General features: G+C 41.5%; 1 protein-coding gene across 2 annotated transcripts; it reads right to left on the bottom strand.

Annotated features, from left to right (window-relative positions):
• Positions 1-35,116: 35,116 nt before the first annotated feature.
• LOC124151655 (CD9 antigen-like) lies at positions 35,117-110,627 on the bottom strand. Of its 2 annotated transcripts, none has more exons than XM_046524234.2 (8): positions 110,364-110,627; positions 52,607-52,807; positions 51,152-51,226; positions 49,952-50,047; positions 39,374-39,463; positions 38,981-39,064; positions 38,061-38,113; positions 35,117-37,721 (listed from the first exon to the last, which is right to left on the bottom strand). In XM_046524234.2, the coding sequence occupies exons 1-8, from the start codon at positions 110,427-110,429 to the stop codon at positions 37,715-37,717; spliced, it is 672 nt and encodes a 223-aa protein (XP_046380190.2). In that variant the 5' UTR covers positions 110,430-110,627; the 3' UTR covers positions 35,117-37,714. The 2 variants fall into 2 exon arrangements, with proteins under 2 accessions (XP_046380190.2, XP_046380189.1); XM_046524233.2 differs by lacking the exons at positions 35,117-37,721; positions 38,061-38,113; positions 38,981-39,064; positions 39,374-39,463 and adding exons at positions 42,657-45,270; positions 45,724-45,776; positions 47,148-47,231; positions 47,613-47,702 and having other exon boundaries at positions 110,364-110,586.
• Positions 110,628-144,179: the final 33,552 nt, after the last annotated feature.

The raw sequence follows: 144,179 nt of genomic DNA, 5'->3' as shown, positions 1-144,179 counted from the left end.
GAAATGTATGCTGTGACCGGCCTTATGTGGTGTTTTCCGATATGAATTAACTTTGGGCGTTTATTTGATATGGAGCTTCAACTTTGAGACATATGATCACCGTGTATTGTTGTATGCACAAGCACCATTGTCCTGAATGCTCTGACCGGATTTTCTGACATTTCCAAGGAATTAAATAAAAAGTTGATACCCCAGTAAATACTTGATCATAGAGTATTCGAAAGCATTCCTTTTTATTGTAATAGGTGCTGAGCTTTCCTAGTCATTTCTAAGTGTACTAGGGTTTGAAATATGAACGTTTCTTAGGTGGGGAAACATTTGTAAATATATAATTTTCAAATGTTTTCAAGCCTTAGAAAGTTATGTATCATTCCGGATATCAAGGGTATGTATTTGAATAGTTTATGCTCATATCGGTACTAAAATAAGATGATGATACGTTTCCAACATTTTAAATATTGGGTTAACTATAATTTCACTTATGCTAAAACCCTTGCCATCAAGGTTCATATGCCTCCATTAACCTTTCTGTGAAGGTTCTGGTTAAATAAAACACTATTATGCAAGCTGAAACGTTCCCAGTAGGTCATCAATTTAATCGCTTCCCTTCACAAATCTTGGACGCGACGTTAAACCCAATCTCACCTCACCTCACCTCACCTCACCTCACCTCACCTTCACCAGGTTGCCAGTTCTTTTGACAATTGAGTGGGAGTGTGGGAGACCAGGGCTTCAGATAAATGACTGAGCCATTGAGCGTTCACTCACATGTTATAATTCACATTCGGTATTGATAGTTTGTTGCGGTATTCAGTGTATTATTACTCTCGTCCCGTCTATAGGATAATTATTAAATTTTCGCTGTGTACATTGAAATTCCTGCATTCCGATTAGCTAAATTTGTCATTTGTCATTGCATTCCTTTCCCAATGAATGTAAAAACTTAAGCCACGCCCACCGAGGCGCACTACTTTTATTACTGCGGAATGTCGGGGAATCCGTATATTACCGTCGAGGGAATTCCCTTTCTGCTCACGTGTATCGTCATGCACAGGACATTTAGCGACTTTCATGCATATTCATTGTCCAAACTACCCTTTGAGACCGAAGGCCGAGAAGGAATGAAACAGCAAACGTGCAGGCTCGCTCGCTTGTTTTTGTCCCCACTCGCTTCGGTTCAACAACTTTCATGTCTTCGAGTTTCATTTCTAACTAGCATTTTTCCAACTGTGTTTTCCCGTTTTCAGGGAACATATCTATTTCTTTTGAGTCGTTGAGTGATTTTCGTTTAACGCCGCATCAACAATCGTCTAGCTATTCGCGTGGATTGTTCCCAAGAATTATGGCTCACATTTTACCGTGAATCCCCGTAGATTCAGATTCAGATTCGTTATTCTCGATAGACCACCGACGGCGGTACAAGAGCATACATAAAGTACAGAGATATATATAATCTGTACATCAAGAAGGCTGTGCGCATTTAGATTTAGCATTCAAAGTGTTAAATACAAATAATACATATTTTGATAGACGTTTTAGCTCGTTTAGTTTGTTCGTTCAAAATAGGCTTCTTAATGAAAACACATTTGACCAAGTTAAACATCTTCTAGGAATAAGTGCAAGTCTTTTGTTATCAAAAGCTGGACATCGAAATATAAAATGGAATTCATCTGCTATTGCTGGGGAGTTACAGAGTGAACATAGACGTTGTTCTCTGGGTACATTATTCCAGTGGCCAGCCTCGACTGGTAAATTGTGGTTATTAGTGCGAAATATTAAGAGCGGGTAATAAACAGATTTAGGTAGGTAGAGATAGTTTTCAAATAATGGCATTTCTTTAAGATATTAATAATAGAAACCTTTTGAGCTCCTCAATATTGAACTTCTCCAGGATTGTAGAAAATGATCGGTCAATATTCTTTCCACGGACGAGACCAGCCACTTGGTGTTGAAATTACATCATATACTTGGGTCAGGTCACAGGAGCTTAACAGACATTCTAGATTACATAACTAGGGTGAATATTGGAGTTTACGTCAGCATCCATCCTTGTGAATTGATAAATTAGAGTCGAAAACTTATTTTTTTGAGATCGTATAATATGTCTATGCCAAAAACCTATAATTCTCTTAGCTACTCTGATATTAAGGGGGGTCCTGCCTAATTCTCCATAGACCATAAAAGAAGGAGTTGATAATTTCAAACCAGCCGCTAATTTAAGGAATTTTAAATGAACTTTTTCAACCATATTCAAACATTCAAATCCCCACACTTCGGCGCCGTACAGTAAGATTGGTAACACCATAACACTAAATGCTTTAATAATACAATCGAGTGGGAGATTGATATTTCGGGCTTTCTTCAGGAGACAGTACATACATTTTGTGGCATTCTCGGTTAAAGTTTCGATGGCAAGTCCAAATTTCCTATTTTTATTGAATTTTATTCCTAAATAATCATAGAAGTCTACCGTTTCTAATTCTTTATTGTCGAAAATGAAGGGGGCGATTTTTCTCTTTGTAGTACCACTGCCAAACACAACAACTTTAGTTTTAGATATGTTAACCGTTAGTTTCCATTTTCGACAGTATAATAAGAGGGAGTTTAAAGAAGTTTGCAGAGATCCAGGATCGGTACCAAATAGAACTATGTCATCAGCGTACAGCAGTAACAGGAGCTGTACACAGAGAGTAAATGTTTCCTCTGACAACGTTAACTTGACACCTTGACAACAGTTTTCTATCAACCACGGTTCGAGGTCGTTAAGGAATATCGAAAATAGAAGGGGAGATAAATTTTCTCCCTGGCGAACTCCAGTGTAACTTGGGAAGAAGTTAGAAGTGTGTTTGCCTATTTGAACACATGACTTAATGTCACTGTACATGTTTTTAACGAATGTTAAAACTTTTATCCGTAATTCCAGAATTTAACAATTTTGACCAGAGACCCACCCTCCAGACATTATCAAAAGCTTTTGAAAAGTCAATGAATAAACAATATAATTTTTCTTTATTATTTTTTTGAATATTCATTAGCATATTCAAAACAAAAATATTGCCAATTGTAGAAAATCCCTTACGAAATCCAGCTTGGGCTGGCGATAACATGTTATTCACATTTAAATAGGTAGTTAATCTAGTGTTTAAAATACCAGTAAATAGCTTACCAAGACAAGTCAGTATGTGATAGGTCGATAAGAAGCAGGGTCTAACGGGTCGCCCTTTCTCTTGTATATAGGCTTAATAATACCAGTTGACCATGCATTAGGGAGTATACCCGTGGTGAATACAAGATTGAATAGTGATGTGAGTAGGGGCAGTAACAACTCAAATGCGTCAATCAAATAACTATTATCTATCAAATTAAACCCACAGCCTTCATTTCGTTTTAAAGATCTAAATCCCTCTTTTATTTCTTCTGATGATATAACTTTATTCAGTACAGTAATGTCATAGTTATCTGATTCAGTAACGTCTATTAACTCAGCATCATCATCATATCTTGTAGAATTGATGTCCTTAAAAAATTCGTAAAATCCGTCTACATCCGGGATAGGTCCATTATTAGTGTTGTCTGTCCCGTTTAATATTTTCCAGAACTCTTTTGGAGAAGCTTTAGCTTTTCTCCCCAGTTGGGTACTAATTTCGTGTTTGTGTTTATTAATGTAGAAAAGAAAAATCGGTGTCTTGACTGTGTGTTTTCTTTGATGAGAGGAGTTTCTCATCGGTGTCGTGCCGGGTTAGCGAAAATCCAGTTTTCCCTAGTATCAGTAAAGCGAAAACCCAAGTTGGGGTATTTGTCCCACGAAAGCGAGAAATGAGTAATGGCTATAAAAAAACCGGATTACCGTAGTTTAGATTAGCGCCCGTGCTGTTCAAACAGAGGAGAGTCGAGTCGAGTCGAGTCGAGTCGTTTCTTAAGAATACATACAGTATGTATTTGATGGTATATATAAAGATTGCAACTTATTTATCTATGTCCAAAATGGCTAATGCACAAGTTCGAGTGACCATGGTTGATACCGTGCGAGGTGGTCAGCACTTGTTTTATGAGAGATTCAAGTTTCGTTGTAAGAAAACGGTCCGTAAGAAGAAGTATTGGAACTGCGTTGTTGCTGCCTGCAGAGCGTCGGTGATCACTGAAAACGGCATTCTTCAACCGGCTTTGCAGGTTAGAAAATAATGCACATGATCATGATGATAATAATCTTAAAGACATAGACTCAAAAGACTTTGCTTAACAAACTATTCAGTTATTTATTTTACTTATTATTATTACTTAATTTTAGATACCACAGGCACAGGCAGAATTGTTACTTCAATCCAAGAACTTTTCAGTTAGACTTTGAAATCGCTGCCCACAATGCCGTACGGAGTGCCTTTCCCAACACTTAGATCAGGGGCTGTTATTTTCACTTCACCCAGTGCATTTGGCGTCGAGTACAGAAGGAAGGTCTGGCTACGGACTACAAGAACGATGATGAAGTGCGACGACTGGTGAGAAGAGCCGCAGCCTTGCCTCTGCTTCCCTTGGACAAGGTCGACGACGTCTTGCTCCAAGCCATCGCTGACAGTCCCGCGGGTCCCAAGGTCGCAGCCTTCATGGACTACGTCACGACAACGTGGGTTGAAGGATGCCAATTCGGACCTGAGATCTGGAACCATATTGGTAACCAAGGGCATCGCACTAACACTAACGTCGAGGGGTGGAATCACAAACTCAACAAACTTGCCAGGAAGAACCATCCGAACATTTATGAAGTTGTTACGCTAAGAGAACAATCCAACGTAGAAGTCGCCATTCAACGAATTGGAGCCCACTGGTCAGCACCACCAAGAAAGAGAAGATACCGGCTGATTGACAACCGTCTTCAGGCTCTGAAAGACAATCTCGTCAACAACGTCATCGGCGACGTTGAGTACACAGATCACGTTGGTGACCTGATCCACTTGGAGTGAATGACAAATTTATTATAGAATGTTTTTATGTATTTACCATATTTTAAGATATAAGTTATTGTTGTTTTTGTAGAAATTATAATGTACATCTATGAAATATTAAAGTATTAGAGTTATTAAATTTGTTAAATGTAAAGTACTTTTAATACTATACTTCAGCATCTAATAAATAACTACTGTAAATACGGCATACGCATTTCTGTGTTTTTCTTGTAATTTGAGAGCCCCGGTACAGCAATATCCCGTGTTTACTGTAGCGTGAACAGTCTTACTGTAGCTTCACGAAAGCGAAGAGATTTTAGAGTTGATTATGGCTAGGTTTCGCTCTTCCTGCCCATAACCTTCTCATCGACCTCAGCGTGTAGAGGTGTGATGTCCTAGGCAAGAAATGACACTGTTTTGACAACTCTTCTTTCATCAATTAACGTGTTGGGCATCCCTAATTAAACTTTACTAATTCATGTTAAACCAACACAGGATGTTTTCTGGAAGTGGATATTCTTCCAATGTCATAGGGATGACAAGACACGTGTTTATAACTGTCCTAGCACTTCTCAAGTTACGAGCCTAAAGACAAGTATTATATCTACCTACATTGTTTATATATCACTTTAGTGTATCATATTGCAGTAGTTAAAGAAAACACGGTGCTCAAAGGGAAGCCCTTCTCCCTCTACATTCTCAACGTTCTTTATTAGAAGTGATTGGTCTGTGCTCGGTCCGACTTGGCCCGGGCTGTCAACTCACAGATGTATGATCAAATGTGTTTACATCTATGGACTAGTAATATATCTACCTACATATCACTTTATAATGTCAAAAAACACCGCATTTAAAGGAAACGGGTCCGTTAAAGTCAAGCACTTTTACTGTATTTTCTCATGAAAATCTGTCACATGTGTTTGCCCCGACTCGACCCGGGCTGTCAAAATCAACTTAAACCTAATATATGTATCATGCCATAGATTCAGATCCATAAATTAGTATTATATCTACCCATACACCACTTCATAGTGTCTCATACATCTAAAGAAAACAAGGTGCTCAAAATGAAGCCCTTTTCATTCCACATTCTCAACATCCTCGAAATAGTCAAAATCTATCTATATACTACTTTATAATGTCACAGCATATGGCATTGAAAGAAAACTGATCCGTTAAAGTCAAACACTTTTACTGTATTTTCTTAAGAAAATCTCCGTCAGTGTTTGGTCGAACTTGCCCCGGGCTGTCAAAATCAACTAAAACCTCACAGATATAACATCAAATGTACTCACATCTATAAACGAGTATAATATCTACCTAGATACCAATTTATAGTGTCTCAGATCGCGGCATTTAAAGAAAACAAGGAGCTCAAAGTGAAGTTCTTTTCCCTCTACGTTCTCAACATAGTCTCTATCAGAAGTGTTTGGCTTGTGTTGGGTCCGACTTGGTCCGGGCTGTCAAAATCAACTTTTAACACATAGATGTATCATCAAATGTGTTTACACCTGTAGCTTAGTATTATATCTACCTACATATCACTTTATAATGTCTCAGTACATCGTATTTAAAGAGAACAAGGTGCTCAAAGTGAAGCCCTTTTCCCTCTACATTCTCAACATAGTCTCTATCAGAAGTGTTTTGTCTGTGTTGGGTTCGACTTGGCCCGGGCGGTCAAAATCAACTTAAACCTCACAGATGTAACATCAAATGTAATCACGTCTATAAACGAGTATAATATCTACCTATATACCACTTTATAATGTCACAGCACATCATATTTAAAGAAAACTGATCCGTTACAGTCAAACCCTTTAACTGTTTTTTCTTAAGAAAATGTCTGTCAGAAGTGTTGGGTCCGACTTGGCCCGGGCTGTCAAAATCAATTTTAAACACACAGATGTATCATCAAATGTGTTTACCTCTATAGATTAGCATTATATCTACCTATATACTACTTTATAATGTCACAGTACATCGCGTTTAAAGAAAACTGGTCCGTAAAAGTCAAGCACTTTTACTGTATTTTCTCACGAAAATCTCCGTCAGAAGTGTTGGGTCCCACTTGGCTCGTGCTGTCAAAATCAACCTATATACCTACCTACTTACATATACCTCTTTATAGTGTCTCAGATCGCGGTATTTAAAGAAAACAAGGTGCTCAAAGTGAAGCCCTTTTACTTCTACATTCTGACAATAGTCTCTACAAGAAGTGTTCGTTCCGACTTGGCCTGGGCTGTCAAAATCAACTTAAACATCACATATATTACATCAACTGTGTTTACATCTATAGACTAGTATTATATCTACCTAAATACCACTTTATAGTGTCTCAGATTGCGGTATTTAAAGAAAAACAAGGTGCTCAAAGTGAAGCCCTTTTCCTTCTACATTCTGAAAATAGTCTCTACAAGAAGTGTTCGTTCCGACTTGGCCTGGGCTGTCAAAATCAACTTTAACATCACAGATGTAACATCAACTGTGTTTACATCTATAGACTAGTATTATATCTACCTAAATACCACTTTATAGTGTCTCAGATTGCGGTATTTAAAGAAAAACAAGGTGCTCAAAGTGAAGCCCTTTTCCTTCTACATTCTGAAAATAGTCTCTACAAGAAGTGTTCGTTCCGACTTGGCCTGGGCTGTCAAAATCAACTTAAACATCACATATATTACATCAACTGTGTTTACATCTATAGACTAGTATTATATCTACCTAAATACCACTTTATTGTGTCTCAGATTGCGGTATTTAAAGAAAACAAGGAGTTCAAATTGACGCATCTGTGTTTACGTATACATTGTAGACAGACAGACAATAATTTATTAATGTCTCACTTCTGTACGTACATAAACAGCTTTGTACAAATAAACATTGATAGAATTTTCAGAACCATTCAATAGAATTATGAGGGATTATGAACAGAACATCCCACTGCAAAGTATATGATAAATTGTTGAATTAACTTTAGATAAGGTTGAGAATTAATTGTGTTTTTTCAATACATCTTAGACTGGTGAGACCAGAGTTCAATGATCACCAGCCTGCACATATTGTAACATTTTTTTACCCTGTTCCCCATTGATGGAAAGTGTGTCGTCTGCTACCCAAGCTTGAGCCATCTGGTAACAATTAATCACAAGCTGTCAATATACAATACAGTATAATACATCAAGATGGCAGTTTCCATGTAACGATTAAGTATTTCTAAGCAACTTAAAGATATGTACAATATCTAGATATATGTATTTTTAAGTTGCTTAGAAATACTTAATCTTTACATGAAAAATGCCATCTTGATGTATTATTCTGTTTTGTATATCGATAGCTGGTGACGTGCAGAGCCGTGATTGCTGCCAAGGGCGGTCACACGAGATACTGAGTTCAGCGCACCCTTGTTGCCTTATGTGATATGACAATGGACAGTTCAATACCTTTGTACAACGACAACATGTGACTATCGGACTCCAAAATTTCATATTTGTATCTATGATATTAAATTAAATATATCGACTTTATTAGGTACAATAAATTTACTACAAATCTACCTGTGCGTTTCTTTTTTCGAAGAGTGTATATCTCCTTTCGCTAAAGTTAACCGGTCTATATTTTGTAAGAATAAACTATTGCGCATTGAGCGATTATCTCCTTTAGCTATATGCGCAGTGTAGAGCTTTATCCCTCGTGACCTTGCAATGCTGTACATCGTATCTTATTCAAGCTGTATCCCTGAAAGTGGGTGATTATCTGCCTTGCCCGAATAGCTCTATTGCGCACTACCTTTGCAATGTAACTTATGTTATTCAGGCAGCCAGCAGGAATGGTTACAGGGAGGAATTCAGGTCAAACATGTAACGCGCACTCAATCTTTCTCCCTTCACACTGCAATTGCAACTTATTGTTCCACACGATTAAATACCAGGCTTCTATGAAGCATGACTTTGTTCAATAAACAACACATGTAAAACAACGGGTTCGATATCAGAAATTTGTAATTACTTGTCTTCACAATCACATGTATGGGGCTTGCTGTGCAGATTTGAGCACAGTTTCAAGTAGTTCACTGTATGTAAAGTATGACTCATACCGTTTCATACGGCGGTTTATGGTTCTGCATGGTTTACTGTATTGACAGTTGTTTTAACTCCCTGTAGAGATTATACACCCGTATAAGTTCTTTGCTTCTGGATACATTGGACATCAACATGTTGGCTTGTAGTTTGCAATTAGTTTCCTGAAAAAATAATTATCGATTGGATGATATATTCACGATGTTTGGCTTAAACATAGTAATTAACCTTCTTCTAAACATACTTCAAATATAAACCGGAAGTAATCACAACACAAACCCAGCTAACCAAACGGAACCGTACACAAGAGTAGTGAGTGAGTGAGATGGGTTTAACGCCGCTTTGAATAGTATAATTCCAGTTATAGCACGTCGGGTCAGCTTGATGTGGTAGGAAAGCCCGAAGTGATGCAGGTATTAGACGTTCACCACTTTGGTGAAACCCACGAGCACGGGTATAGTACTGACAACATAAACGGGGCGAACCGGGATTCGAACACACTGTCATGGGTTTCTGGCGTGCCCAAGGGACACAACTCTGCACAGCGAATTGCAGCGCATAAGGCGACTGGGCCATCCGTGCCCCTAGTACACAACTGTAGTGAGTGAGTGAGTATGGTTTAACGCCGCTTTTAGCAATATTCCAGCAATATCACGGCGGGGGACACCAGAAATGGACTTCACACGTACACAACTGTAACAAACTATCACACAACAAAGATGCTTAAGATGAGATATGTATTGCGTAACATTCCATGAAGAAACAGTGGCAATATTACACTATAACAAACTACAAAATATATGCACAGTAAGTGCAAAACACACAGGTACATTCAACATAAAAAGAAAGGCACATTATAAAAAGTTTATTTTAAAACACGTGTAATATAATGATATGGAAACAATATGAGATTGAGCCAAACACTTCTGATAGAGTCTATGTTCAGAAGGTAGAGGGAAAAAGGCTTCATTTTGAGCACATTATTTTCTTTAAATACCGCGATCTGTGACATAATACTAATCTATAGATGTAAACACATTTGATGATACATCTGTGTGATCTACAGTCTGTAATATCTCAGCTTTGTCACTAGACTCAGTAATACTTTAACTTTATCGCTACAGTCAGTAATATCCCAGCTTTATCACCACAGTCAGTAATACTTCAGCTTTATCACCACAGTCTGTAATATCGCAGCTTTATCACTAGTCAGTAATATCCCAGCTTTATCACCACAGTCAGTAATACTTCAGCTTAAACACCACAGTCAGTAATATCGCAGCTTTATCACTAGTCAGTAATATCTCAGCTTTATCACTACAGTCAGTAATATCTCAGCTTTATCACTACAGTCTGTAATATCTCGGCTTTATCACCACAGTCAGTAATACCCTAGCTTTTCACCACAGTCTGTAATATCTCAGCTTTATCACTACAGTCAGTAATATCTCAGCTTTATCACTACAGTCAGTAATTTCTCAGCTTTATCACTACAGTCTGTAATATCTCAGCTTTATCACTACAGTCAGTAATATCTCAGCTTTATCACTACAGTCTGTAATATCTCAGCTTCATCACTACAGTCAGGAATATCTCAGCTTTATCACTATAGTCAGTAATATCCCAGCTTCATCACCACAGTCTGTAATATCTCAGCTTTATCACCACAGTCTGTAATATCTCAGCTTCATCACTACAGTCAGGAATATCTCGGCTTTATCACTACAGTCAGTAACATATCCGCTTTATCACTACAGTCAGTAATATCCCAGCTTCATCACCACGGTCTGTAAGATCTCAGCTTTATCACCACAGTCTGTAATATCTCAGCTTCATCACTACAGTCAGGAATATCTCGGCTTTATCACTACAGTCAGTAACATATCCGCTTTATCACTACAGTCAGTAATATCGCAGCTTCATCACCACGGTCTGTAATATCTCAGCTTTATCACCACAGTCTGTAATATCTCAGCTTTATCACCACAGGCAGTAATATCCCAGCTTTATCACTACAGTCAGTAACATCTCCGCTTCATCACTACAGTCTGTAATATCTCAGCTTTATCACTACAGTCTCTAATATCTCAGCTTTATCACTACAGTCAGTAATATCCCAACTTCATCACCACGGTCTGTAATATCTCAGCTTTTTCACCACAGTCTCTAATACCTCACCTTTATCACTACAGTCTGTAATATCTCAGCTTTATCACCACAGTCTGTAATATCTCAGCTTCATCAATACAGTCAGGAATATCTCGGCTTTATCACTACAGTCAGTAATATCCCAGCTTCATCACCACGGTCTGTAATATCTCAGCTTTATCACCACAGTCAGTAATATCCCAGCTTTATCACTACATTCAGTAACATATCCGCTTTATCACTACAGTCTGTAATATCTCAGCTTTATCACTACAGTCTGTAATATCTCAGCTTTATCACTACAGTCAGTAATATCTCAGCTTTATCACTACAGTCAGTAATATCTCAGCTTTATCACTACAGTCAGTAATATCCCAGCTTCATCACCACGGTCTGTAATATCTCAGCTTTATCACCACGGTCTGTAATATCTCAGCTTTATCACTACAGCCAGTAATATCTCAGCTTTATCACTACAGTCAGAAATATCTCAGCTTTATCACTACAGTCAGTAATATCCCAACTTCATCACCACGGTCTGTAATATCTCAGCTTTTTCACCACAGTCTGTAAAACCTCAGCTTTATCACTACAGTCTGTAATATCTCAGCTTTATCACCACAGTCTGTAATATCTCAGCTTCATCACCACAGTCTGTAATATCTCAGCTTCATCACCACAGTCTGTAATATCTCAGCTTTATTACCACAGTATGTAATATCTCAGCTTCATCACTACAGTCAGTAACATATCCGCTTTATCACTACAGTCAGTAATATCCCAGCTTCATCACCACGGTCTGTAATATCTCAGCTTTATCACCACAGTCTGCAATATCTCAGCTTCATCACTACAGTTAGGAATATCTCGGCTTTATCACTACAGTCAGTAACATATCCGCTTGATCACTACAGTCAGTGATATCCCAGCCTCATCACCACGGTCTGTAATATCTCAGCTTTATCACCACAGTCAGTAATATCTCAGCTTTATCACCACAGTCAGTAATATCCCAGCTTTATCACTACAGTCAGTAACATATCCGCTTCATCACTACAGTCAGTAATATCTCAGCTTTATCACTACAGTCAGTAATATCTCAGCTTTATCACTACAGTCAGTAATATCCCAGCTTCATCACCACGGTCTGTAATATCTCAGCTTTATCACCACAGTCTGTAATACCTCAGCTTTATCAATACAGTCAGTAATATCTCAGCTTTATCACTACAGTCAGAAATATCTCAACTTTATCGCTACAGTCAGTAATATCTCATCTTTATCACTACAGTCAGTAATATCCCAGCTTCATCACCACGGTCTGTAATATCTCAGCTTTATCACCACAGTCTGTAATATCTCAGCTTTATCACTACAGTCAGTAATATCTCAGCTTTATCACTACAGTCAGTAATATCTCAGCTTTATCACTACAGTCAGTAATATCCCAGCTTCATCACCACGGTCTGTAATATCTCAGCTTTATCACCATGGTCTGTAATATCTCAGCTTTATCACTACAGTCAGTAATATCTCAGCTTTATCACCACAGTCAGTAATATCCCAGCTTTATCACTACATTCAGTAACATATCCGCTTTATCACTACAGTCTGTAATATCTCAGCTTTATCACTACAGTCTGTAATATCTCAGCTTTATCACTACAGTCAGTAATATCTCAGCTTTATCACTACAGTCAGTAATATCTCAGCTTTATCACTACAGTCAGTAATATCCCAGCTTCATCACCACGGTCTGTAATATCTCAGCTTTATCACCACGGTCTGTAATATCTCAGCTTTATCACTACAGCCAGTAATATCTCAGCTTTATCACCACAGTCAGTAATATCCCAGCTTTATCACTACAGTCAGTAACATATCCGCTTTATCACTACAGTCTGTAATATCTCAGCTTTATCACTACAGTCAGTAATATCTCAGCTTTATCACTACAGTCAGTAACATCTCAGCTTTATCACTACAGTCTGTAATATCTCAGCTTTATCACCACAGTCTGTAATATCTCAGCTTCATCACCACAGTCTGTAATATCTCAGCTTCATCACCACAGTCTGTAATATCTCAGCTTTATTACCACAGTCTGTAATATCTCAGCTTCATCACTACAGTCAGTAACATATCCGCTTTATCACTACAGTCAGTAATATCCCACCTTCATCACCACGGTCTGTAATATCTCAGCTTTATCACCACAGTCTGCAATATCTCAGCTTCATCACTACAGTCAGGAATATCTCGGCTTTATCACTACAGTCAGTAACATATCCGCTTTATCACTACAGTCAGTAATATCCCACCTTCATCACCACGGTCTGTAATATCTCAGCTTCATCACCACGGTCTGTAATATCTCAGCTTTATCACCACAGTCTGTAATATCTCAGCTTTATCACCACAGTCAGTAATGTCCCAGCTTTATCACTACAGTCAGTAACATATCCGCTTCATCACTACAGTCAGTAATATCTCAGCTTTATCACTACAGTCAGTAATATCTCAGCTTTATCACTACAGTCAGTAATATCCCAGCTTCATCACCACGGTCTGTAATATCTCAGCTTTATCACCACAGTCTGTAATACCTCAGCTTTATCAATACAGTCAGTAATATCTCAGCTTTATCACTACAGTCAGAAATATCTCAGCTTTATCGCTACAGTCAGTAATATCTCAGCTTTATCACTACAGTCAGTAATATCCCAGCTTCATCACCACGGTCTGTAATATCTCAGCTTTATCACCACAGTCTGTAATATCTCAGCTTTATCACTACAGTCAGTAATATCTCAGCTTTATCACTACAGTCAGTAATATCTCAGCTTTATCACTACAGTCAGAAATATCTCAGCTTTATCACTACAGTCAGTAATATCCCAACTTCATCACCACGGTCTGTAATATCTCAGCTTTTTCACCACAGTCTGTAATACCTCAGCTTTATCACTACAGTCTGTAATATCTCAGCTTTATCACCACAGTCTGTAATATCTCAGCTTCATCACCACAGTCTGTAATATCTCAGCTTCATCACCACAGTCTGTAATATCTCAGCTTTATTACCACAGTATGTAATATCTCAGCTTCATCACTACAGTCAGTAACATATCCGCTTTATCACTACAGTCAGTAATATCCCAGCTTCATCACCACGGTCTGTAATATCTCAGCTTTATCACCACAGTCTGCAATATCTCAGCTTCATCACTACAGTCAGGAATATCTCGGCTTTATCACTACAGTCAGTAACATATCCGCTTGATCACTACAGTCAGTGATATCCCAGCCTCATCACCACGGTCTGTAATATCTCAGCTTTATCACCACAGTCAGTAATATCTCAGCTTTATCACCACAGTCAGTAATATCCCAGCTGTATCACTACATTCAGTAATATCTCAGCTTTATCACTACAGTCAGTAATATCTCAGCTTTATCACTACAGTCAGTAATATCCCAGCTTCATCACCACGGTCTGTAATATCTCAGCTTTATCACCACAGTCTGTAATACCTCAGCTTTATCAATACAGTCAGTAATATCTCAGCTTTATCACTACAGTCAGAAATATCTCAACTTTATCGCTACAGTCAGTAATATCTCAGCTTTATCACTACAGTCAGTAATATCCCAGCTTCATCACCACGGTCTGTAATATCTCAGCTTTATCACCACAGTCTGTAATATCTCAGCTTTATCACTACAGTCAGTAATATCTCAGCTTTATCACTACAGTCAGTAATATCTCAGCTTTATCACTACAGTCAGTAATATCCCAGCTTCATCACCACGGTCTGTAATATCTCAGCTTTATCACCATGGTCTGTAATATCTCAGCTTTATCACTACAGTCAGTAATATCTCAGCTTTATCACCACAGTCAGTAATATCCCAGCTTTATCACTACATTCAGTAACATATCCGCTTTATCACTACAGTCTGTAATATCTCAGCTTTATCACTACAGTCTGTAATATCTCAGCTTTATCACTACAGTCAGTAATATCTCAGCTTTATCACTACAGTCAGTAATATCTCAGCTTTATCACTACAGTCAGTAATATCCCAGCTTCATCACCACGGTCTGTAATATCTCAGCTTTATCACCACGGTCTGTAATATCTCAGCTTTATCACTACAGCCAGTAATATCTCAGCTTTATCACCACAGTCAGTAATATCCCAGCTTTATCACTACAGTCAGTAACATATCCGCTTTATCACTACAGTCTGTAATATCTCAGCTTTATCACTACAGTCAGTAATATCTCAGCTTTATCACTACAGTCAGTAACATCTCAGCTTTATCACTACAGTCTGTAATATCTCAGCTTTATCACCACAGTCTGTAATATCTCAGCTTCATCACCACAGTCTGTAATATCTCAGCTTCATCACCACAGTCTGTAATATCTCAGCTTTATTACCACAGTCTGTAATATCTCAGCTTCATCACTACAGTCAGTAACATATCCGCTTTATCACTACAGTCAGTAATATCCCACCTTCATCACCACGGTCTGTAATATCTCAGCTTTATCACCACAGTCTGCAATATCTCAGCTTCATCACTACAGTCAGGAATATCTCGGCTTTATCACTACAGTCAGTAACATATCCGCTTTATCACTACAGTCAGTAATATCCCACCTTCATCACCACGGTCTGTAATATCTCAGCTTCATCACCACGGTCTGTAATATCTCAGCTTTATCACCACAGTCTGTAATATCTCAGCTTTATCACCACAGTCAGTAATGTCCCAGCTTTATCACTACAGTCAGTAACATATCCGCTTCATCACTACAGTCAGTAATATCTCAGCTTTATCACTACAGTCAGTAATATCTCAGCTTTATCACTACAGTCAGTAATATCCCAGCTTCATCACCACGGTCTGTAATATCTCAGCTTTATCACCACAGTCTGTAATACCTCAGCTTTATCAATACAGTCAGTAATATCTCAGCTTTATCACTACAGTCAGAAATATCTCAGGTTTATCGCTACAGTCAGTAATATCTCAGCTTTATCACTACAGTCAGTAATATCCCAGCTTCATCACCACGGTCTGTAATATCTCAGCTTTATCACCACAGTCTGTAATATCTCAGCTTTATCACTACAGTCAGTAATATCTCAGGTTTATCACTACAGTCAGTAATATCTCAGCTTTATCACTACAGTCAGTAATATCCCAGCTTCATCACCAAGGTCTGTAATATCTCAGCTTCATCACCATGGTCTGTAATATCTCAGCTTTATCACTACAGTCAGTAATATCTCAGCTTTATCACCACAGTCATTAATATCCCAGCTTTATCACTACATTCAGTAACATATCCGCTTTATCACTACAGTCTGTAATATCTCAGCTTTATCACTACAGTCTGTAATATCTCAGCTTTATCACTACAGTCAGTAATATCTCAGCTTTATCACTACAGTCAGTAATATCTCAGCTTTATCACTACAGTCAGTAATATCCCACCTTCATCACCACGGTCTGTAATATCTCAGCTTCATCACCACGGTCTGTAATATCTCAGCTTTATCACCACAGTCTGTAATATCTCAGCTTTATCACCACAGTCAGTAATGTCCCAGCTTTATCACTACAGTCAGTAACATATCCGCTTCATCACTACAGTCAGTTATATCTCAGCTTTATCGCTACAGTCAGTAATATCTCAGCTTTATCACTACAGTCAGTAATATCCCAGCTTCATCACCACGGTCTGTAATATCTCAGCTTTATCACCACAGTCTGTAATATCTGAGCTTTATCTCTACAGTCAGTAATATCTCAGCTTTATCACTACAGTCAGTAATATCTCAGCTTTATCACTACAGTCAGTAATATCCCAGCTTCATCACCAAGGTCTGTAATATCTCAGCTTCATCACCATGGTCTGTAATATCTCAGCTTTATCACTACAGTCAGTAATATCTCAGCTTTATCACCACAGTCATTAATATCCCAGCTTTATCACTACATTCAGTAACATATCCGCTTTATCACTACAGTCTGTAATATCTCAGCTTTATCACTACAGTCTGTAATATCTCAGCTTTATCACTACAGTCAGTAATATCTCAGCTTTATCACTACAGTCAGTAATATCTCAGCTTTATCACTACAGTCAGTAATATCCCAGCTTTATCACCACGGTCTGTAATATCTCAGCTTTATCACCACGGTCTGTAATATCTCAGCTTTATCACTACAGCCAGTAATATCTCAGCTTTATCACCACAGTCAGTAATATCCCAGCTTTATCACTACAGTCAGTAACATATCCGCTTTATCACTACAGTCTGTAATATCTCAGCTTTATCACTACAGTCAGTAATATCTCAGCTTTATCACTACAGTCAGTAACATCTCAGCTTTATCACTACAGTCTGTAATATCTCAGCTTTATCACTACAGTCAGTAATATCTCAGCTTTATCACTACAGTCTGTAATATCTCAGCTTCATCACTACAGTCAGGAATATCTCAGCTTTATCACCACAGTCTGTAATATCTCAGCTTCATCACTACAGTCTGTAATATCTCAGCTTCATCACTACAGTCAGTAATATCTTAGCTTTATCACTACAGTCTGTAATATCTCAGCTTTATCACTACAGTCTGTAATATCTCAGCTTTATCACTACAGTCTGTAATATCTCAGCTTTATCACTACAGTCAGTAATATCTCAGCTTTATCACTACAGTCTGTAATATCTCAGCTTTATCACTACAGTCAGTAATATCTCAGCTTCATCACCACAGTCTGTAATATCTCAGCTTCATCACCACAGTCTGTAATATCTCAGCTTCATCACCACAGTCTGTAATATCTCAGCTTTATCACCACAGTCTGTAATATCTCAGCTTCATCACTACAGTCAGGAATATCTCGGCTTTATCACTACAGTCAGTAACATATCCGCTTTATCACTACAGTCAGTAATATCCCAGCTTCATCACCACGGTCTGTAATATCTCAGCTTCATCACCACAGTCAGTAATATCCCAGCTTGATCACAACAGTCAGTAACATATCCGCTTCATCACTACAGTCAGTAATATCTCAGCTTTATCACTACAGTCAGTAATATCTCAGCTTTATCACTACAGTCAGTAATATCTCAGCTTCATCACCACGGTCTGTAATATCTCAGCTTTATCACCACAGTCTGTAATACCTCAGCTTTATCAATACAGTCAGTAATATCTCAGCTTTATCACTACAGTCAGAAATATCTCAGCTTTATCACTACAGTCAGTAATATCTCAGCTTTATCACTACAGTCAGTAATATCCCAGCTTCATCACCACGGTCTGTAATATCTCAGCTTTATCACCACAGTCTGTAATATCTTAGCTTTATCAATACAGTCAGTAATATCTCAGCTTTATCACTACAGTCAGTAATATCTCAGCTTTATCACTACAGTCAGTAATATCCCAGCTTCATCACCACGGTCTGTAATATCTCAGCTTTATCACCACGGTCTGTAATATCTCAGCTTTATCACTACAGTCTGTAATATCTCAGCTTTATCACCACAGTCAGTAATATCCCAGCTTTATCACTACAGTCGGTAACATATCCGCTTCATCACTACAGTCTGTAATATCTCAGCTTTATCACTACAGTCTGTAATATCTCAGCTTTATCACTACAGTCAGGAATATCTCAGCTTTATCACTACAGTCAGTAATATCTCAGCTTTATCACTACAGTCAGTAATATCCCAGCTTCATCACCACGGTCTGTAATATCTCAGCTTTATCACCACGGTCTGTAATATCTCAGCTTTATCACTACAGCCAGTAATATCTCAGCTTTATCACCACAGTCAGTAATATCCCAGCTTTATCACTACAGTCAGTAACATATCCGCTTTATCACTACAGTCGGTAATATCTCAGCTTTATCACTAGAGTCAGTAATATCTCAGCTTTATCACTACAGTCAGTAACATCTCAGCTTTATCACTACAGTCTGTAATATCTCAGCTTTATCACCACAGTCAGTAATATCTCAGCTTTATCACTACAGTCTGTAATATCTCAGCTTCATCACTACAGTTAGGAATATCTCAGCTTTATCACTACAGTCAGTAATATCTCAGGTTTATCACTACAGTCTGTAATATCTCAGCTTTATCACTACAGTCTGTAATATCTCAGCTTTATCACTACAGTCTGTAATATCTTAGCTTTATCACTACAGTCTGTAATATCTCAGCTTTATCACCACAGTCTGTAATATCTCAGCTTTATCACTACAGTCAGTAATATCTCAGCTTTATCACTACAGTCAGTAATATCTCAGCTTTATCACTACAGTCAGTAATATCCCAGCTTCATCACCAAGGTCTGTAATATCTCAGCTTCATCACCACAGTCAGTAATATCCCAGCTTTATCACTACAGTCGGTAACATATCCGCTTCATCACTACAGTCTGTAATATCTCAGCTTTATCACTACAGTCTGTAATATCTCAGCTTTATCACTACAGTCAGGAATATCTCAGCTTTATCACTACAGTCAGTAATATCTCAGCTTTATCACTACAGTCAGTAATATCCCAGCTTCATCACCACGGTCTGTAATATCTCAGCTTTATCACCACGGTCTGTAATATCTCAGCTTTATCACTACAGCCAGTAATATCTCAGCTTTATCACCACAGTCAGTAATATCCCAGCTTTATCACTACAGTCAGTAACATATCCGCTTTATCACTACAGTCGGTAATATCTCAGCTTTATCACTAGAGTCAGTAATATCTCAGCTTTATCACTACAGTCAGTAACATCTCAGCTTTATCACTACAGTCTGTAATATCTCAGCTTTATCACCACAGTCAGTAATATCTCAGCTTTATCACTACAGTCTGTAATATCTCAGCTTCATCACTACAGTTAGGAATATCTCAGCTTTATCACTACAGTCAGTAATATCTCAGGTTTATCACTACAGTCTGTAATATCTCAGCTTTATCACTACAGTCTGTAATATCTCAGCTTTATCACTACAGTCTGTAATATCTTAGCTTTATCACTACAGTCTGTAATATCTCAGCTTTATCACCACAGTCTGTAATATCTCAGCTTTATCACTACAGTCAGTAATATCTCAGCTTTATCACTACAGTCAGTAATATCTCAGCTTTATCACTACAGTCAGTAATATCCCAGCTTCATCACCAAGGTCTGTAATATCTCAGCTTCATCACCATGGTCTGTAATATCTCAGCTTTATCACTACAGTCAGTAATATCTCAGCTTTATCACCACAGTCATTAATATCCCAGCTTTATCACTACATTCAGTAACATATCCGCTTTATCACTACAGTCTGTAATATCTCAGCTTTATCACTACAGTCTGTAATATCTCAGCTTTATCACTACAGTCAGTAATATCTCAGCTTTATCACTACAGTCAGTAATATCTCAGCTTTATCACTACAGTCTGTAATATCTCAGCTTTATCACCACAGTCAGTAATATCTCAGCTTTATCACTACAGTCTGTAATATCTCAGCTTCATCACTACAGTTAGGAATATCTCAGCTTTATCACTACAGTCAGTAATATCTCAGGTTTATCACTACAGTCTGTAATATCTCAGCTTTATCACTACAGTCTGTAATATCTCAGCTTTATCACTACAGTCTGTAATATCTTAGCTTTATCACTACAGTCTGTAATATCTCAGCTTTATCACCACAGTCTGTAATATCTCAGCTTTATCACTACAGTCAGTAATATCTCAGCTTTATCACTACAGTCAGTAATATCTCAGCTTTATCACTACAGTCAGTAATATCCCAGCTTCATCACCAAGGTCTGTAATATCTCAGCTTCATCACCATGGTCTGTAATATCTCAGCTTTATCACTACAGTCAGTAATATCTCAGCTTTATCACCACAGTCATTAATATCCCAGCTTTATCACTACATTCAGTAACATATCCGCTTTATCACTACAGTCTGTAATATCTCAGCTTTATCACTACAGTCTGTAATATCTCAGCTTTATCAATACAGTCAGTAATATCTCAGCTTTATCACTACAGTCAGTAATATCTCAGCTTTATCACTACAGTCAGTAATATCCCACCTTCATCACCACGGTCTGTAATATCTCAGCTTCATCACCACGGTCTGTAATATCTCAGCTTTATCACCACAGTTTGTAATATCTGAGCTTTATCACTACAGTCAGTAATATCTCAGCTTTATCACTACAGTCAGTAATATCTCAGCTTTATCACTACAGTCAGTAATATCCCAGCTTCATCACCAAGGTCTGTAATATCTCAGCTTCATCACCATGGTCTGTAATATCTCAGCTTTATCACTACAGTCAGTAATATCTCAGCTTTATCACCACAGTCATTAATATCCCAGCTTTATCACTACATTCAGTAACATATCCGCTTTATCACTACAGTCTGTAATATCTCAGCTTTATCACTACAGTCTGTAATATCTCAGCTTTATCACTACAGTCAGTAATATCTCAGCTTTATCACTACAGTCAGTAATATCTCAGCTTTATCACTACAGTCAGTAATATCCCAGCTTTATCACCACGGTCTGTAATATCTCAGCTTTATCACCACGGTCTGTAATATCTCAGCTTTATCACTACAGCCAGTAATATCTCAACTTTATCACCACAGTCAGTAATATCCCAGCTTTATCACTACAGTCAGTAACATATCCGCTTTATCACTACAGTCTGTAATATCTCAGCTTTATCACTACAGTCAGTAATATCTCAGCTTTATCACTACAGTCTGTAATATCTCAGCTTCATCACTACAGTCAGGAATATCTCAGCTTTATCACCACAGTCTGTAATATCTCAGCTTCATCACTACAGTCTGTAATATCTCAGCTTCATCACTACAGTCAGTAATATCTTAGCTTTATCACTACAGTCTGTAATATCTCAGCTTCATCACTACAGTCAGGAATATCTCAGCTTTATCACTACAGTCAGTAATATCTCAGCTTTATCACTACAGTCTGTAATATCTCAGCTTTATCACTACAGTCTGTAATATCTCAGCTTTATCACTACAGTCAGTAATATCTCAGCTTTATCACTACAGTCTGTAATATCTCAGCTTTATCACTACAGTCTGTAATATCTCAGCTTTATCACCACAGTCTGTAATATCTCAGCTTCATCACCACAGTCTGTAATATCTCAGCTTCATCACCACAGTCTGTAATATCTCAGCTTTATCACCACAGTCTGTAATATCTCAGCTTCATCACTACAGTCAGGAATATCTCGGCTTTATCACTACAGTCAGTAACATATCCGCTTTATCACTACAGTCAGTAATATCCCAGCTTCATCACCACGGTCTGTAATATCTCAGCTTCATCACCACAGTCAGTAATATCCCAGCTTGATCACAACAGTCAGTAACATATCCGCTTCATCACTACAGTCAGTAATATCTCAGCTTTATCACTACAGTCAGTAATATCTCAGCTTTATCACTACAGTCAGTAATATCTCAGCTTCATCACCACGGTCTGTAATATCTCAGCTTTATCACCACAGTCTGTAATACCTCAGCTTTATCAATACAGTCAGTAATATCTCAGCTTTATCACTACAGTCAGAAATATCTCAGCTTTATCACTACAGTCAGTAATATCTCAGCTTTATCACTACAGTCAGTAATATCCCAGCTTCATCACCACGGTCTGTAATATCTCAGCTTTATCACCACAGTCTGTAATATCTCAGCTTTATCAATACAGTCAGTAATATCTCAGCTTTATCACTACAGTCAGTAATATCTCAGCTTTATCACTACAGTCAGTAATATCCCAGCTTCATCACCACGGTCTGTAATATCTCAGCTTTATCACCACGGTCTGTAATATCTCAGCTTTATCACTACAGTCTGTAATATCTCAGCTTTATCACCACAGTCAGTAATATCCCAGCTTTATCACTACAGTCGGTAACATATCCGCTTTATCACTACAGTCTGTAATATCTCAGCTTTATCACTACAGTCTGTAATATCTCAGCTTTATCACTACAGTCAGGAATATCTCAGCTTTATCACTACAGTCAGTAATATCTCAGCTTTATCACTACAGTCAGTAATATCCCAGCTTCATCACCACGGTCTGTAATATCTCAGCTTTATCACCACGGTCTGTAATATCTCAGCTTTATCACTACAGCCAGTAATATCTCAGCTTTATCACCACAGTCAGTAATATCCCAGCTTTATCACTACAGTCAGTAACATATCCGCTTTATCACTACAGTCGGTAATATCTCAGCTTTATCACTAGAGTCAGTAATATCTCAGCTTTATCACTACAGTCAGTAACATCTCAGCTTGATCACTACAGTCTGTAATATCTCAGCTTTATCACCACAGTCAGTAATATCTCAGCTTTATCACTACAGTCTGTAATATCTCAGCTTCATCACTACAGTTAGGAATATCTCAGCTTTATCACTACAGTCAGTAATATCTCAGGTTTATCACTACAGTCTGTAATATCTCAGCTTTATCACTACAGTCTGTAATATCTCAGCTTTATCACTACAGTCTGTAATATCTTAGCTTTATCACTACAGTCTGTAATATCTCAGCTTTATCACCACAGTCTGTAATATCTCAGCTTTATCACTACAGTCAGTAATATCTCAGCTTTATCACTACAGTCAGTAATATCTCAGCTTTATCACTACAGTCAGTAATATCTCAGCTTTATCACTATAGTCAGTAATATCCCAGCTTCATCACCACGGTCTGTAATATCTCAGCTTTATCACCACGGTCTGTAATATCTCAGCTTTATCACTACAGCCAGTAATATCTCAGCTTTATCACCACAGTCAATAATATCCCAGCTTTATCACTACAGTCAGTAACATATCCGCTTGATCACTACAGTCTGTAATATCTCAGCTTTATCACTACAGTCAGTAATATCTCAGCTTTATCACTACAGTCAGTAATATCCCAGCTTCATCACCACGGTCTGTAATATCTCAGCTTTATCACCACAGTCTGTAATACCTCAGCTTTATCAATACAGTCAGTAATATCTCAGCTTTATCACTACAGTCAGAAATATCTCAGCTTTATCGCTACAGTCAGTAATATCTCAGCTTTATCACTACAGTCAGTAATATCCCAGCTTCATCACCACGGTCTGTAATATCTCAGCTTTATCACCACAGTCTGTAATATCTGAGCTTTATCACTACAGTCAGTAATATCTCAGCTTTATCACTACAGTCCGTAATATCTCAGCTTTATCACTACAGTCAGTAATATCCCAGCTTCATCACCAAGGTCTGTAATATCTCAGCTTCATCACCATGGTCTGTAATATCTCAGCTTTATCACTACAGTCAGTAATATCTCAGCTTTATCACCACAGTCATTAATATCCCAGCTTTATCACTACATTCAGTAACATATCCGCTTTATCACTACAGTCTGTAATATCTCAGCTTTATCACTACAGTCTGTAATATCTCAGCTTTATCACTACAGTCAGTAATATCTCAGCTTTATCACTACAGTCAGTAATATCTCAGCTTTATCACTACAGTCAGTAATATCCCAGCTTTATCACCACGGTCTGTAATATCTCAGCTTTATCACCACGGTCTGTAATATCTCAGCTTTATCACTACAGCCAGTAATATCTCAGCTTTATCACCACAGTCAGTAATATCCCAGCTTTATCACTACAGTCAGTAACATATCCGCTTTATCACTACAGTCAGTAATATCTCAGCTTTATCACTACAGTCAGTAACATCTCAGCTTTATCACTACAGTCTGTAATATCTCAGCTTTATCACTACAGTCAGTAATATCTCAGCTTTATCACTACAGTCTGTAATATCTCAGCTTCATCACTACAGTCAGGAATATCTCAGCTTTATCACCACAGTCTGTAATATCTCAGCTTCATCACTACAGTCTGTAATATCTCAGCTTCATCACTACAGTCAGTAATATCTCAGCTTTATCACTACAGTCTGTAATATCTCAGCTTCATCACTACAGTCAGGAATATCTCAGCTTTATCACTACAGTCAGTAATATCTCAGCTTTATCACTACAGTCTGTAATATCTCAGCTTTATCACTACAGTCTGTAATATCTCAGCTTTATCACTACAGTCAGTAATATCTCAGCTTTATCACTACAGTCTGTAATATCTCAGCTTTATCACTACAGTCTGTAATATCTCAGCTTTATCACCACAGTCTGTAATATCTCAGCTTCATCACCACAGTCTGTAATATCTCAGCTTCATCACCACAGTCTGTAATATCTCAGCTTTATCACCACAGTCTGTAATATCTCAGCTTCATCACTACAGTCAGGAATATCTCGGCTTTATCACTACAGTCAGTAACATATCCGCTTTATCACTACAGTCAGTAATATCCCAGCTTCATCACCACGATCTGTAATATCTCAGCTTCATCACCACAGTCAGTAATATCCCAGCTTTATCACTACAGTCAGTAACATATCCGCTTCATCACTACAGTCAGTAATATCTCAGCTTTATCACTACAGTCAGTAATATCTCAGCTTTATCACTACAGTCAGTAATATCTCAGCTTCATCACCACGGTCTGTAATATCTCAGTTTTATCACCACAGTCTGTAATACCTCAGCTTTATCAATACAGTCAGTAATATCTCAGCTTTATCACTACAGTCAGTAATATCGCAGCTTTATCACTACAGTCAGTAATATCTCAGCTTTATCACTACAGTCAGTAATATCCCAGCTTCATCACCACGGTCTGTAATATCTCAGCTTTATCACCACAGTCTGTAATATCTCAGCTTTATCACTACAGTCAGTAATATCTCAGCTTTATCACTACAGTCAGTAATATCTCAGCTTTATCACTACAGTCAATAATATCCCAGCTTCATCACCACAGTCTGTAATATCTCAGCTTTATCACTACAGTCAGTAATATCTCAGCTTTATCACTACAGTCAGTAATATCCCAGCTTCATCACCACGGTCTGTAATATCTCAGCTTTATCACCACAGTCTGTAATATCTCAGCTTTATCACTACAGCCAGTAATATCTCAGCTTTATCACCACAGTCAGTAATATCCCAGCTTTATCACTACAGTCAGTAACATATCCGCTTTATCACTACAGTCTGTAATATCTCAGCTTTATCACTACAGTCAGTAATATCTCAGCTTTATCACTACAGTCAGTAACATCTCAGCTTTATCACTACAGTCTGTAATATCTCAGCTTTATCACCACAGTCAGTAATATCTCAGCTTTATCACTACAGTCTGTAATATCTCAGCTTCATCACTACAGTTAGGAATATCTCAGCTTTATCACTACAGTCAGTAATATCTCAGGTTTATCACTACAGTCTGTAATATCTCAGCTTTATCACTACAGTCTGTAATATCTCAGCTTTATCACTACAGTCTGTAATATCTCAGCTTTATCACTACAGTCTGTAATATCTCAGCTTTATCACCACAGTCTGTAATATCTCAGCTTTATCACTACAGTCAGTAATATCTCAGCTTTATCACTACAGTCAGTAATATCTCAGCTTTATCACTACAGTCAGTAATATCTCAGCTTTATCACTATAGTCAGTAATATCCCAGCTTCATCACCACGGTCTGTAATATCTCAGCTTTATCACCACGGTCTGTAATATCTCAGCTTTATCACTACAGCCAGTAATATCTCAGCTTTATCACCACAGTCAGTAATATCCCAGCTTTATCACTACAGTCAGTAACATATCCGCTTTATCACTACAGTCTGTAATTTCTCAGCTTTATCACTACAGTCAGTAATATCTCAGCTTTATCACTACAGTCAGTAGCATCTCAGCTTTATCACTACAGTCTGTAATATTTCAGCTTTATCACTACAGTCAGTAATATCTCAGCTTCATCACTACAGTCTGTAATATCTCAGCTTCATCACTACAGTCAGGAATATCTCAGCTTTATCACCACAGTATGCAATATCTCAGCTTCATCACTACAGTCTGTAATATCTCAGCTTCATCACTACAGTCAGTAATATCTCAGCTTTATCACTACAGTCTGTAATATCTCAGCTTCATCACTACAGTCAGGCATATCTCAGCTTTATCACTACAGTCAGTAATATCTCAGCTTTATCACTACAGTCTGTAATATCTCAGCTTTATCACTACAGTCAGTAATATCTCAGCTTTATCACTACAGTCTGTAATATCTCAGCTTTATCACTACAGTCTCTAATATCTCAGCTTTATCACCACAGTCTGTAATATCTCAGCTTCATCACCACAGTCTGTAATATCTCAGCTTCATCACCACAGTCTGTAATATCTCAGCTTTATCACCACAGTCTGTAATATCTCAGCTTCATCACTACGGTCAGGAATATCTCGGCTTTATCACTACAGTCAGTAACATATCCGCTTTATCACTACAGTCAGTAATATCCCAGCTTCATCACCACGGTCTGTAATATCTCAGCTTTATCTCCACAGTCAGTAATATCCCAGCTTTATCACTACAGTCAGTAACATATCCGCTTCATCACTACAGTCAGTAATATCTCAGCTTGATCACTACAGTCAGTAATATCGGAGCTTCATCACTACAGTCAGTAATATCCAAGTTTCATCACCACGGTCTGTAATATCTCAGCTTTATCACCACAGTCTGTAATACCTCAGCTTTATCACTACAGTCAGTAATATCTCAGCTTCATCACTACAGTCAGAAATATCTCAGCTTTATCACTACAGTCAGTAATATCTCAGCTTTATCACTACAGTCTGTAATATCCCAGCTTCATCACCACGGTCTGTAATATCTCAGCTTTATCACCACAGTCTGTAATATCTCAGCTTTATCACTACAGTCAGTAATATCTCAGCTTTATCACTACAGTCAGTAATATCTCAGCTTTATCACTACAGTCAGTAATATCCCAGCTTCATCACCACGGTCTGTAATATCTCAGCTTTATCACCACGGTCTGTAATATCTCAGCTTTATCACTACAGCCAGTAATATCTCAGCTTTATCACCACAGTCAGTAATATCCAAGCTTTATCACTACAGTCAGTAACATATCCGCTTCATCACTACAGTCTGTAATATCTCAGCTTCATCACTACAGTCTGTAATATCTCAGCTTTATCACTACAGTCAGTAATATCTCAGCTTTATCACTACAGTCAGTAATATCTCAGCTTTATCACTACAGTCAGTAATATCCCAGCTTCATCACCACGGTCTGTAATATCTCAGCTTTATCACCACGGTCTGTAATATCTCAGCTTTATCACTACAGCCAGTAATATCTCAGCTTTATCACCACAGTCAGTAATATCCCAGCTTTATCACTACAGTCAGTAACATATCCGCTTTATCACTACAGTCTGTAATATCTCAGCTTTATCACTACAGTCAGTAATATCTCAGCTTTATCACTACAGTCAGTAACATCTCAGCTTTATCACTACAGTCTGTAATATCTCAGCTTTATCACTACAGTCAGTAATATCTCAGCTTTATCACTACAGTCTGTAATATCTCAGCTTCATCACTACAGTTAGGAATATCTCAGCTTTATCACTACAGTCAGTAATATCTCAGCTTTATCACTACAGTCTGTAATATCTCAGCTTTATCACTACAGTCTGTAATATCTCAGCTTTATCACTACAGTCTGTAATATCTCAGCTTTATCACTACAGTCTGTAATATCTCAGCTTTATCACCACAGTCTGTAATATCTCAGGTTTATCACCACAGTCAGTAATATCCCAGCTTTATCACTACAGTCAGTAACATATCCGCTTTATCACTACAGTCAGTAATATCTCAGCTTTATCACTACAGTCTGTAATATCTCAGCTTTATCACTAAAGTCAGTAACATCTCAGGTTTTATCACTACAGTCAGTAATATCTCAGCTTTATCACTACAGTCAGGAATATCTCAGCTTTATCACTACAGTCTGTAATATCTCAGCTTTATGACCACGGTCTGTAATATCCCAGCTTCATCACCACAGTCTGTAATATCTCAGCTTTATCACCACAGTCTGTAATATCTCAGCTTTATCACCACAGTCTGTAATATCTCAGCTTTATCACCACAGTCTGTAATATCTCAGCTTTATCACTACAGTCTGTAATATCCCAGCTTCATCACCACGGTCTGTAATATCTCAGCTTTATCACCACAGTCTGTAATATCTCAGCTTTATCACCACAGTCTGTAATATCTCAGCTTTATCACCAGTCAGTAATATCCCAGCTTTATCACTACAGTCAGTAACATATCCGCTTTATCACTACAGTCAGTAATATGTCAGCTTTATCACTACAGTCAGTAATATCCCAGCTTCATCACCACGGTCTGTAATATCTCAGCTTTATCACCAGAGTCTGTAATATCTCAGCTTTATCACCACAGTCAGTAATATCCCAGCTTTATCACTACAGTCAGTAACATATCCGCTTTATCACTACAGTCAGTAATATCTCAGCTTCATCACTACAGTCTGTAATATCTCAGCTTTATCACTACAGTCAGTAATATCTCAGGTTTATCACTACAGTCTGTAATATCTCAGCTTTATCACTACAGTCTGTAATATCTCAGCTTTATCACTACAGTCTGTAATATCTCAGCTTTATCACTACAGTCTGTAATATCTCAGCTTTATCACCACAGTCTGTAATATCTCAGGTTTATCACCACAGTCAGTAATATCCCAGCTTTATCACTACAGTCAGTAACATATCCGCTTTATCACTACAGTCAGTAATATCTCAGCTTTATCACTACAGTCTGTAATATCTCAGCTTTATCACTAAAGTCAGTAACATCTCAGTTTTTATCACTACAGTCAGTAATATCTCAGCTTTATCACTACAGTCAGGAATATCTCAGCTTTATCACTACAGTCTGTAATATCTCAGCTTTATGACCACGGTCTGTAATATCCCAGCTTCATCACCACAGTCTGTAATATCTCAGCTTTATCACCACAGTCTGTAATATCTCAGCTTTATCACCACAGTCTGTAATATCTCAGCTTTATCACCACAGTCTGTAATATCTCAGCTTTATCACTACAGTCTGTAATATCCCAGCTTCATCACCACGGTCTGTAATATCTCAGCTTTATCACCACAGTCTGTAATATCTCAGCTTTATCACCACAGTCTGTAATATCTCAGCTTTATCACCAGTCAGTAATATCCCAGCTTTATCACTACAGTCAGTAACATATCCGCTGTATCACTATAGTCAGTAATATGTCAGCTTTATCACTACAGTCAGTAATATCCCAGCTTCATCACCACGGTCTGTAATATCTCAGCTTTATCACCAGAGTCTGTAATATCTCAGCTTTATCACCACAGTCAGTAATATCCCAGCTTTATCACTACAGTCAGTAACATATCCGCTTTATCACTACAGTCAGTAATATCTCAGCTTCATCACTACAGTCTGTAATATCTCAGCTTTATCACTACAGTCAGTAATATCTCAGCTTTATCACCACAGTCAGTAATATCTCAGCTTTATCACCACAGTCAGTAATATCTCAGCTTCATCACTACAGTCTGTAATATCTCAGCTTTATCACTACAGTCTGTAATATCTCAGCTTTATCACTACAGTCAGTAATATCCCAGCTTTATCACTCACTACAGTCAGTAACATATCTGCTTTATCACTTCAGTCAGTAACATCTCAGCTTCATCACTACAGTCTGTAATATCTCAGCTTGATCACTCACGACAGTCAGTAACATATCCGCTTTATCACTACAGTCAGTAATATCTGTTTATGAATCACCATCAAATAGTGATAAATCAAAGGTGAGAGTATCCTGCCCCACCGGTGGCATCCGTCACAAACACATGCAAAGGCAAGTCAATTGTTCACCTGCAAAATACACGGGAACATATGGAACAAGGTGAGGTGAGGTGAAATGGGGTTTAACGTCGCGCCCAAGATCATTACACTTATATAGCGACGTGCATGCACGTGTGTGTGTGTGTGGCTGCTTGTACTAGTCCGGACTGATGCCGATTTATAGTGCTAGCCCACTGAGATACCATACCGCAGTTTAACATGAATACCCAAATCAGACACAGTATACTGACTCCGAGCCGACCAGTTCTTGTTTTAACCCCTTAGTGCCGAGCGCCAGACAGAGTAACAACAAGTACCATTTTTTAACGTTTTTTGGTATGTTGCGGCCCGAGGATCGACCCGGGCAGACGCTCTACCACTAGACCACACAGGTAGTACATATGGTACTAGTCAAAATACTCTTCTCATCTACAAATTAAGCACCCGTTGTATCTCATGTTTTGCCAGCCCCGGGGTACAGACAAAGCTTTATGCCATCTTTACTGTAGCCTTATTTCTTTCAATTCAGTCAATCCCCGTTGAGATTGCGGGTTAGAATAGACCCACTGTAGCGTCTGCTTGTTATACATGGCGATAAATTGACTGGGTGTCCAGGCGTAATGATATGGCTGACTGCATGTCCCGATATCCCGGCGTTATATCTGGAGTCCAGATTCATACCTTTACAGGCTGACGATGGGGCACGGGTGGCCCAGTCGTTTAAGGCGCCACGATTCGCTGAGTTGCGTCCCTCGGGCACGCCAGAAACGTATGATTGTGGGTTCGAATCCCGGTTCGCCCCGATTATGTTTCTAGGTTTGTCAGCACCATACCCGTGCTCGTGGGTTTCACTGAAGTGGTAAACGTCTGAGGCCTGCATCTCTTCGGGCTTTCCCCCCACATTAAGCTGACGCCGTGATATAACTGGAATACTGTTAAAAGCGGCGTTAAACCAAACTCACTCACTCACAGGCTGACGTAATGCGACTAAGATATGGCTATAAGGACTTAAACAAATATGTTTTAGTTCAATCAGAAATGCTACTCGATGACAAAACAGTTACTAAATATCCCAAGCAGGTTGTTTGAATGATAATGCACAATTGACAAACGTTTCTTGATTATACTGCAAGTTGTGGTGCCATATATAGAGAAAATACGGTAAACTCTATTGTTTTCGACTGTAGTGAGGCCTTGATATACATAACACAGATCAAACAAGGACAAATTGACGTTCAAATGATAAAGCTTTGTAACCTATTTCAGTGGTATCACAGCTTGTGCTGGGTCACAAACGGTATTGTCACAGTGGTATTCAATTTCCACAGAAAGTTGAAACCTTTTGCAGGCCTCATTTGGTTAACATAATAACAACATACACTATATCCTGATTCATTGTTCGTGATGCTGTCAATCAGTTTACTTGATCCGTTTCAATGGTATCACAGCTTGTGCTGGGTCACAAACGGTATTGTCACAGTGGTATTCAGTTTCCACAGAAAGTTGAAACCTTTTGCAGGCCTCATTTGGTTAACATAATAACAACATACACTATATCCTGATTCATTGTTCGTGATGCTGTCATTCAGTTTACTTGATCCGTTTCAGAGGCCGTAGTTCCTCGTTGTTTTAGACCAATGGCTTTTTATATATGTCCCACGGCGCTTACTGAATTACTCTTGAATCTCATTGTCTTTTAAAAACGAACAACATTCCCGAAAGAGTTATCCCCCTTGATAGTTGCTCGAAATCTCCACTCGACTGAAACCTCCGTCTCATCTCGGCCAGCATTTGAAAGAATCTGCATTCGAATTTTAAAAGTTTCATTTGTTTACTTGACTATCACGTTACGCGTTTTGGCAGGACTTAGAATAATGTACATTCCAGTTTGAGTCACTAGTTTCACTTGTTCGAGTGACTATCACAAAACACAACAGGGCCTGGTATCTTTCGCTGTGCGGTATCAAATAGGTCTTCCTGGTTTCCAAAATATAATTACAATTTTAAAACAATCTTAAAAGCAACTTTCATGTTGCAAGAACTTTATACGGAGGGGTCGGTCGGTTCCCAATGTAATCATACAACATCACACAACTGTTGCCCGAGGTAGTATGTCAACTCATTCGTGACCAACTCGTGTTATTCCGGGACAAGCCGAATAGCTCTTCTTGCAGGTTACGGAAAGGGGCGAGTGGTGGCGAATGATGTCAACTAGGCAACGGGAAAACCCGAAGGGACCCGAATGAGATAAGCTCCATTCCAGTGCCTGACACCTTCTCTACCTCCGAGAAAGGGCTGTCGTTGTGAGGAGCTTTGTGCACAGACCATGCTGGACAATGCTGGACATGACCACCTGACCAGACAAACCATCCTCTGTCCAACTCAAGGTTACTCAGGCAACCAAACGAACAAACCACGTCATCTGAGAGGTGTTTTAATGGAAAACATGGTATGTGGACAAGCTCAAAATATTTTCATATTGACACCTTGTCGATTGTTCAGGCAGCTCATTCTAACACTGAGCTTTTTCAGAAGACAGAAAACTAGAATAATCAACATATATCTTGGCCGTGGCACAATAATCAGATATTTCTTGCTAATTGCCAAACATTGATCTCAATACATTGTCTGGTAATGGTGATAGTTTTCAATACAATTTTATGCGAACTTGTATGAAGAGATGCACTGAAAAGACATGGATATGAGTCACTACATTGTAATCGAGAAAGGGGACAAAACCAAGGAATAAATATTTTGTCGTTAAATAATTTTCATAAATTGATATATAATTTTCAAATAATAGTAAACGATTAATGCGACTCTTGGTGCCATTTCTTTAAATATGTTTCTTAAATAAATAATTTGGTGTTGCACAAAACACATCGCGCAGCTACAAATAAAATAGATTCTGTCTGCAATATTCATCAGAAACTGAAATTAAAAATAGATTTAACCGTCGGGAATAACTGTCTACATAGGATACAAAGAGTGACAGAAGGATACAACGATGATACAACGGTCTTAAGATGCCTGGACAAGTTTCAAGACTGGTGAACTATATGCATTGTCATGAACATGATGGTAAAAATGGTCATATGCATGCTCGAACATTTGCAAGATAATCATAAATATGTTCTTTATTTTGTTTGGTTTGGTTCGTACTTTACGCCGCACTTAGCAATATTCCACCTATATGACGGCGATCTGTAAATAATCGAGTCTGATTAATCGAATCGATGCTCGAGTGGCTGACATCATGAGCATCGATCCACGCAATTGGGATACGATGACATGCATCAACCAAGTCAGCGAGCCTGACTACCCGGTCCCGTCAGTCGCCTCCCATGACAAGCATAGTCGCCTTTTATGGCAAGCATGGGTTGCTGAAGATTTATTCTCATCGCTTCTCCTCTACAATACGGGGCGTTGCCTTTGAAATACAGGGAAATATTTAAAAAAATTATTTTTCTTAAATGTATTGATTGAAGTAAAGACCATATGTTATATTGACGCATTAATTGGGTTTCCAGTCATGGAATTGTGCCGAAAATGAGCTCACCTTTTCGCGAACACCTGGTATCCTCATAGTATTTTTTAAACACAAGTTCATGATATGGTTGGAGTGGTACACTGGAAAATCACGGAGATTTCGTATGATGATGAAAAGGGTTTTGTCGCTTCTATTCTATTTCAGAGACCATGGTTCCGTGGTGTACTGTTTTCACAAAATCCCTCATCAATCTCATCGTCTTATGAAAGACAAGATTACTGCCAGTCCCTGACACGTTTCCCAGCGCCATTCGAGAAAGTGGTGTGGATGTGGGCAGCGTGGTTCACAGGCTACCATCCTTTGTATCAATGCAGGGTATTGAACGTGATCCACACTCCACACTCCACACTCCAACGGAATGTTATCAGGGCGGACGAGTAAATTAATAAAGAACAAACTACATCACTTAAGAGATATTTTAATAGAAAAAAAATAGCATTTTGACAAGCTCAAAATATGTTCAAAATTCACAAAACCCTGTAGACGTTCAGACCGCGCGTGTGCGCAAAGCGCTTTTTCATTAAATTGGAAACTTCAAATAACCACCATATACACATCTTGGTCGTGACACAGTTGTAAATTATTTCTTGATTATTGCCAAACGATAAAAAAATCATTGTCTCCTAATCAAGACAAATTCCGTCAAAATTAATGCGAACCTATCCACAGAATTATCCGACTATGAACTTACAAGAAATGTAATCCATGGTGTGTCGACATGTACGAAAGTCTCGACAAGCAACGTCGGTCTCTACAAGGGACAAAACGAGAACACAGAAAAAATGTATTTTAGTAAATCTTCATACATAAATATCAAAATTTCAAATTATGTTAAAGTTTTAATCGGCTCCTGATACCATTTCTTCAGATATTTTTCTTTGATACATAATTTGATATTGAACAACAAACAACTAGATACTGTCGACACAATTGGGTACAGAAATAAAGATGTTTGGAGTACCTGCCGAAATGTACAGTATAACTGTCTACATATGGTACAACGAGTGATAGAATGATGCAAAGATAATACAACGGATACATGATGTTGAGGCAAGTTTCAAGGTTGGTGGGTAATATGGTTGGCACACGATGGTAAAAATGACCATACGCATGCTCGATCATTTCCAAGGCCATCGTAGTGAGTGAGTGTGATTTTACGCCGCTTTTAGCAATATTCCAGCAATATCACGGCGGGAGACACCAGAAATGGGCTTCACACATTGTACGCATGTCGGGAATCGAACCCGGGTCTTCGGCGTGACGAGCGAACGCTTTAACATCTAGGCTACCCGACCGCCCCCAAGGGCATCAGAAACATGTCGCTTCTATTCTACAATACGGGATGTTGCTTTTGAAATAAAATACATATGGATCTCTGAGATTATGAAAAACAAGCTTGAATCATTACAAATAATGAACTGTCATCAAGGAAATATCTTTTGAATTGGAAAATGTATTCATTGATATATTGACGTATTAATTGGGATTCCGGAAATGAAATTTTGCCCAAAAGGCGTTAAATAGATTGCGGATTGTGAGCAGTTCACACACGATAATCGCATCAGTTAATGCACAAGGATAGAATGAAACAGTTCCTTGTGTCCAGCAGCATGAAAATATTCTAAATATATATTAAGCCTCGACACTGCAAACCACGCGAACTTCAACATATCACGTGAAAGGTGTATATTTCACGTCAATCACTCTCAGTACAAGCGCGTGGTCCACGTGATACCATGTATATGTTTAGGTTGAGGATTGAACACACAGAAACTAACACGTGTTGTTTAGTATAAACTTTCAGTTGAATAAAACACACATCCTTTGTTAAAGTATCATTTTTAAAACAAAAAGTTAACAATATTTTTAGGAATCACATTAGACAATTATTATACAGCAATTGGTTTGAAAAGGACATTCATCTTTTATATTTGTTTCCATAACACTGAGCAATGACAAATCCGCAAGAACAACACACTCTGTACACAACAATATACAAGAACAAACGAACAACATGCTGCCTTCCATTACGGAATTGTAATGGTCCCTATAATCATTTCTAAAATCCTGAACTCATTCTTCGGTTTTATTTATCCGTGTGCAAACTATTCTCTTGCCGGTTTTCGTCAGAAGCCAATTCGAGTTATATCCCTTGATTATGGGCGTTTAGCAAAACAGTTAGATCTAAATGGTTCGCTATCCATTACTTCAACGAGATCAGATTTCAGAAATATTGTTAAGTTCGCTACATAGAATATTCTGGCAAATACACGATCTTCGCTGTGCATGTTGGGATTTTTATTTCGGTGTGGAAACTAGTGTGTTTTAGAATTGTTTTCGAATTCAACCTTCAAGTAAATACTATAACTCAACGAATGAAGGAAACACAAGTCGTTTAGTTGACACACTGTTTAAAAGAAGAAGATGCAAATAAGAACCATTTTTGATATTGAATAAAGAAAATTAAAACAAGCCAGATGGACATATTGGCAACTTACGGGATAATACGATAAGTAAAATTGTTTCATAACACATGCTCTGATACATGTCCAAACGTAAGATAAGCATTGGCAACCACAAAGGTCCAGGTCGATGCCAAGGTCAAAAGTAGATCATTGATGAGTTTATTCTTTACAAATGCCAGAAGCAATATATAGATAAATCTGTAGTTGCCGGCATAGAAAAACGCAATATAGCAATTATTTACGAGGACATTTCCTTATTAAAATATATATGAACTACATCGTATATTTCCAGTAGCAATCATCTTTCTATTGACTACACTGAAATGCCTGGAATTTCAAACAACAAAACAAAACCTCCTTCAAAAAACACTTACAAGCACAACTAGTTGATCTAACAGTTCTCATAGAGAGCGTTTAGGTCCTAAATCACTTTCCAGAGTGTTTAGGTTCGTTATCTGTAACTAATTCATTCTAGGATTGAACCAAGCACTCAAAATAGAAAAGTAACTCTTTGTTCTTCATAGCTGCAGGATGTTCACGCGCTGAAATGGAAGGATGAGAAAAGTTTAAATGGTGTCTTATAAACAGTATCTTTACATATATGTATATCCATGCAGAAAATACAATGTGGGCGATATGAAATGTCATGACTGGACAATGTATAATTGTATGACGAAATTTTGAACAATGGCAATCCAACCGAGAAATTAATCAGATGTTTGCATGAAAGACCTTACTTCTCTTGCGAATATACGAGTACTCAGTACTCAGTACTCAGATTGATCAATCTTATGAAAAGGAAAGAATCAATGTTATCATAATGCCCATCATCATCATAAAAAGTATTAATCATAAGCATAACATTCAACCTGTTGACTTACTTCACGTCTCTGATGGCACAGCACAATACCATGGAGAAGATCATTCCCAAAATCTGAAAATGAAGATGAAGATATTATCAAGTATTCTTTGATAGTAGTGAATGAGATTTATGTCACTTTCAGAATCTCATATGGAAGTGGTTTTGCACATTGTACCCATGCCTTTGGCATGAGTGGGTGAGCTGGGTTTAACGCTTGGAACAGTATTGCAGTTATAATATCAGCTTAATGTTGGAGGAAAGCCTGAAGTGACCTCAGACGTTTAGCACTTTGATTAAACCCATGAGCACGGCTTTTGTGACAAATATGGAAACATAACCGGAGCGAATCGGGATTCAAACCCACAATCGTAGGTTTCTGGTGTGCCCAAAGGACACAACTCTGCACTGCTATTATCAAGTATTACCTGTCAGAGGCGAAAGCGACGGATTTTATGTCATTTTCTGAAAACCACACACCAAAACAGTCTTTCTATATACTACCCAACCTTGGCCTTTGGCAGGGCGAGGTAACGTGTCAACCACCAGGCTCGCCCATCACCCCAACGCTCCTTCAAACTTGACATACAAATATATCGAATACGTCTTCGCGTGTAATAGGCGACCAATAGCTGTTTCACAAAAATACAATCCCCCGGCTAAATAAAAGGGTGAAGTTGTTTTCCCATACTTTCAAATTATTCCTTTATTCACGGTACCTTTCAGAAATAGACGTCTTTATTTCCAAAGAGCATAACCACTTATTCTGAACGTAGTTGTTCTCATTCAGCAGTTGTTAGAGACGCGTTGGAAAACAGTTCCCGTCCAAAGAATAAAAGATACTTCTTTTAGTCTTGGCCCGCGGTTACAGAAGGACCTGAAGACCAGTGAGAAACACCAGCAAAATGTAACCATGATCAACAATGTTGAATATGGACCCACCATGATCAGGGCAATGCCGATAGCAACTCCGGCGACGATGATGAGGTGAGATGACAATATCTTGAACAGTTTCTCAACGCAGGGCTGCAAATACATCATACATAATTAATAATACATGTTATTAAGTTACTAATATATATTAACAAAGGAAATTAATTAAAATCAAATTCTGTAAATGAATAGCGTTGTATAATGAGCTCAACGGCATTCGAGTTGTGTTTTTTCGACCAAATAATCCAGCGGTCGATCGTCAGAGCTACTGGTCGGGTCCCCTACGAATGTTGCACCCACTCAGTCATGTCACAGCTGAGATTTGGTGGTCCTAATAAGCATCATAATATTATCCATTATCAGGAGATATTGTGACCAACTGTTTAGCCTCAAGACACTCACCCTCTTGTAGTTCACTGGTTTGCAGGTGTCTGGAACTCCAGGAACGATTGCATAATCTGCTGACCCCGTTTTGGCGCCACAGCACTCGAGCTGAAAAGATAACATGAAGTGAGATCTATGGTGTTTGTGGTACCTTTGATGTATCAAATATTAATAATGAGCTGTACCCTTATCATGGCCAACAAGCAGATGTTTGGTGGATCGACTCATCATGAAGGTTATGTTCCCGATGGAGCGTCCACTAGCCTTTTCATCAAAGTCTTGTTTCTACCCTTTGCCACATCAAGTCCCCTATCCTGTGCTAAATATGATTGGACTATCGCACATATCCATAGTCCAATCAGAAAACGTTTCCGAAAATCAGCATCCACGACTTCGTATGAAAGTGATTAACCGCTGCCTGTCTTTGTCGACACGAATATGTCTTTTTCATCTTTTAAATCCCTCAATGATATGTTTTGTGTCAGGGATGAAATCGCGAATGTTTTCGTTATCTGATCGACGGGGTCGTCGCCTATGGTTGTCGTTATTTTTGTGCAGCTATACGAGATAAGAACCGCGATCTGATTGGATATCGCGTTTTCATTACAAGGAGCACAACTCGTGATACACGCGAGGTGGCGCCAGGGTCGAGCGAAGAAAAGTGGCCTTGATGTGGCAAGGGTAGAAACTAGGCCTTGATATAGGCTAGTCGACACGTTTGCCTCGGGGAGATGGATGAGTGAGTGAGTGAGTTTGGTTTTACGCCGCTTTTAGCAATATTCCAGCAATATCACGGCGGGGGACACCACAAATGGGCTTCACACATTGTACCCATGTCGGGAATCGAACCCGGGTCTTTGGCGTGACGAGCGAACGCTTTAACCACCAGGCTACCCGACCGCCCCTGGGAGACGGATGAAGGGAGATGACAAGGCAACCAGTGGTTGATGGTTCTTACAAAGTACCCCGCCTTTGTGAGAAGGTGACATAAAATCAGTTTAGTTACAAATGACCTGAATTAGCTCGTACACGTATAGGTACCTATTTTACCCATCGTATATCATTTTTTTTATAAATTATGTGAAACGTCCTCACACATTGCACACATGCATGTCTGGTCTAACAGCATCATAAACCCGCATCATGTATAAGAAAGTATACACACCCCGTTTACAGGTGAATGAGTGAGTGAGTGAGTTTGGTTTTAACGCCGCTTTGAACAGTATTCCAGTTATATCATGGCGTGTCTGCTAAATGTGGGAGACAAGCCCGATGTGTTACTGGTCTCATGCTGACGAACCTACAAACATGATCGGTGCGAACCGGGATTCGAACCCACAAGCATAGGTTTTTGACGTGCCCAAGGGACGCAACTCTGCACAGCGAATTGTGGCGCTTTAGACGACCGGGCCATTTGCGAGTATAATAAATTTTAGAATATATGACAACGTGTCAGCTTCATATGGGACGAGCCTTCACATTATCGGGACGAACCTGGGATTCGAATTCACGATCTCGGATCCTGGCACACCACAGGGACGCAACTCTACACAGAATGAATAACATTACCCTCGATTACAAGGCATCTCACAGATTTTTTTAATTTTCAAACATTTCAGTCTGTGTTGGAATCAGATGTGTTATAAAATGTCAATTGACAGTATTGTGTGTATTTTCAATGCAAAATTGTGTTTAGGGCATTTCTGTATAGGTGAGCGAGTGAGTTTGGTTTTACGCCGCTCTTAGCATCATTCGAGCAATATCACGGTGGGGAACCCCACAAATGGGCTTCACCCAAGGTACCCATGTGGGAAACTCGGGTCGTGACGAGCGAACGCTTAAACCACTAGGCTAATTTCTGTCTCGGTACTTAACAAGAACATCACGAGCATAAGGTAAGAAGAACCGCCAAGGGCCATGGTGCCTAAAGGTCAGTCAACTTCTTCAAATTTTAACAAAGTGTTGATGTAATCGTTATATCCATATATTCGTAATATACGATTTCGATATATCCAGAGAAAATAGGTCACACATTCCCCTGGTATTTATCTAAGATTGTGTTTGTTTGTTGTTTAACGCCGCACTCACCAATTTTCCACCTGTATGACGGCGGTCCGTAAATAATCGAGTCTGGACCAGACAATCCAGTGATTGATATCATGAACATCGATCCATGCCATTGGGATCGATGACATGCATCAACCAAGTCAGCAAGCCTGACCACCCGATCCTGTTAGTCGCCTCTTACGACAACATAGTTGCCTCTTACAGCAAGAAGGGTTGCTGAAGACCTATTCTACCTTTATTTAAGAAATCAAGCATCGCTACATTATGCTTGTCGTAAATGAATCCTATGGCCATATGATGTGATTGCTTGTCATCGTACTTAAAACACATACTGGTTTGTGCATACTTGATTATTCACAGGTCGGCATATGTGTTCAATAATTGCCGAATGCAGCGGTATTGAAACAAAGACCTATCTCAGTCAGTGATGCAGCTCGATGTCAAAACAGTATTTGAACCATTCGGTGACACGAGAGTACCATTAATGATTTTGTTGAAACTAATATATACGATGCAGAGATTTTGCTGTTTATAAGTTAAAAAACCGTCTGGAAATATATTCATTTGGCGTTTGACCCAAGCAACAGCAACAGGGACTCTGACATACATCAGAATTCATCTGAAACCCCTGTCAGACATCTTTTAGTTAATATGTAAACGTCGCATGCTCATCCATCAGTCAACTAGTACCATCCTGACTCTTATTTCAGAGGCCGTGACTCCGTTGTGTATTCGTTTAAAAAAACTCCTGAATCTCATCGTTGTATGAAGGAGAAGCTCCATTTGAAGACAAGAATATTTTCTTCGCGGAAGTCCCGTTAAGAATCCGGGGTAGAATACGTCTTCAGCAACCCATGCTTGCCGTAAATGGTGACTATGCTTGTCGTAAAAGGCGACTAACGGGATCGGGTGGTCAGGCTCGCTAACTTGGTTGATGCATGTCATCGATCCCAATTGTGTGGATCGATTCGCATGCTATTAATCACTGGATTGTCTGGTCCAGACTCGATTATTTACAGACTGCCGTCATATAGCTGTAATATTGCTGAGTGCGGCGTTAAACAACAAACTAACCAACCAACATCTTCGCGGAAGTGTTGTGGTTGTGAGATGCTTAGTACACATTCCATTTAGGTGTATCAATGCAGGGTATTAAACGTGAACGGCAACCACACCACCAACTGTCCGTGGAGTGTTAATAGGACGAACGATAAATAAAGAACAAACCACACCATTTGAGAGAGGTTTTAATAGAAAACATGGCATATTGACAAGCTCAAAATATCTTTAAAATTCACAACACCTTGTAGATAGTTCAGACAGCGCATGCGCACAAAGCGCTTTTTCAGAAGACAGGATACTACAAATAACCAACATATACACATTTTGTTTGTGACACAGTTAAATTATTTATTGATTATTGCCAAACGATAACAATTCATTGTCTCCCGATCAACATAATTTCCGTCAAAAATTTATATTTCTTTAAAGAAATGGTATCCGTGGTATGTCCATGTTACGAGAGCTTCGACAAGTCGGTCTCTACATTGTAATCTAGAATAGGGAGAAAATGAAAACCCGAAAAACGTCCTCAAGTAAAAATTCATATAAAACGATCAAATGTTCAAATTATAATACAATTTAAACGACTTATATGATACCATTTCTTCAGATATTTTTCTTTAATACATAATTTGATATTGCACAACAAACATTGCGCCGCTGATAAACAACTAGATGCTGTCGACAACATTGGGTACAGAAATATAGATGTTTGGAGTACCTGCCGAAATGTACAGTATAACTTTCTACATAGGGTACAAAGAGTGATAGAATGATACAAAGATAATACAACAGTTATAAAATGCCTACACAAGTTTCAGGGATGGTGGATTATATGCATTGTTTCCCACACGATGGTAACATTGGCAAAATGAATGATCGAACATTTACAAAGGCATCTTTAATATGTCGCGGCCTTTCTACAATCCCAGCTATCACCTTTGAAAAACATACCTGGTTGTCACTAAAGCTTAAAAAAGCTCGATACATAACAATAGGTAAATAGCAAAAAGGGATTTTTTTCTTTCTTTTGGAAAATGTAATAATCGTGGTCGAGTCAATCGGTTATAAATCAATCGCATTAATTGGGTTTCCGGAAATGAAATGTTGCCCTAAATGCGTTTTAATAGATTGCGGATTGTGAGCAGTTCACACACGATGATCGCATCAGTTAATGCACAAGAATAGAATGAAACTGTTTCTTGTGTCCAGCAGCATGAAAATATTCTAAATATATATTAAGCCTCGACACTGCAAACCACGCGAACTTCAACATATCACGTGAAAGGTGTATATTTCACGTCAATCACTCTCAGTGACAGATGCGTCGTACAAGCACGTGGTCCACGTGATACCATGTATATGTTTAGGTTGAGGATTGAACACACAGAAACTAACACCTATTGTTTAGTATAAACTTTCAGTTGAAATAAAACGCAATTACATTGTTATATTATCAGTTGTGAAACGAAAATAATTGCAGGACTCGCCCTGAATATTTGTTATGCCAGATCAGTTGTTTCTAAAAGAAACTAGCTTTATTTTTCCAAAAAAAATCATAACAATCAGATGTCGACCCCACTAAGCCTTGACAAATCCGAAAAGCACAACACACTCTGTACACAACAATACACAAGAACAAACGAACAACAAGCTGCCTTCCATTACAAAACTGTAATGGGATCTAGTCATTTCTAATACCATGACCCCATTCTTCTGTTATGGCCTCTCTACCTATTACTTATACCCTTGCCTCGCACTTCAGTTCTAGAACTTCACGGCGTTGGTCAACAAATCTTGCATCGCTCTACAGCAGAAGCCATTTCGAGTTATCTCCCTTGAATACGGCCATGTAATAAAAGCGACAAACCAATTTTCATGATCTAATCACATACTAAACAGGATTGAAGGACACTGTCATATTGAAATGGTTCATTGTCCATTTGTTCAACACATCTGGTTGGTCAACCTTCAGCATCCTATAGAGAATATTCTGGCAAGGACACGATCTTCGTTGTGAAGCCGAGTTGCATTTGTCTCGGTGGAGAAACGAGATATTAGAACTGGTTTTTTTCGAATTCATCCTACAACCTCTGACTATGGGAACGCTTACTATTTGAAAACACAAAATAACGTTTAATGCCATTTGTTACGACTGACAAAACAGGATCATGAAAATATTTTGATTTTATTTAATGTTTTTGATAATAAATAAGAAAAAATAATACAAGCTAGATGAATATATTGCCAAATTACGGGATAATAAATATAAGTAAAATTATTACATAACGCATGCTGTGATACATGTCAAAACGTACGATAACCCTTTGACAAACACAAAGGTCAAGGGCGATGTCAAGGTCAAAACTGGTAATTGATGAGAGGAGGTCAAAATGATTTCTTTCTGATCAAAATATCCGAAGCGATCGTCGCTTAAGGATATACAGACATATCTGTTGTTGCTGGTAGAGAAAAACTAAAACGTACCAGTATGTACAGGGACACTTCCTTAATCAAAACTTAACTAAACTACATCGTACATTTCCAGCAGCAATGGACCTTATTTGTACTACACTGAAATGCCTGGAATTTCAAACAACAAAACAAAACCTCCTTTGTAAAACACTTACAAGCACAACTAGTTCTCATAAAGAGCGTTTAGGTCCTAAATCACTTTCCAGAGTGTTTAGGTTCGTTATCTGCAACTAATTCATTCTAGGATTGAACCAAGCACTTAAAATAGAAAAGTAACTCTTTGTTCTTCATAGCTGCAGGATGCTCACGCGCTGAAAAGGAAGAATGGGAAAAGTTTAAAATAGAGTCTTAAAATATTCTCTAACTTTATCGACATACAGAAAACATGTGATTGAAATGTCGGATGGCATGAACACAATCTGTACAATGTGGTCACACAGGGAGATTAATCACATTACTTACATGAAAAAATACATCAATGTTTCATTTTCAAATCGGTTAATACATTTAAGAACAGTTATTCCCAGTACTATTCATCATCATGAAATGTCATGACTGGTCAATGTATAATTGTATGACGTAATTCTGAACAATGGACATCAAGCTGAGAAATTAATCAGATATACCCTCGAAAGACCTTACTTCTCTTGGGAATATGCTCATATTGTTATCGTTTGAAAAGGAAAGAATCAATGTTATCATAATGCCCATCATCATTATAAAAAGTATTAATCATAAGCATAACATTCAACCTGTTGACTTACTTCACGTCTCTGATGGCACAGCACAATACCATGGAGAAGATCATTCCCAAAATCTGAAAATGAAGATGAAGATATTATCAAGTATTCTTTGATAGTAGTGAATGAGATTTATGTCACTTTCAGAATCTCATATGGAAGTGGTTTTGCACATTGTACCCATGCCTTTGGCATGAGTGGGTGAGCTGGGTTTACGCTTGGAACAGTATTGCAGTTATAATATCAGCTTAATGTTGGAGGAAAGCCTGAAGTGACCTCAGACGTTTAGCACTTTGATTAAACCCACGAGCACGGCTATTGTGACAAATATGGAAACATAACCGGGGCGAATCGGGATTCAAACCCACAATCGTAGGTTTCTGGTGTGCCCAAGGGACGCAACTCTGCACTGCAAGTGCCTCATATTACAGATACTAAAAACGCATACCATGTTGATGGTTCAATGGTAGCTAAAGAGTAATGCAACATAGAGAAGTGAGTGAGTGAGTTGGGTTTAACGCTGCTTTTAACAGTATTCCAGTTATATCGCGGCGTGTCAGCTTAATGTGGGAGGAAAGCCCGAAGTGATGCAGGTCTCAGACGTTTACCACTTCGGTGAAATCAACGAGCACGGGTGTGGTTCTGACAAACCTAGAAACATAATTGGGGCGAACCGGAATTCGAACCCACAATCATAGGTTTCTGGCGTGCCCACGGGACGCAACTCTGCACAGCGAATCGCGGCGCCTTAGACGACTGGGCCACCCGTGCCCCCAAAGCAACATAGAGACATCTCCATGGTCTAAATAATACGTTCTTACGTGGAATAGGAAAGCATCATCTGTTTTCACACATTTACAATCCCCAGAATGGGTAGAGGTTGTTTTCCGATATTATAAAGCTATATATTCAATTGCATAACGACCCCGTTGGTGGTTTAGTGGTAGAGCGGAAGGTCGTGGGTTTGATCCCCGGCCGCGTCATACAAAAAACCGTTTCAAGATGGTACTTGTTGTTACCCTGCCTGGCGCTCGGCAAAATAGGGCTAAAACAAGGACTGGTCGGCTCGGAATCAGTATACTATGTCTGTGCCGGTTATTCGTTTTAAACAATGGCATTGTATTTCAGTGGGCTAGCACTATAAAATGGGCATTAGTCCGGACTAGTACAAGTAGCCACACACATACACCTGCATGCACGTCGCTATATAAGTGCAATAATCTGGGACGCGACGATAAACCCCATTTCACCTCACGTCGCTTGCATAAAATACAGAAATAGGCGTCAGGATATCTCTTCACCTGCAGTTATTAAAGACGCCTTGGTTCAAGTTCGAGCCTAAAGGATCAAACGTAACTTCTTAATTCGTCTATGACCGGTCGGCCAGTGAGAAACTGTAGACAACTAAAAAAATACAAAATGGACAACGTTGTTGACTGTGAACCTACCATGATTAGAGCAATTCCGATAGCGACTCCGGCGACTATGATGAGGTGAGATGACAATGTCGCGAAGAGTTTTTCAACGCAGGGCTGAAAGTTAATGATAATATATGTAGTAAAGGTACTAAATTAATGTACAACAAGAACAGTAATCAAAACTCAAGTGATATTTCAGGAAGAGCTTAACGGGACCTATACTATCGGTATGTGGTTGTACATTGGGAAAGACAAATGTATATTCAGTCAGCCGAATCACAGAAAATGCTTTACAAAATAGTTATGCTTCAGACCTTTGGGAAAAGGGAAATTGTCTGAAACAACACAGTTGCAAGATGTATATTTTTAATATTTCGTTTAAAAATATATCATCGTTTTTACTTTTAGCAATATACCAGTGGTACTACTATAGTCCACTAGTCACCATGTGTTATATATTGTCACCAGACGTTGTGACCACCCAAGAGAACTTACCGTCTTGTAATTCTCTGCTTTGCAGGTGGCTGGAATTCCGGATGTGATGGGATAATCATCAGCTCCTCGTTTGGATCCACAGCAGTTGAGCTGATAAAAGTGAGCAATGGAGTGAGCAATGTTTTGTTAGTAGCAATTTTGTTATATGAAATATCGACATGGGACTCTTGATATTAATACATGCAGTCTTACAACGACGTTTAGACCGCCTCTGACCAAGGTCACGGAAACGGCTATGGCCGCTTTTATTTGATGGCGCAAGGGTGCTTGTCTGATTTTAGGCGACGAGATGGTCCTTCCACTGATTGACATTGTGAGGAACAGCTTCCTGAATTTGGAAAGTTTGGATCCCATTCACATTTCACGGTATTACCAAACTAAAATTCGAACGGCACACAAATCAGGTAAAATGTCGGAATGAGATTGTAAATATTGAACTTGTTAGTCCATGTTAGCCTCACTGTCATACGTGAAGGATGGGGCTTGCATTTAATGAGCTCACGGGCGGATATGCTGACATGTTTATCTCCCCTTGTCGGAGCCCAAGTATCGATAAAAGGAAATAAAAGCCACAAGGATTTTGGAAAACAAGATGGCGGCTCCTACGAAAAAAAAATTAATAGCACCTGTTTTTAGTTTTCGTTATGAAATTTTATTGAGATGTGATGAAATGTTTCAATACATGGTGGTAAGTGATTAAGGTTGCTATGAAGATTTCATGATTTGTTGCCAGTAGAAGATGTAGAAGTGTGATGTAAATACTGTAGCATCCATTGGCAGGGTATGTCATACGTGGCGATTCGTAGCCTCCGGTATGGGAATGTACAAAAACTGGGATTAATTGTTGAACGGATGATGGCATGTGGTGACCGGTAGCTGCCATATTTCCAAGCACTGATATTCAGCAAAGCTTTAACTGCTTATAACATAACTTTTGAATGAAGAATACTTACTGTGAATGTCAATGGCATATCCTTCATCAGGTAACTGTCCCCAGAATTCTTACTGTCACCTTTCACATAACTGTCCAAACACGAAAATGTGATCGACGGCACTTTGGCAGGATAAGAAATGAAACGGCCATGTTTCGCGCTTCCGGTCGAGAGGCGGCCTTGGTCGTGATTTTTATTTGGGCAAGCATATTTATGTGGAAAATTAAGAGTCCCTTGTTTAACATGCAAAACTTGTTTGATGATACATGAGTGATTGAAAGTTGTAAACCGCAGTTTTAACACTGTAATCTGCAATTAATAACATCCAATATGAACTTCCTGAAGTCAAAACTGCTTTTTATGCAAAACAGTCCATAACGATTTAATTCCATTGTCAGTCATGATCTGAAACTATTCATGGTCGTGCATACAAAAGTATTCTTGACCTTTTGATATTGGTGAAACACTGCTTTGAACAGTATTCCAGTCATATCACGGCGTGTCAGCTTAATGTGGGAGGAAAACTCGAAGTGATGCAGGCCTCAAACGTTGACCACTTTGGTGAAAACCGCACGGGTATGGTGCTGACAAACCTGGAAACATGATCGGGGTGAACAGGGACTCGAACCCACGATCAGTTTCTGGCTCGTCTAAGGACACAGCGAAATGCGGTACATTAGACTAATGGGACACCCTTGTCCCGAAACAATACAGTCATTCATCAAACAGCTGTTAAAAGTAAGTTGGGCTTAACTTTGAGCTGTTTGTGGGTTGTTTAAGACCAGCTATAACTGTGAGCTGTAGTTAATTGTTAATGCTCATGGTAGGATAAAATATCTAACTACACAAACAAAATGTTAGTGACTAGGCAGTACACACACTCGATGAAGGTTGGGTAACGCGAAAACACACATGAGTTGGTAAATGAGTTTGGTTTAAGGCCGCTTATTTCACGGACTGTCAGTTTAATGTTGAAAGAAAGCCCAAAGTGATGCAGGTTGTAGCCACTTGAAACCCCTTTGTCCCATCATCTTAAAATAAGATCCAATGGTCTTAATCTGAGTGAATCAGGATGAATAGCGGATCCTGGAGCGCAGGTCTGCACAGCTCCTTTGACCGTTCGGCCAACCGTGCAACAAGACGTACAGCCAGTTGTGATGACCAAACCTCTTCAAGATATTAGATTTGTTTGTTTGTCTGTTGTTAAACTGTTATTAGCAATATTCCAGCTATATGGCGGCGGTCTGTAAAATAATCGAGTCTAGATCACACAATCCAGTGCATTTCGGATACCATGACATGCATCAACCAAGTCCAGCGAGCCTGACCACCTGATCCCATTAGTCGCCTCCTAAGACAAGGATGGGTTGCTGTAGACCAACTCTAATCTTGATTTTAACAACCTACATTTTTCTGGATGTTGTCCATCGCTTCCTTGGCTTGCTGTCGTTCACTGTAATCATCCACCGACTTTTGGAGGAAGTCGCCCACTAGATCTTTTATCTGCCAAAACAACAACAAAATAAATAAATATATACATAAAAAACAAGACTAGGCAGCGCTTCCTGGGAGAAGTTCCATTCGCTATCTGGGCTGCGTGTAGAGGGGGCGAGCTGATGATGAGCCTAACCAGTCTGACTGTGCCAGGATCACAAAAACCCTCTTTGCTGCATTTTTTATTGTAATCTGAAAATATAGGAGCCTGGACCAGACAAACCAGTGATGGATAATATCAGGAACGATCGACGCCGTTGGTGTAGGTTGACATGCAATCAACCAAATCATCGAGGCTGACCACCCGGTCCATACAGTCGGCCCTTGCGACCAACCTAGGCTCCTGGGGACCGGTTCTAACCCGGGATTCATACGGTAGGGCCAGCATAGGTTCCTGGGACCAGTTCTAACCCGGGATTCATACGGTAGGGCAAGTATAGGCTCCTGGGGACAAGTTCTAACCCGGGATTCATACGGTAGGGCCAGTATAGGCGCCTTGGGACCAGTTCTAACCCGGGATTCATACGGTAGGGCCAGTATAGGCTCCTGGGGACCAGTTCTAACCCGGGATTCATACGGTAGGGCAAGTATAGGCTCCTGGGGACAAGTTCTAACCCGGGATACATACGGTAGGGACAACATAGGCTCCTGGGGACCAATTCTAACCCGGGATACATACGGTAGGGACAACATAGGCTCCTGGGGACCAGTTCTAACCCGGGATTCATACGGTAGGGACAACATAGGCTCCTGGGGACCAGTTCTAACCCGGGATTCATACGGTAGGGACAACATAGGATCCTGGGGACCAATTCTAACCCGGGATACATACGGTAGGGACAACATAGGCTCCTGGGGACCAGTTCTAACCCGGGATTCATACGGTAGGGCCAACATAGGCTCCTGGGGACCAGTTCTAACCCGGGATACATACGGTAGGGACAACATAGGCTCCTGGGGACCAGTTCTAACCCGGGATTCATTCGGTTGGGCTAGCATAGGATCCTGGGGACCAATTCTAACCCGGGATTCAAACGGTTGGGCCAGCATAGGCTCCTGGGGACCAATTCTAACCCGGAATCCCCACGCAATAAAAACGAACTTCATACTTACACTGTCTTTCTGGACCACGCAGTAGATGCCGGCACCGAGTAGAACGCAGAAGATGATGAACAAACTGATGAAGAACTGAAACAGAAATCAGTATTTTTGACATTGTAATGAGTGAGTGAGTGAATAAGGCTTTCAGGGACGCAACTCTACACAGTAGACAGTAAGTACTGTGTGTATTTTCAATGCAAAATTGTGTTTAGGGGATTTCTGTATCGGTGAGCGAGTGAGTTGGTTTTACGCCGCTTTTAGCAACATTCAGGGACACCAGAAATGGGCTTCACACATTGTACCCATGTCGGGAATCAAACCCGGGTCGTCGGCGTGACGCTTTAACCACTGGGCTACTAAACCGCCACTGTAAAGTAAACAAGTGAGTGTAGAGAGTAAAGTCTTACGCCCCTTGACTAGTTTTCCAGCAATACTTGGGGGGGGGGGGGGGGGGGGGGAGGAGGAGGAGATGAAAGATCGGTTGTTCTTTAACTTCTTTTGAAAAGTATATATCAATCAGTGTCAACATTGTATTGCACAGCATTTATGTTTATTTGTTTGTTTAACGCCGCAATATCCCAGCTGTATAACTTCAGTATGTAAATGGTGGTGTCTGGACCAGACAACCCAGTGACTGACATCATGATCAACCCAATTGGGCAACGATGACATGTGTCAACCAAGTCAGCGAACTTTACCACCCGATCCTGTTACTCGCCTCTCACGACAAGCATAGTCGCCTTTTACGGCAAGCATGGAATGCTGAAGACCTATTCTAACCGGGTTCGGCCCGATTATGTTTCTAGGTTTGTCAGCACCAAACCCGTGCTCGTGGGTTTTACTAAAGAGGTGAACGGCTAAGACATGCATGACTTCGGGCTTTTCTCCTACATAACCTGACACGCCATGATATAACTGGAATACTGTTCAAAGCGGCGTTATTAACCAAACTCACTCATTCACTCACTCACTCAGGGTGGCGGCCTGTAAATAATTGAATATAGACCAAACATCAAGTGCTTGATACTCTGAGCAACGATACACGCCGTCGGAGTACGACAACACACCATCAACCATGTCACCGAGGATGACCACCCGTCCATTTGGTTGCTTCATACGTTTGTTTGATTGTTTGTTCTTTAACGCCGCATATTCCAGCTGTATGACGGCGGTCTGTAAATAATCGAGTCTGGATCAGACAATCCAGTGATTGACATCTTGAGCATCGATCCACACAATTGGGATCGATGACATGCATCAACCAAGTCAGCGAGCCTGACCACCTGATCCCGTTAGTCGCTGCTTACGACAAGTGTAGTCGCCTTTTACGGCAAGCATGGGTTGCTGAAGACCTGTTCTACCCCGGAATCTTCACCGGTCTCGCCTCTTGCGACCAGCAAAGGTACCCCGGGACAACTCTAACCCATCCGCACGGAGCTATTCATTTGAACAGAAAATCCCACTCACCAAACCTAGCAGGCACTGGCTCTCTCTGATGGCTCCACAACATCCAAAGAACCCGATGACGACGACGACGCAGCCGACGGCGATGAAGAGGTAAGCTGCTACATACGTTGGGTTACTGCTGACTGTCTGGTCCATGTACTGGCTAAAGTTAGGATCGACGCGAACCCATATGCCGATAGCCAGAATAGCCATACCAAGCAACTGCAATGATAAAAAAGGATAAAATTAGTGATCAATCGTACAGGATTTTACGATCGCAAAATACTTCATTCTAAAAAATCACCGATGTTGGAACATTGACACCCTGCATTTAGCTTATTTTGTTCCCAAAACAGAAATGGCAATGGTTTATATTCCAGCCATATGACAGCGATCTGAAAAAAAATCGAGTCTGGACCTGACATTCCTGTGGTCGAAATCATGAGTAGCGATCTACGCAATTTGGATACGATGATGCATCAACCAAGTCAGCAAGCCTGACCACCCAATCCCGTTAGTCGCCTCTTACGACAAGCATGGGTTGCTGAAGACTATTTCACACCCGGTTCTTCACGGGGTTTCTGTGAAGAGTTAATAATTAGAGAAATTGATATTATTATGGTGAAGTCACTTCAGAAGCGAAGCTTTGGGAACGAATGGGTTCAGGTTGTTTAACATAAAAAATATTCGCGATATGATATTCTTGATTATCGACGATCAGTATCTTTACCGTCTAGCGAGGTAACGAGTCACTAAAGCGTTCGTAAAATATGTCTTTCCGTGCACATATATTCTAAAATGTTGTCTTGATGAGGGCTAGCGATGAATAGGAGAGATGGTTTGGGTGGGGTGGGGTGGGGTGGGGTGGGGTTAGGGTGCGCGGCTACGAGTGAATGCGAGAATGGGGAAGAGACAGACAGACAGACCGACTGACAGATATACAACAGGCAGCAAGAGCGTGCAATTACAAGATATAGGTAGATATAGATGTGAGGTGAGGTTAGGTGAAATGGGGTTTAACGTCGCGTCCAAGATTATTGCACTTATATAGCGACGTGCATGCACGTGTGTGTGTTTGTGTGGCTGCTTGTACTAGTCCGGACTGATGCCGATTTATAGTGCTAGCTCACTGAGATACCATGAATACCCCACTCAGACACAGTATACTGACTCCGAGCCGACCAGTCCTTGTTTTAGCCCCTTAATGCCGAGCGCCAGACAGGGTAACAACAAGTACCATCTTTTAACGTCTTTTGGTATGACGCGGTCGGGGATCAAAACCCGGACCTTCCGCAGATATAGATGTAGGTTCATACTACCATAAAAAAGGGAGAAAGAAAAGTGAGTGAGTGAGTGAGTGAGTATGGTTTTACACCGCAATTAACAATATTCCAGGAATATCACGACGGGGGACACAGAAATGGGCTTCACACATTGAAGCAAAGTAGTAATAACAGCAGATTATCTATTGTGGACGGAAAACACATCAAAGATACCGGAATCACTGGGTGTCATTTACGTTGTATTATATCCTCCCAGTACAGAAACATGCTTAATGTCCGTAAAATATTAAATCAATGCGCAAGTCGCCCATCCCTGCTATACACATGACGTGTGTTTGCTTCAGTAGTTCTTCTGGGCAAGGACTGGTCAGCTGTCAGAAGCCAAACATTTCCTTCAACCCCCGCACCACCAGTGCCATGCACATTGACAAAGCCTTGCGCCAAAGTGTACTGAAACAGTGAGTGAGTGAGAATGGTTTTACGCCGCTTTTAGCAATATTCCAGCAATATCACGCAGGGGACACCAGAAATGGGCTTCACACATTGTACCCATGTCAGGAATCGAACCCGGGTCTTTGGCGTGACGAGCGAACGCTTTAACCACTAGGCTATCCCAAACCCCGAGAGAGAGTGAAGAGATGAGGGACAGATAGAGAGAAAGTGACAAACGAAGTAGACCGAAACATACATCTTTACATCACGTGACATAATATCTTTACGCATAAAACACATACGTGAGATAACAGCGCGAATTAAGTGTATGAAACAGCCGCGCGGTCAGAGCTTGAAACATAATGGTGTACTTTAAAACATCGCAGAGATCCTTCAGGAAATATAATCTGACACTTAATTTTCTTAATCGCATCACTTATTGCTGGGAATGATAACACTATCTGTCAATGACTGACTCGAGGAGTCCTCACAGAGCTTTATTTCAAGCAACTGATGGAACTTATGTTTCTCGTATCACTGACTGCACTCATTACCCGAGCTGTCGCGCCTGTTCCAACCGTTAGCATTCCATTTACAGCAATTACCACAACAACAAATACGTAAAATGACAGGGCTCGTCCCTCGAGGAGACAAATATTTCCGTGCCGGAACCAATCGGCATGAACGTAATTAGTTTAATTATACACAGGTCTTGTCGTTAGGTTATCGTAAAAGCGAAACATGATACAAAACCTAAATACGTGTATACCCAGGGGACGCGGGTGATACCGTGTTAAAGGCACCGTGATGACACTGTGACTTGCTGCGTCTCTTTCCGATCCGAAATTCTCAAATATTATGATACTTAGTTTGTCAAAACTCGCACATGATCGTGGATTACACCTTAATGGTAGTTAAGGCCTAGTATATAATCAGGCGGTCTTCAAACATTAAACTGACACCACGACATACCAGTTATTGAAAGACAGTTCAGAGCGCGGGAACATCCGGGGTATAATAGGTCTTCAGCAACCCATGTTTGTCGTAAGAGGCAACTAACAGGTTCGGGTGGTCAGGCTCGCTGACTTGGTTGATGCATGTCATCGTATTCAAATTGCGTGATGTCAATCACAAGATTGTCAGGTCCGGACTCGATTATTTACAGACAGCCGTCATATAGCTGGAATATTGCTCAGTGTGGCGTTAACAAACAAACAACAAACACACAAACAAAGCGCGTTAAACCCAAGTCACACACTCACTCACTCACAGCGTTACTTCAACCATCTTTCATGAAACGCACGTGCAGAACGCTTTTATATGACGAGTTCTATCGGGGTGTGTATAAGTAAACCTTGTGACAAAATACAGATATCTCATTGGCTAAAGTCTTTTATCTGTGTCTCACTGTGTCAAAAGAAAACCATGACCCTTAAGACCCAAACAGTTGGAAGCCATAATCCGCAACCGCTGAAACATCGTCACATCATACGCTGTTGCCAAATGAGATCTTAATCGCCTCTTGTCAACTCGTGCTTCTTGTAAACGTGAATGCATCAGAGCCGGTATCATCAGCTACTATTACCACGTAGAGTACACACGGCTAAAAAAGGACATATTTTTTGGAGGACGACAATGTGTGAACGTGATGAGAGCACAAGCCACGACATCAACGAAAACACTCGTCAGCAAATAGTGTGTTTTATCACAAATTTGGATCACTTTTAAGAGGTCTTGTAAACGTCCCAGTGCAGGCCAGTACTATATTCGATACGTATGTCAAGGCAGTTGGGTTCATAGACAAAGGAACATACGTGATTGGATCATGTTTTGGTGGACAATTGCGATTTATTATCTAAGCCGAACAATTGTGTCTGGTAATCCGGGGTTTAAAGTTTTTGCTTTGATACGTCATCTCTTGTTGTCTAGTTGGAGACATTAATATTTATGACCTAGACTGACGATTAATCTCTGAACATATATAATATGGATAGGTGAGGTGAGGTGAAATGGGGTTTAACGTCGCGTCCAAGGTTATTGCACTTATATAGCGACGTGCAGGTACGTGTGTGTGTTTGTGTGGCTGCCTGTACTAGTCCGGACTGATGCCGATTTATAGTGCTAGCTCACTGAGATACCATGCCGCAGTTTAACATGAATACCCCACAGTATACTGACTCCGAGCCGACCAGTCCTTGTTTTAGCCCCTTAATGGCGAGCGCCAGACAGGGTTACAACAAGTACCATCTTTTAACGTATTTTGGTATGACGCGGTCGGGGATCGAACCCCGGACCTTCCATTCTCCGGGCGGACGCTCTACCACTAGACCACGGAGGCGGTCTAATATGGATAGAAACAAGCAGCTGCATTTAAAGTGAAATGAGCCCCAGAGAGATGGGAGATTCAGAACCTGAACCTGTGGAAAATCTAGACTTGCTTAGTGTTGGACTTTGGAAACATTATCAGGATGAACCGGGATTCAAACAATCATCATAGTTTTCTAAGACTAAGGGACGCAACTCCACGCCTAATACGACTCGGCCACCCGTGCCCACTATTGCATGTAGTTATAGAGGTTATATTGTTTTATGCCGATGTCAGCTATACCAGTTATTGAGCCTCTATTTGACCATGATATTGAAGCCATTTTGACCACCCCAATCCATCACAGCCAATTCTTCTGACAGGCAAGGCAATCAGAATCGGAAAAAGGAGTCAAAAGTGGGAACAAACCTCATCGACCGGTATGACGTCACACATGAAGCCAGATCACAACAACTCCGGTATTGGGACACATTATATTTTAGTCAGAGATTCATTACAAACAATGTTTTCTCTACAAATAGGTTGATAAGTGTTTCAAAACATCCAGAATGTACAACTAATTATGTCAAGGAGGACGAAAGATTTTTCTCCGTTTTCGGGAACAGAACCCACCTCGTCCCCAACCGATCGCCGAAGTACAGCGACGTCAACCTCAGCATCTGTCGCCTCCTTAACGGCCGACCTATTTCTTGTGTGTGGACAGAAAAGAAGGCCTCATAGCAAGGTACCAGAGCCTTGACTTAACAAGGGGTCTATTAATAGCAGCCTCCATTTCTCCGGGGTTATTAAGGTGACTGATTGTCATTCAGTAATGCCGATTGCTGGGCAGCGTATACCTCACTTGGACGGATTCGGCAACCTCTGACGTATGAGGGAGGATCATATTGTACGGCTATATTTGGCGAACGTTGTTCAAACAACAGTTGTTGTTATCGCTATTGGCAACGATCTGACATTCACAAGACTGAGATGGTTTGAAAACAGCGTTCTGTTGTTATGCATCTTGATGTGAAATACGATCTGTTTATTGAATATGATTTAGTGGATTTTACTGTAATAATGTTAGACAGTCACAATATTAGATGGCAATCGACAAATGTTGATCTGTTTTCACGTGTGTGTGTGTGTGTGTGTGTGTGTGTGTGTGTGTGTGTGTCTGTCTGTCTGCTTGTACTAGTCCGGACAGATGCCGAATTATAGTGCTAGCTCCCTGAGATACTATGCCGCAGTTTAACATGAATATCCCACTCAGACACAGTATACTGACTCCGAGCCGACCAGTCCTTGTTTTAGCCCCTTAATGCCGAGTAGCAGACAGGGTAAAGAGGAATAGAACGTCTGAAGAATGTTAGTGATATGGGGTTTTCCCGTGGAAGGAATTATACGTCACAGAGATACATTTTGGTATCTGTTGTTCACTGCAATTCCGAACTCTGGATAATCGAGGATGCGCTTGCAATTACATGGATGCTTGTCTCTAACAATAGATCTGGGCGCTGTTCCACAAAGCGATCTTAGCGCTACGACAGTCGCAAGTCTGGGAGTTACGATCAACTTAGCGCTAAGATCGCTTTGTGGAACGGGGCCCTGGTCGTGTGTTTGTTCTCATCACTCTCGGTGTCAAGACCGCCGTCATGATAGACAGGGAGTCGTCAATTACAGCAACGTATATTCCAAAGATAGCCCTGTCTATCGGATGACATTCTGTCGCCCTGTGGCCGGTATTGAATCAAGATTATGGCTATCAATAACGCGTTTGACGTCATAGTGGCTTTTCTACGTCAGCAACGCCTCTTTTGCAACGTGTAACAAAGGTAAGAAAAATAAAGCCCAACGAATATGCCCGGAGTCATATAAAATCACAATTATGTTTTTAAAACATAAAACTCATATTTAAGCATTTTAAATTCAGTAAATACAAATCTAGGCCCCCGCTATTTTATGTTTTTGCTTTTTCCTTAACGCCGCACTCAGCAATATTTTAGCTATATGACGGTGGTCCGTAAATAATGCAATCTGGACCAGACAATCCAGTGATTGAGATCATGAGCATCGATCCACACAATTGGGATACAGTGACATGCATCAACCAAGTCAGCGAGCCTGACCACCCTATCCTGTTTGTCGCCTCTTACGACAAACAAATTCGCCTTTCACGGCAAGCATGGGTTGCTGAAGACCTATTCTACCCTGGATCTCCCCTATGAGGGTTCCGGGAGGCGGGGGGCGGCGGCAATCGAATCTGGGTATACAGTGAGATAAACCAGCGCTACCCGCCCTCCTCTACCCCCGCGGACTATGTAGGAATAAGTATAACATCATCATTATCATTATCCTAAGCATAACTATTATCATGATCACGTACACTCATATTGGATATGTGATTGTTTGTTAACTTGGCTTCACTTATCGATCTTTTATTTCTGCTCATAAGAAAACGTCGGAAGCTCTCACGTCTATGTGAAATCAATTTCGTATCCGAGACGCATCCTGTTCACATATTAGCACGGCGTGTTTCTCATCGTCAAGTTGGTGTGCTGGTATTTTGACAGACTGTCTGATTTGCGGCCGTGACCTTGACCTTCAGCCATAGCGTTCACAGATGTGGCACATGGTTACGGTTCAACTAGAACAGTCACGTGGGGTTTCTATGAATGAGAAACGGAACCATCAGCTGTAAACAAGCGTTAGTGAGTTTAACGCTTCTGTGACCAGGATGTCGGTTATATTACGGCGCGTTAGCTTGGTATGGGAGGTGTGTGTGTGTGTGTTAGAGGTTTTCGACGTTAACCACTTTGTTGAAATCCAAGAGCAATGGTAACACACGCTGGCATCTCTGAGATTCGAACATACAATCACAGGATTATGGCACGTCTAGGGGATGCAACTCTGCACAGCGTTTTGCGGCGTATTAGACGACTTGGCCATACAGAAACTGGAGTTCCGTTCAGTTCACGTTTACGAGAGTGAGTGCGTTTTTAGCCGCTTCCAGCAATATCACGGCGAGGGACAGCAGAAATAGACTTCGCACACTCTACAAGAAACCGGGACTTTAGCGAGACGAGGACGCTTTAAGCGCCGTGACCCCGTTCCACAAACCTATCTTAGTGTAAGGTGATCGTAAGTCCCATACTTTAACACTCACTTTCGGTAGTCGTAGTGCTAAGTTCGCTTTGTGGAACGAGGTCAAGTTATCACCCTCCCTCAGTTTTACAAGACAATACCTACGGCGAGGAGGCGAGGACACGCGTGTGGCCCAGCCTATCTAAGATGTCGCAGCGCAGAGTTGCGTCCTTTAGGAGTGTAATCGAGTCCCGGTTTGCCCTTGTGATGTTTCTTGGATTGTCATCACACACCAAGCGGACATGCCGCGCTATAACGGAAACACTCTTCAAAGCGGCGTTAAACCAAACTAACTCACAGGCGATCCCAGTCTGCTGCTCTAATATCTGGAATAGTTGTGTAATTAATGTAACAGCAAATGTCTTTGCTGCATGTTTAGACTTGGATTTGAGTATCTATATTGAAACGCATCATCTCCTGAACATGGTCCAAGTATCTTTGGAATGAACACGTGAACATTATCCAGAAGAACTTCTCCATAGGCGGCCGTAGAACGGAAACAGACCAGTTTCCAAAATAAATTGCTAAAAATAATTATATTTTTCTGATTTTCTGATTCGTATACCTTTGCTGCAAAATATTTCAAATTATGCATTTCTGTTGCAGGTCCTCTCATCAAGGTAAACGACATTTAAACATTTCGTTACAATAAAATAAGCCAGCTGAAATATGTAATATGTAGACAGCTATTGTCCTGACTTATAGCAGGGAGTCCGGTAAAACAAATTCCCATACTTTCCAGAAAAGAATGCCAATTCCTATGCGTATAATAAAGCAGATATATGAGTTCTGGGTTGTCAGGGTCTGTGATGTAGCGGCTTAAAACAACATTACCTTACAGAACAAAAAGTGTGCATGTTGTACCCTCTATCATGTATACGACTGCACCGGTTCCGTTCGTAGCTTGTGCTATCATTTACGCGGTATTCTTAAGGCAAAGTTTATACATTTTAGAACCAAAAGGCAGCGTCACACGGCAATATTTTGATCTCACAAATACCAACTTATTTTGTATTTTGCTGAATTAGCCCCAATCACATACTGATCAAAGTTGAAGGCTCAGACAGGTCTTCAAATGTGTTCGACCTCTGATCCTTCTGGGTGATGACAGATGAAGGTGGTTTGAGTCAGTAAAGGTTACACACACCGACAGTGCTACTGGATCACCACCACCTTGTGGCCATATGTGATACCATACCACACTTAAGCATCCTTGTGAGAGTTTCCACCCTCCTTTGGTAACCTTCCTTTACTGCACCTATCTGGACAAGACTCTTTTCCTCTGTACAAGGGTTTGGTCCTCCTGTCAATACCACTTACCCCTGTCCACGGAACTGTTTCACCTGTGCAAGGAGTTGTTTCACCTGCATAAGGCACTGTTCCTCCTGTCAAGACTCCTGTACCCACGTACAAGGAGGTGTTTCATTTGTACAAGGAGCCGTTCCACCTTACAAGGACAGGTTTCACCTACATAAGGCACCATCCCACCTACACAAGGCGCCATCCCACCTATACAAGGCACTCTTCAACCTATACAAGGCCTATGACCAAGGTACGGCATCACAAACAGGATCCATTTTGGGAAACGAACCCGGGATGTTTGCCTCACCAAAAAACACACTAACCACAAGGCTACACCACCATCTCTGACGTGACCGTTGACCTTCACACAAACATGTGAATGAAAATACACACGGTTTCTACCCTAGCTCTTTATGTCTTGAATTCCTATTACCGTATTCGACGTAATAAGCGCCTCGCTCTAATAAGCGCTCAAGCGCTAATATCATATATTGGCTAGTGAACAATCCCAATTAGCACCCCTTCCGATTGATCAATATACACAAGACCTATTTATTCGTGTATAATACGCACTCGTGTGTAATATGCACCCTTAATTATGGGCAATTTAATTCTGGGAAAACATATCTGTCGTATGTAAACATTTCAGGCTGTCAGCATAAACCACGGAATTTATCTTTCAACTCTGTTTTTGCGACAAAATAATATTCTAATAAGAGCCCCCTATTTCTAATTTTGAGACGCTTATTACGTCGAATATGGTAAGTCGTAATCCAGTCTGCGAGGCAACATAATGTCTTGTCAAAAGACGGAAAGAAAACCTGAAACTGCAAGGCACATTATAACCAGACGGTGTACAAAAAACGAAATATCGTTGAACATCGTTGCGTCAAGCGACTCTCAATCAGTAGTTTCTAATAAGAAGGTCTCAGATTGGAATTCACCGTCAAACACTGTCGTGGAAAGATCGATACCCACAGGCAGAGCTGGAAAGGCTTCTGATACTATCTGATCATGGCACACGGAGAGACGCGATCTTGTCGACACAATCTCTTTAACGCTATTGTCGGAATAAAGCCTCATCACTGTCCAAATACTCGCGTTCGTAAAGATCTTCGCAATAAAAAGGCTTTACTAAGTCCAGTTCTTATAATTTACCCGGATTTCTGGGGAGGGGGCGTGTTGGGAGTGGGTAATGGGTTGGGGTCATTACGTGTTTTTGTTTGTTCCAACTCGTATACCAGTTTCAGGGGTAGACCTTGGGTGATAGTTTTGTATTCCAAGCCCATGAAGTTTCCATATCTGCTAATTTACATATTTTCCCATACCCCCCTTGCAGTGTGAATTTCACACATGTTTAAAGGGTTAACAGACACCATCTTCGCGAGGCAGGGAAATTAACTGTAACAGTCCCTTGCCTCAAGAAGATGAACAGACACGTGTGCATTTCGAATGCATGTACGTACACCATACATGTGAACCATGCGTTATCAATACTACAGAATGTATTTACATCTTCAAACCATACTTCAAAATCAAAGACAAGACACAAAACGGTGAGTTCTGTACGACTGACAAAATTCCGATTCTTCCAAAACACGAGACCAATACCACAACAAATGAGAACAAGGCAGAACCGACATTACAGAATGCAATTAATCTTCAAACCACACTTCAAGATCACAGAATACCAACACATGAGTGTTGTACCACTGACAATTAAATTTCGACTCTTCCCAAAACACGTAATCAATTCTTCTATTTGCTGGTCTATTTTGGCAGCAGAAAGCACTAGTACTGATCAAAGGACGTATTTCTCAGCCGGGGGACAAAACAAGCTAATTTTCAGCACGAGCTCGCAGACACGCGATAAGTGACCAGCGACTTCATTGATCAGGGACACAGAACCACTCTCGGAGAACTGACCGTAGGCGAAAACTGACCATCGAAACATGGCCATGAGCCGATGGCCAATACTGACCGCAGGATGGTGGGTTAATACGCCAAGAGACGATTGGAGCGTCACTCGGGTTCTTAGAGGTGAGGATGGTAACAGGATTTGTATCGACTGTCGGTGACAGCTACGTTGATAGCAAGGGACAACTAAAGCAAAGGGTGTTTTAGTAATGGACAGGCTTTTCCAGTAGTGTTCTACAAGATAATAGGTGCGCATGTTACACTGCTTTCAAAGAGTGGGATTATGAATTAATTATGATCCATTGTGTTTTGATCTAATCTGGTAGAGTTAAATACTGGTGTGAAGCTTTCATGTCTTCGTGTATTTTTGTAATTCATACAAAATTTGGTGGCATAGTTTTTGTTCGTTTGTTGCTAGATTTCTACCTAATACAAGAGTGAGTGAGTGAGTGAGTTTGGTTTAACGCCGCTTTTAACAGTATTCCAGTTATATCACGGCGTGTCAGCTTAATGTGGGAGGAAAGCCCGAAGTGATGCAGGCCTAAGACGTTTACCACTTCGGTGAAACCCACGAGCAGGGGTATAGTGCTGACAAACCTAGAAACATAATCGGGGTGAACCGGGATTCGAACCCACAACCATAGGTTTCCGCGGCGCCTTAGACGTGACTGGTCAGCTGTCAGAAGACAAACATTTCACGTTTTTTTTTCCTTCAACACCCGCACCAGCAGTGCCATGCACATTGACAAAGCCTTGCGCCAAGGCTGTACTGAAAGAAAAGTCCATGGATGTTTAGTAGTTCTCTCCTGCTCTTAGGCAAGTCTAGATGTGTGAACAGTCTAATGACTCCAGTCTGTGATAGGGACAACTTGTTCTTATTATTTTCTTAATCTAGAAAATATTATTTAGACTAATAATTACTGCCTTAGATTCTTGTGCAAGTCTAACAGTGTCCCAAAGGCTGAATTTGTCCAGCAGTGTTGGTCTTGGTTTGACACAATGCGTCGGTCCGCCTCACACAGGCTTAATGGAAAGGAGTCATATTGCTTATTAGATAGACTTGCCCAAGTTGTGTAAGGCAATAATTATTAGTTTCAATCATAATTTCTACATAACATAAGTAATAAGAACAAGTTGTCCCTACAAGAGACTGGCGGCCTTATACTGTCCGCTAACCTGGAATTATCTTTCAGTACAACCTTGGAGCAAGGTTACTTGTTACACAACAGATTCTATATCTTTCTAATTTGCAAATGGTCTGCGTAAGTTTGGTTTTAATGCTGTTTTGAGCAGGATTCCAGTTATACCACGGCGTGTCAGCTTAATGTGGGAGGAAAGCCCGAAGTGATGCAGGTCTCAGACGTTTAGCACTTTGGTGAAAGCGACGGGCACGGGTATGGTGCTGACAAACCTAGAAACATAATCAGGGCGAACCGGGATTCGAACCCACAATCGTAGGTTTTTGGCGTGTCCAAGGGACGCAACTCTGACATCGAATTGCGGCACCTTTGACAACTGTGCCACCCGCGCCCTCGTTAATGGTCTGAGCTTGACAAGATGAATATGGTGAGAATATTAACCGTATTCACAACTGTATGAAAAGAGAAAGAAAACACTGAGAATACATTTTCCCTCGAACTGTGCGATCAACCGGTCAACAGCAATACATATGTAACTGACCCGTGAAGATCCGGGGTAGAAGAGGTCTTCAAAAACCCATACTTGCCGCAAAAGGCGACTTACGGGATCGGTTGGTTGATGCATGTCATCGTATCCCAATTGCGTGGATCGATGCTCATCATGTCAATCACTGGATTGTCTGGTCCAGGCTCGATTATTTAAAGACCACCGTCATATAGCTGGAATGTTGCTGAATGCGGCGTTAAACAACAATAAAACATATATAACTGCTTGTTTTATAGCAACTATACAGCTTCCACGACGTAAACATGTCCAAACTCCATGACAAAGGGTCCTAACAACATGTCTGAATCTCCACGGCTGCTCGTCCTCTAAAACAACCATCATCTGGTAATGGGCCAAGGGCAGGTTAATCTATGTCAGCCCTTAACAAAAACGATATCGGACGCGTCAAACTCACAGTAGTCATGAAAGACTAGTTTGTGAGAGCACTAGCACCACCATACAGCTGAGGCCTCTCATCGTGAGATTTCTTCATCGATTTCCCAAAGGTTTGTGAGCCAAGGTAGCACCTCTAGACCTTCAGGCAATGGAGATCGATCGGACAATCGTTCAGGAAATGAGAGAACAGCCCGATAATTATCTGAATGAAACCACTACGAATACACTGAGAGGGTTGAGGACTATTCATGCGAATTGTAAAAACTGACAGTGATTGGGCGTGGTTATTGAGTACGCCGACACGTCGTATCCTGAGTGATGACAACAGAGGAAATATTGGAAGTTCCCTACTGAATCTCTTTGTGGACCAAACATCTTTTTTTCTCTGCCCACAACACTGTCACAAACTTGAATGGGTCATCAGTTGGGTTTAACGTTGACTTGGTCATGGTTGTGAGTTAGTGAGTAGGGATTCGAACCCACGATTAAAAGGTTTCTGGCACGTATCAGGGAACCAAGTCTGCACAAGTTGCGACGCCATAGACGACTGGGGCCCCAATGCTTCTTTGAACGACGATGACGATGATGATGATGACGGTTGAGGATGTTTTTAGATTGGTTTTACGCCACATTTTAGCAGTATTCCAGCAAAATCACGACGGGGACACTAGAAGTGGGCTTCATACATTGTGGGGTAGTCAGTTTAGTAGAACTGTAACGGTGTTTTACATAATACTGTGGGGTGAGTTTAACGCCATTTGAACAGTATTCCAGTTATATTGCGGCGTGTCAGCTTAATGTGTGAGGAAAGCCAGAAGTGATGCAGGTCTCAGACGTTTACCACTTCGGTGAAACCATATTAAAAATGTCACAAATTGTACGCATGTATGAAACCAACCTTTGTGTCCTGGAGGTGTAAAACTAGTCAACGAGTGAGTAAAGTTCACGCCGGATGTAGCAAATAACACTTTAAGCACAAAGTTAAACAACAATCGACATTCGAAGCTTGTCCAATAATCTGTACCCGGCACAAACTGTAAGAATTACAATTCAGACTTGAGTTTCATGTAAACGACGTAATCGTGTACTGTTCCAGTTTCATATGTTTGGACTTATCATTTATTATCCGACAATGTTACAAAAACATCCGGCTTGTTTTTTTTTGCGAAAATTTACAACGCCTAACCTGTTCATTTTTTTAATCTATGTGATTCATTTCGTATTGCAATGTTTGCCACGAACAATGTACGTACACTGCGGTCAATGGGTCTGCGGCCTAAAATAAAACAATACACACCACCCATATTCGTTTTGTTTGTTTGTTTATTTTTTGTTTAACGCCGCACTCAGCAATATTGCAGCTACATGTCGGCGGTCTGTAAATAATCGAGTATGGACCAGACAATCAAGTGTTTGACATGATAAGCATCGATCCATGCAATTGGGATACGATGACATGCATCAACCAAGTCAGCGAGCCTGACCACCCGATCCCGTTAGTCGCCTCTTACGATAACCATAGTCGCCTTTTACGGCAAGCATGGGTTGCTGAAGACCTATTCTACCCCGGATGTTCACGGGACCCCATATTCGCAACAGCTCTGCACAACAGGCAAGTTCTCATTCCTGACTCTCTCATGACAATGCTTATTATGAAAATCTACATACAAATCACCACATGTTTATAATCAACTCAATAGCGGCATCAATTACCATATCAGACATTCCCCAAAGCCCGACAACTGAGAACAAAGACTCCTCCAAAGGCTATTACAGCGGATGATTGTTGAACATCATAACGAGTTCCTCAGCGATCTGACATCCACAATAATTATCTCTTTATTTTGGAATCATAAATTCAGGGCCTTCGACGTGGTCATCCGTGCGGAATGCCGAACATGCTTCTGTCATCTCTGAAGCACTGAACGATGTCATGGGACAGTTCTGGAATGTGTCATGTTGGCGGGTACTGTCTCAAGGCTTTGTGTTACGTTGTGTAGGCTGTGATTTATACGCAGTAATGTCCAAGTAAATTAGGTCAGGAGAGAGAAGCCACTTTATCTTTAGGGAGGGGACAAACGGTGTTTTGACTGAGAATTTATTTTCTTCAGTTACTTTTTTCAAACTTGGCATTAACTTGTCCGCGGGGACTTATTCTTCAACATAACACGAACGTTTAGATATTTTTTACCGAATAAATTTCTCAGAAGTGACAGTGATGATAATGGTGATGATGGTTTATAAGTGAGTTGGTATTTACGCCGCTCTTAACAGTCGTTCATGTATATCCCCTTCTGTTAGTTTGGTGGAAGAACAACGCAAAGGATGCAGTTTTTAGAAAATACTGCTTGGGTACAGACAAACCTAAAAACATCATCAATGGATTCGAACACGTGATCAAGTCTTGACAGCGAGTTGCGACGCTAATACGAGTGGGGCACCAATGCAGCTTTGAACGATGATGGTGATGATGATGATGATGATGATGGTGGTGGTGATGATGGTGGTGGTGATGATGATGATGATGTTGATGATGATGATGTGGTGGTGATGATGATGATGATGATGAGGGGGACATCAAAAATGGGCTTTACAGATTCTATCCAGATGATGATGTGATGATGAGGGGGACATCAAAAATGGGCTTTAAACATTCTACCCAGATAATGATAATGACGATGAGATTATCCAAGAGACACCAATTTTGACAATGATGATAATATAGTGATATAATTCAACAGCGTCAGCACTATGTTAATGAGGACCCAGTACTCCAATACCATTGCTTGAAGACTCCGACATGAAGCCATCGTAGAAAGCTGTTAACATTTCCGGAAATGCCGTTTAGCCATATGTGCCAGCATTGAAAGGTTCTGTTCTGATTAAATTGAACACGAATAAGTGCTAGGATTAAGAAGAATCGGTGTTGGCAAAGGTTTGGCGGTTATCGATTAAGAAACGTCTAGGGTCAAGTGAGATAAGAGTACTGGTCATTTGCCTAACGTGACCACTGGCCAGTAAGCCAATAGGGCCAGTCGAAACAAATATTCCACACGGACATCAGCGGTGAAGCTAGGAAAGTAGTATTTGTTGACTGCATGAGCGTGTGTTTGTCTTGTAAATTGACATCGCCTTCGTTATACAGCAAGCTGTCCAACTCTGATGCTAGTGCTAGTGTAACTGTGTATTGGGCCCTCTTCCACAAAAATATCTTAGTACTAAGTCTGTCGTAAGTCTATGCTGAGGTCGTCCTCGAGTTAAGATCACCTTGATAAACGGGGACTGGGCCCCACCTGCACAAAAAGATCTTAGCTCCACGACTATCGCAAGTTCATATTAAAATATCCGAATGAGTGAGTGAGTATGGTTTTACGCCGCTTTTAACAATATTCCAGCAATATCACGGCGGGGGACACCAGAAATGGGCTTCACATATTGTACCCATGTCGGGAATCGAACCCGGGTCTTCGGCGTGACGAGTGAACGCTTTAACCACTAGGCTACCCGACCGCCCCGAAATATCCGAATGAAGTAATCGTGACGCCAAGATCGTTTTGTGCAAGTGGACCCTGTAAGTTTATCACCCTCGTTATACCACCAAGATGTCGAATCTGACGTCACGGGTTCTACGGGTTTATATAATATGCTCAGCCCACAGTTTCATCATCACCGTCATTAAACCTTCAAAAGGCCCTCAACCGGTACTTCTCCAAACCTGCGCCAGTTATCGTGCTTGGTTGACGCAATTACGTAAACGTTAGGCTGGTCGCAGAAGACACTACGAGAGTTACATAAGCCCTGATATGCTGCTGACAAACCCAGAAATAATTTCGGGGTGTGTGATTCAAACAAACGATCATAGGTTTCTTGCACGCCTAAGCGAGGGGGCGCATGGGTGGCCTAGTCGTCTAAGGCGCTGCGATTCGCTGTGCAGAGTTGCGTCCCCTGGACACGCCAGAAACTTATGATTGTTGGTTCGAATCCCGGTTCACCCCGATTATGTTTCTAAGTTTGTCAGCACCATACCCGTGCTCGTGGGTTTCGCCGAAGTGGTAAACGTCTGAGACCTGCATCACTTCGGGCTTTCCTCCCACATTAAGCTGACACGCCGTGATGTAACTGGGATACTGTTAAAAGCGGCGTTAAACCCAACTCACTCACTTACCTAAGCGACGGCAATCTGCACAGGGGATGCAGACGACCGGGCTAAGGGTGCCTCCACCAATCTAAGATGGTCGCTGTTACGACAGCCACTCAACACCTCACTCCAGTCGGTGCTCTCCAAGAACTCCTCACACTATTTTTGAGAAGTAACAGTGTGAGGAGAGATGACATGTCGACGTGACACGTGCAGAGGGCGTTCACACCAATCGTGTTGATTTCGTGTCCGTTTTCAAATCAATTCACACTGTCCATAACAGCAGGGGCCTTTGTGCCGATAACGTCCCCAGATCTGCAGGCGTATTTCCTGTCGATTTCACATAGTCATTGTGACCATGAGAATCCGATTCCTTCGTTGATACCATTAACAGCAGGGAACGCCAATGCAGATAATCATTGAAAGATTGGTTTGTTTCGAATATACATTACTCAAGGTCAACGCTGTCTTTGAACTCTCTAATCTCGAGCTCAGAGCATCTTTCACGGCACGATAAGAACCGGTAACGGATACGGATATATCTACAGGCCAGTTCACCATACTCCATGAAAACAGACGTCGCATTTACCATTTCGTGCCGAGATATGTCGGATTGTGATGTGAGGTGAGATGAAATGGGCGTCCATGATGATTGCACTTATATAGCGACGTGCATGCACGTGTGTGTGTGTGTGTGTGTGTGTGCGTGCGTGCGTGCGTGCGTGCGTGCGTGCGTGCGTGTGTGTGTGTGTGTGTGGTTGTACTAGTCCGGACTGAGGCCGATTTATAGTGCCATCCCACTGATATACCAGGCCGCAGTTTAACATGAATATAACAGTCAGTATACTGACGCCGGGCCGACCAGTCCTTGTTTTAGCCCCTCAAAGCCGAGCGCCAGACAGGGTAACAACAAGTACGATCTTCTAACGTCTTTTGGTATGACGCGGCCGGGGATCAAACCCCGGACCTTCGATCTCCGGGCGGACGCTCTACCACTAGACCACGGCGGCGGTTATGTCGGATTGTGAGTGAGTAAGTTAGTCAACGACATGCATTAACGCCGTTTGAGACGATAATTCTGTTACATCAGTACATCGACGTTGACGTTGAAGGAAAGCCAGCGTGATGAAGGTCGATGTTTACCTTTTCCATGAAACAAATGAGCATGGGTAGGGTGCTATCAAAATAATTTATAATCATGGTGAATCTTCGATTCGAGCCAATATCCGAGGATTCTGACACGGCCAAGGGACGCAACTATGCACAGAAAATAAACCCTACATGATTCTGTCATTCGAAGGGTAACAATTAATCGAATTAGGGATTCGAACCAAGACAAGCGGATTCTATCTTATAGGCGCAACTCTGCACAGCACATAGGTTTGTTGAGGAATCAATCCTTCCCCCAAAACTATTCACAAGGGAACAGTGGGAATCATTCGGATTCATGATTCAAGAGCCAGACACACCAGGAATTGACTACCCTGTCTGAATACGATCACAGGTAATGGTATTGTCTCTTGAATAGAGAGCCTGAGGGATCATTGATCCTAATAGGCTCCAAGTCAACAAAGACTGACTTGCGCCACTCTATCGCAAGTCAATCAGACACGGAAGCAAAAGGCAGTGAATGAGATTACAAGACGTCTTCCCGATTGCACTCAGCGTTGTGCCCTGTTACTGAATAACGACGTGGTGGAAATATCTCCGTTGGAACAGGTTGTAAGTGGAACGCAGGTATAACATTGCATTGTGTGAACAACTGTTCAGAATGTATTGTTAAGCCCGGATACAGGCCACTAGTTACAAGTACTGTTTACAGCATTGGACATATACCCTTAATAAATGTCGATCTTCTCTTCCCTATGATTTGTTTGTTTGTTTGTTGTTTAACGCCGCACTCAGCAATATTCCAGCTATATGACGGCGGTCTGTATAAATAATCGAGTATGGACCAGACAATCCACTGATTGACATCATGAGCATCGATCCATGCAATTGGGATACGATGACATCAACCAAGTCAGCGAGCCTGACCATCCGATCCCGTGAGTCGCCTCTTACGACAAGTATAGTCGCCTTTTACGGCAAGCATGGGTTGATGTTTGGTAGATTGAGTGAGTGATATTGTTTTCACTCGCTTTTTGCAGTATTTATTCATTATGACGTCTAGTGTGACCAGGGATGGCCTTCAAGTTGTCAACCATTGTTGAACCATTCGATCACCGATCATTTTACATTCAAGTTTGAAAGCTATACTAGCAATCGACCCTTTGCAATATCGCCATCAACCATTGACGTGGCCGTCGAATCGGTGTCTAAGGAAGAGGGAGTAGAGAATGGATCCAAGGTAATTATCCCAAAGCAGGAAATTATAATTCCCTGGATAACCGAGGATGAGCACCGCCTCGTGTGTAGCTGTACCACATCGCTCCCCTATCTTCCACGGTCCCACTCGGGCGTAATAAGAGTGAGTGAGTGAGTGAGTTTGGTTTTACGCCGCTTTTAGCAATATTCCAGCAATATCACGGCGGGGGACGCCAGAAATGGGCTTCACACATTGTACCCATGTCGGGAATCGAACCCGGGTCTTCGGCGTGACGAGCGAACGCTTTAACCACTAGGCTACCCGACCGCCCCGGGCGTAATAAGAACGGCGGTAATCTTTATTAAACAGTGTAAAGTAATTACGAGATCAAAGAACACACCGAGCCTCCAGTACAACACCAATGAGAGCAGGATTAATATTTCATTTGGGTAAATCGTCCCCTCGGTCTGCCCAACCTCGTGTAAACTCTCATTTCTGCAGAAGTGAGATAGCGCCCTGAATACAATATGAAAGACGGGCTGTTACAAAGTGCAATTGGTCGTTAACCTACTTCTCCGTTATAAGATACATTTGACACCCGAATTTGAATTGTTCTCTGGAGACTAGCGGAACCTTCAACATCAAACTTTGGATAATCACGACCGTACTTTGAGAGCAACAACTTCATGTTCGGGGGGTTGGGGAGGGGAGTCTGGGCAGTTTTGGAAATTTTGTTCCAGAAAAATGTGGAAAAAACATCATGTCCTGGTTGTCTTGGAAAATGCATTGTGAACGAAAATTGTTTGGTTCCGCCTTTTAGAGAGACAAGTGTCGGTTCTTTCGCAGTGGTAGAAAAACATATTGTCTCTAACAAAGGTGAGGTGAAATGGGGTTTAACGTCGCGTTCAAGATTATATCATTTATATAGCATCATATATGTGTGAGCGTACGTGTGTGACTGCTTGTATTAGTCCGGACTAATGCCGTTTGAAAGTGCTAGCTCATTGAGATAACATGCCACAGTTGAACATGGATGACCTTCTCAGGCACATTATACTGACCCCGAGCCAATCTTGTGTTATTCCCTTAATGCCGAGGACCAGGCACGGTAACAACAAATGATATTTTTAACGCCTTTTGATATGACGCGATAGGTGATCGAATGGTTCAACAATGATTGACAACTTAAAGGCCATCCCTGGTCACACTCTACGTCATAATGAATGAATACTGCAAAAAGCGAGTGAAAACAATATCACTCACTCACTCTACCAAACATCAACCCATGTATGCCGTAAAAGGCGACTATGCTTGTCGTAAGGGGGGACTAACGGGATGGGTTGTCAGGCTTGCTGACTTGGTTGATGCATGTCATCGTATCCCAATTACGTGGATCGATGCTCATGATGTCAATCAGTGGATTGTCTAGTCCAGATTTGATTATTTACAGACCGCCGTCATATAGCTGGAAAATTGCTGAGTGCGGCGTTAAACAACATGAAACAAACAAACAAACAAACTCTCTACTTAAAGACATTGCTCACCACAACGTTTGAATAATTTAATCAACCCAATTACATGTAACACAGATCTGTCAGTGCATCTCTAATCCTCACATTTGAAATATTTCCAAGTTCATCCTTGCGAACCAGTTCATCTTAGAACCTACCAGGATTACGGAAACTTACGACCAATTCGATGCATACATCAATCAATCAAAACATTGTAAGTGTCAGTCTGCCTGAGCTTGTCATATCAACCCTACATTAGAATCTATTTATAGCTAAGTCGATAATACCATTGGTTATTCATGCGAATAGCCAAGACGCTCGTGGAAGTTGTTGCTAGGCAACGTGTAAACAAACCAATGCATGACGACACGCGAACTTTCGAGGTGAGTTGATGTCAGGTGACCTATATGTTGTAATTGACAGGCGGATGATGGATGTCAGAATGTTTATCGGTCGTGTGTGTTTTTTATTGACTTTCTTTAATTCCGGGTCGTGATGAACGCAGATGCGGTGATAACACGTTGGCTTAAGCACGTTTGGTCTCACAACGAGATTTCGAAAATTGTAATTGTTTTCTTATAGAACATCTCAAAGAGGACATAACCTTCACATACCACTCTTGAAGGATTGGAGTCTTAATGGAGTGAGCAAGTTAGGTTTAACGCACATTTAGAACAGGATTGTACATTTATGCGTGTCAGCTTCTACATTTATGCTTGTCAGCCTGATGCGGGAAGATAACCGACGTGGCAGGTCTTAGGCGTTTACCAATTTGGTGAAACACGCGGTCAGGGGTATGGATCAGTTTTATAAGACAACATAAATAAAAGAACGTAAATAAAACAACATTAATAAAATAAAATGAGATGATACGCATTTTAACATTTCCTTTCACACGCCTAGGAATGACATTGTTGCTGTCTCAATACCCGGAATACAATTGGGCCCAGCTTCCCACAGCGATCATAGTGCTAAGACTATCACAACTCCCATTCTAGACTAACGGTGCCAGACTAACATCTAGTCACTCAAAATATATTACAGGACAAGTCGTTAAATTTTCTACATAAAAAATAATAAAAAGGAGCTTAAACATGTTAAAGACTCTCCTTATTTTCAACAACCTAGACTTGACAACTAGGAAAGACTTGCATGGGTAATTTTGGATATATTTGTTTCAGGGACTGTATTACAGACCACTCCCATACGTTTACATAATCTAAAGGTACCGTTGAGCTCAGATTGCTTCGGGGAACTGGGCCATACTCTGTAAGTTGTTTTTTGTCTTAATAAATCATATTTTCTTCAGCTCTGAGCAATAAATATTTTTATCGTAGTTAGATCATGTTGAAAAGAGCTCCCCCTTCACCCACCCACACACAAACACACCAGGCGCTGAAGTAAATGCTGTGATCTGATGTGATTGAGACAGTTCTGTCCGCCTACACATAGCTAGATCAATATGATTTGCTGACCAAGAAACATATTTTCTTAGGTGAACCCTCTTAAAAGTTATTTTCAGCCTCCTTTGATTCTGATGTGATTACAAGCCCCAGATATTCGCTCTCACAGTTGTGAACGTTTTATGGGTTAACCTCCAACACTCGAGCAATCATTGTCGCAAATATTGATATGAAATGGATAATCTACTTGAGGTGCTTCGTTTCAGGATATGACGTTGGAGTGAACGCTTCCAAGTTACGTGGCGGCGGCCCTTAACTTACTCATGCTTGATCAGGCACTGCAGTGATTGATAGCATGAGCAACTTTTAACACCTTCCCATTATCAGCCATGTCATACTGTGTCCACCAGGGCCCCGTTCCACGACGAGACCGCAGAGCTACGATAGTCGTAGGTCCGTATTAAAGTTGCGACCACCTCAGCGCTAATATCGCTTTGAGGAACGGACCCCAGATCCACTCAATCTGATCGTCTTGTAAGATAAGCGTGGTATTCTGACCCGGTATGTATTTTTAATCAAAAATATTTATTTTCAAGTTCACGAATTTCAAAATGTTGACAACAATTGATATAATAATATCAAATCATAAAATAATTCATATACACAGCCTGTCTTAACGTATCATTACAATTCTGAGACAATGTTATACTCCTGCGGAAGCAAACAGCGCCACACGTGACATGCTTGAAATGTACACACCTCTTTGTTAAATCAACACCAAGCATTGTCACTCAAACGTAGGATGGGACCGTGTGCGACTGCACACCTGCTATGGTAGAAGTGGGCGGTTGGGAACGGTCGTGCAATGTACATGTACATACATAATCTACAACATGTAATTGATCGCCCAACACATATTTTACACACCCACCACTACGACAAAAACAGACCAAAGTAACCCTTAAACATGCATTTCGATGAATAAATAAACAGATATGAAATTATTGCAATTACGTGTTAGCGATAGTGTTTATTGATTTTGATTATTAGAACTTTTGGTCGCTTTCAACAACATTGTATTCACATTTAAGCTAAACATTACTTTAAAAATAACTGGGGTTCAGCCACATTCCTTCCATGATAAACAGCATTTGAAAATCCATAGTATTCCTTAGGAAAAAACAAAACAAACTTTCTTGGGCATCGCCTCAGGCCCTGGACAATATTCCTTCCATGATAAACAGCATTTGTAAATTCATAATATTCCTTAAGAAAAAGAAAACATCGCCTCAGGTCCGGGACAATTCACATACATATGTAAATAATTATCAAGAAAGCATGTCAAAATCTATATGTAAAAGAATACTATCCTGTATCTGTTAAGCACACGTTGTAACCTTTATTATCAGGCGATAACACATTATAGATCTGATAATTCGATCAGCCAGTATATATGTAAATGATAGTTTCAAGAGAACATATGCGACACGCGTACATGCATCGCCTCCGTATAGTACATCAAAACTACTCATGAGTCGAATATCTTCATCTAATGTAGGTCACTGCATCAGAGGGGTGGGTTTCGACTTGCACATGTCTCTAAGGCAATAATTACTATTTTAAATCATAATTTCTAAATTATGTAAAAAATAACAAGTTGTCCCTAAAAGAGACTTGAGTACTTTCCACAAATCTAGACTTGCCAATTTGAGGGTAGAATTACTACACATCCATGGAGTTTTCTTTCAGTACAGCCTTGGATCAAGGCTAGGGTGGGTTAAGTGGTTAGAGCTGTAAGCGTGGTAAGTAGATCGACAAAGCGCGCATTCATCTTTATATATGAAGCTACGCATTCTATCACACGTGTGTGATCAGAGTAAGCTTTGTTCCTCGTCAGAACATATGAAGGCATGGCAAATACTATGGATGGTATCCGGGATTCAAATAAGAAGGGATATGTAATTCTATACACTGGGGGCATGGGGTGTTAACCTTTGGGGATACGAGATCTCACCGTATGAATAAGGATTTTGTTAGTACAACAAGGTCAACGAAGTACCTGTATTACATTACGAGGTGTATGGATAAACGAGTTTTCCATATATATTATATATTGTATACACACGATTCTTTCATATTACTATAGTTTATCTGCCATGGCAGGACAGATGACTATTATATGATAATAATTTGAACGAATCGGATGTTCTTTAACTTCTTTTGAACAGTATACAACATGGCAGCAGCTTATGAAATATTTGCTGACCTTTACGTTGATCACTGTGTGTATGACCTTTGTTAGTAATGCGAGTTTTAACAACAATGTGTATTGCATCTCCACAGACTGACCTTGACACTGGTCTGTTTGGGGGCCATGCCACTATATTAGGACTACAAATACTTTTTTTGTAATTTTTGTTTAGTCTTGCCAACAACTCATTGAAAGAAGCAAAGCACGACGGGGTCTGTAACCTTATAAAGTGCAAATGGACGGTCAATATCTAAAGTTAATACTCCTTGCCAAGGGAAACAACTCCAACTATTTCCAGGGTCGTCGTGCCAGTATTTGTAGCGCGTCCCGCCAGTTTCTACCTCACACAACAACAACGCCCCTCGCCCTGCCACAGACATACAGAGGTATGTATTCGGCAAGGATAACAACAGCAGCGTAAGAAAGGGGGCTACATTTTTGTAGAGGGGACCGAAAATCCGTGGAATCTCGCCCCCTGCCGGTACAGCGACGTGGAATGTAGTTCCTATGACTGAACCCGTAGGATTTATGACACCACTCGCACGACATGTGGTATCGTACACCTAAAACATTCGAGGCAAAACCTGTATGGCCATCGACAGGCCGGTATTGTGTATAGTCAAGGCTTGCCAATATAACGAACTCAAAGGGACTACTAATTTTAGTTCGTTATAACCGTAGTTCGTTATAAGCATATATACAGCATAACTACAGCAAATAGTCGGGACCAAAAAGTAGGTTCGTTATATCCGTCAGTTCGTTATAAGCGTGTTCGTTTTAACCGTAGTTTACTGTACATGTCTTGCTTCATCGCCGTTCCAACCGCCACTCAAAGCTGCCCCTACCTCGATTTATTAGCAGTGTTTAAGGTATTATCTTAACGCATTTTCATTTTTTTAATCAATAGAGACAAAACGAACCTCGGTCAGGAGAGTTGTTTGTCATGTCAAAAATGTGACCAGATACACAAGTGAATTACAACAGTCACATAAACACGTTCGTGAATGCAAAATGCAAAAAAAAAAAAAAAGCAAATTAAAGCTCACGTGCCTAAATATTTTTAAGAAAAATTAACATTTATATATTTCTATCCGACGAAAGAAATATAAGTGAGGAGTGAGCGAGTGAGTTTGGTTTTACGCCGCTTTTAGCAATATTCCAGTAATATCACGGCGGGGGACACCAGAAATGGGCTTCACACATTGTACCCATGTCGGGAATCGAACCCGGGTCTTCGGCGTGACGAGCGAACGCTTTAACCACTAGGCTACCCGACCGCCCCTATAAGTGAGGAAACCTAGTCAGTTATGAAAAGAAGCCACGAGAAACAAGAACCGTTTTCACTGGCTATTGGCAAGGCCGAGAGAGGTTGTTTATTCGGAGGAATGTTTCAGATTTGCCGACATAGCCGTCTCTCTGACTTTGCTGAGTCGACATCACTGTGTATGTCCCCGGGCGACCTTACCCTAACCCAGCCGAGCGGAACATGTCAAACCACGTGACTTGCGATAAACATTAACACACCTAAGTAAGATTAATTGTCCGCCATACTTGACTGAAGAACATCCGAGTGTTGGGATTCGTGTGGCGTGGTATTTAATCAAATAAACCATGTCAGTGTTCAACTTGGTCGATGATCTGAATTCATTTGACAAGCGAAGCAGTTGGCAACTTCCTACAAGTAGACATGAGGTTACTTGAGTGAGTATGGTTTTAGGCCGCTTTTAGCAATATTCCAGCAATATCACGGCGGAGGACACCGGAAAACGGCTTCACACATTGTACCCGGGTCTTCGGCGTGACGAGCGAACGCTTAAACCACTAGGCTACCTGACCGCCCCGCTGCAGAAAGGACGATTAGGTGAATGTTCTTTTACGCCGTAATAAATGCCATGATGGTGAGTGAGTGAGTTGGGTTTAACGCCGCTTTGTGAGCCGGGTTACTTTGGGAGGAAAACCCGAAGTGATGCAGTTCTCAGACGTTTACCACTTCGGTGAAACCCACCAGCAAGGGTAAGGTGCTGACAAACCTAGAAACATAATCGGTGCGAACTGGGATTCGAACCAATCATAGGTTTCTGGGACGCAACTCTGCACAGCGAATTGCGGCGCCTTTGGCGACTGGGCCACCCGTGCCCCCTCCAGGATGGCCATCTTCCGATTCTCATTTCAGTAGGCGAGCACGGGTAATTGGGATCTATTTTGCCCAAGAATGAGTACGGGGGCGACACAAAGGAACCGTTATTTTCAATCAATCAATGAAACTGATATCCTAATGGAATATCATCTATTGGCTAGACATATCGATTTGGGCTTCCATCTCCCACTTGTCTTGTATAAGTAAAGACATTTAAGTGAATATTCGATCGACTGACTTTAACATCACGGCGTCGAATGAACGCAGGATCAGTGTGGAGATACATCGCCCCAAAAGATGGACCCCCCCCCCCCCCCCTTCACAATCGTCCAGTGCTGAAGACGTTGGCATAAGTCCTCACCACAAGCCCTCTTTGAAGAAGACGTCTCTGGCAAATGCCCCTTAGGCGTGTCATAATCCTATAATCGTTGGTTCGATTCCCATATTCGCCCTGATTATGTTTCTTGGTTTATCAGTCTGAATTCTGCATCACTTGGGGCTTTCTTCTTCGAGATGAGGTGAACCGAATGGGGTTTAAAGTCGCGTTCAAGATTATTGCACTTATATATTTGACTGGTGCCGATACATGCCCACAAAGATACAATGCTGCAGCTTTAACACGGATCCCTCTAAGCTGACCAATTCTTTCAGGCAGGGTAACAACAAGAACCATCTATTAACGTCTACCATAACACACAAGACACTAAGAAAACACTTGCCCATCATGTATATCAGTTAGTCATATAAGCGTATATTAATGAAAGAGAATACCACTGGCCTTTGAAGTTTGTCAAAATAGTTTAAACCCTCAACGACAGTATCAGCAATAGTCGTTGGTCGAGTAATACAGGATAACAAAAGGTATGCAAACTGGTTTTTCTTGATATGTGGTATGCGCAGCAAGACTGACGTGCGTCACAACGTGATCGGCTGGAAACACTGTCTAAAACCGCGTCAGTAAGACCGCGCCCAGTTTAACCTTGACAGCCTTTGACAAGTGTTCTACATAAGGTATACAGTAGCGCATTGTCAGCCTAGATTAAAAGCGATCCGTGTGTGCCCCACCCCCTTGACCCCTGTGTCAACACGGGTGACAGGGAGAATTACAACAAACACAACAGACGGCACAACATTAGGCGTCGTTTGACGTTAAACTAGCGTACAATGTAGAGGCAATATGGTCATATGACTTTCTAAACAAACGGGGAAACGGAGGCTTGAAACCCTAAGAGGGTACCGAACACACAATCCAAGGAAGCGTCCATAAACCAACGTCAAAACATGGCGGAGAACAGCGTTACGTTCACCGGAAGGGAACTGTTGACGTCACGTCGGCAGTCGGGTAGCCTGGTGGTTAAAGCGTTCGCTCGTCACGCCGAAGACCCGGGTTCGAATCCCGACATGGGTACAATTTGTGAAGCCCATGATATTGCTGGAATATTGCTAAAAGCGGCGTAAAACCAAACTCACTCACTCACTCAGACACACAGGGATCGTAGCGTTTGGTTGGGTTCTTGTTTAAGGCCACACTCAACAACATTTCAGCTATATGACGACGGCCTTTAAATACACTGTAATCGAGGCAGACAATCCAGTGATTGACATCATGAGCATCGATTCACACAATCGTGAAACGATGACACGCAATCACCCAAAAAACAGATCCTGGATACCGATCCATTTTATTGCCTCTGACGACAAACTTAGGCTGCTGGGAACTTATATTCTTACCCCGAATTAGGGTGGGGGAGGCAGGGGTCGATAGCCGAGCAACGAATGACGTCATCGAACCGGGGTGTGACGGTGCACGATCATGAAGTGTTTTCATCACCTGAAGCCTCTTTGAGCTATCACGGTGACTTAGAAAGACAAACAAAATGGCAATAAAGGTAGAAACAACGATGGCAGTGTCTTCAATGGGTTAATATTTTGTCAAGTCGGGCCAATACCGAGGACCTATTCATACTTAAAAGTCATTGTGAGCATCAAATTCTATTTTCGACAGTATGGCTGTTTTGGAATCTGTTCGCCCAAGAGAATTCTTGATTACACAGTACTTAAAGTTATTAAATGCAATCCTTCTTATCTTTTTTTATTAACATTATCTTCAAACTGCAACCGACAAGGACGTTGTTTTCATGTTCGGGTTTAACAGGCATCTGGGGAAACGGAAGGAGCATTCTGCTAGACTTTAGCTGGGTTATCTGGAAATTTCCATTTACAAAAGAAGCAGCATTCGACAGAACCAATACATTGCAATGAGGAGTTGCATGTCGTGTACTGGTACATCTATATATCAGCCATTTTGGAAAACTACGAATTTCGATTCTAGTTGTCACTGAACGGCTGCATCTGATCAAATAGAGTATAACCATACGAGCCGTAATTAAGACTGGGTCGACTACGGCCAAACGAATTTGGTATTGATGCATTTCGGTGCCAGACAGAGTCTGGAGTTTGCAATGCCTCAAGGAATCTGTTCTTAAATGCGGCAGCATGTCTTCCGATTGGTCCGAGTGCTGCACGTGGTGGAGCTGCACATATGTGAGGAAGATTTGTTGATATTAAAATAGTTTGCTTGGCGATATGTTCACTGCACTGTTAGTTTTAACTTTTCAGTTAACATCCATGCCTGTGTCTAACGTAAGATGAAGGAACAATAACTGATGGTGTCTGTTCATAAAGCAGAAAAAGTTTTGTTCTTTTAAGTGGGTAAACATCCAATCCAATAGAAAGGTTTTCGAGATCTAGGAAGTATCGAGATGGCTTGCGTCTCGACATGGCTGGAGTTCGAGATACTGAGTTCTGCGTGGCTCTATAACGAAGGGGATCTAGGTGACAGAAAGGTGTTGGAGGCGGTTTGAGTTCCGAGACGACTGGAGTTTCGGGATGTTGTTGTTGTTGTTGTTGTTGTTATTGAAATGACTTGAGTTTCGGGATGGCTGGACATCCTAAATTGCTAGAGATTCGAGATGGCAAATATTCGAGAGAAAGGGGTCTCATGATGACTGTAGTTTCCAGGTAGTTTTTGAGATGCCTGGGGCTTCGAGATGTGGAAATAATCGAGTTGGCTAGACTTTCGGGAATCCTAGACCCTGTAAGGCAACGGGGGTCGCAGAAAGTTTGAGCTAAGTTAGGGGGAAACTCCATTCATTTCTACCCGTTTCTACGATGGATTTGGCTTAGACGTGTGATAACACTTTTACTCACTTCAAATCAGTTTTGGCAAGTCTAGCCGGAGTTTTTAGACCAACACAGTTCCCACAGTTCGAGGACGTAGACGTATAACAATAGCGTGATTTGCATCACGTCTGACCCTAAGTGAGCACCGAAATGCCAGGAACGTCACTGTCATGTGCAACACACCTACGTTGTTGTATCTAACACAACACACCTCTCTCCACGCTGGCTACATTACTTCACACCCCGCACGTGGTGCTCATGTGTGAAACGCTGCGAAGGCGCGACTTGTACGAGGCCATGCAAAAATAGACTTCGTAAAGTATTAAGTGGCGACCTTTTAGATTGGGGGCTGGGGCTGGTTTTTTGTTGTTGTTGTTTTGTTTTGGGGTTGTTTTTTTTGGGGGGGGGGGTTGCTTTTGTTTTGGTTTGGGGGAGCGGGAGGAATAACTGATTTTAGCTCAAAATACATCGTACACTGTATATAAAGGATATATCCACTCTACATTCCTTAATTGCTTGTTTGGACCAAACAATCCAGTGATTAGTAATTGATATTATTGCAACGATCCACGCCGTGGCTATACGTCATGTCAACGAAGCCACCAAACCTGAACAGCAGATCCATTTTGTCGTCTCATACGACCAGCTAGGGACCAATTGTAATCGGAATTTCCACGGGCTGATAAAAATATTCTTTCTCAAAACAAAAACATACTCCAAAAATGGTCAATCCCTCGTGAAAATCACAAGGCCGAAACTGTTGCCTAGTCACTCCGCGACTGAGCAGTTTGGCAGTCTCATGCACGTGTAATAGAAGTTTTACGCTCAAATCCTGTGAAAATAACCCATGGACCATTTTGTTACGTATTAAGAGCAGTATCTTCCCCCACGACCATCGGTTGATGATGCGAGAAAAACTGAATACGTTTTATTTACATGTATAGGTGCTATCTATAATCAATGAGACCGGAATTGCATCTTGTCTACCACCTAGCTGACCTAACTCTCATCTCTCCTGACCAAATGGCCTTTAACAATGCAATGGAACAGCTTCACGCTGGCGAAATAACAATACCCCGAGCACATTCACGTCATGAATACCACGAGCGATGTGATCAGCATGGGGATAGATCCTGAACATCAACTTGGCAGCCGTCAGCAACAGATGCGACTCGTGTTCGATTTTTTACATTTAGCTGCTTTTTCATAAATATCCATTCCATGAATGCATAACGCCAGTCTTGACAAATGGTAGTATAAGCAAGACTTACATGAAGTCTCTGAAATGAAAAAAATATCAACTTTTTTCCAGTTGCCTTGTAATATATAATGGCGAGGAGTCTAGTCCTGTACCATGACTGTGGAATATTTATGTTCTCTAAAACAAGAAACGAATCTAGATTATATACAAAGCAAGTCCAGCCAGTTATATTCCACATTCGGGAGAAAATAAATAGAGGACAGAAAAGTGTTGTGTTATAAAAGATTTCAGAGGTTCTACGTTGGTCTATGAGGAGTCTAGATAATATCAAACTGAATAAATTCTGAAGAAATGTAGACTTTCCAGGGAATTTTTGGATAGTTTTGCTTCAGGGTCTGCACGAGCGAATAGAGCGCACCACAAACATTTGACCTCATTGAGCCCATTTTGCTATGACTGAGTGAGTAGTATCGTTTTATGCCGCTTTTAGCAATATTGCAGCAAAATCTGGGCGGGGGACACCAGAAATGGCCGTCACACATTGTACCCATGTGGGGAATCGAACCCGGTTTTCGTTGTGATGAGCGAACGCTTTAACCACCATGCTATACCACCGCCCCCATTTTGCCATGAACATATTGAGTTATGCTTGATAGAATCATCATAAAAACTGCTCTTGTTGCAGCCATGACACACCTAGCTTCATCTCCTTCAGTCCGCACATCAGTAAGATGTGTCTACGTGTGGTCGGATGTGATCATTTGTAGGTCTACTGGTTTACTTAAGTCAAGAACTACCTTACTCAAAGTATGTTCAAAACATATACAAGAGAGAAGGTGGTTTTACGCCGCTTTCAGCAATATTCCAGGAATACCACAGCGGTAGACATCATACTTGGATGTCATACATTGTAGTATTTGTGCCGTGTAGGGAATCGAACCTGGGCTTTCGTGGTGACAAGCGAACACCTGATCCACCTACACCCCAATGGGGAACACTGGAAGTCCGAAACAAGGAAACTGGAATAAAGGGGGGCTACCTATTGCAGACAATGATTCTGCATCACTGTCCCGAAAGCATGTTCGATGCAGAAGTTGCCATAGAAAGTTCGCTGACATGATATATACACGACCATGTATACAACGCACCTGTTGTCAAGTTATTTCAAACACTGTCAATGCTGAGTGGGTGAGTGTGGTTTTGGGCTTTGGGAGATGCCAAAGTAAGCAATCAAACCCGGGGCTTCGACGTGACGAGCGAACACCTTAACCACTTGGCTACCCAGCGCCACCTCAGTGTTGAAGTTTGTTCGTTTGTTGTTTAACGCCGCACTCAGCAATATTCCACATATATGACGGCGGTCTGTAAATAATCGAGTCTGGGCCAGACAATCCAGTGATTGACATCATGAGCATCGATCCACGCAATTGGGATCGATGACATGCATCAACCAAGTCAGGGAGCCTGACCACCCGATCCCGTTAGTCGCCTCTTACGACAAGCATAGTCGCCTTTAACTGCACAATGTTGAAGTAACGTATTGAGTTCTTTGTGAGTGCGAACACACAAACATAGCCTGTTTGTACGCCCGAGTCTTTACAAGGTGACCTGACATGCTCAATTCTTAATCCATCCGCTATACAAGGTCAGCTATGACGTCGCCAAGGTCAGCCACTTGTCGATGCGGCAAACAATGAGTCCAAACTCGACCGATAAGATAAGCAGTATTGTTTGTTGGCTGGAGATACGCAAGTCTTGATTCAGAGGTGCACAGTTTTAACCTTGATTCATCATGGAGATGATTTGTTAGGTTTTTGTCAATGGATATCAGCAATCATTCGACACCTTCAACGGCCGCATAGAGACACGCTGCGCTTCATTATTTACTCGGCGGGTACTCGTTCGCGAAAATGGCCGAGCTATGCAGCTGGGAATCTAATTACCAGTCAGTTCTTACAAATATTGCATGATGGCTATTTTGCTCGAGCCTATTCAAATCAATAAACTTTTCACACCAATCCAATTGATCAAAATCCATCGCGAAAGACTATGCAGTGGGGCTTTGATTTCAAAGCCTTGCCGCCTATAAACGCCATCAGGATAGAATGCCATTACAGCATAAATAGTTGTAAGTGGCATTCTGGCATATGGATGTATGCACTGGCATGCCGATGTAGCCATTAAGACAAAATACCTTGTGATGTAGACATTTATCCACTTATACAATTTTTACCGTTATGTGTGACATGTGTTCAGCGTAATATAACTTCTGCAAACAAACTGACATACATAATAAATTTCATCAAAGAGACGTTTTAATCTGGTACAGATTTATCTTTGATGTTTGCATAGGCCTGATAAGGGTTCTCGACAAATGCGTCCGCGTTCACGTTCGATGCTTCGTCTTATTCAGCACAAGTACAGTGGTACTGATATACCACTGTACATGCGGCCTGTAAATATTTCAATTTGAGCCAAGGAAACTAGTGATTGATAACATGAGCACAAGATCCACGCTGCCGGGTAAGATGACAATCAGCCAAATTTTGCATTTTCATTCCTCGATATGCAGGTCACATAACTCGGGTCTCTTCACTATGGAGGCGGGACCAGTCGTCTGAGGCGCCGCAATTCGCTGTGCAGAGTTGCGTCCCTTGGATCACGGCCAGAAACCTATTGTCGTGGGTTCGAATCCCAGTTCGTCCCGGGGGCGGTCGGGTAGCCTAGTGGTTAAAGCGTTCGCTCGTCACGCCGAAGACCCGGGTTCGATTCCCGACATGGGTACAATGTGTGTAGCCCATTTCTGGTGTCCCCCGCCGTGATATTGCTGGAATATTGCTAAAAGCGGCGTTAAACCATTCTCACTCACTCATACAGTTCGTCCCGATTATGTTTCTTGGTTTGTAGGCATGAAACCTGTGATCGAGGGCTTCATCATTTCGGCATTTCCTCCCACATCAAGCTGACACGCCGGGACATATGTGGAATACTGTGCAAAGCGGCGTTAAACATAACTCACTCACTCACTCACTAAAGCATGGGGGAATTTTGGGGGGGGGGGGGGGGGGGACACGCTGTCGTCAGGATGGACATGTCTGGTGGTTGTGGGGTGTTGGAGGACATTGTGCTGTTGAATCTCTATCAACGCTTCTTTATTAATGTGTAAATCTGAGAGATTTGGTGCTGTTTGCTTTTGGGCGAGGGGTTTGCGCACTACATCGATATTTCAACCTATTGAATAATGCATCGAAAGCCACAATACAGCGTTCATTTACCTCCTCTGATTGTATGATTACAGTACATGGTGTTTGTAATTTGTCACGCCACACAACCCAGCCTTGTTGACAGACATGCCTTGCCTGACGACCGCATGTTTGCACAACACAAACACATGCAGCGTTACACTGTAAGCTTTATTATTTGAAGCTCAAGGTCAGTGAATGTCCAGTCAGTCAAACCTCACATCTCGGACAGGACGGACAAAAGAGCCCTTCAAGCCGAGATCCACAACATACAGATACACCAAACATGCGACTACGTGCGTTATTTAAACAATCTCTCTCGGGAAGGGTCAGAGCGGTGTGTGCCATGTCTAATGTACGATGTATGTCCTACAAAGATGAGCTTATGATAGCAACAGGCTCTCCTTGCGCATATCGCATTCACGTAATGTCCCGCTTTCAAACCATTATAGGTCTTACACAGACCTGAAATACATATAGGTTGATTGGTTTGTTTGTTTGTTTGTTTGTTTGTTTGTTTGTTGTTTAACGCCGCACTCCACAGATTTCCAGCTATATGACGGCGTTATGTAAATAATCGAATCTGGATCAGACAATCCAGTGATTGACATCATGAACATCGATCCACGCAATTGGTATATAATGACATGCATCAACCAAGTCAGCGAGCCTGACAACCCGATCCCGTTAGTCGCCTCTTGCGACAAGCATAGTCGCCTTTTACAGCAAGCATTGGTTGCTGAAGACCTATTCTACCCCATCTTCCCGAGGCAAGAGCAACACTAGCCTTTCTATCAAAGTCCTGTTTCCACCCTTGCCACATCAAGCCCTCTTTCCTGTGCTAAATATGATTGGACTATCGCGCATGTCGTTAGTTCAGTCAGATAACGTTTAACAACATCAACATCCACAACTGGTAGGTACACCTTGGTATGAAAGTGATTTACCGCTGCCCGTCTTTGTTGACACGTCTTTTCCATCCCAAAAATATTCGCTTGAAATATGATGATAATGCCACTGTGCAGTGAAACTCATATGTCACTGGGACTTCGTTATTCCATCGCCCGTGAATACACGGGGCCGGTATGCTCTGTGGTTGTGAACATGTGCATCGTCAATCCAAAACGTAACGCCGCCATGGATCCGTGCAAGTACAAGCATCCACACACACAAGTGAATGCGTCCGCCGGGAGTGAGTGAGTGAGTTAGTTGGGTTTAACGCCGCTTTTAACAGTATTCCAGTTATATCGCGGCGTGTCAGCTTAATGTGGGAGGAAAGCCCGAAGCGATGCAGGTCTCAGACGTTTACCACTTCGGTGAAACCCACGAGCACGGGTATGGTGCTGACAAACCTAGAAACATAATCGGGGCGAACCGGGATTCGAACCCACAATCATAGGTTTCTGGCGTGCCCAAGGGACGCAATTCTGCACAGCGAATCGCGGCGCCTAAGACGACTGGGCCACCCGTGCCCCCCGTCCGCCGGGAGAGCGGAAGGTCCGGGGTTCGATCCCCGGCCGCGTCATACCAAAAGAAGTTAAAAAATGGTACTTGTTGTTACCCTGTCTGGTTCTCGGCTATCAGGGACAAAAATAAGGACTGGTCGGCTCGGAGATAGTATACTGTGTCTGAGTTGAGTATTCATGTTCAACTGCGGCATGGTATCTCAGTGTGTTAGCAATATAAAATCGGCGTCAGTCCGGACTAGAACAAGCAGCCATACAAAGACTCACTCTCCCTCTCTCTCTCTCACACACACACACACACACACACACACACACACACACACATACACACACATACACACACACACACACACACACACACAAGTCGCTATATAAGTGCAATAATCTTGAACGCGACGTTAAACCCCATTATACCTAACCCTGTGGTGTGGTCGGTATTTCTAACCAACCAATGAAATCACGGCCTGGTTCCAGCGAGAGGGAATCAGCGAGTGCTGAGACCAATGAGCGCTCAGATTACATCAATCACACGGCAATGTTTCTCACTTGACTTACAGTACCCCATTTAGTGCAAAGTTGATCACATATTAGACTTATATTTAGTCTCTTTGGATAAAACAGAGGAGGAGCCCAAATGTCAGTCTAGTAACTGAACTTTCGCTGGAAGATGTACAAAAGAAAACTAAGAGACAATTTCGTGGCAATTCTATCATGTCGTTAAGTACTCATGTGATGGATCGTAAGCATCAGTCCCGTCTCGTCCGCCCGCTTCCTGATTCCTCGAGGAATTGGGGATAAATATATGAATCACCGTCTAAAAATAGTTGACCGAGTCTGGCAAAATGGAAACGTATTCAACACGGCACCGTGAAAGCCACGCCCAGCACCTGTTGCCTGATAATCACGTGACTGCACTGTTGAACAGTAGAATGTTTTGCTGTATTGAGCATTACGTGTTGTTGACACAAACAGGTGGTGGACACTATAACATGTATGGCCAAAATTGTCTGTTCGGTTTTGCTGACAGAGCAGATTTTGGTATAAAGTTAACATTTTTGTCAGGGATGACGTACATGTTTTGCATATGAATTTTGCATGATTATATTTTGGTCTTGATAATATGATATGCGTAAAATAAGCTTTTCTTGTAGTCTATCCCACAGACTGAAACAAAAATCAGAAACTCCCCACAAGTCTAGTTTTCTTCTTAAAACGTAGAGATTCTCTGCAAATCTTAAACTATTTTCATTCTGAGACGCGTGAAGCCCATTTTTGGTGTCCCCCGCTGTGATATTGCTGGAATATTGCTTAAAGCGGCATTCTCATTCTGAGACGACGTCAGAACGTCAGAAACACTTCAACACTTCGCTGATGCACTGACTTTTATTTGAAGTTACAATCTGCAAGTCAGCACTTTCTTTCCTTCGTGTTTAAACAATCTAACACATAAGTTTACCTTCTAGAAATGCTTTATCTGTACATCATGATAACAGTTGATAAAGGAACACATTCACACAGCGAGTGGACGTCACTGATTGTGAAAGAGTCGAGGAAACAGTCCACGTTGTACCACCCGGAGTCCTGTTATCAGTCCATGACGGTTTATGTTCCGGTCGACCTTTTGACCCTCGTAGGGAGTCAGACAAGTGTGAGCAATGGCAATATCTGCCCACGTTATATCAATTCCCATCCCTTGGGAATAACGAGTTAGACAAGGTCCCTAGCTACCAATGCTGGTCGTAATAGGCAACCAAATGGATCGGGTGTCAGGTTCGGTGACTTGGTTGATGCATGTCACCGTATCCCAATTGGATCGGTGCTCATGATGTCAATCACTGGGTTGTCTGTTCCAGACTCGATTCTTAAAACACCGCCGTCAAATAGGTGGAATATTGCTGAGTGCGGCGTTAAACAACAAACAAAAAATATGAATCCAACAACTTTTGACTGTCGCCCACGCCACCATATTAACATGAGTATACTCTAGTCATCCCTTTTCGCCGAGAATGCACATAAAACATAACTTGCCAAACACGTTTGGTACGGCTAGGGTTTAATACAGAGTTGTTATTCGAGTTTACAGGCACTCGGTGGCCGCGGTCTCCCCGTGTAGATTCCGCGTTCCCAGCAACCTACTTATGCTTGTACCCGTGAAGATCCGGGGTAGAATAGGTCTTAGCAACCCTTGCTTGCCGTAAAAGGCGACTGTGTTTGCCGTAAGAGGCGACTAACGGGATCGGGTGGTCAGGCTCGCTGTCTTGGTTGATATATGTCATCGTATCCCAATTGCGTGGATCGATGCTCATGATGTCAATCACTGGATTGTCTGGCTCATACTCGATTATTTACAGACCGCTGTCATATAGCTGGAATATTGCTGAGTGATACGAGAGTAGGAATCTGATTGGTCCATAGGAGAGGTTTAGAAGGGACATAACTCGTAATAACCACTGGTGGCACTACGATCGAGCCCAGGAATTCCAGCCTAGTTCGTCAAGGGTGGAAACTGGACTTTTAAAGTTAGTTAACTCTCTTGCCTCGGGAAGGTGTATCCCAATAGCGTGGATCGATTCTCGTGATGTCAATCACTGGATTGTCTGGTCTAGACTCGATTATTTACAGACCACTGCTATTTAGCTGAAATATTGCTGAGAGCGGCGTTAATAAACAAACAAACAAACGAAATGATGTTACAACGCTATTGCAGTCATCCAGGTAAACTTGTGTTTTACAATATATATAAAGCAGCAACAAATTTCAACCACAAAGTTACTGACACGAACACCAAGTTATTGCACATAGACGCTTCGGCTCAACGCATATACAGAAGTTGCTTCACAAATGACAACCACCCGCTGAGTTGAATATAAAAGATTAGTATATCTCGAACAAGGCCAGTGTGTTTCTGCATGTAAATTTCAAAATAAACTTTAAAAACCATCCACTGTTACCAAGGAGACAGTTGAAAAGTGAATACGCATGTCACGGTTTGACGAATATTTCAAATTCTCTTCTCGTCAGACCATATTTTAATGTAGGTCTGCTCAGATCCTTCGTGAGTGAGTGAGTTGGGTTTAACGTGGCTTTTAACAGAATAACAGTTATATTGCGGCTTGCCAGTTTTATGTGGGAGGAATGACAGTAGTGATAAGGTATCAGACGTTTACCATTTCGGTGAAACCCACGAGCACGGGATTGGAGCTGACAAACCTAGAAACATAATCGGGACGGACCGGGATTCGAACCCACAATCATTGGTTCCTGGTGTGCCCAAGGAACGCAACTCTGCACAGCGAATCGCCACCCGTGCCCCAAGATCCTTCGTGAAACAGCTGATAAAGAAGGAAGGCTCCTATATACAATGGTGGCCTTTGAATTGTTAGTTGATTAATCCTCTTCTTCATAGCATCAGCGCTGAAATTCCAGGTCAGAACAGGTCCACAGGCTCCAGATAACCACAATAGCCATTGATAATTTATTTACATGCCATCATTCACTTTAGGTATTGATATTTCCAATATGTTTATAATTGGATCCAGTCTAATGGGTATGTTTACTAAGGTTTTCGAAACATATTTCTGCTTACGGGGGCACGGGTGGCCAAGTCGTCTAAGGCGCAGAGATTCGCTGTGCAGACGCCAAAAACCTATGATTGTGGGTTCGAATCCCGGTTCGCCCCGATTATGTTTCTAGATTTGTCAGCACCATACCCGTGCTCGTGGGTTTCACCGAAGTAGTAAACGTCAGAGACCTGCATCACTTCGGGCTTTCCTCCCACATTAAGCTGACACGCCGTGATATAACTGGAATACTGTTAAAAGCGGCGTTAAACCCAACTCACTCACTCACACTCTCACTTAGACGTAACGACAAAAATGGATTTAAAGACACAGCTGGATTTTAGTTATCATATATATCTGTCAGTATTAGTCACCGTCAGCCGTCACCTTTTCAAACAGTCCAATGGAGAAGAATGTACATCAACTGTCAGTCATTGTGACAGGTGATGAGTCATGTGGATTTCAGATATACATGCGACAGCTGTTCCATTTGGTCACATGTGTCAACGAACGTCCACGCGTCCAGCGTTCCGCCCTCAACGATTTCAAATACTACAATAGTGATTTATACCACTTTACCCCAACTGGCTACATCATCACATTTCAATCGACCAGTACTCGTCAACAAAAGCAGCCACTCACGCTTTCGTCTGCGTAATTATTTTCAATGAGTATCCCTTGTGATATCAATAAATCGGTCATAATGAAGGAACGTCGATGTTTGTATTCATACAAAACTGACAAGCACATTGCGGCTGGTGAAAATGTGTATGTTTGACCTTGCGATGAGGAGAGCTGAATAGCCATAAGGTCTAACCCAATTAATTAATTTGAATTTCACGACACACGCGTCGGGGTATACGACAACACAGACAGACCCCCCAGTGTACATGGTGTAGCCACCGGATCCCATAAGAGCCGAATCCTACGTCAGCCACGGGATATTCTGCCCCGAATCCACCCATATATATTTTGAAACGATCCTATTCATAAGCTAAGATTATCAAGTCTCTCATAAAGACCCTGTAACAAAAATATATTTAAAAAAATCAAATCTACAAAAGCAAGTCTACAATACTTCGGCAAGTCTAGATTTCTTCATTTTCTGAACATGCTGAAAATGAAGAGATCTCTGCGCTCCATTCTTCTGTACATAGAATATTTATCACAATACATATTTTCATTTGAGAGAGTAAAGGTTAGTCTTCTGACACATTTAAGGAAATAGAGCAACTCGTACCCGGAATACGAACACTGACGGCCTAGATACAGTTGAAAGGTTTATGGTAATCTAGTCCTCTGAGGTCGATACCTAACCTCACGGGCAGCTGCTAGACAGAGCTGGATTGTGAAACTCCATGTACTTTACAACAGCTTGCACTCACATCTGAGCCACGCTTTTAGAATATTTCCGCATGTCGAATGGGGTTACTTCACTGAGGAAACGTTGAAAAGACTTCAGTGAGTGAGTGTGTTTGGATTCACACCGCTTTTAACATTACTCCAGCCATATGACGAGACAAGAATGATATTCACATGTCGGCGATGTCCACGCTGATAGAAACTTCTGTGGTGTATATTGATAGAGGTTCATTAAAAGTCTTAAGTTTTGTTTCTATGACAACGAACCAAAATAAAGTTTGGCTGAAAACGGATTGTCACCTCTGAAATGGAAACTGCGTCAAAACAGTCATAAAAACGTTCCAAACTATTTAAAATAAACGCATGGATCAAGTTCTCCATTATCTGAGATCATGACTGATTTGTTTTCGAAGAATTCGCTCGTTCAGACCCTAGAGTACATGTTAAGTTAAATAAACTGTTGGTATTCAAGCAACAGGGTGAGTTGGGTTGAATGAGTGAGTGAGTTGGGTTGAATGAGTGAGTGAGTTGGGTTGAACACCGCTTTGAACAGTTTTATGTGACGGCATTTTAGATAAGGGGTGAACGTCCAGTGTGATGCAGGTCAAAGACGTTTACCACTTTGATGACACACACACACACACACAAGCACGCAACCTGGAAACAATGAGGGCAAACTGGGATTCGAACCACCGGGGTTTGACTCTGCACAGCAACTGGGCCACCTGGGAACCATTAATATCCCGGTATATAGTGTAAGTATAGGATATAAACCGCCTCCGCGGGCTATCCGTGAAAATAATGCAGTTCGGCAAAGAAAAAGCCCAAGGGCTTTTCCTGCGCTGGAGTGCATTATTTTCACGGATAGCCATAGGAGAAGGTTTATATCTGACTTATAAACCGACAGATATGAAGATGCTTTTTTGTTTACATGACAGAACTTCAATTCTGAAATTTCAATTGTAGCACTCGAAAGTTCGCAGTCAAAAGCGCACAGCTCGAGAATCCCGTGGGCAGCGAGATTTTTGGGAGAAAAGAACAACCTGTTGTAATAATGGTAATGCATCACTGGATGTTTATAAATACCCTTATCCTCCTCCATCTAACAAATCAACTGATCTTCCCGCTCAACTTCCCGGACATTTGTACACATGCGCAGTATCCTACGTGTACACGCATGGAAGCAAACCGCGAACAAGTATTAACATTAACCTAAATTAGAATACAGGATCGCAACACAAAGTATGTTTTTTACTGAAGCAGCTGTTAATGTCGCTCATGGTTAGTCATATCACATTGGATGTGGGAGAATCAATGGGCCGGGAAATGTAATTGCGGTGGCTGTACATGAATTGATAGTTACATTACAATGTCAAGGATGAAACTATAGAAACTCGTGGTCCTCATTTAATCAAGAAAAATATTAGCAAATACCTCTATGTCGCGTTCGGTTTGAATTCATTTCCGTGAATCACCGACCTTTCTGTTGCGCTTTCACACCGATAGTTAGCCTATTACAACGCCAGTTTTAGCTGCACTGATAGTAGTCAATGGCATTACTGATTAGGACCATTCAGGCGGGATCAGTCTACAGTCAGTACAATTACTTAATGTCCACATTGGACTGGGAGTTGATACAATCTGACGAATACGTAAATGGCTAGACTGACATCTAGTCTCTGAAATGAACATATCGTTCAGAAAAAAACAGTTGTTCAATTATCTTAATAAAAATATAATAAAAGGGAGCCCAGTGACTCTTCATTTACTGCAGTAATCTAGACTTGCCAAACAATATAGACTTGCATGGGCTGTATTTGATATATATATTTGTATCAGGGTCTGTAAGACAGACTATTAAATGGCTTGCAGTGAGTGAGTGAGTTATGTTGAATGCCGCTTTCTACGGAAGCATTATGTTTTTTGTCACGCATCGCTCAGCAATATTCCATCTTTCTGATGGCGGTCTGTAGATAATCTGGACCCGATAATAGTGACTGACAACATGAGCATCGATCTTCGCAAGTGGGCTTAGAATGAGAGCAAAGCCATGACTATATCCTAGTTGTTTACGTTACAATTCCTGCAAAGCTTCTGAGCAAGGATATGGGGTTCCGATCCAACGAAAAGTGGGATTTGAACTCATATCCTGAGTGGATCCTGGCAGGGATAAGGGAGAGAACTCTGCATAGTGAGACGCGGCGCCCGAAGCATCAAATAAACCTGTTCAGATGCTCCTTTCGGGAATAAAAACTGTATGTTTCTACAAACGTCCCGGTCTTTCGATCTCCAAGCAAATGTGAGGATATTGGTGTCGAGCATAGTAAGATAAGCCGTTGTATTGTTGAGCTGCCCCATACACGCAGCATGTAGAATATATGTGACAGGACGGAAGGCCCATCCGGACCACGGATGACAACGAATAACCTAACAGTAAAATGACGTGATAACATTGCACAATTCTGCTTGTCGACGGCGAGTGTCCCCGCTTGCTTTATCCCCACATGCTTCAAACACCACAAACGGATACACCTCACACTAAACATACAGCACTGGGCACGTGTAGTGTCCTCTCTATAACCTTCATAGAACGAAGACAAGCCAGTCCGGATATCCCCGCACTGGAATTTTGGGAGCGTCTGGACATATACAAAGGAGCATTATTACGTTTCAACGATTCTTTACCTTTTTTTTCACCGAAAATGGGTTAATCTTGAAGATGTCGGGGTAAAAGAGGATTAACTGTATTTAGTTTTTTTTATCAGTGAAAGTGTAAACGTATATTCACACTACCTGTGATTTTCAACTACTGGTGAGAAATGTAAATTTTGACACCTTCTCCGTACTTGTTTGAGGAGCTGAATAAATTTCAGAAGCAAAAAATAACCTTTTCGTCCTGGGAATAATAAAACAAAGTCTCTTTGAGATAAGTCTGTGAGTTGCTTGGCAACATCTTTGGCGACGTATACACTTCAAAATGGACGTCACAGAGGGTGAATCTTAAGAAATGCACGAGGTAACTTCTTAACTGAAAATATAATTGTATTTATGCCAAAGGAAAACCATTTGTATAGACCCAAAATGAATCAGTGAGCGTAATACGATTATAAGATGATTGACAATACACCTAGTAAACTTGAGAGAGGTCGTATAAATGGCGCGAAAACCTAACCCATAAAACCTCACACAGACGATTAACGCACAGGACAAGATACCTCGCGAAGCCAACATGGAAGCGAAGTTATTCGAGAAAAGCTGAATAAATAGAATACGTTTGTGTATGTCAACACTTGTCTTGGTCTGTTTCCGAGGAGTAATACGGCCTGGAAGCACGAATAAATATCATGAGACGCTGCTTTCTATCTAAACACCAGCAAAGTGCCAGTTATCTGGATACTGTCGAGGGAGGGCACTGCGGCCGGGAGTGGTGAATAGCGGCCCTTGCTAGTGGATACTTCAATGGGTAAATCAGATTTGTTACATACTGGATAATGTCATTTGAAACATCCAACGTGAATAGGAGAGGTATATAAGCATTAGTCCTGCGAGTGTCGAGGGCTTCGGGCTTGTCCAACACTGAACGTCTTCCCGAGGCAAGGGTGTCCACAAGCTAGTTGCCACTGATGTCTTGCACAGAGTCTTGCAACTCCGCACAGGCAATTGTGGTGCCTCAGGAGACTTGGAGATCTCTTTCTTTACCGTTTGGTAATGATGCAGGATGTCCAAAAATATACCACCCCTGATGTTAGTTTGTTTGTTGTTTAACGCCACACTCAGGAATATTCCAACTATATGACGGCGGTCTGTAAATTATCGAATCTGGATCAGACAATCCAGTGATTGATATCATGAGCATCGATCCACGCAATTGGGATACGATGACATGCATCAACCAAAATATGCGAACCTGACCACCTAATCCCGTTAGTCGCTTCTTAAGACAAGCATGGTCGCTTCTTACGGCAAGCATGGGTTGCTGAAGACCTGTACTACCCCATATCACCCCTGATGTCTGGGTATGACACAGAACAAGGTGACAGTGGTATCTTGGTAACCAATGCCAACGAAACGTAGAAATAGATATCCCTTATTTACGAGAGAATTAAACTAAGAACAAATTACCCTTTAATATGACAAGCTGTCAAAACACGTCCGTTTTCCAACATTACTCTACGCACATGCAATATTGGGTTACAGCTAACGTTTTAATATTTGCCTGATGCTATTAAAACTGATTTATAACAGACCCATTTACCATTCGTTAATAGATTTCAACATATCGTATAACAATGCGATCAGTGTTCCAGCTACGTCACAATGGTATCGAAATACATAAAGGTGGTTCTACATTTAAACATACCCACTTGTTAAAATGTCAAGTAGCGCTTAAACATATTTTTTATATAAAAAAGTCATTAAAGTCAAAATGTGTGCTACATTAACGTTCTGACCAGACACACTTGCTTTTGTTCAATACGTCACATACTCATAATGAGGGGCGGTAGCCAAGTGGTTAAAGCTTTCGCTCGTCACGCCGAAGACCCGGGTTCAATTCCCGACATGGGTACAATGTGTGAAGCCCATTTCTGGTGTCCCCCACCGAGATATTGCTGGAATATTGCTAAAAGCGGCGTAAAACCATTCTCACTCACTCATAATGAAAGTCAACTCGATTATCTAATAGAATGTTTTGTAGCTGTCACATCGCAATAGTTATTTGAGTACCGCTTCCATTGCTTCCCTGTTTCTTTGCATCATATATCCTGAGAACCAATCCCTGTATCCATCTAGAATAACATACAGTGTTGCTTTACAAATTTCTCATCAGGTATTAGTTGCATCGAAACCATTTATCAAAATGAATGAATCAATAGTATTACTTTACGCCGCTTCAGCAACTTTCCAGCTGTTTCCGCGTATATATCAAAATATGATCAATGTTTAATGTTTCAGAAAGTTATGGGTAAATACATCCTGTCATTCCTCATAAATATATTTAAGGAACAGTACCATGTGAATATGTAGTGTCAGTGCCAGGTACGCACATGCTTTCTGTGGGCTATAAAAAGGTAAATCTATGTGTTATCATTCCATGTCGGTCAAGGTCGTATCCAACAACAACGTCCCGTCGTAACAAGGACGTAATTAACACAGCACTCGGGCTCGCTTAAAGTTTAGGCAGACACCTGATGATATACGCGATCCAGTAGTCACGTGATCACAATCTTGGTTTAAGTCTACTTAACGGAGGTCATTCGGCAATTGCGTGCATAAATAATACTGTAGGGGGACTAACGCTGCGAGTTGGTTTTAATCCCCATTATTTCTAATACTCTCAGACGTAGGTGATAACTGGGAATAGAGAAAGAACAAACTGGCAAATGAAGTGTATCTAATAAGATTATCACAGCCGATTTCAGGGCGTGATCATATTGTTTGTTCCATATTCGTTACCAAAGGTATTATGTACAAAATGAAGTTGAAGGTCATTAGGTTATCGGGAAATACGTTGCCTAAAGAGGTGTATTGTTTGAGATTAGCGACCTATCCCTCGCTGATCGTATTACCAAGCAGACTTTAGACACACATACATCCCCACACCCATTTCACCACAAATGATAAAACGATAAAACCATAATAAGTGAGAGAAAGAATTTATGGATGTCAACCTTTCTATTATGAGGAACACAATCACTGGATTGTCTGGTCCAGACTCGTTTTTTTTCAGACCGCCGTCATATAGCTGGAATATTGCTGAGTGCGGCGTTAAACAACAAACCAACCAATTATTATGAGGAACACAATGTTTCGGAGTATATACTTACTCCGTCATCAAGTTGACATCCACAAGTTCTCTCTCTCTAATGTATGTCACTTCTAAATTACATTAAAAGATTTCATTATATTTGACTTTGTTTGTTGCTTAACGCCGCACTCAGCAATATTCCAGGTATATGACGGCTGTAAATAATCGAATCTGGACCAGACAGTCCAGTGTTTGACATCATGAGCATCGATCCACGCAATTGGGATAAAGAGACGACCACTTAAACTGACCACCCGATCATCATTAATATCATCAACAAGTGAGTGAGTATTCCAGCAATATCACGGCGGGGAAAACCGGAAAATGGGCTCCACACATTGTACCCATGTAGGGAATCGAACCCGTTCCTTCGGCGTGACGAGGCCCAACCACTAGGCTACCCTACCGGCCCTGACGTAAGACGAAAAACGAAACACAATTCCATGATATAAATTTTTGACATTCACTTCGGTTAACATTCCTAAAACTCATTTATCGCTATATTGAAATTATTTTTTAATAGAAATGGGCACTAGCCGTCCAAGCAGGTTTGAAGTCATTCAAGCCATCCTCGATTATCTGGGGTATATACACGGGATCCATTATTTTGTTATAAGAGAATGCAAACCAAAATACATTGGATGATTGATCGTGATTATGTTTAAACACCCTTAATGTGTACGCATGGGCTCTTGGCAGCCATCCCCTGGAACAGATTAGAGCTAGGTTTCATATTAATTTCAATCATGACTCTTTATCATGAAATTTGCATCTTATACCAGCAAGCACCTGTTTAACTAAAAATACACGTAAAAAACCACCACGATTTATTGTTTCGAAAGTAAGGTTAGGCTTGGAGATGAGTCAGCCTGTGAAGTAATTAAGGTGCGCAATCTGATACATGTGATAACATCTTAGATGTAACTGATAAATGTCAGCGTGTAGGCACTGGGTCTTTTTCTATTTTCCCTCAAATAGTGACAATGAGCGGTGAGCAGTGACATTTGGTTCCGTTACAGGAAACGTTGGTTTTCAATTAGTCACCGTTAAAGTGGTAGTCCGTCATTCTGACCCTGAAACAAATATATCCAATATGTCCCGTCTATAACAGTAAGCAAGTCTAGATTACTGCAGTTTCTGAAAAAAATGTCTCTGGGCTCCTATTATATATTTTATTGAGATAATTTGACATGTTTTTTCTGTAAAATATTTTCATATCAGAGATCCTATGTAGGTCTATTAATCTCATGTAATGAGTCTTTATGAACTAAACGTTCTTTTGGGGTTCCTGATGAGAATCAAGTTAAAAGATTCAGCGCGTGATGGAGATGATATCTGCATCATTCCATCTATATCACGTGGCGTGTACATCATCAGATCTGCAGACCCGTGAAGATGCGGGTTAGAATAGATATTTGTCGTAAGAGGCGACTAACGGGATCGGGTGGTTTATTTATCGCGACGCTCAATATTCCAGATGTATGACAGTGGTCTGTAAATAATCATGTCTTGACAAGACAATAGTGATTAACATCATGAGCGTCGATCTACGTAATTGGGATACCATGACATGACTCAACCAAGTCAGCGAGCCTGTCCATCCGATCCCGTTAGTCGTCTATATCCCATTGGTTGCTGAAGACCTATTCTATCCCGGATCTTCACGGGACGAGACATGCATGGGTTGCTGAAGACCTATTCTATCCCGGATCTTCACGGGGCCAGCCAACATTTAATATTTCTATCTGAAATCAGGAGCCAATCATTTGTTTGGAAGCACAACATATTCTTTTTGGAACACATCCTTGTGAAAAGCAGAAATATTTTTTTCCAGCATATTCGGAAAAGAAGCCAGAAATATTCACTGTGTCGTCCTATCCTGTGCAGTGCTACACACTTCCAAACCAAATAATGTGGGCAGAATCTAAACCCACAGTAAACCTGTCATTTAACATCTGAGAAACCATCCAGGATGCATTAATGGCTCTAACATCATCCGAGTCATCAATGGTGGAATCGATGCCTTGAGGGTATTAATGTTGATTAGAAGACAAAAATATTCTTGATAACTTCTCGATGCCGTCACCATGGCAACAGTTCCTGAAAGTGTTGGGGGAATGCAACTGTTGTTGCAGAACAGACAAATAACTCCTCTTTTACGCCAGCGATAAACAACAAACATACCTTTTCCAATTATTCTCCAATAGATCGCAGAAAAATGTGTCGAATGACGTCCTCTGCTTTCTTCAGTTTCTGGGGTCGGTCGGATAGCCTAGTGGTTAAAGCGTTCGTTCGTCACGCAAAAGACCCGGGTTCGATTCCCGACATGTGTACAATGTGTGACGCCCATTACTTGTGTGCCCCGCCGTGAAATTGCTGGAATATTGCTAAAAGCGGCGTAAAACCATACTCGCTCACTCACTCATACGTTTCTGAATGTTAATCCCTTAAAATTAGGCGGTGGGGTAGCCTAGTGGTTAAAGCGTGCGCTCGTAACGCCGAACACCGTGTCCGATTCTCCACATGGGTAAAATGTGTGAAGCCCATTGCTGGTGTCCCCGGCCGTGATATTGCTGGAATATAGCTAAATGCCACTCCCTTGAAGTTACCAATCCAAAAAAGGAGGACCAATATTTTGGGTACAATGCAGCATCAGTGCACACACTGTTGTAGCATTACACATGCCAGTTTACAAGCATTGCAATTCGAAAGTCAACAGCGGAGGGCAACCATCTATCATGGCATTAAAGGTAAGTGACAGAGGCCAATTTGCACATTCTGTAACGTTGTTTTTCCAAGAAAAGGATATAACTGTATCGATCCTTCATGTCAGGATATATCAGCGATGTACGTCTAGCCTGCCATCGCGCAACAGTTGTCGCTATAAACTACTATCAAGCAGCCTTGGGGACGCAATGAATTACAAACGTTAAGAGCGTTTTAACTCATGTATGTATTGACTGCTTGAACATGCTCGCATGCACAGCAATAATGACCAAACAATAGCTATGCCCGACTACAGCAGGACGGTGCATTGGTTGGGTGCATAGCCACAACAGATTGAGTGAATAAAGCACTGTCAGATGAATTACGCGGAACTATATAACAGGATCGATATACACACTGAGAAACATATTTGCAAGTGAACACATAACCTCGATATCAACTTCAGTGTAGTTGGAGTTGAAATCGTAACATATAGGGATTCCCGAAATAATGTTAGTTTAGTTACGTTTGTTTGTTTGTTGTTTAACGCCAAACTCGGCAATATTGCAGCTATATGGCGGGGTCTGTAAATAATCGAGTCTGGACCAGACAATCCAGTGATTGAAATCATCAGCATCGATACATGCAATTGACATGCGATGACATGCAACCAAGTCAGCGATCCTGACCTCCCGAACCCGTTAGTCGTCTCTTTTACGACAACATGTGTTGCTAAAGACCCATTCTATCCCGGATCATTACGGGTCAATAATGAAATGTGTTTGGTTAAATAAAAATAATTTCATAAAGGAACTCTAGAGTATTAAGGAAGCGCGATTCTGTACAAAACGCCACCAGCTGTATATGGGTACATGTTGCTGGAGCTGAGAAGAGGATGATAATGGTATGGCGTGATTGTTAATAAAACAATAGACACTAGAGTCTGAAGGGCTGACTATAGACATCAATGATTGTTCGAGTGGCGTTCATGTATATCACCGACATATTACAGTTGTACCATAGTAATCGCAAGGAAACCGATCAGTTTTCTGTCAATATTTCTGAAATAACCAGACACAACCTGTGCAGATTGAACCCTGAAACAGGATTCACCAAGATGTTTAGGTGCAACTGACACAGCTGAACTTCGGGTCGGCTTACAAAGGAAAGTATTTTTTCTGTGGAATATCCTGAAATGCTTTGAGTTTTCGGAGATTCATTAATTCATCACAAATTACTTACAATCCAGCAGAGCTCCAGATAACTTTTTGAGCAATTGAGTTTTTACTCTAGGGTTTCTATTTCAATTGGGTTGCACGCAAGCTAAAAAAGCTTCATTGGGTATTTACGCGTGCTGTTTTTTAAACATTTGAGTTTTTTCTCTAATGCACGCGTTTTTGTATGCAAGATGATTGAAAGTAATTGGGTTTTGAATATTTTTGGGAGTGTTTTGCGCAAATACGCAGCTTATCTGTAGCTCTGAATCCACCTCCCCAAGACAATCACTGCTGTACCCGTCAGGGGCAATGAGAAGAAGAGTGAGTGAGTGAGTGAGTATGGTTTTACGCCGCTTTAAGCAATATTCCATCAATATCACGGCGGGGGACACCAGAAATGGGCTTCACACATTGTACCCATGTCGGGAATCGAACCCGGATCGTCGGGGTGACGACCGAACGCTTTAACCACTAGGCTACCCGACCGCCCCTATGAGAAGAAGCAAAAAGCCACTTTTTCAAACATATAGAGATACATTATTCTTTTGCAACCTGCCCCCAGGCACGACTATTTTCCCATCAAAACCCCACCCACGGCTGCTCTATGAGAGGCAAGTCAGCTGTCCGCTCGAACGTTATAAAGATGTTGTACCAAGTATTAACAATGTATTTAGGAATCCAACCCCGTGAGACGAACTTTTTTCTAGTTGATTATTTGGCTTAGTGTAAAACACCTCACGCTTCTCACAAATCTCCACGGGCTTCCAACAGCCATAATTTTCAGCCTTGGCTTTAAGGCATGGGGACTCGGGAGATCAGTCCGCGGCCAAAGGGCATACGGTGTGCCCTTCATGCTGTTTTATAGCCCCAAGAAGGTGTGATCGGCATTCCTACGTCATCTCGTCGGTTTCCAAGCGTTGAGAATCCTCATACGTGCCGACGGTGGAGAAATGCCCGGGTTTTAACTCACCCGGATCAAAGTGTCGGACGTGACCTTGTAGAATGCCTGACACATTAAACCCAAACGTACTACAGTCGCAAGCATGCGCGACATGTTGAACACACCTGACAAGTTCGAGTAGTCGTCAGTGATCAACCTTTCGATGTCGTAATTGTAGAACACGTTGACGAATCAATTATACACCGCATTAACCGATGACACGGGGATTTCTGATTGTTTTTTATTTTATTCCATGTTTTTTTACGCGGTATATAAGGAATTGAACATGCCGTAACTGAAAAGGTGAACTCTATCGACAAAGTCAGGATGTGTTATCCGCGTTCATTAAAACTCGGGCATGTGTTCTGCGTCACACTTCAAGGCCTTCGTTGGCGTCAGGGCGTCCATTTAAAACGTCAAAACCATTCATCATTGGGCCCGTATTATACAATATAATATTAAACGTCAACGCCAGAGAATAGCCAGTCTCGAAATTCCGTTGAAACAGTTTCTATTGGACTCTACACAAAACAGTGATGAAACTATATAAATGGATCACTGAAAATCAGTGATAACAACAGGTGTTCGCGAAAAAGCAAGAATGTCCTGGCCTACCGTTAGCACCCGCCACTGACACAATCTGCATAAAAAAGAGTTGTCTGACCAGGCAAATAAAACTATCAAGAAAGATAGTCGCCGATAAATACACACACACACACAAAAAAACGATTCCAACAGCGCAGAGAACATGCTGAACATGACATATATTAAAATCACCGGATAAAATGCATACATGCACCTAAACCATAAATAGTTCGGTAGGGCGTTCATCATAGAATGTTTGCACAGATTCCGCATGCTTAACGTTATTAGTCACATTCGAGGGCGTTATATCGAGGGGAAACATTTAAAAAGTATACATCACAACCGAGGACAATCCTACAATAAACTGCACCTAAAATACACAGTACAAATACGAGGATATCATTAATCCTGAGTTCAAGGTTGAAACACTCAACTTAAAGTAAATTATTTCTACATGCTGAAATAATTACTCAAAATTTGCGAGCTGAAAACCATTTTCAAAATATGCAGTTTATAAACAGGATGATGGTAAAATACACCAACCGTTAATGGCTTGATGGAATGACGAAACATCTTTATTCAGTTAATTCAGGATTCGACCTGCACTGGTGCGGATTGCGAAAGGGACAAGACCGCGGCATCAGACGAAGTCGATTTTGACATTATGACAGCTGTCTGACATAGTTCCTAAAACAATGCATCACAAATGAGTGTTGGTCTCTCGTCATACGTGGATGAACAACAGTTACATGCTGTCTTGAGTATTAGGTTAATCGATAAGCACACTGAAGGTATTGATCCTAACACCTCCTTTTTCCTTGGTTTCCATTTTCACATCAAAACTGAATAACGATAGGAGAAACAATTATTTACAACATTCAGATGTCGTGATCACTGACTCGACTGTCATTCTTATTGTCGGAATTTGTCGGTGATATGTCGTGAATTGAATTGTTGAAGGAAAGGCTTTGTTAAATATAAATGTAAGGGATCTTTAGTCGACATCAGCACATTTTCTCATCAATAACAATTTTGTTTTTCAGTGCACTACCGGCCCTTCGGGTCGTCTAATTGACACTTTACGTGTGTGTGCTCTGAACAATGTCCCGTTTCATAGCTGTCAGTTTAATGTGGCAGAAAATACACAGGATTCTACACCATTGCCATTAAGGCAACAAAGATCCGATAGTAATCACGGTGAATTTGGCAATCTTCGAAACCTAATTAATAGGATCCTGGTAGCTAAGGGAGGTAATTCTACGCAGAGACCCGTCACTTTGAGGAGCAGCGTGATATAATCTAGTCCCAATTTTCGAGTGAGTGAGTTGAGTTTGACATCACATTTAAGTGTTTCAGTTATTTCCCGGCGTGTCATCTAGATGCGGGAGGCAAGTTCGAAGTGATGCAGGTCTCAGATAGTTACCAAGTTGGTGAAAACAACGACCAGTGTGTTGTTTGCGAACCAACAATCTTAATCAGGTTAAACAGGGATTCGAACCAGCGGCCATAGGTTTCTGGTATGCACCTTAGATGACTGGATCACCCGTGCTCCCTAAATTATTGATACAAAGCTCTTTAAATTAGATTTGAAACTGATATTGCTACTGTAATCACATTTCTCTCTTTCAGAAACCAAAATGAACTTAATCTCTATGTATAACAAACGAAAGAAAAAAATCAGACTCGACATTTGTTTAGCTTAATGTTAATTGACTTTTTCCGGATGTGCGTTGCCCTTAAAATACCTACATGTATCTTGCCATAAAGAAAACTACGTTCCTCCCTTCTAATAAAAGCAAACGACGCTAAAACACTGGCTAAAACATTGCTATTGCATCGACCTCAAGTCACAGCAATGGTGTCAATTATCATGATAATGCTGAACAACTCTAAATATGCACCATATGTTTTCGTTTTCCGCACCACTAACGCAACACTGGCCGAATGCTTCCTGTTCATCATTTCTGCAAAGAGTGTAAGGTTGAGTCTGGCTATTTTTAAACAGGCTGAAAGACACAAGCTGTGGTTTTGTCAGGTTTCATATAGCAGCATACCAGACCCTCTCGTGTGCACCGCCTGACTTACAAGCTGGTGTTTAATTAACATAACACACATCCCGGACCCTGTCGTCTCGTCCACACGCCCTTATCGTGCATTATGTCAAACTTAGTTGCGATAATTTGTTCAGAGTACCATGAGATTTTGAGAACATTCAAACTGATCATTCACCACCTTTGATTTAAGCTATATGTTTCACGTACGGAAGCCTTAAAGGGCCATTTGTTTTTTTTCTTGAAGTTTCAAGATACTGTGTTGAAAGGTAAATGGTCAAGATACTGACTTAAAATTTTCAACTTATTAGTATCATAAAATTTTAACATAGCATCTTGAAATTTCAACTTAGCATCTTGATATTTCAACATAGCTATGTGTAGTGTCTCGCAATTCACATTTATTCAAACACAGCACCATCGCGAATACTTTTTGTACGTACAACCTTTGTGGAATGTGCACAACGCCCTGGATATATTGTGTCTTTGTTTTAATGCAACCATATTTTGGCGTGACTGCAAATCTGAATCTCGAGCTGGCAGAATGCAATTTCTGTAACGCCCGTTTCCTGATAACATTGTGCAATTATCTCTGTCCGTCTTTGTGGTGTCAGACATCCATTTGCTAATTACACCCTAAGACCATCAATTGCTGGACTTAAAGGGACATCCATTTTCCCAGTAAAACGAACGAGCAGTAAGGCCATCGTCAAATCCTGTATCAACAACAACGTGAACGTTCACTTGCATCATCAATCATCCGGACCCGTGAAGATCCGGGGTAGAATAGGTCTTCAGCAACCCATGCTTGTCGTACGAGGCGACTAACAGGACTTGGTTGATGCATGTCATCGTATCCAAATTGCGTGGATCGATACTCATGATGTCAATCACTGGATTGTCTGGTCCATACTCGATTATTTACAGACCGACGTCATATAGCTGGAATATTGCTGAGTGCGGCATTAAACAACAAACAAGCAAACAACAAACAAGCAAACATCAATCATCCGCCTCACCATGCTCACCGTGAAGATACTCGTTAATTGGTCTACAGCAAACCATGCATGTCGTAAGAGGGGACTGAGGGGATCGGGTGGTTAGGGTTTTGACCTGGTTGACCCATGTCATCGTATCCCAGTCAATCACTAGACTATTTACCGATCGCGCTATTTGCTGGAATATTGCTTACTGTGGCGTTAACCAAAAGCTGGTCAAAGTCATTATAGCCCGGTGAATGGTGAATAGTTCCCGGTGCTTTTAGCATCGACAACAAATCCGACTCTTTTTCACTAAAATAGCATGTGATGTTGATTACATGAAGCCAATGATGAATATAAACCTTTACTCAAGTAAACTGTACTAAACTGCAGATTTGTTATTTGTAGAAGTATTCTAGTATTCTTGTTGGTACACTGAAACCTTTAACATTTTAGGAGAGTCCCTTGGGACACTCAGAATAAACCACTTTGCTATCCCTGTAAGTCATTATTGTCATTATTGGTATTTTGTTGTTGATGATGATGATGGTTGTTGCTTAAACCCATTACACTAACGAAACTATGATGTGACGAGATGCTATTACTGAGACGCTAAATCAAGATAAGGAGCCCCGATGTAGCCTTGGGCAAGTGTATCTGGTATACGTCTTTGGTCTATGTTTAACCCATGCTCACAATTCACCAGCAGAAAATCGACCAAGTCACGGTGACTCGATACACGTGTAACAGTTGGGATACACATCCACATGAGATAATTTACATGTGCACTCAGCGCCATTGCGTAGGCCTATTTCCTTGGGCGATAATAACTGCTACCTCAAAGTCCAACCTAAGGGTTATACACTACAGGGCGAATGAATCAGCGACTGAATTTGGCTCTAGTCCTATAGCCATTGCCAAACCGCCCCACTTTTGAAAAAGGCAACTTGCCACTATCAAAGAGACAACTTGAGATGTGCCATTTTAAGGGCTTTGCTATCATTATGAGGACTACTTGATTAAAAGTGTTCCGTTTCTATGGCTGAATCAAAGAATATTAGTTTTACGCAACATTCCAGCTGTATCACTGCGACCTTCAAATAAACGGACTGGACCAGACAAACCAGTGACTGACAACATGAACAAGCGTTTATGCCACCGGGGCAGGAAAACACGCGATCAGTCACGAAGCCTGCCCACCGACAAACATGGAGCCTATTCTTCCCCGGACTTTCAAGGTTATGCATTGTAGAATAAAAATAATGAAATTGTGATCATTTATATAAATATAGAAATATGACGAAAAGGCGCATATCACGAATATCGGATTATACTAAGCTAGTGCTAATCCCTAATTAGTTCTATAAAATTTATTCATTTCTCAGTGCAAAAATATCGAAATTTGAAAATCGACAAGGCAGTTTGGATTTCATTACAAAACGAATTTGCCATTAAAATGTTTAACGTTTATGATAGATGGATATTTCAATTATTTTATTTCAGACCACACTCTTCCTTGATCCATTTGGATCTAGTATATTTGTACAGTAATATTTCACAACAAAATTCCATAATTTACATGTACCCTGGAAGATGTATGAAAACAAAACTGATTTTTTTCCTTTCAGTGTATGAAGTACTTCGAAAGAAATTAACGCCCAGGCGCTTAGTTTAAATTTTAATCACAATCAAGATATTGCAGCATGGCGTTGAGGGTTTGTTACCAATAATCCATTCATAACTGCTTCCATGACAATAACATTATCATGACATGCGCAACTTTCAAATGCCTCAAGCACAAAAACAGCCTTCACGGCCGACAAATAACTTTGTTCAAGCTCACGGGTGCTTTCTTAAGTGAAACTATTAGATCGCAGTGTAGATTTCCTGACCAGTAAACAAACCATAAACGTCCCAGGCAAATAAAGACACTGCTTGGAGAAACGTAAACAAAACCACTGTCAAAAAACTAAAATCACATTCAATCGGATATAAAGGTTCTATCTCAAACACTGCCTCGATAGCAACGTGTAGTATCAGATGAATACACTTGTCTTGTCTGAAGGTCGAGGTGTGCTTTCAATCGGTGGTACGAAATTGCCCGGACTTTGTTCCGAATTTATAATAACATTTGGTGAGGACTGGTTGTATATCAATTCGTTTTACATAATTACGACTTTCAACAATATTTTACGTCTCTTAAGAATTTTACGATCAATAATGAGACCACTATCGCTGTCGTTACTACAATCTATTCTGAGTGCAACAGAAGTTCCTTCTCAAATTTAAACGTACATATTGATCACTTAGTAAAACGCATCCGGCTTCGTGATGATGGGCCAAACAGGAGAGTGCCAGTTCAGCGTGGAATACCCTAGCATAGTTACACACATCAAGATGACAAAGCTGCTGTGGTCATTGTTAATATGCCAATAATTAAACGATCGCCTAATAAAAGGCCACATAAACTTATCCAACATCCGTCCTATCATTGACCCCCAGGCTCTGACGAGCCCCCACCCCGGCTGGAGGCGGGAGGCGAGCCTTTGGACACAGGTGGGCGGCGAATGGCGGGCATACACTGGGCAGGTTTGGGCATCCATGCGTTAAACCCGTCAACAGTCTGCATTTTCAAAACAGACGCTCCGCGCGTTGCAACACTACAAATTCCGTTACAATCCCGACCGTTGTAGTTCTATCCAGCTAATTAACTCCTGCACGATATGCATGAGTTTTTAGTGGTTATCGTGGTGAATACACACACAAATTGAAGCAGACGACAACCGCTGTATTCAAAACAGGCTGCAGCTGTCTGCTTCAAAGTGAATAATATCTCAAGCCGAGACCAACGATTATTCTTATCAAGTGTATTGGATAGATTCCAAGGTGACTAGAAACATTAACTGTCCACACTCGACAGTAAGTGAAAACGAAACTGTAAAAGAATGCATGTATGCAAAATGTGGTCTGCTTTTACAACAACAATCTTCAGGCAAGGGCTGTGGCACAGTGTGTGGGGAAAAGTGGGTCGCGATACCTTGAAAGGCCTCCAGCCAGTGTGCGAGTTAATTTTAGCACCGTCAATGTATACATCCATTTAAACGCACTTGTCACGAACGACTGTAAGCAGAGCTGTCCGTACAGGCAGTGTACAGTCACAATATGTGCATGTGGAGACGATCGGAGTTGAAAACAGTCGCAAAGCAGTAGAAGACCCGTGTTGTTCGTTAGTGAAGAGAGACAAGTCAGAAAAATTGATCACTTACCCAAAATAAAAAGTTGAATGCAAACATCAAATACTTGATGCAGGTGTAACAGCTTCCTAAGCCCATGATTAGTTAATCCTTAATCCAGACACACGACAAAATACAGATCCAAAGAGTATATCCTCGGTAGGCTTGTTGAGCACAGCTATCGATTGTTCAGACTGAGCAAGCGAGAGCCTTTCAGATTAAACGGATGTGACGTCACGAGGCGCGCCGCAGTGAATCACAGAGGGAATTCTTTGAAAAACTCGAGTCATCTAACATAGATAAATATTAACAATGGGAGTTTTCAGTTTCACTGTTACAACTTAAAGTTGTGTGAGGTAAGCGTGATCATGCGACTTTCCCAGGAGCGGTTGCGCAGTGTGTTTTGTCAGCCCGTGGTGATACGCTTGTAGTCTAAAAATAGCATGCTGGTCCAGTTCGGCTGAGGGTTTGTTGCAATGCTTGGTATTCTTTTGAAGCCGGGGGACGATGATGAAGATGGCACAAGATCTTTCAACTAAACTGCGATATATGGTTGTGCAAACTGGATGTGTTGGAATGGGTACACATTATTTTTAAATCTACAGAAAAGCTTTACTTTCATTAGGATTATGTTATAAAACGTCGCGTCCAGTAAAGCAAGTGCCCCCATCCCCCATCTTTGTTGACGAATTTGTGTTTTCATTCCGAAAATGTGCGAGAGGTCACGCACTTTACGGAACTTAAAATACCACGGGATTTCTGGAAACATGTATTTTTACGTTTTTTCTTGATTTAATTACTTTTTTATGTATTTTAATTTCTTCAGAGCATCCTTCGTGCCCGGCTACATGACATCTTTCGTAAAACTTGGTACAAACATATTTGTTTCCTGTATTTTTTTTAACAAACTATTCCTTTCTTTAAAAATATATGGACAAGCGTACTTCTTTCACAGAGCATTCGTTGACCGTAGATATACAATCAACTAACAGTTTAAACTGAATATATGACAGCATATATATATAATATAGACAGATAGATCCTTCCTACCCCTGACCCCTTGTTCCAACTACCCTCCCGACTGTAGACGGGAGGGGAGACTTTCGACACAGGTTGGCGGCGGATGGCCGTCATACACAGGGCAGGATAGGGCACCATGCCTTAAATATATTTATGAGAAACCGTACCTCTTTGAAAACAATTCGTTGACCGAAGAAATACAATTAACTAAGAATTCAAAATGAAAATATGAATCCTCTAAATATATCATCCCGTTTGAACAGCTGCAAATACAGAATAATACCAGTCCGTGCATGTCATAAGAGGCGACTAACGGGATCGGGTGATGTGGCTCGGTGACTTGGTTCATGTTTGTGACCGTATCCCAGTTGCGTAAAGCTTGCTCATGATGTCAATCTCTGGCTTGTCTGATCTAGGCTCGATTATTTACAGGCTGCCTCCATATAGCTTGAACAAACTGAATGCGACGTTAAACAGCAAACAGAATTATACAGAACGCCAAATGTCGAGGTTGATATTGACATAAACAAAACAGTACAGTAATGATTCTTTACTTGCTGAGCAGAACTGACATTCGGAACTTATTGCTGGAAAGTCATGTTGCTAAGCATTTTAGAAATGTAGATAAGGGTCAGAGGTATATTTATACTGTGTTAATAAAACTAAATCTAGGAAGGCATTGCTATTGTTTAGATGCTCGTTTTACTATCTGTGTAGACACATTGTTAGAAAAGGTCTGTGCGATGAAGATGTCGAAACAAATTGTTAATTGTGTAACCTAATTAAAGATGAAAAACATTCTTTTCATTGTCCATTATATGTAGAAGTACGAAGTCCTGACATGATTACATTACGTAATGAGACTAACCTGTTCTAATTACATTACGTAATATGGCTATGGTCTGTTCTAATAACATTTCGTAATAAAGCTGTACCCTGTTCTAATTACATTACATAATAAGGCTGTACCCTGTTCTAATCACATTTCGTATTATGTCTGTACCCTGTTCTAATTACATTACATAACAAGGTCGTACCCTGTTCTAACTGAATGTCGTAATAAGGCTGTACCCTGTTCTAATTACATTTCGTAATAAAGCTGCACCCTGTTCTAATTACATTTCGTAATAAGGCTGTACATTTCGTATTATGTCTGTACCCTGTTCTAATTACATTACGTAATAAGACTGCACCCTGTTCTAACTGCATGTCGTAATAAAGCTGTACCCTGTTCTAATGACATTACGTAATAAGACTACCCTGTTCTAATTACATTACTAAATAAGACTGCACCCTGTTCTAACTGCATGTCGTAATAAAGCTGTACCCTGTTCTAATGACATTACGTAATAAGACTACCCTGTTCTAATTACATTACGTAATAAGACTGCACCCTGTTCTAACTGCATGTCGTAATAAAGCTGTACCCTGTTCTAACTGCATTTCGTAATAAGACTACCCTGTTCTAATTACATTACGTAATAAAGCTGGTATTCAGTCATTATTTCTAAATGGAAGCACTGATAGATCATTCATGTAAGGAAAATATTTACATAATGTCTTTAAGATTCGTGGTGATATCGGGCCATTGCGTGTGATACAACAGTGTACTCCAGCTTGATAACGGCGTAAGTATCTACATCGAAACGTCACTATATGCAATAAACCAGAAATTGTTATCAAGAAAGTTTTACGTAATCTTACTCACTCACCAACTTCTGGAATGCCAATCACACAGTTAACATTGTACCGTTGTCACTGTACGGATTAGTGTTAGTTGGCCTTGAAACAATACACATTGATTCATTGATAGTTCTTATCTAACGGGGGACACCGGTAGCCTCGGGGCTAGTCGACGCAGTTTGTCGTGCTGAGTGGTGTCCCCTGCCCGTTGCGGATTTGCTGATCGGTTCGAATCCAGGTCTCGTCCAAGTGGAGAAGGTTGTGTTAAATGAAATAACTACCCACGAGAAATAAGTATGGACATATCAATTATCGTGTAGAGCTGGCCTGTTTCGATATTGTAAAATCTATACAACGCTTTCACCTCTCATGAGAGATAGAGAGGTGGATGGGAGAGAGACATGTATTCTTATCCACTCTAAAATCTACACAACGCTTACTCCTCTCACGAGAGAGAGAGAGAGAGAGAGAGGTGGATGGGAGAGACACATGTATTCTTTTCCACTCTAAAATCTACTCAAAGCTTACTCCTCTCACGAGAGAGAGAGAGAGAGAGGTGCTCGTGGTTGGGAGAGAGACATGTATTCTTTTCCACTCGAAAATCTATACAACGCTTACACCTCCCATGAGAGAGAGAGAGGTGGATGGGAGAGAGAGAGAGGGGTGGATGGAATAGAGAAACTGATTCTTTTCCACTCTAAAATCTCTACGACGCTTACTCCTCTCACGAGAGAGAGAGGGGTGCACGTGGTTGGGAGAGAGACATGTATTCTTTTCCACTCGAAAATCTGTACAACGCTTACTCCTCTCACGAGGGAGAGAAGTGTGGATGGGAGAGAGACATGTATTCGTTTCCACTCTATAATTGATAATCTTTATGTTGAAACGTATGTTAAAATAAAGATAATCATAAACATCTGTGACATTCCCATCTTTGGACTTTTTGCACGGCAACCTGAAATACCGTGATATGAATAAATACCGTATTAAATCCTGCTTACGTAGCCAGTGGGGTGTAACGTTACCGGATCTAATTGCGACACACATTAATATGAGCAGGATATAGCGCTGATACATTTCTAACGCCTATTCCTTTGATTATTAAATGATATATCCGATTCAAAGCAATACAATCAGATTTGTTCACGGATGTAAAAGTTAAGTGTATATTTTTAGTGAACCAACCATAAATCGAAATATGAACTGGCTTTCACCATTTCATCTCTATTATGTGGAAACAGATACTGAAAATCAGTTTTTGATAGCGTTGATAAGCACGAAGTTCATTCAACTTGACTCGGTTGTTAAACAGAATAGGTCCACAAAGAGCTCTTCCTTGTTGAACCCCCCCCCCCCCCCCCCACACACACACACACACTCCCAGTGGTAAAGAGCCTTGTGCCCGGAGAGAGCAAGGCCGGTGGTCCCATACCTGGCCGCGTATAAGCGTTAAATACGTTAAAAGATTGTACTTGATGTTACCCTGCCTGGTGCTCGGCATTTATTGGATAAACAAGGACTGGTTGGCTCGGAGTCTATAAAATGTGTCTGAGTGGGGTATCCATGTTAAAAATTAAAAACATTCCAGTATTTTTCGGCATGTTATCTCAGTTGGCTAGCACTATAAAAACGGCATCAATCCGGAGAAGTTCAAGCATTCATACACACGCACACATTAATGCTTTGTTTGTTTGTTCTTTAATGCTGCCCTCAGCAATACCCTAGCTATTCGACGGCTGTCTGTAAATAATCGAGTCTGGATTAGACGATCCAGTGATTGACATCATGAGCATCCAAGGCACCGAGCCTGACCACCCGATTCCGTTAGTCGCCTCTTACGACAAGCATACTGGCTTATTACGGGAAGTATAGGTTGCCGAAGACCTAATCTAACCCGGATCTTCACGGGTTACGCATTAATGCACGACTTTATTTATGTGTAATAGTCTTGAACGCGACGGTAAATCTCATGCCACCTAATCTATTCCCTGTCGGGAGGCGACTTAATTATGTTGGAATACCCTAATATGATATGATATGATATGATATGATATGATATGAACAACAGTATTAAATAATGTGATATGATATGATATGATATGATATGATATGAACAACAGTATTAAATAATGTGATATGATATGAACAACAGTATTAAATAATGTGATATGATATGATATGATATGATATGATATGATATGATATGATATGATTGCTGAAATGTTCCTGAATCAAGTATTCTCTGTAGTCATATATGAACAGAGGAATTGATAGACTCATAACTAATTATAATTGGTTGGCACCAATTACGTTAACAAAGCGTGGACGTTTGCGGAAGCACTGTTTCGTTGTTTAAACTGAGCGTGCTTCAAAAATATTCTGCATATTTAGGTGCGAAAAAGGTACAGTGTTAAGTGATGCCAACGTTAGTCATAGCGATGGAATGTTATGTGTTATTGTCGAAAGAACTACAGTGTTGTATTTGTAAATATTAGAAAGGGGAAATGAGACAGTGATACGCAACCGGCAAAACCCACATCCAGCTAGAGAACGAATCTGTTAATAACTGGCCAGACAAACCAGTGATTGACACCATGCGCATCGATCAGAGAAGGGTAAAATGTAGATCTAACCCGGATGTTAACGGTGCTGATGATACAAAGTTTCTTCACACCCGTCAAACCGAAATAGTCGGTATTGTGATTGATAGTAGCAACACCAGGTCAGAGGTCATGTGCACGTTTCGGGGATTCGGTGGTTCAGTAGTCTGAGGAGCCGTTATCTTACTCTCATTCCTCCATACGCCCCCTCCCCCCCACCCCGACACACACACACACACACTCATTCGTCTATCTACACTCACTCACTCACTCAGCTAACCACACACTCACTCTAACCCCCCACCCCCAAACCCCGACTCAGACGCACTCATGCACCTAGCCACACCCACTCACTCATTCCGCCTTACACACACTCACGCATGCACTCATTCTGCCCCCACCCCGACATCCCCCACACACGCCGACACACACACTCATTCGGCTAGCCACACCCACTCACTCATTCCGCCTTACACACACTCACGCATGCACTCACTCATTCTGCCCCCCCCCCCCCCCCCATGCACTCATTCTGCCCCCCTCCCCCCGATACCCCCCACTCACTCATTCCGCCATACACACACTCACGCATGCACTCATTCTGCCCCCACCCCGACACCCCACTCACACGCCGACACACACACTCATTCGTCTAGCCACACCCACTCACTCATTCCGCCTTACACACACTCACGCAGTCACATGTTTCGTACTGCCCTGTGTCATATAGTTATTAGGAAACTGGCGTTAAGTGCCTTGGAAGTATGACTGCACTTGGTTACATTCTCTAACAAGACGAAGTTTCCGGTATCACACGATCAACGCGTCCTGTCGGAACTATCTTCCCACTTGTTAGTTCATTGTCACGCCAGCAAAGGCGAGAGGTTGGACTTCAACTTCAGGAGTGGTGTTGTCCCCAGTCTCTTATGTGTCGGGGGGACCTAAGCTGGTACATCTTCATCCAAATTTCATATGTTGGGATGGTAGGACTGGTATTCTTTTCAAAACAATGTACACAGCGAGAAGCCCATTTCTGGTGTCCTCCGCCGTGATGTTGCTGGAATATTGCTAAAAGCGGCGTAAAACCTCACTCCTTCACTCACTCATCCACTCACTTACCCTACCTAACTCACTCACTAACCCGCCCTGACTCACTCACTCACTCACTCACTCATTCACTCACATCCCTACCTCACTCACTCATCCACACGCTAACGATCCCTTCCTCACTCACTCATCCACTCACTTACACTCCCCCCTCACTCACTCACTCATCCACTCGCATACCCCCTCACTCACTCGCTCACTCATCCGCTCACTTACCCTCCCTCACTCACTCACTCATCCACTAACTTACCCCCACCCTCACTCACTCACTCACTCACTCATCCACTCACTTACCCTCCCTCCCTCATTCATCCACTCACTTACCCCCTCCCTCACTCCCTCACTCATCAACTCACTTACCCTCCCTCCCTCCCTCACTCGCACATCCACTCACTAACCTTCCCTCCCTCCCTCCCTCCCTCACTATCACCCACCCACCTCCCTCCCTCCCTCCTTCCCTCACTCACTCACTCACTCACTTACCCTCACTCACCCACTCACCCACTCACTCACTGGAAACGCTGGATATCCTGACAAAATGTGTTGTGAAAAGATTAAATTGTTCAGATCCAAACACAGAAGTATGTTTTGAAGCCGTGTCCGAAAAACTATCCAGTCTCTTACAAAAAGACAATTTCTTTTCCAACATATCCACAGCATCCTAACCCACATCAGCAGCCAAGTTCCACTTACGCATCGCGTATCACTTCACGGGGTCGTCTAGTCCAGACTCGATTACATGTAGACCGCTAATCCGGGGCTAGTGAAAATCTGACAGGGCTACTTGTTTTCTCTCAGAATCTAATGATACCGGAAACTACTGAGATGGGTTCGTGTGTTCACCCCCATTCCCATTCTCACCCACGTCATCCTCATCCTCATCCTCATCCTCATCCTCATCCAGATCCAACGGCGCGACCCTATGTTATTACACCAGTACAGCAAGCACATCTGTTTATTCACCTGAAAACTAATTAAGCTAAATATATATTAAGCGTGTTTGTTTGTTTAACGCCGCACTCAGCAATATTCCAGCTATATGACGGCGGTCTGTAAATAATCGAGTGTGGGCCAGACAATCCAGTGATTGATTGATATCATGAACATCGGTCTACGCAATTGGGATACGATGACATGCATCAACCAAGCCAGGCAGCCTGACCACCCGATCCCGTTAGTCGCCTCTTACGACAAGCATGGTCGCGTCTTACGGCAGGCATAGTCGCCTTTTGATATATTAACTACTCAACGTATAGTTAATCTGTCATGGCATGCTGAATAGCAATTTTATACAGATATATATATACTACTCAAAAGAAGATAAAGAACGCCCCATTCTTCATATTACTATAGGTAATCTGTAATGGCATGAAAAATGCTATTTTTGCGGATAGATACGACTGAAAAGAAGTTAACGAAGGTCCGGTTCTTTTATAGTTCTACCGACAGATTAACTATTGTAATGTGAAATAATCGAATGTTCTTGGAGTTTTTTTGAGTAGTTTTTGTATATCCGTAAAAAATAGTATCCTGTATTTATTTCCTGACGCAACATATTTATGTTTGTTTACTAAGTGACATTCTGATAATTAAATACAGGAGCTAAAATCGATCTCGTGAAGACATATTTTGTGACAACTCCAGGCAATAGATATCCATGTCCTTCCTGTACATCTTCAGATCACGCGCTGGGACCCAGGAAGAGAGAGCATCTGGAAGATAGAGGATTCTAACAACAATTGTTTATCAGGTATATTTCAGACATTTATCAAATTAAGGTAAATGCAACATTTAGATATTTCCAAAAGACGTCTCTGAATATATGTGGAATTAAATGTATACTTTCTTATTTTCTTGCCCATAAGAGAGAGAGAGAGAGAGAGGGAGAGAGAGAGAGAGAGAGAGAGAGAGATATTACAATTAATACACACACACCCCGCCCACTGACGTGTCAAGCAAATCGAATACATCTGGTCAGTTGTATTTGCATTAATCAGACGCGTTGTGTGGCAATTGATACTCCAGCATGACCGCTGATCCCCGCGTTGACCCCCGCGTTGACCAGCCTCTTGCGGAAACATCCTTCAACCTCACTGCCCTGAAACACAACACTCATTGCAGAAATCAACACACGATTACATGTCAATCAATAGTTCATCCGAAAATCGCCTTCTTTTGACCTCAGCGTGTGTTTGTCTTTGTTTACAGGGTTGTCATGACAGCGACAAGCTAATGTTGGGCAAACACTAGCGGTATCAAAGCATCACTTTGTTCACTTTTATACGAATTTATTTAATTACGGGCAACGTATGGAAAGCTTGTTTTTTATTGTTTCTTTGTCATTTGTTTATTATGAACAATACTTATAAGGCCTGTGCACATGAACAACGCACTATTTTTATGTGGGTTCCATGTTACATGTTACATGTTACAATGTTTGTATCGAAAGTCTACGTGGGGATTCCGGGTTAGAAATGGTCCCCTGCCAGCGATGCTGGTGTTATGGATCGGGTGGTCAGACAAGGTGACTATGTTGTTCGAATGTCATCGTACTTCGACGAGTTGCTCACTCACTGCATTATCGGGACCGGACTCGATTATTTACAGGCTGCCGTCATACAGCTGTTTTTGTGTGTTTTTTTAGCGGCGTTAAGTAACAAACAACAAACAATGAATGTATCAAAATGCTATCAGTGATAGATGACTTCTATTCAGGCAATCAAACCAAAGGGTGACTAATTCTAATGGGTCACAAATATGAAGTGGATTTTTGGATGAACGTTACCTCAATTCCAACAGTTAAATACTGATATGTTTATATGTATCGCACAGTCGCTGCCTGGCTGCGTCTGAATCGCATCGGCCCCGAGCCGGTGTTGGTCAACATGGTGCGTATTCTCTGTGGAGTTACTTCACTCACTATTTTATCCAATTTGTGTGAGCGTCGGGTGCTACCGGTAGTGTAGGACATGTCGTGACAGACGATGTAACTGTGTCCAGTCGTGAGAGACGATGTAGATGTGTCCAGTCATGACAGACGATGTAGCTGTGTCCAGTCGTGAAAGACGATGTAACTGTGTCCAGTCGTGACAGACGATGTAACTGTGTCCAGTCGTGAGAGACGATGTAGCTGTGTCTAGTCATGACAGACGATGTAACTGTGTCCAGTCATGAGAGACGATGTAACTGTGTCCAGTCGTGAGAGACGATGTAGCTGTGTCCAGTCGTGAGAGACGATGTAACTGTGTCCAGTCATGACAGACGATGTAGCTGTGTCCAGTCATAACAGACGATGTAACTGTGTCCAGTCGTGACAGACGATGTAGCTGTGTCCAGTCATGACAGACGATGTAACTGTGTCCAGTCGTGACAGACGATGTAGCTGTGTCCAGTCATGAGAGACGATGTAACTGTGTCCAGTCGTGAGAGACGATGTAGCTGTGTCCAGTCATGAGAGACGATGTAACTGTGTCCAGTCGTGAGAGACGATGTAGCTGTGTCCAGTCATGAGAGACGATGTAACTGTGTCCAGTCGTGAGAGACGATGTAGCTGTGTCCAGTCATGAGAGACGATGTAACTGTGTCCAGTCGTGAGAGACGATGTAACTGTGTCCAGTCGTGACAGACGATGTAACTGTGTCCAGTCATAACAGACGATGTAGCTGTGTCCAGTCATAACAGACGATGTAACTGTGTCCAGTCGTGAGAGACGATGTAACTGTGTCCAGTCATAACAGACGATGTAACTGTGTCCAGTCGTGACAGACGATGTAGCTGTGTCCAGTCATAACAGACGATGTAACTGTGTCCAGTCGTGACAGACGATGTAGCTGTGTCCAGTCATAACAGACGATGTAACTGTGTCCAGTCGTGACAGACGATGTAGCTGTGTCCAGTCATAACAGACGATGTAACTGTGTCCAGTCGTGACAGACGATGTAGCTGTGTCCAGTCATGAGAGACGATGTAACTGTGTCCAGTCGTGAGAGACGATGTAGCTGTGTCCAGTCATGAGAGACGATGTAACTGTGTCCAGTCGTGAGAGACGATGTAGCTGTGTCCAGTCATGAGAGACGATGTAACTGTGTCCAGTCGTGAGAGACGATGTAGCTGTGTCCAGTCATGAGAGACGATGTAACTGTGTCCAGTCGTGAGAGACGATGTAACTGTGTCCAGTCGTGACAGACGATGTAACTGTGTCCAGTCATAACAGACGATGTAGCTGTGTCCAGTCATAACAGACGATGTAACTGTGTCCAGTCGTGAGAGACGATGTAACTGTGTCCAGTCATGAGAGACGATGTAACTGTGTCCAGTCGTGAGAGACGATGTAGATGTGTCCAGTCATGACAGACGATGTAGCTGTGTCCAGTCGTGAGAGACGATGTAGCTGTGTCCAGTCATAACTGACGATGTAACTGTGTCCAGTCGTGACAGACGATGTAGCTGTGTCCAGTCATAACAGACGATGTAACTGTGTCCAGTCGTGACAGACGATGTAGCTGTGTCCAGTCATGAGAGACGATGTAACTGTGTCCAGTCGTGAGAGACGATGTAGCTGTGTCCAGTCATGAGAGACGATGTAACTGTGTCCAGTCGTGAGAGACGATGTAGCTGTGTCCAGTCATGAGAGACGATGTAACTGTGTCCAGTCATGACAGACGATGTAGCTGTGTCCAGTCGTGAGAGACGATGTAGCTGTGTCCAGTCATGAGAGACGATGTAACTGTGTCCAGTCGTGAGAGACGATGTAACTGTGTCCAGTCGTGAGAGACGATGTAACTGTGTCCAGTCGTGAGAGACGATGTAACTGTGTCCAGTCGTGAGAGACGATGTAACTGTGTCCAGTCGTGAGAGACGATGTAACTGTGTCCAGTCGTGAGAGACGATGTAACTGTGTCCAGTCGTGAGAGACGATGTAACTGTGTCCAGTCATGAGAGACGATGTAACTGTGTCCAGTCGTGACAGACGATGTAACTGTGTCCAGTCATAACAGACGATGTAACTGTGTCCAGTCGTGACAGACGATGTAACTGTGTCCAGTCGTGACAGACGATGTAACTGTGTCCAGTCATGACAGACGATGTAGCTGTGTCCTGTCATGACAGACGATGTAGCTGTGTCCTGTCATGACAGACGATGTAGCTGTGTCCAGTCATGACAGACGATGTAGCTGTGTCCAGTCATGACAGACGATGTAGCTGTGTCCAGTCATGACAGACGATGTAGCTGTGTCCAGTCGTGAGAGACGATGTAGCTGTGTCCAGTCGTGAGAGACGATGTAGCTGTGTCCAGTCATGACAGACGATGTAGCTGTGTCCAGTCATGACAGACGATGTAGCTGTGTCCAGTCATGACAGACGATGTAGCTGTGTCCAGTCATGACAGACGATGTAGCTGTGTCCAGTCATGACAGACGATGTAGCTGTGTCCAGTCATGACAGACGATGTAGCTGTGTCCAGTCGTGAGAGACGATGTAGCTGTGTCCAGTCGTGAGAGACGATGTAGCTGTGTCCAGTCATGACAGACGATGTAGCTGTGTCCAGTCATGACAGACGATGTAGCTGAGTCCAGTCATGACAGACGATGTAGCTGTGTCCTGTCATGACAGACGATGTAGCTGTGTCCAGTCATGACAGACGATGTAGCTGTGTCCAGTCGTGACAGACGATGTAGCTGTGTCCAGTCGTCAGAGACGATGTAGCTGTATCCAGTCGTCATGGGAGGATGTAACTGTGTCCAGTCGTTAATGACGATCTGTCAATGATGGATAAGTTTTTACTATATATCTTTATATCATTTATGTATAAATTCTGTGATAATTCGTCTCTCATAATTCTACTGAATGGTTCTGTACATTTTATCTATGTCAAGTTGTATAAAGCTGTTTTATGTATGTACAGGAGTGAGACGTTAATAAACTATTGTCTGTCTGTCTGTATGTCTGTATCTGTGTCCAGTCGTGACAGACGATGTAACTGCGTCTCGTGAGAGACGATGGTCCAGAAAAACAAAAAAAGTCGGAACTGTCCGTGACCTTGGACGATCTGACGGTGCCATATGTTGCCGACATAAAACCCAAAGTCCACAAATTGTTCTCTGGGTATTGTTGAAATGCCTTGGCACTGATGTTTGTGATTCCCCGATAGCCTGATTTCCGACATCATTGTAGTATCTTGGCAGTTTTCAAATGCACTAGTTAACTGACTGACATGTGAAAAGTTGATCACGGAACCTGCGAGTGGGTGAGTATGGTCATTGATATTAACCCTATCAATGACAATATAACCGCTTGGGACACTTTATCAGTTACAAGGACACATAGACTATACATAAATACGTGTGTGTGTGTGTGTGTGTGTGTGTGTGTGTGCGTGGCAATTTCAAACTGGTGAGGTGAGGTGAGGTGAGGTGAGGTGAGGTGAAATGGGGTTTAACGTCGCGTCCAAGATTGTTGCACTTATATAGTGACGTGTATGCACGCGCGTGTGTGTGTGTGTGTGTGGCTGCTTGCCCTAGTCCGGACTGAGGCCGATTTATAGTGCTAGCTCACTGAGATACCATGCCCCAACTCAGACACAGTATACGGACTCCGAGCCGACCAGTCCTTGTTTTAGCCGAGGGCCAGATTGGGTAACAAGTACCATCTTTTAACGTCTTTTGGTATGACGCGGCCTGGGATCGAACCCCGGACCTTCCGCTCTCCGGGCGGACGCTCTACCACAAGACAACGGAGGCGGTCCCAATTTCAAACTGATAGGACTAAGTGTATCAAAATGTTTGTTATTTCAGTTCCTTTAATCGAACTTCCTATTCCCAGCCAAATTTAGAGACCGGTTTTCTGTTTGAACAGATGGCAGCTTGATAAAACAAACCCGTAGTCATGGCGCTTTTTCCGGATCTCTTAAATAAGTTAATGACCTGTAATTTCCACAACTTCCGAAGGTACAATTACATTTCTCTCCTGATTTAAAGCTGTTCGTTAGACTTCCCTAATCCCACCCATTTGTCATTTTCCCGAATTATTACTTTCTGCGACACTATATATACAGAGAAAAGAATGTCACTTATACTGGGGGGCACGGGTGGCCCAGTCGTCTAAGGCGCCGCGATTCGCTGTGCAGAGTTGCGTCCCTTGGGCACGCCAGAAACCTATGATTGTGGGTTCGAATCCCGGTTCGCCCCAATTATGTTTCTAGGTTTGTCAGCACCATACCCGTGCTCGTGGGTTTCACCGAAGTGGTAAACGTCTGAAACCTGCATCACTTCGGGCTTTCCTCCCACATTAAGCTGACACGCCGCGATATGACTGGAATACTGTTAAAAGCGGCGTTAAACCCAACTCACTCACTCACTCACTTATACTAGGTAGACATGTATCTTTCCTCGCCCGTGCGACCGCCTCCATGGCCTAGTGGATAGAGCGTCAGCCTGGAGAGCGGACAGTCGGCGGTGCGACCCCCACGTCGCGCCATGCTAAATTACGTTAAAAGAATGTACTTGTTGTTACCATGCCTGGTACTTAGCATAAAGGATAAAACAGTGTCTGGCTACCTCTCTTTACACGTGTATGACAGCGACCAAATCCGGTCCATATTCATAAGAAATGTCTGCTAAAAGCAGAGTCCATTGTACGATTCCGACTATGTCCTGATCATGTGTTTATGAATCACGATCAAATAGTGATGATACCAGGTGTTCGCGAAAAGATGAGCGTTCTCTGCCCAATCGGCGGCCCTGATCACAAACACATGCAAAGTCAAGTCAATTGTTCATCTGACAAAACACGTGAGAATATGGTACAAGTCAAAATAAGGAATTGCATCATTTTTTATCATTATTTTTGTTTTTGCTTAAGTTGAACTTTTTGGTCAAAGTCCCTTGTTTAGAAAAAACCGTGAATGCGCCTTAAAACCCTTTTTCAACTCCTCCTCAATGGGGATTCTGGGGCAGAAAAGAATACGTCACCAGTCCCCCTTGCTTACGACCGGGTGGCCACATGGTGTGATAAGAGGCGTTGTATGGTCCAGATTCGATTACGTTCAGGTCGCTATCATATTGCTGGAATATTGTTGAGTGCGGCATTTTATAACCATGGTGAATATCAATCAAACTGTAAATTAAAATAAAAAGCCTTCTGAGGAAATGTAGGTTAAAACATTCTTCGTCTGTTTTGCATCCATGAAGATCTGTCACACACTGTCATAAAGCAGGTTACAAATAGCTCATTCTGTTCCGTTCTGTTTACGTACTGGGTAAAATTGATTTTTTACTTAAGCAAACACGCTCTGACGCTGTCGAATGGTTCGTTTTTTTTGTCACGTTTAAGTCTTTATGGTATTGAATTCGCCATAGATGAGAAATAACTTTTCCCTCTGCAGATTGAAATCCACTGAAAACAGTTACTGGAAACATGCAGTTCATCGATTATCTGTCACTACTTTCCTTATTTACACACGTGTGTAAATATAAATACTTGATGTGTGTTGATTTAAGTTTGTGTTTATGTGATTTGACTACATTTCAAAGCTGGTCTAAAACATATATTGTCTTAATTTCAACAGATGACTTTCGTATCTCAATATATACATAGCAATATCATTGGTCGAGGCATCAGAGAACATAACCGTAAAATACATTTATTTTGCAAATGTTATGAAAATGTAAAAAAACCGACATTTTTTTCCATATCTATAATTTGGATTGTTTGTTTATTTGCTTGTTGTCAAACGCCGCACTCAGCAATATTCCAGCTATGTGACGGCGGTCTGTAAATAATTGAATCTGGACCAGACAGTCCAGTGATTGACATCATGAGCATCGATCCACGCAATTGGGAAACGATGACATGCATCAACCAGGTCAACTAGCCTCACCACCCGATCCCGTTAGGCGCCTCTTACGACAAGCATAGTCGCCTTTTACAACAAGCATGGGTTGCGGAAGACCTATTCTACCCCGGATCTTTACTTTGGGGAAGGGATTTAACGATTTACCAAATAGTCGATGCATCATCACACTCTGTACGCTTGTATACAGATGTGCAATGTAAAAATATGGGGATAGATTGTACAATAAAATTGTAATTGTATATACAAGAGGCCTTAGGTCATTTTTATGAACTGATTCAAGTCGACTTAATGTGTTTAGTGTCTATTTTCTTTGATGATGGAAATTTCTCATTAACATATCAATTATCGAGGCTTCATTATCGTATCGTGCATTGTATCGCAACATGAATATCGAAATATGTATCGTATCGCTACAAAGTATATCGTTTCACCCCTTTTGTAGTGTAGTCGCGTAGTTTAAAAACCTGTCAACTCCAGATAAGTATTGATCATCCACCGAAACAGATTCCATTGTACGTAAAAGACAAAAAAGGCGGTGCAAATTATATAGGGCGGATCACTGCAAATCATAATGACACCAGGTGTTCGCGAAAGGAGAAAGCATTTCTTGCCCTACCCGCCTCCCACTATTTGCATAAAAACTGACGGATTCAATTACCGCTTCTCAAGTGTTATAAGCTAAGATATATTCTTAGTTTGTATGTACACTGAATTTAACACCTTGAAACTGTTTCGAAAAAAAGGTGAATTGATGGTTGTTCCTCTCCAACACCTAGACAGAAAAATCTAATTAAACGAGCCACTGTTTGGCAAATTGCGTGTAAGGATATAGTTTATTCAACACAGTAGGCATGCACGGTTGAAGACGCCAAGACGCAATCTGTCTAAATCGATGATACCACGACAGATTTCATTTTCCACCTCAGTAGGTACATGGGTGACCTTACACCTTTTCGAAAAACTGCGCTGTCCTACGGAAGCCTGTTGAGGTCATTGAAAAAAATTGTCGAGATGGTCATTTCATTTGCATCAAAACATCGTAACGTTGAACTTAGTATGTTATACAAACACACTTAGCATCTTTAAATGTCAACTTAATGTCTTGAAACCTTGAAAATTCCACAATTGGAAATGGAAAATTAGACATTTTGTGATTTAAAAACAATTGTGATTGCCTTTATAAGTTTCCGTACCTTACACAATATCACTGAAGGTCGACATGTGAACATCATATTTTTATTAAACAAAATGCAGTCTTAAGATGATTGGCGCCTAGATGTATTGACATGATGACACAATCCTTATCCTTATATAGAAATCAGATAACGTGACGCACGCGATGTTCATCTTTTTAATATTAGAAATATTTATTGATCAATGTAAATATATAACTTCATCATATTTATCATGCATGGTTATACATACCCCAATCTGACCCCAGCAACGGCAACAGCCCCTCAGAGATCTGTTCATTGTTGTACATTGCACTACGATGTCGATTTCTGTCTGGCTGAGGGCTCGGAACAAGGGAAGCTATTTCAATGCTTTGATGCTGATGCATTCGGTGCTATTGACAAATACACGAGCAAACAACACAACTACATAGATACCATGAAAAAGGCGCCGGAGATGAACAGAATAACTGCATACGTAATATTCATGTCTATTGTGTTGTGATTATCAGAATGACGAACTATCCTGCCCATAATGACGTCCCATGTTTTATGCTCGCACATCGACGGTGTCCCAGGGGTGTTTGAGAGGGTGAAATGAACATGCTTTACTTATAATTGATTGGCACCTGGGGATATTCAAACGAACATGCTTTTATATGTTTTGTTTGGGCTATATGGAGGAGGTTAGATGCAGATTGTAAATCCAGCAAGATTAAGAGATAGGGTACAGCCTCACACTTCGTCGTGATATTGTAGAGGACGTTAATACACGTATATGTCTTGCAATTGGACATTTCTTCTTGATGAAATAACTGTAGTTTATGAGAGGCCAATGCCATGTTCTGTGTCCTTATCATGACGTATGCATAATGTGTCATGTGTCCATACCATAACGTTTCCATGATGTGTCCAGTGAACATGTCATAATGTGTTCACTCGTCACCCGTGCATTCAAGACGTGTACCTGTCCTTGTCTTCATGATATGTCATCTGCACCTGCCACTGTCTTCATAATATGACGTCTTTATGTCATTGTCTTCATGATATGTCATCTGTACCTGCCACTGTCTTCGTAATATGACGTCTTTATGTCATTGTCTTCATAACATGACGTCTGTATATCATTGTCTTCATAATATGACGTCTATACCTGTCATTGTCTTCGTAATATGACCTCTGTACCTGCCATTGTCTTCGTAATATGACGTCTGTATGTCATTGTCTTCATGATATGTCATCTGTACCTGCCACTGTCTTCATAATATGACGTCTTTATGTCATTGTCTTCATAATATGTCATCTGTACCTGCCACTGTCTTCATAATATGACGTCTGTATGTCATTGTCTTCATGATATGTCATCTGTACCTGCCACTGTCTTCATACTATGACGTCTTTATGTCATTGTCTTCATGATATGTCATCTGTACCTGCCACTGTCTTCATAATATGACGTCTGTATGTCATTGTCTTCATGATATGGCGTCTGTACTTGTCATTGTCTTCATAATATGACGTCTGTACTTGTCATTGTCTTCATAACATGACGTCTGTATATCATTGTCTTCATAATATGACGTCTGTACCTGTCATTGTCTTCATAACATGACGTCTGTACCTGCCATTGTCTTCGTAATATGACGTCTGTATGTCATTGTCTTCATAATATGACGTATGTATACCATTGTCTTTATAATATGACGTCTGTATTCCATTGTCTTCATAATAAGACGTATGTATGTCATTGTCTTCATGATATGACGTCTGGATGTCATTGTCTTAATGATGTGGCGTCTTAATGTCATCATCTTCATAATATGACGTCTGTATGTCATTGTCTTCATAATATGATGTATGTATGCCATTGCCTTCATAATATGACGTCTGTATGCCATTGTCTTCATGATATGACGTCTGTATTCCATTGTCTTCATAATATGACGTGTGTATGTCATTGTCTTTATGATACAACGTCTTTATATCATTATCTTCATAACATGACGTCTGCATTCCACTGTCTTCATATGACGTCTGTACCTGCAACTGTCTTCATGTGACCTCTGTACCTTTCATTGTAATATGACGTCTGTATGTCATTGTCTTCATAATATGATGTATGTATGCCATTGTCTTCATAATATGACGTCTGTATTCCATTGTCTTCATAATATGACGTCTGTATTCCATTGCCTTCATGGGATGACGTCTATATGTCATTGTCTTCATGATATGGCGTCTTTATGTCATTGTCATCATGATATGGCGTCTGTATGTACTTGTCTTCATAATATGACGTATGTATGTCATTGTCTTCATTATATGACGTCTGTACTTGTCATTGTCTTCATAATATGACGTATGTATGTCATTGTCTTCATTATATGGCGTCGGTACCTGCCATTGTCTTCATGATATGGCGTCTGTACTTGCCATTGTCTTCATGATATGACGTCTGTATGCCACCGTCTTCATGATATGACGTCTGTGTTCCATTGTCTTTATATGACGTCTGTACTTGCCACCGTCTTCATGATATGGCGTCTGTACTTGCCGCTGTCTTCATGATATGACGTCTGGACCTCCCACTGTCTTCATGACATGGCGTCTGGACCTCCCACTGTCTTCATGATATGACCCTGGACCTCCCACTGTCTTCATGATATGGCGTCTGATCCTCCCACTGTCTTCATGATATGGCGTCTCGACCTCCCACTGTCTTCATGATATGGCGTCTGGACCTCCCACTGTCTTCATGACATGGCGTCTGGACCACCCACTGTCTTCATGATATGACGTCTGGACCTCCCACTGTCTTCATGATATGGCGTCTGGACCTCCCACTGTCTTCATGATATGGCGTCTGGACCTCCCACTGTCTTCATGATATGGCGTCTGGACCTCCCACTGTCTTCATGATATGGCGTCTGGACCTCCCACTGTCTTCATGATATGGCGTCTGGACCTCCCACTGTCTTCATGATATGGCGTCTGGACCACCCACTGTCTTCATGATATGACGTCTGGACCTCCCACTGTCTTCATGATATGACTCTGGACCTCCCACTGTCTTCATGATATGACGTCTGGACCACCCACTGTCTTCATGATATGACGTCTGGACCTCCCACTGTCTTCATGATAAGGCGTCTGGACCTCCCACTGTCTTCATGATATGATGTCTGTACTTGCCACTGTCTTCATGATATGACGTCTGTACTTGCCACTGTCTTCGTGGTATGGCGTCTGGGCCTCCCACTGTCCACTGTCCTACCATTGTCTCCCACTGTCTTCATGATATGGCGTCTGGACCTCCCACTGTCTTCATGATATGGCGTCTGTACTTGCCACTTGCCACTGTACCTGCCACCGTCTTGATATGGCGTCTGTACCTACCATTGTTTTCATATGACGTCTGTTCCTTCCCTTGTCTTTATATGGCGTCTGTACCTACCATTGTCTTCATATGACGTCTGTACCTGACATTGTCTTCATATGACGTCTGAACCTACCATTGTCTTCATATTACGTCTGTACCTACCATTATCTTCAAATGACTTCTGTGCCTACCATTGTCTTCATATGACGTCTGCACTTGACATTGTTTTCATGACATGACGTCTGTACTTGCCATTGTCTTCATGATACGACGTCTGTATGCCACCGTCTTCATGATATGACGTCTGTGTTCCATTGTCTTTATATGACGTCTGTACTTGCCACCGTCTTCATGATATGGCGTCTGTACTTTCCGCTGTCTTCATGATATGACGTCTGGACCTCCCACTGACTTCATGACATGGCGTCTGGACCTCCCACTGTCTTCATGATATGACTCTGGACCTCCCACTGTCTTCATGATATGGCGTCTGATCCTCCCACTGTCTTCATGATATGGCGTCTCGACCTCCCACTGTCTTCATGATATGGCGTCTGGACCTCCCACTGTCTTCATGACATGGCGTCTGGACCACCCACTGTCTTCATGATATGACGTCTGGACCTCCCACTGTCTTCATGATATGGCGTCTGGACCTCCCACTGTCTTCATGATATGGCGTCTGGACCTCCCACTGTCTTCATGATATGGCGTCTGGACCTCCCACTGTCTTCATGATATGGCGTCTGGACCTCCCACTGTCTTTATGATATGGCGTCTGGACCTCCCACTGTCTTCATGATATGGCGTCTGGACCACCCACTGTCTTCATGATGTGACGTCTGGACCTCCCACTGTCTTCATGATATGACGTCTGGACCTCCCACTGTCTTCATGATATGACGTCTCGACCTCCCACTGTCTTCATGATATGACGTCTGGACCACCCACTGTCTTCATGATGTGACGTCTGGACCTCCCACTGTCTTCATGATATGACGTCTGGACCTCCCACTGTCTTCATGATAAGGCGTCTGGACCTCCCACTGTCTTCATGATATGGTGTCTGTACTTGCCATTGTCTTCATGATATGACGTCTGTACTTGCCACTGTCTTCGTGGTATGGCGTCTGGGCCTCCCACTGTCTTCATGATATGGCGTCTGGACCTCCCACCGTCTTCATGATATGGTGTCTGTACTTTCCGCTGTCTTCATGATATGACGTCTGGACCTCCCACTGACTTCATGACATGGCGTCTGGACCTCCCACTGTCTTCATGATATGACTCTGGACCTCCCACTGTCTTCATGATATGGCGTCTGATCCTCCCACTGTCTTCATGATATGGCGTCTCGACCTCCCACTGTCTTCATGATATGGCGTCTGGACCTCCCACTGTCTTCATGACATGGCGTCTGGACCACCCACTGTCTTCATGATATGACGTCTGGACCTCCCACTGTCTTCATGATATGGCGTCTGGACCTCCCACTGTCTTTATGATATGGCGTCTGGACCTCCCACTGTCTTCATGATATGGCGTCTGGACCTCCCACTGTCTTCATGATATGGCGTCTGGACCTCCCACTGTCTTTATGATATGGCGTCTGGACCTCCCACTGTCTTCATGATATGGCGTCTGGACCACCCACTGTCTTCATGATGTGACGTCTGGACCTCCCACTGTCTTCATGATATGACGTCTGGACCTCCCACTGTCTTCATGATATGACGTCTGGACCTCCCACTGTCTTCATGATATGACGTCTGGACCACCCACTGTCTTCATGATGTGACGTCTGGACCTCCCACTGTCTTCATGATATGACGTCTGGACCTCCCACTGTCTTCATGATAAGGCGTCTGGACCTCCCACTGTCTTCATGATATGGTGTCTGTACTTGCCACTGTCTTCATGATATGACGTCTGTACTTGCCACTGTCTTCGTGGTATGGCGTCTGGGCCTCCCACTGTCTTCATGATATGGCGTCTGGACCTCCCACTGTCTTCATGATAAGGCGTCTGGACCTCCCACTGTCTTCATGATATGGCGTCTGTACTTGCCACTTGCCACTGTACCTGACATTGTCTTCATATGACCTCTGAACCTACCATTGTCTTCATATGACGTCTGTACCTACCATTATCTTCAAATGACTTCTGTGCCTACCATTGTCTTCATATGACGTCTGTACCTGACATTGTTTTCATGATATGACGTCTGTACCTGACATTGTCTTCATATGACGTCTGTACCTGCCTTTGTCTTCATATGACCTCTGAACCTACCATTGTCTTCATATCTTCATATGACGTCTGTACCTGACATTGTCTTCATGATATGACGTCTGTACCTGACATTGTCTTCATATGACGTCTGTACCTGCCTTTGTCTTCATATGACCTCTGAACCTACCATTGTCTTCATATGACGTCTGTACCTGCCATTATCTTCAAATGACGTCTGTACCTACCATTGTCTTCATATGACGTCTCTACCTGACATTGTCTTCATGATATGACGTATGTACCTGCCATGGTCTTTATATGACGTCTGTACCCGTCTTTGTCTTTATATGACGTCTGTACCTGCCATTGTCTTGATATGACGTCTGAACCTACCATTGTCTTGATATGACGTCTGTACCTGCAATTGTCTTCATGTGACTTCTGTACGTACCATTGTTTTTATATGACGCCTGTACCTGCCATTGTTTTCATATGTTATTGTCTTCATGAAATATGGGGCGGTCGGGTAGCTTAGTGGTTAAAGCGTTAGCTCGTCACGCCGAAGACCCGGGTTCGATTCCCTACATGGGTACAATGTGTGGAGCCCATTTCTGGTGCCCCCCGCCGTGATATTGCTGGAATATTGCTAAAAGCGGCGTAAAACCATACTCACTCACTCACTCTTCATGAAATGACATCTATACCTCACATTGTCTTCATAATATGACGCCTGTATGTCATTGTCTTCATAATATGACGTCTGTACCTGTCATTGTCTTCATATGACGTCTGAACCTGCCATAGTCTTCATATGACGTCTGTACCTGCTAATGTCTTCATGTCACCTCTGTACCTACCATTGTCTTCATATGACGCCTGTACCTGCCTTTGTCTTCATGATATGACGTCTGTACCTGCCATTGTCTTCATATGGCGTCTGTACCTGCCTTTGTCTTTATATGACCGCTCTACCTACCATTGTCTTCATATGACGTCTGTACCTACCACCGTCTTGATATGACCCCTGTACCTACCATTGTCTTGATATGACCCCTGTACCTACCATTGTCTTCATATGACGTCTGTACCTACCATTGTCTTCATATGACGTCTATACCTACCATTGTTTTCACAGGATACTTAACCCTCGGATGTGTACAAACAGTTTTCATGCGTGTCCTCTCTCTGTTGAAACATAATGCATTGACGTCACCAAGCAATGAAGGGTGCATCTTATCCATCGGAAAAAAGTCCGGCACGTCACTTAAATATCGATGTATCGGTGCGCATAGTTCTCATCATGTTACCATGTAACCATGTAACCAAGAACAAATCCCCATTCGTTCATTGTTCACGGAACAAGCCGTTATTTATGTCTGTGTGATATTACCATATCAGTTAGACAATGTAACGATTTACACCCACCGCGCTCTTTAATGTATACAATATACAGTCATTTACTACATATCAAATTGCATGAATTATTAATATTTTTAACATGTCTCGCATAACTGTCTACACCCTGACAATCGATACGCTGTATTGATACTCCTCCTGTGTCTGTTGTTACGTCATTACACTGTGGGGTATCCATGTTAAACTGCGGTATGGTATATCAATAGGCTAGCACTATAAAACCGGCTTTAAACTATAACAAGCATACACACACGTGCGCGCGCACGTAGATGCTATTTCAATAATTTTGAACTGTCATGTCGCGAAAGAAGAATCAACGTCATGCGAATCATGAATATGCAGTACACATATGAAGAATGTACGTCACGTAAGGAAACACACATCCCACATGATGAAGGTAACATTTTACGTCATACATTGCGTGTCATACGTCATAAAGAAGCATTAAACAGGCTAGGTATAGATCATGTAAACACGACAAAGATGTTGCAGACCCTCCAGTCGAGAATCGATCCAAAAAGCTGTCAAAGATGCCGCCTTTCTGCTTGATGTGATGCACATTTCAATAGAAATAAACAACCTTTACATGGAAACAACGGTAACAAGGGTGTATTGACCTTTTTCACACTTTCGCCATCTTGGATCGTAAACGAGGCTTGGAGAGCATAGCTCCATGCATTGTGAGTCGCATCAGCTCATAGGGAACAGACAGCATGTTGTGCATTTCACTGATGGACATTTCAAACAAACAAAAATTGGTATCCTCTGTATCTAATACAGAAGATATTTCACATTAAATAATGAGGTCCAACTAAAATATGCCTGTTGGTACAATATATATTGGGTGGCAATGTAACAACATGCTACATGCAATATGGTATCTCATTCATGTTTAGCGGTGGGTTCCTAAACTGAGTGGTCTCCGTGGTCTTGTGGAGAGCGGTTGGTCGGGGATCGATCCCCGGCCGCGTAACAAGGGACGTTATAAGAAAGTACTTATTCTTACCCTGCCTTGCGCTCGGCATTAACTAGATGAATCAAGGGCGACTTGGAGTCATTACACTGTGGGGTATCCATGTTAAACTGCGGTATGGTATATCAATAGGCTAGCACTATAAAACCGGCTTTAAACTATTACAAGCATACACACACGCGCCCGCGCACGTAGATGCTATTTCAATAATAATAATAATAATAATGATAATAATAATAATAATAATAATAATAATATAATATATAATAATAACTTCACGTCATGTCATGAAAGAAGAATCAACGTCATGCGAAACATGAAGTATGCAGTACACATATGAAGAATGCACCTCACGTCATAGAGGTAGCATTTGACGTCATACATTGCGTGTCATACTTCATAAAGAAGCATTAAACGTCATTATATATGTACCCCACGTCTTGAAATATGCACCCGACGTCATGAAGGTAACATTTTACGTCATATAGTACGTGTCACACGTCAAACAGAAGCATCAAATGCCATATTGTATTCATCCCACGTCACGAAGTAAACATGACGCGTCATACAGGACGCATCAGAATCGTGGAGTACGAATTTGGGGCTTACTCACACCCGCCAGTAGCCAGAGGGAGGATGTAAACCCTGCTGCGGTACCGTGCAGGTAGCACAGGTATTGTAAGTCCCCATGGTCATTAGAATCGTGGCCTAACTTGCTGGCACCATTTCCATTTTGTATCGTTGTCTTAGAGTCAGATATGTTTTATGTTCTCCAACTAGTTTCACGTCCACTTACGTCATAAAATACGCACATAACGTCATAAAGTATGCATCTTACGTCATAAAGTATCATCTTACGTCATAAAGTATCATCTTACGTCATAAAGTATCATCTTACATCACAAAGTATCATCATACGTCACAAAGTATCATCATACGTCATAAAGCATCATCTTACGTCATAACGTATGCATCTTACGACATAAAGTATCATCTTACGTCATAAAGTATCCCCTTACGACGGGTAGCCTAGATGTTAAAGCGTTCGCTTGTCACGCCGAAGACCCGGGTTCGATTCCCGACATGGGTAAAATATGTGAAGTCCATTTCTGGTGTCCCCCTGCCGTGATATTGTTGGAATATTGCTAAAAGCGACGTAAAACCATACTCACTCACTCACTCTTACGTCATAAAGTATGCATCTTACATCATAGAGCATGCATCCCGCGTCATAAAATTACGCATCTTACGTCATAAAGTATGCATCCCGGGTCGTGAGGCAACATCACATGAAATAGAGTAAAGTACTCAACCCACGCCGTGATGTGTGCATCACATGCCACGACCGACTCATTGTCAGTTTCAGATGGGCTATTGTTGTACAGAGGTATTTCCGGAAGTGGGATAGTTTAGGCTGCCAAAAATACATCCAAAACCTCGCCGGCGACCGTGAGTCGGTATAGATGAGCCAGGCTAGGTATAGATCATGTAAACACGACAAAGATGTTGCAGACCCTCCTGTCGAGAATCGGTCCAAATAGCTGTCAAAGATGCCGCCTTTCTGCTTGATGTGATGCACATTTCACTCGAATTAAACAACCTTTGCGTGGAAACAACGATCACAAGGGTGTAGAACCAAGACGAGTCTGTTTAACCGCTAGTAAAATATATTCCATTTCCCGAGATGGAATTAAACAATTCCCTCATTGAAAGATAGGGGTGGGGGAGTGGGTGGGCAGTCGCCTCGATTCGCTGTGCAGAGTTGCGTCCCTCGGACACGCCAGAAACCTATGATTGTGAGTTCGAATCCCGGTTCGCCCCGATTATGTTTCTAGGTTTGTCAGCACCATACCCGTGCTCGTGGGTTTCACCGAAGCGGTAAACGTCTGAGACCTGCATTACTTCGGGCTTTCCTCCCACATTAAGCTGACACGCCGCGATATAACTGGAATACTGTTAAAAGCGGCGTTAAACCCAACTCACTCACTCACTCAGTGAAAGATTGACCATGTATAATTGTGATACAGTACAATACAGCTTTCTATACATACATATGTAGATATATGTTTTATCAATGATGAAGCACTATTTAACTGAAAATATAAAATAAATCAGTGAAATTACTTTCCATATTCAAAAACATTCCATATCTTTTATCCAGAGAGGCGCCATGTTCTGGCTCCTTAAACGTTCGCTTTGACGTCTAAGGTGTGTTGTGTTGGACAGGGCTGGATATAGCCTTGCTCCATGGCTGTAAGAAAAGTCCATGGCTGAAAGAAAAGTCCATGGATTTATAGTAATTATATCCTCCCTTTAGGCAAGTCTAGATAAGTGGACAGGGCTCCAATCTCTTATAGGGACAACTTGTTATTATTTACATAATCTAGATGTTTGAATCTAATAATTATTGCCTTCGATACTTGTGCAAGTCTAGGCTGGATACTGATTTAGTTTATACAAAACCCCGAGCCCCACTTGTATGCTGCAACAGTGTGTAGGGCCTGGTTTTTTGCTCTGGCGTCATGTTCATCTGTTTGTATGCTACTTGTGCATTTGGTTTCGCTGACATACTATTTTTTGCAGTATTTGTAATGGATAAGGTAGATCACTTTGATGCGTAACATCATTAAATCATGAAGAATAGTAATGGTAGATCGGAAGATCATTCCGGTTTTTTGACAAGACATTATTTATATGTGTATAATATATGTGTTTGCGACTTCACTCGTAGAAAACATCGCCTTTATAAAGATTTACTTGGTTGTAAATGAAAGAAAGAAACCCTTTCCATTTTCATACAGAATATCTGCCAAAAGTATAAGATAATTTCAGGAAAAAGCTTAAATCAATCTCAGAGATTATATGTTGGCCAACAACGTCTCAATCATATACAGCCTTTTTTATCCGTAGCTCAAAAGGTCGATCGTCGGCCTTGAAGGATATGTAGAACAAAAGTCATGAGGATCAATTTTAACTCTTCTGACATTTCCCACCTCAATCACGTGTGTACCAAAGTATAAAATTTCGTAGCTCACATACTGACATGTCTTTTTTACATTAAGTCCTTATGTACATGTCATTTATTCTTTGGTGTCGTTGGCTATCTGTTGACATCCAGTCACTTCAAGGACATGATCATGACGTCATAAACAGCCGATCCGGTTGTCGAACGTTGTCATGGCGACGTCACTGCAAATTCATAAATAACAAATGCAACTCAAGGTTTCAGTTACATGATTCATACATACATTATAGGAATCTAAGCGATTTTCGTTTAGTTGATGATAATGTTAAAGGGTTAAGGATAGGGTTAGGAAGATCAATGCAGATCGAAGCTGGTTAAGTGCAGCTTTCTACATTTTGAAGAATTGTTTTCCAAGCCGCCCATCTTGCTTGAATTCCACATCATGTCAAGAATGCGGGGTCTAGACACACTAGACTGGGTAAGTGAGTGAGTGAGTAGGGTTTGACACCCAAACAGTATTCCAGTTATATCACGTCGTGTCAACTTGATGTGGAAGAAACCCGTAAAAATCCGGGGTAGAATAGGTCTTCAGCAACCCGTGCTTGCCGTAAAAGGCGACGACTATTCTTGTGGTAAGAGGCGACAAACGCGATCGGGTGGTAAGACTCGCTGACTTGGTTGATACATGTTATCGTATCCCAATTGCGTAGATCGATGCTCATGATGTCAATCACGGGGTTGTCTGGCCTAGACTTGATTATTTAAAGACCGCCGTCATATAGCTGGAATATTGCTGAGTGCGGCGTTAAGCAACAAACAAACAAACAAACAAATTGATGTGAGTCTATTGATTTGGAAGAAAACCCCGAAGTGATGCAGGTCTGTGACGTTACCCACCCTGGTGAATCCACGAGAACGGATCTGGTACAAACAAACCAAGGATCCTTATGGGACCGAATCAGTGATTCTAACATGTTCAGCGGATCTTTGCACAACCGAAAGGTGCGAGACGTCCCATGCTGCAACAGATTACTCGGGGAGGTCGGGTAGCCTAGTGGTAAAGCGTTCGCTCGTCACGCCGAAGACCCAGGGCCGATTCGGTACAATGTTTGAAGCTCATTTCTGGTGTCCCCCGCCGTGATTTTGATATTGCTCAATCACTCATTGGCTACTCGGCAAACCATGATGACGTCGTAAATTGGACGACGTTATTTTTTAGAAGGACGTTCCTAAAGTGAGTTGTTCCCCGTATATGTAGCTGGATAACGTGGATAAACGCTTTGGCTGAATGATCGCATCCAAAAGTGGCCGAGAAACGACAATCGGTATTGGGAGAACATTGAGAGAATACTAAACTTAATTCCCCTGTACATGACATGGACTTGTCCGAATTGCCGAGGTCGGATTGTATTCAGGGAGTCATCATCATGGACATACAGGTAAGTATTTATAAAGCATGTACATTTTACTGACATCATTAAAAAGGCTGTACAAGATGTTGATATCTGATATAAGAAATAAACGACGAGTGAGAGTTGTTTATCGTTCAATAAAACATTTAGTTTATTTCTTAAATAAACTGAACTAAACAGGGACCATTTATCATTTGTCAGATGACGATCGGGAAATAACAATGACAATAAAAAAGTGTAAGTTTATCAGTTTATACAATAAACCATTTATTAGGGACGGTGCCATTCCACATGACTGGATTGGACCAGATTGTTAATATGTTATCCCTCATCATATTGAAGGCTTTTCTTGGACGATGTGCATTTCGTTCAATATAAAACAACCTAAACATTTTCATATTCATAAGAACGATCCCTTGTACGAATAGATCATAAGCAGGTGCCTATGATTCACTATCAACTTGTGATGGCACCAGGTGTTCGCGAAAACGTAAACGTACCCTGCCCCACCGTTGGCACCCGTCACAAATACATGCAAAGGAAAGTCAATTATTCACCTCAAAACAGCGGAACATAATAGTATGGCACAAGTCATCATGGGGAATTACTTTTGTCACCGATGCGTCAATTAGGAAAAAAATCATTAGAAACAACGAACAAGTAGCTACTATTAGCATTTTTTAAATTTTCCATTACATTTATACATTTTAACCCTGCTAACCGGTAACCACGCCCTCCGGGTCAAGGCCGTTTGACGTTTGCTAACGTAACGCTGAAAGACGACATTTAACTATTCATCTTGGAATTGGAGTCAGTGGTTGATTCAGCGGTCTGGTGGGCAGTTGTATGTCATTCTGGTACTGACAACATACGTCAACAGGGATTTGTTGCCGTGAAAGATCGATACTGTATACCATGCATACTGTGGTATTTTATGGTAACTTGGATTTCCATCCCCGTGTATACATTGCTATATTGGGGGCGTGCTGTCTTAGATTTATGGACGCGAACTATCGTTGCTAAAAGCAGTGGTGCCGTTTACAAGACGGGAGTAGGTTGAAGTGATGAGGGTAGAAGCATGATATTAATTTGATTAAAAGTACGCTCTGCAAAGCAACAAGAGAACTGTAAATCTTGAAATTTACACAAGCGTGAATTAAATAAAAAAATGCGAGTGGTCTTTGTTCGCATTCGTGAAACTTCGCATTTATGTCTCCAAAATGTCTATCAACGATACGACGGGTCCACTGCACACTTTGGATAGCGGAAATACCAACTTGAATATATACACAAAAGCGTTTATTGAGAAGCAAGTTGCAAGTTCATTCAAAGAATAGGAATTACACAATGGGCATCCGGTGAGTTATCACTGCTTTGGTCAAGAGCTCTACCCACTCCTGTCAAACTAGGGATCAGTGTCTTTGTCTCTGCATATCAATCCGTGAAATGGTGTTGGTTCAATTATTGTATTGACTTCGATCATCCTCAATGCCAGTCAACAGACTTGGTTAGGGAGTGTGTATATATACTGTAAACTGTACATATTTTTTATGTGTTAATATCGTCGACACGAGTAACTTAACCTTGCACTCACCTGAATGACACGCATTACAGAACCCACCATGTGGCATATGGAAATTGGTCTCACACATTGTTTCCATGGGAATCGAACCCGGAACTTAGGCTATAACAACTAGACCACCCTACCGCCCTTTTGGGAAGTGCGCTGTCCGGTTCCGAATTATAGGTCGGGGCCAAAATATCTCCTCAATGAATACAGGGAATGTACTTGTTCGTGTTTTGTTTGTTTGTTTGTTGTTTCAGCTATGTGACGGCGGTCTGTAAATAATCGAGTCTGGACCAGACAATCTAGTGATTGACATTGGAATACGATGACATGCATCAATCACCCGAGCCTGACCACCCGATCCCGTGAGTCGCCTGTTTCGAAAAGCATAATCGTCTTTTACGGCAAGCATGGGTTGCTGAAGACCTTTTCAACTCCGGATCTTCATGGGTGAGATCTCCGATTGAGACACATTAGTGTACATGTACTTTACACAACAGATACATCTGTGTTTATGCTTATGTCAGCATACAGTGGATAGTCGCATTTGTTTACAGTACATATACACGACAGACGCATTAGTCTATGAAATCTTGTGTTCCACAATACACCTCTCTCCCTTAAAATTAAAACAAATATTTTTTCTGATATCATTTTGCAGATATCATAGTGGAATAGTGCTAGATAGAGCTGGCTAGACACGCTTTGCATATAATTCTAAATTTGACTAATATATATAGTCCTGCACCATGACTGTGGAATATATTTATTTTATGAAAACAAAACAAATTGGTGTCTATATATGGCAGAAGTCTATTGATGACAGGGGCGGTTGGGTAGCCAAGTGGTTAAAGCGTTAGCTCGTCACGCCGAAGACCCGGGTTCGATTCCCGACATGGGTACATTGTGTGAAGTCCATTTCTGGTGTCCCCCGCCGTGATATTGCTTGAAAATTGCTAAAAGCGGCGTAAAACCATACTCACTCACTCACTAAATATTCGGGTTGATATAACATAGAAACTATTCACTCAAACTGAAAGCCTGGCCCCACACCTTCCGCAATACATTACAACGTTCAGTTTTGTCATTCTGAAATGGAACAGTTTTAACTGGTATAGGGAAGCTGTATAGTCTCCGAAGAGTTATGTCCCTTAGATGTTAGACCGGTAACCGATCTATTGCTGTGACGTTACGTTCAAATGCATAAATAAATATTCACACATGTATTAAACAGCACCGGATATATACAAGCGTGTGTCTACTTTAGTCATTTAGTTAGTTAATACCAAATCCAAGAATCTTAAACAGATATATACTTTAAGTGGCTATATGGTATTCTGGTTGGTTGGGAAGGAGAAGGAGGATTGAATCTCTGGTGATTGTTTGAGACGAAATATTTTTACAATCAGCACTTCAAGCCAAACAGAATTGGTTTACGCACCCGATGTCAAGTGAACAGTTTACTTTAAACAATCATCCCAGCACGATCTCCCATCCACCAACTCAACGCTGGACCATGAAGATTCCGGGGTAGAATGGGTCTTCAGCAACCCATGCTTGCCGTATAAGGTGACTATGCTTGTCGTAAAAGGCGACTTACGGGATCGGGAGGTCAGGCTTGCTGACTTGGTTGATGCATGTCATCGATCCCATTTGCGTGGATCGATGCTCATGATACCAATCACTGGATTGTCTGGTCAAGGACTCGATTATTTACGGACCGCCGTCATATAGCTGGAATATTGCTGAGTGCGGCGTTAAACAACAAACCAACAAGCCAACCAACCAACTCAACGCTGGACCGTGAAGGTCCGGATAAGAATAGGTCCTCAGCAACCCATGCTTGTCTTAAGAGGCGACCAACGGGATCGGGTGGTTCGATACTCATGATGTCAATCACAGGATTGTCTGGTCCAGGCTCGATTATTTCGAAGACCGCTGTCATATAGCTGGAATACTGCTGAGTTGCGGTGTTAAACAACAAACAAACAAACTTAACGTTACTTAACTTAATTGTCCACAGGACACTTTTCGTTTTTGTTTATTTGTTTATTTGTTGTTTAACGCCGCACTCTGCAATAGTCTCCTTTTACAGCAGACAGGAGAAAGCATGGTCTGTAAATATCTGCTCTAGTGTTAAAGACCCGTGAAGATCCGGGGTAGAATAGGTCTTCAGCAACCCATGCTTTCGGTAAAAGGCGACTATGCTTGTTGTAAGAGGCGACTAACGGGATCGGGTGGTCAGGCTCGCTGACTAGGTTGATGTAGTCAGACAAAATTTGTTTAGCCATCAATCTCGGCAGTACTCAGGGAATGCATAGCTTTAATGTGACCTTCTCCACAAATGCATTATGCATGCTGCTGCAACAAATTGGTCTGTGATACGCCTAGAGATGAGGATGAAATAGTCTCGAACTATCAGGGGACAGGAGGCTCTTGTTTATCGATATTATATATCTGTGTAATAAATGGTGGGTTGGTGGGTAATTGTACAGAAACTATATTTCAAAAATACATTTACATAAACATTTTCCTGACAAATATCTATTCGCTGTCTGACGGGATGGAAGTCGGACAAAATGGCGGGCTCTGTGTCTCTCCGGACTCTGATTGATCAATCATGCTGTATGATTGACAGGTGGCGATTGGTTATGTACCACACCCAAGGCGAGTCGTTCCAAACTATTGCTTATTAAATATAATGACTGACCACTTGACCTTTTAGCATGCCATACAGGATGATGACGAGATGTGTATTTAAGTATGGCATAAATGGCATTGAGCTCCTTAACGTGGACTATCAGGTGAGCAGGTCTTGTTCTTAGGAGACCTTGCAAGGCAAGTTGGACAAAATATTTACATTGATATCAATGAGTGAGTGAATGTTGTTTAACTCCGCAGTCAGCAACATTAAACAATATGGCGGTGTGTTGAATCGAAACAAGGCCGGACAAACCAGTGAGTGATATTATGAACACGCTCCACGCTGTCAGGGGGCGATAACAAACTATGAACCAAGCCACAATCCAGGGTAGCTGCTCGTTTCACAAGAAATATGATACGGGGGCCTATTCTGACCTGGGCCCCACGCGCTGTACTCTTAATATAACATCGCAATACAAAAATAAAATAGCCCCAAATATGGAATTTAGTGACAATTAAAACCCTCGTTCCCACGTGAATCAAGCATGTTGTTGTTAAGTTGGTAATTTGAGGTCATTAGGTACAGCAGTTAAATCCGACTCAATGTTAATTACATCATTGGACACGATATGGCTGAAATATTGCCGATGTGACTTTAAATTCTAACTCACTTACATCATTGGAGTGAGTGAGTGAGTATGGTTCTACGCCGCTTTTAGCAATATTCCAGCAATATCACGGCGGGGGACACCAGAAATGGGCTTCACACATTGTACCCATGTCGGGAATCGAACCCGGGTTTCGGTGTGACGAGCGAACGCTTTAA

Source organism: Haliotis rufescens, unplaced genomic scaffold, assembly GCF_023055435.1.
Source record: "Haliotis rufescens isolate VD_foot unplaced genomic scaffold, xgHalRufe1.0.p SCAF_6, whole genome shotgun sequence".
Lineage (NCBI taxonomy): Eukaryota > Metazoa > Mollusca > Gastropoda > Lepetellida > Haliotidae > Haliotis > Haliotis rufescens.
This window is presented reverse-complemented; position numbering and strand designations above follow the sequence as displayed.

Bases quoted from the DNA above. Each gene is read 5' to 3' on its own strand.
- LOC124151655 (XM_046524234.2), bottom strand. From the start codon at position 110,429: ATGGGCTTAGGAAGCTGTTACACCTGCATCAAGTATTTGATGTTTGCA. The intron at 51,227-52,606 runs GTGAGTGGGATT...TTTCTGTTTCAG, and splicing joins GCCAGTGCCTGCTAGGTTTG to TTCTTCATCAGTTTGTTCAT. The intron at 38,114-38,980 runs GTGGGTCCATAT...CTTCATTTTCAG, and splicing joins TCGGCATTGCCCTGATCATG to ATTTTGGGAATGATCTTCTC.